This window comes from Panthera pardus, unplaced genomic scaffold, assembly GCF_024362965.1.
Source record: "Panthera pardus isolate Hobbes unplaced genomic scaffold, ASM2436296v1 HiC_scaffold_25, whole genome shotgun sequence".
Classification (NCBI taxonomy): Eukaryota; Metazoa; Chordata; class Mammalia; order Carnivora; family Felidae; genus Panthera; species Panthera pardus.
Window position 1 is genome coordinate 14,613,759 of NW_026526821.1, and position 114,861 is coordinate 14,728,619.

At 50.4% G+C, this 114,861-nt stretch overlaps 3 protein-coding genes, 3 long non-coding RNA genes and 1 pseudogene across 13 annotated transcripts; 4 read left to right on the top strand and 3 right to left on the bottom strand.

Moving 5' to 3' along the window:
• Window positions 1-15,924: 15,924 nt before the first annotated feature.
• LOC109272330 (28S ribosomal protein S15, mitochondrial-like) lies at window positions 15,925-16,713 on the bottom strand (annotated as a pseudogene).
• Window positions 16,714-24,099: 7,386 nt separating this feature from the next.
• On the bottom strand, window positions 24,100-24,416 carry LOC109272331 (ubiquitin-like protein FUBI). The gene has a single exon (XM_053890197.1). The coding sequence runs from the start codon at window positions 24,406-24,408 to the stop codon at window positions 24,100-24,102; it is 309 nt and encodes a 102-aa protein (XP_053746172.1). The 5' UTR covers window positions 24,409-24,416.
• A 7,548-nt stretch (window positions 24,417-31,964) lies between these two features.
• Window positions 31,965-34,309, top strand: LOC109272334 (uncharacterized). Its single transcript, XR_002082420.2, has 3 exons — window positions 31,965-32,140; window positions 32,481-32,574; window positions 33,850-34,309. It is a non-coding gene; the product is annotated as an uncharacterized LOC109272334 (long non-coding RNA).
• An 11,326-nt stretch (window positions 34,310-45,635) lies between these two features.
• On the top strand, window positions 45,636-47,298 carry LOC109272339 (uncharacterized). The gene is made up of 2 exons (XR_002082422.2): window positions 45,636-45,761; window positions 47,000-47,298. It is a non-coding gene; the product is annotated as an uncharacterized LOC109272339 (long non-coding RNA).
• A 3,084-nt stretch (window positions 47,299-50,382) lies between these two features.
• On the bottom strand, window positions 50,383-52,951 carry LOC109272338 (uncharacterized). Its single transcript, XR_002082421.2, has 2 exons — window positions 52,194-52,951; window positions 50,383-51,827 (listed from the first exon to the last, which is right to left on the bottom strand). It is a non-coding gene; the product is annotated as an uncharacterized LOC109272338 (long non-coding RNA).
• A 199-nt stretch (window positions 52,952-53,150) lies between these two features.
• On the top strand, window positions 53,151-92,574 carry ELMO2 (engulfment and cell motility 2). 5 transcript variants are annotated; one of them, XM_019458269.2, is made up of 22 exons: window positions 53,151-53,278; window positions 64,611-64,738; window positions 65,032-65,072; window positions 65,512-65,584; window positions 65,909-65,959; window positions 69,437-69,618; window positions 71,147-71,246; window positions 72,312-72,463; window positions 74,992-75,070; window positions 76,234-76,269; window positions 78,173-78,223; window positions 82,560-82,682; window positions 83,039-83,173; window positions 83,760-83,864; window positions 83,942-84,050; window positions 84,488-84,624; window positions 85,925-86,088; window positions 86,175-86,287; window positions 86,450-86,557; window positions 87,315-87,397; window positions 89,205-89,282; window positions 91,100-92,574. In XM_019458269.2, the coding sequence occupies exons 2-22, from the start codon at window positions 64,661-64,663 to the stop codon at window positions 91,298-91,300; spliced, it is 2,199 nt and encodes a 732-aa protein (XP_019313814.1). In that variant the 5' UTR covers window positions 53,151-53,278; window positions 64,611-64,660; the 3' UTR covers window positions 91,301-92,574. The 5 variants fall into 5 exon arrangements, with proteins under 5 accessions (XP_019313814.1, XP_019313818.1, XP_019313815.1 ...); XM_019458270.2 differs by lacking the exon at window positions 53,151-53,278 and adding an exon at window positions 60,387-60,480; XM_053890199.1 differs by lacking the exon at window positions 53,151-53,278 and adding an exon at window positions 64,155-64,283.
• Window positions 92,575-94,613: 2,039 nt separating this feature from the next.
• Window positions 94,614-107,875, top strand: SLC35C2 (solute carrier family 35 member C2). Of its 4 annotated transcripts, XM_019458274.2 has the most exons (10): window positions 94,614-94,719; window positions 99,714-100,086; window positions 100,667-100,817; window positions 101,630-101,693; window positions 102,446-102,518; window positions 103,008-103,176; window positions 103,261-103,344; window positions 105,501-105,676; window positions 106,808-106,937; window positions 107,301-107,875. In XM_019458274.2, exons 2-10 carry the CDS (start codon window positions 99,967-99,969, stop codon window positions 107,432-107,434), a joined length of 1,101 nt encoding a protein of 366 aa, XP_019313819.1. In that variant the 5' UTR covers window positions 94,614-94,719; window positions 99,714-99,966; the 3' UTR covers window positions 107,435-107,875. The 4 variants fall into 4 exon arrangements, with proteins under 4 accessions (XP_019313819.1, XP_019313821.1, XP_019313820.1 ...); XM_019458276.2 differs by lacking the exon at window positions 94,614-94,719 and having other exon boundaries at window positions 99,974-100,086; window positions 100,738-100,817; window positions 101,630-101,843; XM_019458275.2 differs by lacking the exon at window positions 94,614-94,719 and having other exon boundaries at window positions 99,974-100,086; window positions 100,738-100,817.
• The last annotated feature ends 6,986 nt before the right edge of the window (window positions 107,876-114,861 follow it).

The window sequence follows — 114,861 nt, forward strand, 5'->3', positions numbered from 1 at the left end:
CCTTTGAGAGAGAGAGACAGAGGGAGCACAAGCAGGGGAGGGGGAGAGAGAGAGGGAGACACAGAATCCAAAACAAGCTCCAGGCTCTGAGCTGTCAGCACAGAGCCCGACGCGGGGCTCGAACCCATGAACCATGAGATCATGACCTGAGCCGCAGTCGGACGTTTAACCAACTGAGCCACCCAGGCGCCCCTGAAATGTCATTTTGAGTGGAGGTGGTGTTGCATTCCTGGGGGGAGACTTGCTGGTGGTGGGCATCAATCTTTTACTATATTGCTGGGCTTTATTTTCTAGAACTTTAGTTAAATTCTTGTTTTCATGTGTGCAGTTGACATACTCAAGGTACATTTCTCAAGGTAGCTTTGAGTCTAAGGGGACCCTGGATGTAGGCGGAGCTGGGTTCAGATGCCTAATCCAGGGGGTTATGGAGGAACCAGGGCTCTAAACAAATCATCTAAAGATGATTTTGGACAAATAACCCAACTCACCCAATAGGCAAGGGCTCTTCTGACATGCCCTGAGGGGGCGCAGAGACTTATGGGAACCGGCCTTCCGAGTTTGATGGATGACCGGGAGCAGAGCCCAGGGAACGGGGTCCCTCGCAGCTCCTTCTGCGCATGTGCAGCTCTTCCTCCTTGTTCGCACCGCTCCCTCATCTCCAGCTTCGCAGCGCAAGTAATCGCCCAGCCTCCGGGTCAACGCGCTGCTCCGTGACCGAGTCCTGCGGGAAGAATGCGCACCCCAGGTGAGAACCTAGTTTAGAGGGTTGCTTTGCCGGGTGTGGGATAGGTCTGTGCCCACTCGTGGTGGAAGCGAAAACTTGGGCGAATCCCACGCGGCCCGAGACCCTAACGAAAACCAGAGACAAAGTAGTTTGGCTCCAGACCCGCAGGTTCCACGACAAGGATAAGGGCGCGGGTTTCTTGGTCAGAATGAAGTGCTCCGAGAAAAGGCATCTGAATGTTAAAGAGCTGTTTCCAGAAGCTCTTTGAATTTGCCCGTGCCCTGGTCACGTATTCGTTAGCGAGTCAAATCCAGGACAGCAGCGGGGATGAAAGTGAATTCTTGTATTTATTATATGCCTGCAAGCTAAGGGCAGGTGGCGGGTCTGCATTATAGCAGACTGATACAGGAGCCTCAGTTTGAACTCAGACGAGTTTAAATTCTAGCTCGGCCACTGAGTCTCCATGGGCAACATGATGAGCCTCTAAGACTCAGTTTCCCCATCCTAAAATGAACTCATTCCTAAAACCTGCCTCAAGGTTGCTCTGCGGATTGAATAAGAGAGCGTCTGTGAAGCACTCATCATGGGTCCTCACTGACTAACTGGGAAATGTTAATTACCTTTATCACCGTTCTTTTCATTAAGAATATTATTTATTTCCAAAGACCCCCTGTAAATTTGGTATTAATCCCATTTTAACCAAGAAGAAAACCAAGGCTCTGGAGGTGAAGCCTCATGGACAGTAACTGAGGGAGCTGGGATGCACATCTCAGTTTTATTTCTAAATCCCATGCCGGGGTTCGTCCAGAGTGGCAAGCCCCCAAGCGCCACGAGGAACAACCTGGAGTGGACCAGGCTGACTTCTCTAGAGTTCTTGGAGATTTCTTGGCATCTGTTCAGAACCCTCGGGTTACTGAGTAATGGAGGCTTCTACACGTCAAGGGGCTTGAAGCCCCTTGAGGGCTTGTTAAAACCCAAGAGCTGTCTGGGCCCCACCTCCAGAGTCTCTGATTCAGAAGGGCCCCCAAATCGGCATTTCTATCAAGTTCCCCAGTGATGCTAATACTGCTGGTCTGGGAGCCACGAAAGTTGTACGGGGGTGGTGAAGGCCAAGAGAGAGTTGGGACCTGGGCTGGAGATGCCAGTTATTTGAATTTACCCCCTCCAGCCAGGTTCCTATTTCCTTGGATCACACAGCTCTTGTGAGGAAAGAAGGTGGGGCCACCAGAAGCAGGACTCCCACCTGGGAGGGGAGATCCCCATCCTACCCGGATACAGCTCACCTCCGATGCGGGGCACAGATCCCAGGAACAAGCACGTTCTATCTTGACTTCCTCTGGGGCAATTCCTGATCCTTCCGCCCTGAATAGCATCACCACACCAGAGGTTGTCGAGAGCCGTCAATCGGTGAAGATGTGAGCCAACTTTCAAAAGAGAGAGGTCAGCTGAGCTGAGGGTGCTGGGCAAGAGGCAGGCTCCCTGGGATGAGGAAATCCTGTGGATGGTTGGTGAGGCTGTGGTCTGGGAGGAAGGCGGGGGAGACACTCTTCTCCACTCCTCCCGGAGACTCCTCCCCGCAATTTTTATTCTCCAGTCCCTCTTCTGGGATCTACACAGCCCACAGACCCCGGCCATCACCTCATGTGGAATTTAGAGATATGCTACCCACCCCTCATTCCTGCCCTTGTAGGAGTACAGAAAGGGGGTCTTCAGGGGTTCTATAATCCTGCCTCATTTTAGAAGTGAACAGTATTAACTCTGAGCGAGTCATTAGCCTAGGGTTAAGTTCAAGGTTTCTGGAGACTACCAGGGTTCAAAGCGTGGCTCTACCATTTCCCTCAATTTCCTCATCTGTAAACTGGGAGTAATAATACTACCTACATTCTGCTTTATTTTAAGGAATAGATGAGGTAATATATGTGAAGGACTTAGAATAGTGCCTGTTACACAGGAAGCACTACCCAAGTATTTTCAGTATCATCAATATTATTATAATCTCAGTTCATATTATTTGTTAGTCCCAGCACCTAAAGGAGCATGGGGGCCCCCTGACTCCCAAGTCCCGTCCTGCCTACTGTGTCTCAGTTAAAGCAAAATTCGTTTCTTAACAAAAAATCCTTTGGAGGGGCACCTGGGTGGCTCAGTCAGTTGAGCGTCCAACTCTTGATTTAGGCTCAAGTCGTGAACTCACAGTTGTGGGATCCAGCCCCATGTCCCGCTGAGCATGGAACCTGCTTGGGATTCTCTCCCTCGCGGCCCCTCCCCACCCACGTGCATGCTCTCTCTTTCTCATTAAATAAATACACATTAAAAAAAATCCTTTGGAGACACTGAAACCAAAGGAGAATAAATCCCTTTTAGAAAAAATGGACTCCCTTGAAGCACACCTGTCCCTCTTGTCAGAGGTTCCTATTAATTCTTTAACTTGAAGGAGTTGAAAATACAAGTAGGAGAGTAAATGAGCAGATCTCTGTCAGGTTTCTGTTGTTTGCTGCGTCCTTTTTTACACTTCTTCCGGTGGAAATATTCAAGACATACGGAAGTAAAGAAAATAGTGTAATGACTGCCATATATTTGTCACAGCTTCAGCCATTATCAACATATCATTCTGTTTCATCTGTCCCTGCCCCAGTTGCACACATGTACGTGTTCTCCCTTCCACTTTCTGTGACCAGATTACTGTAAAGGAGGTCCCAGACAGCAAAGACTTCAGAATGTGCCATGTTTAATAATGGCCAGAGACACGGCTGTCATCCTTGCTAAGATTTGTTTAACCCGGTCTTTGTCTGGTTTCATATTTGTCTGTTATAAATCAAAGAAAGCTGTAAGAAACCAATGGTAAGAAACCAATAAGATAAAAATATTTACTCTCCCCGGTGACAAGTATGCTTCTCTTGGCTCCCTGCGGTTACACCAGGGTCATGAGAGTCCCCTCGGCACACCTGCCCCCTCTGAAGGGTCAGAGACTTTCTCCCACCACGTGGCTGTTTGCCAGCTACGACGTGTGGATTTCTAGGCAAGTGCTGTGAGGACTGTCAGGACCGACCGCTTTTCTCGTGATTTCTCTGCTGCTTCCGCTTCCTCCAGCTCTGCCCCCACACTTCTTGAAATTTTTCCTGGAGCAGGAGAAAATGAACACATCCCAGGTGAGTCGTTTACCTATTACTCAAAATTTTCAAAGACATCTAAGAATTAATTTTACATGTTTAGTAACCGTGCTTTCTTTCTTTTTTAATGGGGATTTGAGAGACAGATCATGCGAGCGAGTTGGGGAGGGGCAGAGAGACAGGAGAGAGAGAATCCCAAGCAGGTTCCACACTGTCAGCACAGAGCCTGACACAGGACTCGATCCTACAACCATGAGATCATGACCCGAGCCAAAATCAAGAGTTGGATGCTCAACTGACTGAGCCACCCAGGCGCCCCAATAATTATTGCAATTCTAGTATACGTTTTCTTGTTATTTTTGTGGTCCCAAGTTTGAAGATAAAGAGATGAAGTTATAATAGTTATAATGTTATCTACAATTTAGGATGGCTTATAATATTCCAGTCACTGTTGGGGCATCAGGGTGGCTCAGTCAGTTGAGCGTCCAACTCTTGGTTTCAGCTCAGGTCATGATCTCACAGGTTCATAGGATCAAGCCCCACATCGGGCTCTGCACTGACAGTGTGGAGCCTGCTTAGGTTTTTCTCTCTCTCCCTCTCTCTCTGCCCCTCCCAGGCTCACACATTCTCTCTTTCAGAATAAATAAATAAACATGAAAAAAAACTTAATAAAAAAAATATTCCAGTCTCTATTAAATTCCTTACCTGGCTTGGCTCTTGGAATTACAACAACAACGTTAAAAGGTAGGTACTTTTATTATGCCCTTTTTACTGAAAGTTTAAATAAAAGATTTAAGTGCCTGTAGCTGGTATGGTTCTAAGGATACATCATTAGAAATTTGGCCAGATAAGGGGCAGCTGGCTGACTCAGTTGGTGGAAGATGCACCTCTTGATCTCAGGGTCGTGAGTTCAAGCCCCACATTGGGTGTAGCGATTACTAAAAATAAATAAAAGGAATTTGGCTAGATAGATCAAGTTTGTCCTAGAGCCCAAATCCACAAGCTTTCCACCCATTCTGGGGAGGAAGATGCACCTCTTGATCTCAGGGTCGTGAGTTCAAGTCCCGCATTGGGTGTAGCGATTACTAAAAATAAATAAAAGGAATTTGGCTAGATAGATCAAGTTTATCCTAGAGCCCAAATCCACAAGCTTTCCACCCATTCTGGGAAGGAAGATACCATCTGTTTCCATCCCACCCTGTCCAAAAACTTGGAATGGGACATCTCTTAGGCGTGGCATTGCCAGATAAGACACAGGGCATGTAAAGGGACACACTTATAATAAAGTAAAGTATGCATGGGATATACTTATACTAAAAATCTATTTGGTGTTTAACTGGGTGCCCTGTGTTTTTATTTACTAAATCTGGGAACGATACTTCGGTAGAAAGAGGGTGTGACGTACCCTTTGCTGACCCTTAGCTCTGGCAGTCCTAGCCCATCCAGAGGACCAGTCAGTCTCTATTTTCAGTGGCTGATTTTATCACCATATTCCAGGTGGCCTGTTGCTGGACGGGACCAGCCTGCCTCAGTTTCTCCATCAATCACTGTGGCCATCCCTCTCCCAAAGTTTCAAGAATTCTTGGGCTTCACACCCACAATGTGTAGCCTTGTCCAAAGATGAAAATTTTGCCTACTTACACTTTATAGATATTTTTTAAAGTTTCTTTTTGAGTATCTTTTTTTTTTTTTTTTTAATTTTTAACATGTATTTTTCAGAGAGAGAGACAGAGTGTGAGTGAGGGAGGCACAGAATCAGAAGCAGGCTCCAGGCTCTGAGCTGTCAGCACAGAGCCTGACGCGAGGCTCGAACCCATGAACCATGAGATCAAGACCCGAGCTGAAGTCGGTCGCTTAACCGACTGAGCCACCCGGGCGCCCCTCCTTTTGGGTAATCACCTGCCTCTTCCCTTGCACAGTCGGTAAGTCTCCCTCACTTCGCTGGCTTCATCAGGAAGCGATTCTTCCTGCCTGTTCTTCTTCTGTCTGTTCACCACACTGTCCCAGTAGTTGTCTTCCTTCTCCGACTGCTGAGTCTTCATGGAAGGCTCTGGAGTGTTTTGCACAACGGCTGTGTGGTGATACGCCTGCTGAGTCTGAATATGCGAAAGTACCTTTATTCCTCCCTGTTACGTGAGTGACCGGCTACAGAACCGGGGTTCAGACTCCCTTCTCCTTCAGCGTGTTCTGGGAAAGCAGGGTCTCCCTTACCTCCCAGCGTCTGGACAGGCTGAGAAGTCGTGTGCAAGTTTGGTCCTCACGCCTGTGCAGGCGACCCGTTCTGTTTTCTCTTCTTGCAAGTTTTTCTTTCTTGGAGGGGTTTGAGCTCTTTCACCAGGATGCCCACTTGCCGACTGGATGGTTCCTGCCCGTGAAGACCCGTGTGCACCCGGACACTTTCAGTGGTTTGGGGGTTATTTCCCTCCCTTCCTCCTCTTCATTCTCGCCACCCAGACCTCCTACGAGGCTGTGGGTGCCTCTCCCCTGCGGTTCGTCTGGGCTCCTTTACTTTTCTGTCACCTTTTCCATTTTCCTGGGCTTTTGTTCTGTGCGTTGAAAGATCAGCTCATTTTTGTCACCCGTGCCATTTTGTTTTCAAGCCTTCTTTAGAGAGTTTTAGGGTTGGCTTTTCCCCCCGCCAAGGGGACACCAAAATACTTACTATCTGGGGAGGCGCCTGGGTGGCTCAGTCGGTTAAGTAAGTGTCTGACTCTTGGTTTCGGCCCAGGTCATGATCTCATGGCTTCATGAGTTCGAGCCCTGTGTGGGGCTCTGTGCTGACCGTGCAGAGCCTACTTGGGATTCTTTCTCTCTCTCTCTCTCTCTCTCTCTCTGCTCCTCCCCTGTTCATGCTGTCTCTGTCTAAATAAATAAATAAATAAATCTTTAAAAAAAGATATATTCACTATCTGGGTCCCCCCCTTTTTTTTGCCCATAGTCCACTTTTCTCATTTTTTTAAAATTTAAATTCAAGTTAGTTAACATATAATGTAATAATAATTTCAGAAATAGAATTTAGTGATTCCTCACTTACATATAACACCCAGTGCTCATCCCAGCAAGTGGCCTCCTTAAAGCCCCTCATCCATTTAGCCCACCCCCCACCTCCCCTCCAGCAACCCTCAGTTTGTTCTCAGTATTTAAGAGTCTCTTATGGTTTGTCTCCCTCTCTGTTTTTATACAATTTTTGCTTCCCTTCTCCTATGTTCATCTGTTTTGTATCTTAAATTCCACCTACGAGCGAAGTCATATGATGTTTGTCTCTCTGACTTATTTCACTTAGCATGATACCCTCTAGTTCCATCCACGTTGTTGCAAATGGCAAGATTTCATTCTTTTTGATTGCTGAGTAATATTCCATCGTATATATACACGACTTCTTTATCCCTTCACCAGTCGGTGGACATTTGGGCTCTTTCCATACTCTGGCTATTGCCAATAGTGCTTCTGTAAACATTGGGGTGCATGTGCCCCTTCAAAACAGCACTCCTGTATCCTTAGGATAAATACCTAGTAGCAATTGCTGGGTCATAAAGTTGATCTATTTTTGGTTTTTTGATGAACCTCCATACTGTTTTCCAGAGGGGCTGCACCAGTTTGCATCCCTAGTGGCAGTACAAAAGGGTTCCTCTTTCTTCCCATCCTCGCCAGTGCCTATTGTTGCCTGGGTTGTTAATTTTAGCCATTCTGACAGGTGTGAGGTGGTATCTCATTGTGGTTTTGATTTGTCTTTCCCTGATGATGAGTGATGTTGAGCATTTTTTCATGTGTCGGCTGGCCATCTGGATGGATGTCTGCTTTGGAGAAGTGTCTATTCATGTCTTTTGCCCATTTCTTCACTGGATTATTTGTTTTTTGGTGTTGAGTTTGATAAGTTCTTTATAGATTTTGGATCCTAACCCTTTATCTGATATGTCGTTTGCAAATATCTTCTCCCATTCTGTCGGTTGCCTTTTAGTTTTGCTGATTGTTTCCTTCTCTGTGCAGAAGCTTTTTATTTTGATGAGGTCCCGGTAGTTCATTTTTGCTTTTGTTTCCCTTGCCTCCAGAGACATGTTGAGTAAGAAGTTGCTGGGGCTGAGGTCAAAGAGGTTTTTGCCTGCTTTCTTCTCTGTGATTTTGATGGCTTCCTGTCTCATGTTTAGGTCTTTCATCCATTTTGAGTTTATTTTTGTGTATGGTGTAAGAAAGTGGTCCAGGTTCATTTTTCTGCATGTTTCTATCCAGTTTTCCCAGCACCATTTGCTGAAGAGACCGTCTTTATTCCATTGGATATTCTTTCCTTCTTTGTCAAAGATTAGTTGGCCATACGTTTGTGGGTCCATTTCTGGGTTCTCTATTCTGTTCCATTGATCTGAGTGTCTGTTTTGTGCCAATACCATACTGTCTTGATGATTACAGCTTTGTAATACAGCTTGAAGTCCGGGATTGTGATGCCTCCCGCTTTGGTTTTCTTTTCCAAGATTCCTTTGGCTATTCGGGCTCTTTTCTGGTTCCATACAAAGTTTAGGATTGTTTGTTCTAGCTCTGTGAAGAATGCTGCTGTTATTTTGATGGGATTGCATTGAATATGTAGATGGCTTTGGGCAGTATCGACATTTTAACAATATTTGTTCTTCCTATCCATGAGCATGGAATGTTTTTTCTGCCTTTTTGGGCCTTCTTCAATTTCTTTCATAAGCTTTCTATCATTTTCAGTGTATAGATTTTTTCACCTGTTTGGTTAGGTTTATTCCTAGGTATTCCTTGATTTCTCTTTCTGCTGCTCGATTATTGGTGTATAGAAATGCAAGCAATCAACTTTTCTCATTTTATGGAAGTAAGACTCTTACATCAATCTAGGGACACCAATTTGAAGTCTTAAAAATATTTGTCTTCAATATCTAAATTGATTTTGTTTCCCTACGCTTCAATCTATTCATCTTGGTGCTTATTTTTTAAGATGTTGGTTTCTATTTACAGAAAATAAATAATTTGTTAAGCGGTTTTACTTGCGAATGCTTATTTTTCCGATGGTTGTTTTTACTCCAGCATCTGGGCCCTTTTTAGTTTTCTGTGTAAATGGAAAGGCAAAAACCTCATTAGATCCAGGCAGCTGATGTGTGTTCACTCGGCAACACAGGAGTCTGTGTCTTTGGCGAGCTTTTCCCTTGAATGAAAGGGCGGACTTGGGGGCCTTTCATGTGGATTGTTGGGAGATGTGTACAGACAGGCCTCTCTGTAGGCTCAATAGAGGGGGACGGAGCTCGAGGGGACCCTCCCTTCCCCCGCCAAAGCCAGCAGTGCCTTACCTGATGGCAGAGCACGTTGGTCTGTTTCCCTAGAGTTTCCTTAAAAGAAAAGCTGTGGCCAGTTCAGGGCCCTCCGCATAGTACTCGCTTCCCTCTTGGGTTGCAAAGTTCACGCAGACTCCTGGAGGTGGTTCTCCTACATTTTACAGGAAACACAATCCTGAGCGTCAACCCTTAGACAACCCCTCAGGGTGTAAGAACAACCCAGAAGTGTGGCTGTCTTTTCTCATATCCCCGACTCACTCTCCTGGTTCTTCAGCCCGGAGCCCACGTCCTGCTGTGGCCGGTTCTGAGTTGGGAGATCCCGCCTGGCTCTGGACAGAACCCAAGACTCTTGCACATTCCGTGTTTGTATTAGGGGGTTGAGCACACCGCCTCCAGTACGTGCCTCCTACTCTGTATCTTACAGAAGCCAGTCAGAATTTGTCACTTGCCGACAGCCCCCTTCCCTGTACTCCTCTGCCCTGATAATGTATTGGTGTTTTTATGTCTCTCCCTGCTATGGTTTTGGAGGCAGAAGAGAGAAATCTGGAGATGAATCCAGCCCATCTTGTGGTGTTGAAAGCATCACTTATTCTTGAAATTGTCACCGCCGGTGGCTTCATTCATTTGATGGCTGTTTAGTGAGCACCACTGTGGACCTCCTCTGCTCTCGATGCTGCAGATACTGGGCACCTGGGGGGCTCAGTTGGTGAAGCGTCTGACTCTTGATTTCTTTGGCTCGGGTCATGATCTCACGTTTTGTGGGTTCGAGCCCCGCGTCGGGCTCCATGCTGGCAGTGCGGAGCCTACTTCAACTGCCAACCCGACCTCTCCACCCGCATGTGTCACAGACGCCTTACACAGAACATGTCCAAGATCCACCCCGCTCTCTGTCTCTCTCCTGAGTGGTTAGTTTCGTATACGCCACCAGCATCGACCCAGCTGCTCTTGGATATAACCTCGGAGTAAGTAGTATTCCATTTCCCTGCTTTCCCTAACCCATCGCTGATCAATTCCATTTAGAATCTGCTGTACTTTTTTTTATTATTAATGTTTTTTCACTTTTATTTATTTCTGAGAGACAGAGACCGAGCATGAGTGGGGGAGGGGCAGAGAGAGAGGGAGGCACAGAAGGAGAAGCAGGCTCCAGGCTCCACGCTGTCAGCACAGAGCCCCACGTGGGGCTCAAACTCCCGCGCGGTGAGGTCATAACCTGAGCTGAAGTTGGACACTTAACAGACTGAGCCACCCAGGTGCCCCTCCACTGCACCTTTTTTTTTAATATCTTTTTTTTCATTTTTCTAATCTTTATTTTTGAGAGAGAGAGACAGAGTGCCAGTGGGGGAGGGGCAGAGCGAGAGGGAGACACAGAATCCAAAGCAGGCTCCAGGCTCCGAGTAGTCAGCACAGCACAGAGCCTGACGTAGGGCTTGAACCCCACGAACTTCGAGTTTGTGACCTGCGCCGAAGCTAGACGCTTAGCCCTCTGAGCCACCCAGGCACCCCAGAATCTGCTGCACTTGTAAATGCCCCTGTTACTACATTAAAATCTTCTCTTATACTAGTTATTACTTGGCTCTCTGACTTCCCTTTAAAGTAAGCTTTCTCAACCTCAACGCTATCGGTATTTGGGGCCAGATAATCCTTTGTTGTAGAGGCTGTCCTGGGCATCACAGAACATTCCACAGCATCCCTGGACTCCCCCCCACTATATACCAGAAGCACCTTTTCCTCAGCTGGGACAACGACAAGTGTCTCCAGACATTGCCAGGTGCCCCCCAGCAGGCAAAATCATGTCGGTTGCGAAACCGCGCTTTCATACACTCCCCCACTCTGCTCCTAGGGCATTGCTTTCCAAATATGAATCTGGCCATGTTACTTATGTATATATCCCCATTGTCCACGGAAGTCATCTCCAAAGCCAGGTGTCCACCCCGGAAAACTGCATGAGACAATCAAGTAGTGTATGGTATGCAAAGAAAGTGTCTTTTGTGTCTACAAAAATTAAGAAAGGAAGCTTTCCCTTTGGTGGGTAGCCCGAGAGTCGTAGAGGTACATCATTTACAAGTTAATGCACCGAGGGAGGCTTAGGAACTCTTACTGACGGGGTTGATAAATACCTGGAGGCCAGTGGTCTCCAGGAGAAAGTCCAAAATTTCTCTGTGTCTGACCACTAAGTACCTCTACTGCTCTGAGTCTCGTCAGAGCCCCCAGCCTTATCCTGTCGCACTGCACTGCCTACAGCTCTCTTAATTTAATGTGTTTTTAACGTTTCTACACCGTTGCTTAGCTGTTGCCCATATTCACACGAAACTCACATTGATCGGTGTGCAATCAAATATTGATCTCTTTGATGAACATTACCTGAGAAAACAAGGAGATTGAACACCCCTCCCTTTGTGATTTCACTCCACCTTATATACACATTTTTTCACGGCCCCCCGTAATTTATTATTGTGCATGTAGGTGTTTTGTAGAAAGTCTCCTCGATGGTCTATAAACACCTTAAAAAAGGGACCAGTGTCTCCTTTGCCTTACCATCCTCTACAACTAGAACAGTTCTAGGCATATAAAGGGACTCCCATTTTTATCATTTTTTGAATTAATAAGTAAATGGAGAGACAGAGTATTTCTATTATGATGTCTTTCTCCCACAAAGTATAGCATGAAGGAAGGTTAATGGCTGACATCCTTTGTAATGTTTTCTGGTAAATTCTTAACACTGAACGCAGTAGGGATTCATTCCCACGCGTATTTCCCACGTTGTCTGGTCTTGAGCACTTGACAGAGAGTAGGATTGGTCTGTTACAGGGATCAGTGTTGTTCGAGGATGTATCTGTGGACTTCACCCGGAAGGAGTGGCGGCTGCTGGACCCGGCCCAGAGGCTCCTGTGCAGGGATGTGATGCTGGAGAACTACGGGCACCTGGTGTCCCTGGGTAAGCACAGCTCCCCGCTCAACTACCGACAGCATCCATTTCCTATCTTAGGAACCAAATCATTGTAGGACGTAGCGAGTATCAGACTTGAGATTTGGGATTTAAAGACCCTTTTCGGGACTTGAAAGTATGTTGTATCCTCGCCTCCCTGGTGCAGGGGTCTCGTTTGATGAAGGCTCTGTCATCGTACAGCTTCTGAAGCTTCTCTCTTCTGATTCTTCAAAGGGCCTGAACCTTAAGCAACTTCGCCAAGCCCCGTGTCATTTCCCACAACAGGGCGCTGTGTCACCAGACCTGAGCTGACATTCAAGTTGGAGCAAGGAGAAGGGCCATGGGCACCAAGGAGGGAACTCCCAAGTCAGAGCCCCCCGGGCGAGTTAACGAAGGTAGACAGAAGGCAGCTGGTGGACACTGGATCCCAAATGGCCAGTTCAGGGTATTTTTCAAAATGTTTTAGAAATCTCTTTTATTTTTTTTAAGTTTATATATTTCTTTTGAGAGAGAGAGAACAAGCGGGGTAGGGGCAGAGAGAGAGGGGAGAGAGAGAATCCCAAGCAGGCTCCACACTGTCAGCACAGAGCCCGATGTGGGGCTCAAACCTGCCAACCGTGAGATCATGACCTGAGCTGAAATCAAGAGTCAGATGCTTAACCAACTGAACCACCCAGGTGCCCCAGAAATTTCTTTTATAGGCTCCTAGAAGTGACTAAAGACAGATGATCACCATGCCTTAGATATCAAACCTCCAAATAGCACTCTCATGAGTAAATGCTCTTCGTGTTCTGTTTGACTTTTACATACAGAGAGATTGGCTGGGTTTTTGTAGAACCCAATTGCTGCCTTCCTCACCCGAGACCTTTATTTCCCTGTCTTTCTGTTCAGCAGTGGCCATTCACCTTCCCTTCTGTGTCAAACACTCTGTAAATATACAGTTGTTGGTGCACTCTTATGTTCAACAGCTATTCATTTTTTTTCATGTTTATTTATTTATTTTGAGGCTGGGAGAGAGAGGGAATCCCAAGCAGGCTCCACACTGTCAGCACACGGCCCAATGCGGGGCTTGATCTCACGAACCATGAGATCATGACCTGAGCCAAAATCAAGAGTCAGTTGCTTAACTGAGCCACCCAGGCGTCCCTCAACAAATATTTATTAAGCACCTGCTGTGCACCAGTCACACTCCAAGCAGAGGGGATACAAAGTCTCTACTCCTATCAGTAGACCCAATTAGCAAATTGGCAAATTTAGCAAAAAATTGGCAATTAACAAAAAAAAAAAAAATATATATATATATATACATATATGTATATACACACACACATATATATATATGTATATATATATATACACATATATATATATGTGTGTGTGTATATACATATATGTATATATATGTGTGTATATATATATGCATATATATGTATATGTATACCAAAAATTGGCAATTAGCAAAAAAATATATATATACATATATATGTATATATATACGCACATATATGTGCGTATATATATGCATATATATGTATATATACGCACATATATGTGTGTGTATATATGCATATATATGTATATATATATTTTTTGCTAATTGCCAATTTTTTGTATATATATACACATATATATCCATATATATGGATATATGGATATATATGGATATATATGTGTATATATATACAAAAAATTGGCAATTAGCAAAAATTGTATATATTACAATTAGCAAAAATGTATATTGCTAAAAATATTAGCAAAAAATTGTATATTGTATATTGTATTGTAATTGTATATATTATAATTAGCAAAAATGTATATTGCTAAAAAATTAGCAAAAAATGTATATATATGCGTATATATGTATATATACACACATATATGTATATATACATATTTACATGTATACATATATACATTTATATGTATATATCTATATATATATGTCTGGTAGTGATCAGCAGTACGAAAAACTGAAATCAGATGAAGGGCATTGGGACTGACATGGAGTGCTGTTCTGGAAAGGAAGTCAGGGAAGGCCTCTTTGCGAAGGTGGACATTGGTCAGGAACAGTAGAATACAGTTTCAAACAGGACAGAGTAAGCCACAGGTTATCTGAGAGATTTCCAGATTGAGGGAGCGGCAGGTACAAGAGCCTCTGAGATGCGAGTGTCCTGGGTGTAATCAGGGAACAGCAAGCAGTCAGTGGGACCAGAGCAGGGTCAGAAGAAAGTCTCAGCTGATGTCAGAGAGTCAGCAGGAGCGAAGCTTTCTGGTCCTCATAAGACTGACTTGTACTCCGAGTGAGACATTAGAGAGGGGGTCAAGGACTGCACCTGTAAGCACTACGTTTGGAGGTCAGGAAGGCACGCGGCTCTAGCAAGGGAGACTGAGAAGCACCCAGTATGGAGGGAAGAGAACCAGAAGACAGTGGTGTCCCAGACATGAACAAAGGGTTTTCAGAAGGAAGGAGTGAGTTCCAGCATTGCAGGTGGATGCGTGAAGTCAGAATCGCCTCCTCTTTTCCTGCAAGTTATTCAAAGGCCACAAGGAAAATAAGAGCAACATGTCAGCCCCATTTTCGTCAGTGGTTGGAGGCGGCTGAAATCCCAAACTGAAAGCAATGGAAATCGGACTTGGTCACGGAAGTAGAAGTAGAAAAGAACACCATACAAACCAGCCGTGGAAAATAGTGTCAAAACACATCGTACAGATAGTACTTACTGGCAAACCTTGCCGTAAATGGAACTTGAAGCGATGAGATTCTTGTTTAAAAAAGCAATTGGATGGTAGCATTGCCCTGAAGGATGTATAGGTTCTGAGTAGAGCGAAGGATAGACTGTGTGCTACCCGAGTAAGAACACGAGAGTGGATTTGTATCTAGACATTTCCAGTTCACAGAATTAAATGCCCTGGTCCGATATGATCTGACAGGACTGGGCTGGTCACTCAAAATCGTATTGTGATTTTGGGTATAAGAACCTAGCGTAAACTCTAGGTATAAAAATCCAATATCAAATTTTCCTTGCTCACGTATTGGCTTGTATTTGTTTTGTCTGATATGGAAAAGTCATATACTTTTAGGCATACCGTGGATTTTATTGCATAAAATGATAATAGCAGAGGATGATAATAATCACCCATAGCTAAAAAAAATGTTTAAGACAAAGATTAATAAAGGTGCTTGGACCGAGTTGGATAGCCAGCTGCTTGAGTTTTCACAGAAAAGAGAAATCGGAGAGGAAGAAAACATGATATAAAGGTGGAATTAAAAATTAGTATTGTGACAGGACACAATGGGTTGGCAGAGTAAATCAGCAGATCGAAAGAGGGAAAAGTAGAGGTGTCAGTCAGGACAGATAACTGGTGACCAATTCTGACAGAATCAAATGAAGCCCCACCAACCAGAATGCTGAGGTGAATGGCTGGTTCTCGCCTATATTTTAACACTCTCTTTGGACGTTGTTTCACCATATCACAGCTCTGTGAAGAGATGGGGATGAACTATAAGACTGACCTTTAGACTCAAGGAACTTAGTAATTTCATAGGTTTAATTGGGAGTTGGTGTACAGAATGGGAAAGAGGAGGAAGAGATTGGGAACATGGAGAATGGAGTAAGGATTCCGCTGCAGGTGTTAAAATATGGGCGCGGGGAGGATATGTCTCTAGTCTCTGACCTGCTGTAAACCTGATCTGGGCTCTGGTACTTCCTTCTTACCCACCCCCCCCCCCCCAGTCTCCCTTGTCTCCCTCCTCACTGTCCCTTGTCTTTGCCCATCCTCTGAATATCCTCCCTCCTTGTTTTCCTGAGCATCCTTTTTGCTCAGTTCACCATTCCTTATGTCTTATTTCAAGCCCTCTAGCCATTCTCTTTGACAGAACTCTAATATGATTTATTGGTTTTCTTTGATTGCCTCTGGTCCAGCTTTGGAAGGGGTTTCTGGGCTCTTCTGGCCTTCCGGGCTGCCACTGCTGCAGATTTTAAGGCCCTTTTTTGCTTCTTCAGCCTTTGTACTTCCCGGAAAACCCGAATGCACAGGGCCTTCTTGGTCGCCCAGCGGTGGTGGGCTTTCCAGTGGAACGGAGGGGGAAAGGTGTACTCCGTCCCCAGGTCCTTGCATACCTTCTCAAAGGCACATGGTTGGTCTTATGGAGGTTGGTCTTGTATCTTGCTCCTCTGGTGGATGCTCATCAGCAGACAGTGCTTGTGCGTCTCATCCTTTCGGTGGCTCCGCGTGTGCGCTTCGTAATTGCAGATCTTGACGGTCAAGGCGACAATTCAAGCCTCCAGGAAGCTGCTACTCTCAGGGTTTGCCACAATCTTCTTCATCAACTGATCTTGCTTGACTTTTAGTTTCTCCTTCTGGTTGGCCATTTCCAAAGACTCCAAAGAGTCTTCTTACAACGTCATCAAACTTCTCAATTCCAGGAATGTTCTGGTAGTCTTTGAGCTGTTGTGGAAGGGGGTGGGTGGGTGGGTCATCTTCTTGGCTGGGCTGGACTGGTTTCTGGGTGGCATATCCACAAGCAGCCAGGAGGGTGACACCCCCAGGAGGGGAGGGAAGGCCCCACTGGTGGCGGGGAGGCCTGGTGCGCGCACCGCCCGGCAGCCCACGGACTGGAGCCTGGGCCGCTGCCTGGGTCTGAAGCGACCTCAGCGCGCTCCATGCCGTTCTCAGCATGCTGACCTGTGACCCCGAGGGGCCAGCGCCACAGCCACCTTCCCTTTTGCGGCACAGATTGTGTTACAAGGACGTCGCCATGCTGGCTCAGCCTCTCTGTCCATCCTGACAGCATATTCGCAACAAACCAAAGTCACTTGTATTAATTTTCAGCTTTCTCTCCTCTTTCTACTTTTCCTACCACAATGTGTTTTTGTCTTTGTTATCATGCTACCAAACCAAAAGAGGAGAATAAATATTTGCTCAGGACTTCTTTCATCCCAGAAGACTATGTCTAAAAACTTAAGAATCAACTCTACATAGTCCACTTGTGCACATGCCGTATCTCAAGAAATGTGTGAAGATTTATAATGTGTATCAACTTTTCATATTTCTAGAACACCAGAAAGCCAATAACATGAAAGAAAGAAGCCAAGAAAAGGTAGATAAATACTTGAGGCAAGCTTTATTCTTCAACAGCAGAATATTGACTATGGAGAGAGGAAAGATGTTGAGAAAAGCATTTAATATGGCCACAAATCCAGTGCCCTCAAGAAAAATGTCCCATAAATGTGACTCCTCTGGAACAAGCTTGAAAAGTGTTTCAGGATTAATTATTATTAATAGAAACCAGATAAGAAAAAAGCCTAATGATCTCAATGGATGTGGATTCCTTGATATGGTACATGAGAAGACTCACCCAGGGAACAAGCCCTGTGAAAATGATCAAAAGAAATCCCACAGACATAATGAGGAGTTTATACAACATCAGAAGAATTCTGTTTTGAAGAAGATTCTTGAATATAATAATTGTGGGAAAGCCTTTCACAAAAAGGCGGCCTTTGTTACACGTAAGAGAGCTCACAAAGGAGAGAAATCCTCTGAAGGTAATGAATGCAGACAAGCCATCACCCAAAAGTTAAAGCTCAATTCTCATCCAAGAACCCTTAGGGAAAGGAAATCGCATGAATCCAATAAAAACAGGAAATCTTCATTCATGAAGTCAAAACATGCACATCAGAGAGCTCACCTAGGGGAGAAATACTATGATTGTAATAAACTAGAGAAATCCTTTAGCAGGAAGTCGAACCCAACTCAACATCAGAGAGGGTATGGAGGAGGAAAACCCAAGGAGTATAATGAAAGTGAGGAAACCTTGTGGAAGTCATACCACATTCAAAGTGAGAGAACTCTTGGAAAGAAAGTCTATGACAGTGATAAATGTGGGAAATCCTTCCACGCAAAGCCATGCCTCACTCAACATCAGAGAACTCATACAACAGAAAAACTTAGTGAGGGTAATGATAGTGAGAGCACTGTAAAGAAGGAGTCACACCTCCCTCTAAATCAGAGAATTAACACAAGAGAGAACAGCTTTAAAGGTAAAAAATGTGAGAAGTCCTCCTGTGAGAAGCCAAAACTCACTCAACATCAGAGCGCTCACAAGGGAAAGAAAGCCTATGACTGTAATAGATGTAGGAAAAGCTTTTGTAAGAAAACAGACCTTGCTCAACCTCAGAGCACACGCACAGGAAAAAAGCCCTTTGAGTGTAATGAGTGTGGGAAGTCCTTCTTTGTGAAGTCCAACCTCACTGAATATCAGAGAACTCACACAGGAGAGAAGCCTTATGAATGTAATGAATGTGGAAAGTCCTTCTGCCAGAAGTCAGCCCTCACAGTGCATCAGAGAACTCACACGGGAGAGAAACCATACAAATGTAATGAATGTGGGAAAACCTTCCGTGTGAAATCAAACCTTACTCAGCATCAAAGGACCCACACAGGAGAGAAACCCTACAAATGCCCTGAATGTGGGAAAACCTTCCATGAAAAATCAGCCCTCGCGAAACATCAGAGAATTCACACGGGGGAAAAAACCCTATGAATGTAATGAATGTAGGAAAACCTTCGGCCAGAGGTCAGCCCTCACCGAACGTCAGAGAAAAACACACAAGAAGAAAACTCCCATCAGCGCTGCCTGCGTGCGGAAGCCTGTGTCTACAAGTCAGACTCGTTGAACGTCAGCAAAATCACAGGGCTGAAAAGCTAAGATGTCAACACGTGTAGGAAAGTCTTCATCAGTCAGTTATAGCTTATTGGAACTAGAGGATTCATATGGGAGTGAGACCTCATGAATGCTTTGAACATGTGAAATCTTTCGACAAATATTCAAGGATATTGAGGGGAAATGTATCAGTTTAAGGAATATGGATAAAAATGTTCTTGCGGAAATATTAACCAGAAGTCCTATTTCAGATGTGATACCAAACTTATTATAGAAAAGAGAACAGAAGATATTCTGTTAATAGATTGTGAAGCGTGGAGCTTTTCTAAAAGCATAAATAATTTAAGTCATTGATGCAACAGCCTGAAATGTATGTGTGAAGACTGAGGCATTTTGGACTATAAGCATATAGTACATGAGTGTGCCATACGACATGAATCACGTGTATGGTCGATCTGTGTGCAGGAACCCACCGCTGTTCCCGAATCTCAACAGTACAGCACATAGAGACTGAGTGGAAATGGAGCCATCCCCTAACCTGTGACCCAACAATTCCACTTCTAGAGACGTACCCGAAAACAATAGTTCTCAACCGCGCCTCCCAAAGGGGTATTTGGAAACACTGGGATGGTTTGGCTGTCACTGCGACAGGGTGCTACAGGCAGTTAGCGTGTGGGAGGGCCGCAGATCCCAAACGTCCTACAATGTGTCAGGAAAAGGACAGGAAGAAGAGGTTCATCCACGAAGACGTGGCTCCATCACAGAACAACGCTGCCCTGGAGAAACTCTTGCACAGCTGCAGCCACAGACGTGTACAAGAATGTTCACCGCAGCACTGCAATAATTTTTTTAATAACAGTTTTTAAAAAAATGGAAAGTAAAAAATGCCCGTTAGTGACAGACTAGATAAATAGATGTTGGTGATGGTCATACCATGGAGATAATATATAACAATGAAAATGAATTAATGAGTTAGACACCTCGAGATTATTATACCTTAAAGCAATAATGTTGAATGGAAAAATATATATATAGCTATCATGTTACTGCATTTCAAAAACAAAGTTCAAAACACAAAGAATTCACGGGTGCCTGGATGGCTCAGTCAGTTGAGTGTCTGAGTTCAGCTCAGGTCATGATCTCACGGTTTGTGGGTTTGAGCCCCGCATCGGGCTCTGTGCTGACAGCTCGGAGCCTGGAGCCTGCTTCGGATTCTGTGTCTCCCTCTCTCTCTGCCCCTCCCCTGCTCATGCTCTGTTTCTCTCTTTCTCAAAAATAAACATTAAAATTTTTTAAAAAAAGAATGCAGGAGTACATTGGGAATATAGATAGATAGATCTTTGTGTAAATATACACATAGAAATATATATGTGAGCCATAAAACTACAAAGGAAAGAAAGTGGATGATTAACAAAATCTAGGATAGCTATTACACTTGTGGAGGAAAAAGGGACTTACGTTTACAGAGAGAGAAAGCTTCATGTTTCTTAAAGGGGTCATGAGTATACAGGTGTTGCTTTTAATATGCTGTATCATATCTATGCATACATAACTATTTCTGTTTATAGACTTTGATTTTCAAGAAACAGGCTTCAAGATCATTGCCTTAGAATGTTAACAAAAGTGGTGTTTTGGCATAAGGATCATAGTTAAGATATTTTTCATTCATCTATTTTTCTATATCCAAAATTTCCATAATGACTTTTTCTTTTAAAAAAAAAAATGTTTACTTATTTATTTTGAGAGAGAGAACAGGGAAGGGGTAGAGACAGAGAGAGAGACAGAGAATCTCAAACAGGCTCTGCACTGTCAGCGCGGATCCCAATACAGGCCTCAAACTCATGAACCGTGAGATTGTGACCTAAGCCGAAGTCAGACATTTAACCAACTGAGCCACTCAGGCGCCCCGATCCAAATATGCTCTTAACCTTTAAGTTCTTCAGCGTCTCATCAAAAATGATCTCATAGGGAAGTGGCCATTAATATGTGTATATATATTCAGGTTATGCTGCTTTTCTGTCTTAAACTAATGTTTTGCTTTTTAAACTAATGTTTTTAACCCTCCGTAACGTGAGGATCCACAGGAAGCTCTGGAAAGAGCAAAGAAAGGAATGGGCTTTCAAACATGTGTGTCTTTTTGACTGATGGCGCTCCCTTGGTTGTCCTTTCTAGTAAGAAACTTTTTGAGATGCGTGTTTTGACTTCATTTGGAATGACGGACAGGGCCCTGAGGGTGGGCACCTTGACTTCTAATCTTGGCATGGCCTCCAGCCCAATCTTATTAATCTTTAAAACAAAGAGCAGATTGAGACAACTTTATTGTCTTCGTCTGTTTGGGCTGCTATAATAATACCACCATTAGACTGAGGGTCTAATAAAGAACAGAAATTTATTTCTCCTAGTGCTGGTGGCTGGGAAGCCTGAGACCATGGCAGGGTCTGCTGAGGGCTCGCTTCCTGGTGCACTGTCGCTTCACATGGTGGGAGGGGTGAGAGAGCTCTGTAGGGTCTAAGGGCAGTAATCCCATTAAAAGAGCTCCACCTCATGACCTAAGCACTTCTCAAAGCCTCCACCTCCTAACACCATCACAGCTGGGCGGTTAGAATTTCAATATATGAATTTTGGAGGGATACAAACAGGCCATGAGAGCTATTATGTGCTTCCAGTATTGTCATTCTGAACTTTGCATGTCAATGTACAGAGCAATCTGCACATCCTTAGAGGCCAAAGGCGATGATCTGGAAAGAAGGAGTGGAGAATGAAGAAAGCATGGAATGTGCATGTCCTCAGCTGAGCCCGATGATGCCCTCCTACCTAGACTGTACCCTTGCAGACACCCAGTAATAGTCTTTTTCTGGTAGAATCTTTTCCTGCCAGTCCCCCAGTTCAGTTCACTTCCTTTTTTTTTTATGTTTATTTATTTATTTTTGAGAGAGAGAGAGAGAGAGAGAGAGAGCACACACAGGAGGGGCAGAGAGAGAGGGAGGCAGCAAATCCCAAGCAGACTCTGCACTGTCAGTGCAGAGCCTGATGTGGGGCTTGAACTCACAAACTGCGAGATCATGACCTGCGCTGAAATCAAGAGTCGGAGGCTTAAACGACTGAGCCACCCAGGCGCCCCTCAGTTCACCTCTCTGGAAGTTGCCCCAAGCCTTCCATTGTCACTCAGTCCTGACAGTCTCTGCAGGGGGTAACACTGCAAATTTTGCATGCTCAGAATAGGAAGACCAAGAATTATATCTGACCTGGCTTCCTGTCTGAGGCCCTCCTGCCTCTTCCCAGAGCCTTGGTAAGAAGTCTCATTTCAGTGTGGGTCCCCTTACTAGAATTATTCCTTGAGCCTCCTAACACACAAGAGCTGGTGTATTTACAGGGAGTTAGCATCTGGGCCCCAAGCACAAATTCACTTCAAATGGAACCTCCACTCCTGGGACCAGTATCTATCTCTGATGGCACCCACTGCCCCCTGGAATCCCAAACCTGGCTTCTGGTAAACTCAAAACGGGGCCACTAAGAGAACTAGCAGTCTAAAGAGTCCAGGAGCCATCCTGAAGCTCCAGACGTTCAATTTGGCCTCAAACTCTGAAGAAACACCAAGAAATTCAAGGACTAGAAGGCAGGAGTCAATTTTAATTCAACGTGTGTTTCCTGGAGTCACTTGAGGGCATTTTTATTGGGCTGAGTGCTCTGAAGAATTCAAAGATGATCGAAGTCCAAGCCTGGGTTTTAAGCAGTGTGGTATATTGGGAAAACGTGAAATTTGAAGTAAAGTTGTCCTAGGATTTGATCCCAGAACTTCCACTAGATTGGAGGACTTATTTCACTTCTCTGCGCATCAATTTATTTGTTAAAATTAGAACAGCAACACCAGCTGTATTGTAGAGTTCGTGGAGCTGCTTAATTAAAAGAACCTAGCAAAGTGCCCGTAGTGAGTGGTGATGGTGGTGGTAATGTATTTTAATAGGATTTTGTTATGCAACAAGCAATGAAGCAAGTATGTATACGCCATTTTGCGTTTAATCTTTAAAACAGGCTTATGGGCGGGGGTGGGGGGCGCCTGGGTGGCTCATTCGGTTGAGCATCCGACTTCGGCTCAGGTCATGATCTCACGGTCCGTGAGTTCGAGCCCCGCGTCAGGCTCTGTGCTGACAGCTCAGAGCCTGGAGCCTGCTTCAGATTCCGTGTCTCCCTCTCTCTGCCCCTGCCCCACTTTCTCTCTCTCTGTGTCGCTCAAAAATAAACATTAAAAATTATTTTAAGATAAATAAAACAAAACAGGCTTATGAAGTAAGTTCTCTTTCCGAGACTATTTTAGAGACGAGGAAAACAAGCGTTATAAATGTCGCTTAAAATTACTGGTATTATAGGGAAGCCAAGACCCTGGAGTTGAACCCAGGTCTCTTTGGCTCCAGTATTATTGCCTTTTTTTATATGAATTTGCACTATTGTTGCTTTTTTCAGATCAGCACATAATATTCATTCTCTTCCTTGATGCTCTCAAGAAACTTTTTTTTTAATGTTTATTTTTGAGAGAGAGAGAGAGAGAGAGAGAGAGAGACAGAGCATAAGCAGGGGAGTGGCAGAGAGAGAGACACAGAATCTGAAGCAGGCTCCAGGCTCTGAGCCGTCAGCACAGAGCCTGACATGGGGCTCGAACTCATGAACTGCGAGATCATGACCTGAGCTGCAGCTGGACACTTAACCAACTGAGCCACCCAGGCACCTCTCAAGGAAATTACTTCTTAGAGTACCAGCCTGTATGTTGGCTAGGCCACACTCGCAAAAGCACAGTTTCCAGAATCTTCTTGTGCCCTTTGATTCATGTCCTGGGCTCCTACCCAGCACCCTGCTCAAGAGAAGAAACAAATGCAAACCTAGCCCATTCCACCCTTGCTCACTCTCTAACTCAAAAACACTATAGATAGATAAAAATAGAATTCTGAAAACTTCCCAGTAACACAAGAAGACAGGAAGAAGAAAATAGAGAAAAAATGAAGAACAGTGATAATAGAAATAAACAAAAAACCAAATGGCAGACTTAAGCTCTAACTTGTCAATTATTACATTAAATATAAGTGGTCTAAACACCTCAACTAAAAGATTGACAGTGCAAATTAAAAAACATGCCCCCACTATATACCGTCTACAGGAAACTCACCTGAAATAAAATTATATAGGCTAGTTAAAAGTAAAAGGATGGGAAAAGATATACCATACAAACATGCATTGAAAAAAGTGGCTATATATATATATATTTTTTTTTTTTTTTGACTGGACTAAGTGGTTTTATTGGGGAAAGCCAAGATTACAACAAACTTAAGAGTTGGCTTGGTGCCCTTCTTCTTGCCAAAGGTAGGCACAACATTGGCAAAGTAATGGTTGTACTACCTCTGCCTCTTGGCTCAGCCTGTCTTCTTTTTCTCCTGTTTGGCCACCTTGGGAGTCTGCCCTCTTACTTTCCCAGCACGGGCCAGGGAATGATGGATTTTACCTCCAAGCATGGAGCTGGCTACTTCCAGGGTGTCCAGAGCCTCCACTCCAAACTGACCTAGGGTAGCCTCATCCTCTCGGGGTGTGCCTGCCAGGAGCACAACTTGATCTTCTGGAGCGATGCCCTCCAGAGGGACTACATGAGCCTTGATCTGGGCAACAGTCTCCTCACCAGTCACCTCGAGGGTGTGTAGCTCCTGGGCACAGACAAAGAGCTGCATGTCAGCAACTGAACTGTGGCCACTGGAGCTGCAACCGAGAAGACAGAGTGGAGAAAGAGCCAAGAGTGGTTATATTAATACCAAATAAAGTTAAACATCTAAGAAAAAAGTTACCAGAGACACAAAGAGACATTACATGATAATAAAAGTAAACACAGCAATCCTAATGTGTATGTACCAAAACAACAATAACCAGATCTGCCAAATATGTAAAGCAGAAATGGATGGAACTAAAAGGAGAAAGAAACAAATCCACAATTAATAGTTGGAGACGCCAACACCCCGTCTTAATAATTGATAGAAAGAGACAGAAAATTATCAAAGATATATAATTCAGGGGTGCCTGGCTGGCTCAGTCGGTTGAGTGTCCGGCTCTTAATTTTGGCTCAGGTCATGATCTCACGATTCGTGGGTTTGAGCCCCATGTAGGGCTCTGTGTTCACAGTGTGGAGTCTGCTTGGGATTCTCTCTCTCCCTCTCTCTTTACAACTCCCCACTCGTGCGCTCTCTCTCCTTCTCAAAATAAACATTTTTTAAAAAGATATAGAATTTGGGGCGCCTGGGCAGCTCAGTCGGTTGAGCATCCAACTTCGGCTGAGGTCATGATCTTGCAGCTCGTGAGCGTGAGCCCCGTGTGGGGCTCTGTGCTGACAGCTCAGAGCCGGGAGCCTGCTTCGGATTCTGTGTCCCCCTCTCTCTCTGCCCCAACCCACTCACATTCTGTCTCTGTCTCTCTCAAAAATAAATAAACATTAAAAAAATTTTTTTAAAGATACAGAATTTAATTAACACCATCAAACAACAGGATCTACTTGACAGTGGACCATAATATAAACCTCAAATTTTTTAAATCATATAGGCTGTTTTCTCTGACCACAGTAGAATCAAATCAGTAGAAAAAAAATAACATGAACATCTCCTAACACTTGGTAACTAAGCAGCACACTTCTAAATAATCCACAAATCAAAGAGGAAGTCTCAAGAGAATTAATAGAAGTACATTGAACTAAATGAAAATGAAAATACAATACACCAAAATATTTGGGATGTACTAAAAACATTTTAAAAGAGAAACATAGGGGTGCCTGGCTAGCTCAGTCGGAGGAGGAAGCAACTCTTGATCTCAGGAGTTGTGAGTTGGAGCCCCATGTTGGGTGCAGAGATTACTTAAACAAATAAAACGTAAAAAAAAATAAAAGAGAGACATAATGTAAGATCACAATCCAAGAATCTGGAAAAAGAAGAACAAAATAAACCCAAAGCAAGCAAGGAAAGAAATAATAGAAGATACCAATGACACTGAAAACAGAAAAATAATAGGAAAAAAAAGCAACAAAGGTAAGAGCTGGTTCTTTAAAAATGGATAAAATTGATGTCTGTAGAAAGATTGATACAGAAAAAGAGAGAAGACACAAGTTACCAGTATCAGTAATGAAATGTGATATCATGACAGACCCTACAGACATCAAACTAATAGAGCAATCAATCAACAGCTTTATACCCATAAATGTGACAACTTAACCCACTCTGAAAAAAAAGAAAAAAAAAAACCCTACAAACTACCACAACTCACGCAATATGAAATAGAATTAAAGAAATTGAATTTGTAATATAAAACCTCCCCAAAAGGGGGTGCCTGGGTGGCTCAGTTGTTTGAGCTTCTGACTCTTGGTTTCGGCTCAGAGGGTTGTCGAATGGAGCCCAGTGTCAAGGTGTGCACTAAGTGTGGAGTCTGCTTAGGATTCTCTCCTCTCCCTCTGCCTCTCCCCAGCTCAAACTCACTCTTTCTCTAAAAATGAAGTGAAATGAAATAAAATGAAATGAAATGAAACATAAAAATTCCCCAAAAGGAAATCTCCAGGCCCAAATGATTTCACCAGAGAATCCTACCATGTGTTTAAGGAAGAACTGACACCAATTCTATACACTTTATTCCAGAAAACCAAAGAAAAGAAAACACTTCCCAGTTTAGTTTGTGAAGCTAATATTCACTGATGCCAAAACCAAAAAATAAAAATATATACAATACAAAAAAATTACAGACCAATATTCCTTTGGCTATAAGCACACTAGTCCTCAACAAAATAATAGTAAATAGAATTATTCATTAATTATATGAAAAGACATGTGAATATATGAAAGAATTATATACCATGGGGTTTATTGCAAGGATGCAAGGCTGGTTTAATATTCAAAATCAATCAGTGTAATCCATTATCTTAATAAACTAAGAAAGAAAAATCACATTGTATTGACCAACGAAGGAAAATTATTTGACAAAAAGTATTTTAAATTCATGACAAAAACTCTCAGAAAAATAAGAATAGTTGGTAGCTTGGTAAAGAGCATCTAATAAAACCCACAGCCAATGTTGAGACTTAATAGTGAAAGACTGGATGCTTCCCTCCCAAGATCAGGAACAAGGCAAGGATATCTGCTTTCACCACCCTTATTCAACACAGTGCTGGAAGTTCTAGCCTGTCTAATAAGGCAACAAAAGGCAATTTAAAAACACAGATCAGAAAAGAAGGAATTAAAACTGTCCTTACTTGCAGATGACATGATTGTCTAAATAGAAGACCCAAGGAATCTTCCAGAAAAGAAAAAGAAAGGAAAAGAAACCCTCCTAGGACTAGTGAGTTCAGTAAGGTCACAGGATATAAGGTAAACATATGAAATTCAATACTCCAGCAATGAACACATGGTCACCAAAATTTAAAATACAATACCATTTTAAATTGCTCCCCCCAAAAATACATGGTTAGGTGTAAATCTAACGAAACGTGTGGAACTTGCATGCTGAAAAGTATAAAATGCTAATCAAAGATGATCTAAATAAAAAAATGGATAAACATACCTTGTTCATGGATTGGAAAACTCAACCACAGTAAAGATGTCAATTCTCCCCATACTGATACATATGTTTAATGCAGTTGCTATTAAAATCCTAACAGGAGGGGTGCCTGGGTGGCCCAGTCAGTTAAGCGACCACCTCCGGCTCAGGTCATAATCTCTCAGTTCATGAGTTCAAGCCCCTGTGTCAGGTTCTGGGCTGACAGCTCAGAGCCTGGAGCGGATTCTGTGTCTCCCTCTCTCTCTGTCTCTCCCCTGCTTTTGCTTGGTGTGTGTGTCTCTCTCTCAAAAATAAATAAACATTTTTTTAATTAAAAAATCCTAACAGGTTTTTTTTGTAGATATGGGCAAGATTATTCTAAAGTATATATGGAAAGAGAAAGGAATGAGAAGAGCTAAAACAATTTTGAAAAAGAATAATAAAATGGAAGGCTGTCTACTGACAATTTATGATAAAGCTAGGATAATCAAGACTGTGTGATATCAGTGAACAGATAGACGCGTAGATCAATGGAACAAAATGAAGAACCCAGAAACAGACCCATACAAATATCCCCAATTGATTTTTTATAAACGTGCAAAAGCAATGAAGGAAGAGGAGACTTTTGACCAATTAGACATCTATAGATGAAGAAATGAACCTCGACTTCCAAAGGAGGAGAGTATGGGCTTTAGATTCAGGCAAACCTGACTTTTAATTCTAGTTTTGTTCCTTACCACTGAGTGATTATGACACATTAAACCTCACTAAACCTCGAACCCAAGCCTGGAGCTCATCAACGACATCTTACGGATACTGAAAAAATAGCAGGTGAATGAATGGGCTCCATTTAATTTACTGGGGGGTGTTCCCGGAATGGCCAGAAGAGGGCTCTAATCGCACACGAAAGACCATAACTTCCTGAAAGCTTGTCTGCCTTGCAAATCCCACCTTGGCGTTTCAGACACCCATTTTCATAAACCCACATTAATGCACAGTGCTGGGGAAACATTTTTCACAGCTATGTGTGTCACTATGTTTCTTTCAAAGAATCAAATCGATAATTGTAATTACACCTCCTTTTCCTTGCTTACTTTAATTATTTTCATACAGGAATAGGCATGCATACTCCACGGGAACAATATTGCCCCCAAGGGGGTGAAAATTGGTTCTTGGGTCCAACCCAAAATCTTAGATATTGTAATGGTTTGTGGCCTTCAAAGGACCATAGTACATACACAGATATACAGTATATCTATGGTATTAAAATTTCACGGGGAAGGGGACAATTAGGGGAAAAAATATCTAAAAGGGCTTTTCGGGGCGGAGGGGAGGGGAACTGTAACTTAAAAAATAAAGGTTGAGAAACACTGCAATAAGGAAAGATGAATCAAGAGAACGCCCCATCATTGGCCCACATCTGAAGTTAGGACAATCCAGGGGCGCCTGGGTGACTGTTGGTTGAGCATACGACTCTTGATTTCAGCTCAGGTCATGATCTCATGGTTCATGGGTTCAAGCCCTATGTCTGGCTCAGCACTGGCAGCCCAAAGCCTGCTTGGAATTCTCCCTCTCTCCCTTTCTCTCTCCCTCTCCCTCTCTCTCTCTCTCTCTCCCTCTGCCCCTCCCTGCTTGCTCGCTCTCTCTCTGTCTCTGATTAAACTTTTTTAAAAAAATGAAGTTAGGGCAGTCCTTTCTCCTAGAACTTGGGGTAGGCCACAATCCTGTCCAACATCAAGAGCTCCTAACTAAAGATCTTGTTATTATTCAGAATGCACTCCTCCAGGGAAAATTTAAATTCCATTATAATCCATTATAATCATTCCCGAAAGTTTCTCCTGTACCACCCTACTCCCCCACTTCAGGTCCAGTCCATCCCGAAACAACCATCGGTCTGCTTTGTGTTGCACACTCTTTTTTTGCTTCTTTCACTCAGCGTAAATATTTTGAGATTCCTCCATGTTGTTGGGTATATTTTTTTACATTTTTTAAATGTTTTCTTTATTTTTGAGAGAGAGAGACAGAGACAGAGCGTGAGTGGGGAAGGGGCAGAGAGAGGGGGGGAGACACAGAATCCGAAACAGGCTCTGCATTGTCAGCACAGAGCCCGACGCCGGTTCAGACTCATGAACCATGAGATCATGACCTGAGCCGAAGTCGGACACTTAACTGCCTGAGCCACCCAGGCGCCCCGAGTATATTCATAGTCCATTTCTCTTTACTGCTGAGTACTATTCCATTGCGATGTTGTATCACAATTTGTTCATTCGCTCACTTGTTCATGGATGTTTGGTTTGTGTCCGGTTCAAGGCTGTCATGAATGAAGGTGTGCGTATTCACGTCCAAGTCTTTGTGTAGGTCATGGGTTTTCATTGCTCTTGAGTAAATACCTAGGAGAGTGCTACTGGCCTGTATGACAGGCGTGCCTTTAACTTGGCAACAAAGGGACCGATTAAAGTCTCTCTGCCCAGGCTATGGGACCCCTTTGCCACTCCTCTGGGAGAAGCCACCTTGTATAATTCAAAAGGAGTCTTTCCTGGGAAGCCTCACGTGATCCCTGCTAGCCACACCCTCGGAGAGCAGCAAGTTGACTACTGCTTTCACTACAGCAAGGTGATTTTCTGGAACCTCCCTCCAGAGGAGAGAAAACACACCTACACCCACATCATCACTGGTGTGGCAGAGTACATCTGCTACAACACAAAAATGTGGGGCGCCCGGGTGGCTCAGTCGGGTAAGCGGCCAGTTCTCGGTTTCCGCTCAGGTCACGATCTCACGGTTTGTGGGTTCAAGGCCCGCGTTGGGCTCCGTGCTGACAGCACAGAACCAGCTTGGGATTCTCTCTCTCTCTCTCCTCTCTCTCTGCCCCTCCCCTGCCTCAAAACAAGTAAAACTAAACTGGGAAAAATGGTGGAAAACATAGAAAAATGCAAAGATTAAAAGGCTTGCAATACCACCAGTGAGAGGTAAGAATGGCCCACAGTCCACTAAACGTGGACTGGTCTCGTCTTTTCCTAAACATAGTGCACACAGAAATGTATGACCCTGTGTCTCTTCTCCACTGAGATAGATCTTTCACAACTTAACTCTCCTGACCAGGTAGTTAATCACCCCTTTAAAAAGCCATCATCCCTCACTCAGTTTCCAGACCTGAGCCAGTGTTGGGATCCCAAACACATGGACTGAAGCAAAGACTGGATCCCTAGAAGGACCCTGTAAAACCATGACAGCTAACAACATGCCGGGGAAAGGGGGAATATGCAAGCATTTAAAAAAAACCGTCACCACAGGGTCTGCACTGGCATTTACGCCCAGGAACCCATGCGAGATTAGTGTAGAAATGAATATACTTTATTCCTGCTGTTTTAATTCAGCCTTACTATTTATTTTTCTATGTTATTTCTCTCCTTTTTCATGTGTTTGCTGGCTCGATAACACGGCCATTGATTATCTTTTTTTCTCTTAGATTTTAGTGTTCGATACTTTTCCATTCCGACAGCAGTTACCTTCCCCTTTTCACATTTAGAGTAAAATACATAATCGCGATTATATAATCTTCCATTATATGAAAAAATACCATCTATTTCCCACTTATAATACTTTTATATCTCCATGCTCCCAACCCCCGTAGAGATTTCAATGCTTTTATTCTATAACATTAACAACTCAGGCAACAACGGATGTTGGTGAGGATTTGGAGAAAGAGGACCCTATTGGCACCGCTGGTGGGAGTGCAGGGTGGTGCAGCCACTCTGGAAAGCAGTATGGAGGTTCCTCAAAAAACTAAAAATAGAACTACCCTACGACCCAGCAATTGCATGACTAGGCATTTATCCAAGGGATACAGGTGTGCTGTTTTGAAGGGACACATGCACCCCATGTTTATAGCAGCACTATCGACAATAGCCAAAGTATGGAAAGAGCCCAAATGCCCATCGATGGATGAATGGATAAAGAAGATGTGGTATATATATATATATACAATGGAATATTGCTCGGCAATCAAAAAGAATGAAATCTTGCCATTTGCACCTACGTGGATGGAACTGGAGGGTATTAGGCTAAGTGAAATTAGTCAGCGAAAGACAAAAATCATATGACTTCACTCATATGAGGACTTTAAGAGACAAACCAGATGAACATAAGGGAAGGGAAACAAAAATAATATAAAAACAGGGAGGGGGACAAACCAGAAGAGACTCTTAAATATGGAGAACAAACTGAGGGTTACTGGAGGGGTTGTGGGAGGGGGGATAGGCTGAATGGGTCAGGGGCACTAAGGAATCTACTCCTGAAATCATTGTTACACTATATGCTACCTAATTTGGATGTAAATTTTAAAAAAGAAAATTAAAGAAAATAAAAAGCAAAAGGATATTATGAAATAATAAATACACTAAAAAATTCAAAAAAAATAAATGCTTTTATTCTCCATCTGCCCCTCCCCCAAACATGGGGGGGCGGTTTACGGGGGGGGGGGAGGTCCTCCAGGTACTATTATTAATCTTTCATTTTCTCTCAAAACCCTGCAGATTATCGTTTGCTTTCAGTGTTGCAGGAAAGAAGTCCAATGCCTGCCTCATTGGTTTTCTTTGTAAGTTGCTTATTTTCCCTTTCTGGAAGCTGGGAGGCTTTTTTTTTTAATTTTTAATGTTTATTTACTTTTTTAGAGAGAGAGAGACAGACAGGGCATGAGCAGGGGAGGGGCAGAGAGAGAGGAAGACACAGAATCCAAAGCAGGCTCCAGGCTCTGAGCTGTCAGCACCGAGCCCGACGCGAGGCTCGAACCTGAGGTGAAGTCAGACGCTTAACCGACTGAGCCACCCAGGCGCCCCTGGAAGCTGGAAAGTTTTGTATTTATATTTGGCCTTCAGTCGGCTTTTCGGGACATGCCTAAAGGTGAGCTTTATTTTTTTTTTTTCTAAGTTCTGTTTGGAATTCAAATCTTCAGATCGAGTATTTATTGGAAAACTTTCAAGGAAAATTCCCTCCTTTATGCTCTTTAATTATTGCCTTTAATTTTTGCTTTATGCTCTTTAATTATTGCTCGTTAATTATTTTCCATTTCCTCCATTTTATGAATTTCCATTATACCGATAATAATGATTCCAGTATCTGAGTATTTGGTTGCCTGCGTTGTCCCCTCAACCCTCTTCCGTTTCACCTGACGATTGCCATCTCTTTGAATCTTCGATTTGTGTGCTGCCTTATTTCTCCATTGATATTTATTCCATGTCAGGCTCCAACAGTGACCGTCCCTCCTCAGACTCCTCTCCCGAGGTGTTTAGTCTGGACGTGAGAGTGTCCTTCCGCCCAGAAGGCACGTTATGTCAGTGAGTGTACTGCCCTGTGTTTGTACCTCTTTGGGTGTTGCTTTCGTCATTGATTTCTGTTCAGGGGGCCTTCTCTCTCCTCCAGGAGGTCTGTGCCTGCTGTTCTCTGTGATGTTCTAGTTCATTCTCTTGCTCACTTCTAGGTCCCCATCTGGTATGTTGGTATTTTCCTTTGCTGGCTCATCGGAGCACATGGTCAGCTGCTGGGGATCTTCGGCAGGATCAGTCCCTCGAGTTGTGGATGGCCCAGTGGTTTTGGCCCTTCTGATCACTGGCCTCCAGCTGGCAAGCCATGGTTCCCAGAAGGACTTCCTCTGCTCTCCAGTCTCCTTATTTTCCTGGGGAAGAGGGAATTCGGCACATTGTTTACACCCTCGCAGCTTTGTTTGTTTGTTTGTTTTTTAAGTAGGCTCCATGCCCAACATGGGGCTTGAACTCACAACCCTGAGATCAAGAGACTGGGCCAGCCAGTCACCCCTCCCCCATGGCCTCTTAAGTGCCCCAGAGCAGTGATCCCAAAGCACCCTTGTGTGGGCCAGTGCAGCCTCTCCCTCAGGATACACTTGGACTTCTATAGATCAAATGTTCCCAGATTTCGCCAGTTTCCTTCTGACCGTGACTCCTGGGCTCTGTGCTTCTGGTCCCCAGGCCCTCACTGGACCCGGAAGCGGAAAGTTTCTCTGCCAGCTCCCTTCCTCTGGACTGGAGAGGAAAGCAAGGTCTTGTGTCCACCCTAAACCTCACAGGCTTCTTGCCTCAAAGAATGTTCTGTAGCTAGTTTTAAGCTGAAGGATGATGGCAGCAAGGATGTATTCAAGAACCACCTCCCTGGAATGCCTAGAGGAAAATTCACTACATTCCAAAATACTACAGGCCATTTCACAGACCACAGTGCAATAAAACCAGAAATCATTAACCAAAAAACCCCAAAAAACTTCACCAACAAAACCCTAATAGACTCAAATATCAAACTTCACTCTTTTTAACTGTCTACTGGGTTAAAGAAAAAATCAAGACAGAAATTATAAATCACTTCTAATGAATGACAATGAGAGCGGAAAATATAAACCTCCGTGAGATGTGACCAAAGGAGAATTCGAAGGAAGACATACAGATTCATAGAACGGTATTAGAAAAACAAACAGAAGATTAAAAATAATGCAGAGCCCCCAGGGGTAGTCGGTGCACTGCGTATGCAAGTCTAATTTTGCTTCCACTGAGATGCCTATTAAAAATAGAGTCGAGAGATTTTATTTCCACCTTTATATTTTGTAGAATTTCAAATCCCCCAGAAGAGCAGAAGAACACTACAACGAACATCTCTGGATGCACCCCTGGTTGCGATTTTGCCACATTAGCTTGCCATCTCTCTCTGTCTCTCTTGTTATACGTGGATGCACATTTTTTTTTTCTGATTCATCGACAATAGTTACCAAGATTATGACCCCTCCCTCTTCCACACGCATCCCAGGAGAAGAGAGAAAGTGTCCTCTTGTCATAGCTGGCCTTCTTGGGAGAAGGACTCTGGAGCAGGGATTCGCATGCGGAGCGCTCTGGGGCTGGACGTCCGCGAGAGGGAAGGAAGGTCTGGGCGGAGTGAGGACGTGGGGTGTCACATAGATTCAACAAAAGCATGTGCAAGCCCCTCGAGGAGCTTCGAAGCTTCTTCAGAGTTAGTCCTGAGTTGCCGTGAGAGGAGCTGGGTCCTTCTATACTGCCCTGTCAACCAGTGATTGGACACACTCTCAAAAATAAATAAACATTGAAAAACATCAAATTAAAAAATAAAATGCAGACTCTGATTCAGTAGTTCTGGGGCGGGGCCCGGGATTCTGCATTTCTAACAAGCTCCCAGGTGATGCCGAGGCTGCTAATCCCATCCCCCACACACATAATTTAAGTACACCCTCACCCAAAGCAATTAGCCTGGTAGAATGGCGGGGTGGCCTGTGCAAGGTCAGTTAGGGCACCAGCTCAGCTACCACACCCGTCGGGGGTGGGACGCTGTCCTCCGGGATATGGCGTAGGCACTGAGCCAATGGCCGATGTATGGCGGGCGTGGTGTCCCCAGGAACAAACGAGTAGGGAGGGAGGCTTCGCCTCCCATCACCTCCTGGCAATGTTGGCGTCTTCATGAGGAAGCGAAGAATGAAATGACTCTGCTGGCGGGGCTGGTCCACCTGCCGCACGAGGAACTAAACCAACAGCTACCCGGTGGGACTGAGCCTATGTCTGGCGCCCAGTGCATCACGGGGCATCTCTTGGGGCTTCCAGGACATTCCAGGTGATTGTAACAACCGCAGTTAGACAAAGGCAAGGCGAGGGAGGAAGGGCTGGGTCACCCCAGCAGGCCAGTAGCACCTGCCAGTTGAAGTGATGGCCACGGGGCAGGAAAATCTGGAACGGGTGGCAGAGGAGGAAGAGGACGACTATAGATTACCACCCTGGAATGAGCTACCACCGCAGACACCGGACGTTGGCTTGCGAACCCTCTTCAAGACTGTTTAGGAGCTGCCACAGGCTTCCGCCTTGAAGGACTGGCTGAAGGCATCTTATTCTTACTGGTGCAAGGGCCGGAATGTGCCAGACTCGGTTTATGCACCACCACGGATCTCCGGCCTTCTCCCTGCAACCACCCTGCACGCTCACCTCACCCCTCAGCCGCTCGCCTTGATTCCCAGCTGGAGGGGCTCTACGGGGAACGGCGGGCGATTGCCTGGTCCTTAAGCCTGATGGCTGCCTCTGCCATTGATGACCCTACAGGTCAAGGAGCCCCACGGCAGTGCTGACCGAAAGGGAGAGACAGACCACGACGTGAACTGTTCGGATTGGTCCCAGGGGCTCCCGGTGCGGGGATAGGAAGGAGCCGGTGGACAAATTCTGCTCACCTTCTCCTCCAGCGGGGTGTTCCAAGTCGGAGTAGTCCACGCAACTAGCTATGCTTGTTACAAAACTCCCAGCAATGCCCCGGCTCACCCTGGCTCTCCTCCTCCCTGACTCACTTTCTCCCTCAGCCTGGTTCCCTCCAGGAAGTGTTACCACGTAAACTTTTGCCGAGGGCTCTGCGTTCTGGGGAGCCCAGGCTGAGACAGCGTGGTCCTTGAGAAATAGACAAAGAACAAGAAAACAAACCGAAAAAAAAAAAAAATTAAGAAGAGAGAATTCATGAAGACAGAAGATGCTATTTTAGGAATCGTGGAGGGGTGGGGGGATCAAAATGGCTTTCTTTGAGGAAAACAATCCCGGTATATCAGCAGTCAAGTTTCCGTGTTGTCAGGGATACAAGCCGATTCTGATGATTAAGCAGCAAGCAAGTTTGTTAAAGAGATAATGAGCAGCTCACGCTATTGTTATGAGGGCTGAAAAGCCAGACTCAAGGTCAAGTAATGCCCCCAACTGTTCTGTATGATGATGAAAAACTGCCATTCTTGTCACCCGCCCCTCCCCCATGCCAGGACCTTGACCTTGGAACCACTGCGGGCACTACCTCCTGCAAAGCCCATTGCCTATGCCACCTGGGCCTACGGAAAAGACAATTCCATGCAGAACTTGAACCCCCCCCGCCCCGCCCCCCTTAGCTAGCGCACTTAGTCATCCCACAAAGGCCCAGTGCCTACATCGTAACGATGAGGGAGGCTGGGAACTTGAGTTCCGATCCAAGCCTGGAGGGACAGGACTCCCGATTGTGAATCTCTCCAGATCTAAGACCGCTGTTCCAAAGATGGTGGGAAGACGGATGTCTACCAGAAGCAATAAAACGGATACACCCCTCGTGAGGCAGATCAGAAATAAGTAAAACAGACAAAAACATGTTTAAGAAATAGTTCTGGAGGGGCCCCTGGCTGGCTCAGTGAGCAGAGCATCCCACTCGGGGTTGTGAGTTCAAGCCCCACGTTGGGCATGGAGCCTACTTTTAAAAAAAGAGAAAGAGAGTCCTGGCAAACCGATTATGTGGAATAGTGCTGTCCGACAGAAATATAATAGAAGCTGTGTAGGTAATTAATTTTTTTCTAGCAGCCACATGAAAAAGAGTTAAAAAAGAAATATGTGAAGTTAGGGGCGCCTGTGTGGCTCAGTTGGTTAAGCACCTATTCGCTTCGGCTCAGGTCACGATCTCAGGGTTCATGAGTTTGAGCCCCTCATCAGGCTCCCCGCTGACAGTGCGGGGTCTGCTTGGGATTCTCTCTCTGCCTCTCTCTCTCTCTCTCTCTTTCTCAAAATAAACAAATACACTTTAAAGAAAAAAAGCATATTTAAGAAATATGTGAAATTAATTTTAATACTTAATCCAACATACAATCAATATAAAAGTTAGTAATGAGACATTTTACATTCTTCTTTTTTCACACTAACACTTGGAAATTGGTGTATATTTTAAACTTACCCTTCATTTCAGTTGGACTGGTCATATTTCAAGTGCCCAAAAGGTTCATGTGGCTCGTGGCTGTATTAGATAGTAGAGATAAAATCAGAACTCTATTTCACACATCATTTAAAGAAAAGCAAATTCCAAGTGAACTAAGGATGTAAATCTAAAAAGTAAAATGATTAAAATCTTAGAAGAAAACGTCCAACGCTATACCTAGCTAGCATCTGTGAGATCTTTCTATCCATCTGCAATGCAGGTGGCAGATAAGGGGTTCCTGTCTATATCCACAAGGAGCTTTGGCAAATCAGTATCGGAATGAAAATGGTCAGAAGTTCTCACAGAACAGACCCAAATGGTGAATAAACCTAAGAAGATATTCAGCTTCCCTGGGAGTCAGGAAAATACACCTTCAATAATGAGACATTGCTTTACTCACATCAGACTAGCAAATCGGGAGCATGGCAGCACCTACTGGAGGCTGGGAAGGGACCCTCCTCACCACATCACAGTGGCTATGACCTGTTGGAGAGCAGTCTGGCAACATCTATCAAAATAAAACAACTCCCCATATTCTTTGACCAGCAATCCCATGCCTGGGAATCCACGCCAGGGAAATAAAAGCACCAGAATATACGGAGAGGACGGACGTTCCCATCCACAGTGACCATGAGTATAGGCAGAGGAATGGCTGAATACAGTGTGATACATTTGTATCATGGCAGGTTACGCAACCACTAGAAAAGAATCTCTTGACTCAAGGGAATTACCATCTTCCACCTCTGCAAGATGCAGAGACATGCATGACCTGTGGTTCCCTTTCTGTAAGTGATCGGGAGAGAAATCTACGTAGACATGTATATTTACATCTGATTTCATGAGCATGAAGAGAGGGTTAGAAGGATATAATCGCCCTGCTAGCAAGGTTACCTGGGAGGAGGAGGAGAAGCAGGTGGTACAGATAAAAACACGGGAAGGCAGGAAAGAAAAATATGAGAACAGAGAAAAGGCACGGGGGGCGATGGCGGGGGGGAGAGGTTAAAAGGAAAAAAACTATCATTTCAAGGAAGGACAATTTCTGTGAAGTTATCATGTGTGTTCGAAAAGGGCTGTTTGTATCTCCACATAAATGTGTTCGATAAAGCTCGTGAACCATGGCATTCAAATCTCCCATGTGATTTACTTACTGTTTCGACTGCTTGTTCTGCAGATTTCTAACCGTTTCCCACTGAGCTGTGGATTGGTGGTTTCTCCTCGGGATTCTATCAGTGTTAGTATTTGACATTTCAATCCTATGTCACTAGACGCATACAAGCACAAGGGCTAAACTTATTGGTAGATTGAATATTTATCAATATACATTTCGGTCTAGGGGCGCCTGGGTGGCTCAGTCGGCTGGGCGACCGACTTCGGCTCAGGTCACCATCTCAACGGTTTGTGAGTTCGAGCCCCGCGTCGGGCTCTGTGCTGACAGCTCGGAGCCTGAGCCTGCTTCGCATTCTGTGTCTCCCTGTCTCTCTGCCCCTAACCCACTCATGCTCTCTCTCTATCTCAGAAATAAATAAACATTTTTTTTCATTTAAATATAAATATATATATATATATATATATATATGTCTTTTCAAATAACACTGATCATTGTTGTGTGAAATCCATTTTGCCTAATGCTGTTGTTGTCCACTTGCTTTCCTCTCCCCGGCTTCCCTGGGACAACTTTTCCCACTCAGTATTTCCAGTCTTTCTGTGCTACCCTGCTTTTGCTGTCTCTAATAAAACAGCATACGGTTTGACTTTCTTTTTTTTAATTCTAGAGTATCTGTCCTCTCACAGTGAATTTAATATATTATTGATGGATTTGTATGTTTCTACCAATTTATTTACCTGGTGTTTTCTACTATATATGCTGTGTTCATGTTTCTTTTTCGTCTCTGCTTTTCAGTTAGTTGATAGCATTTATTTGCTGCCAATTACCCTTTCTTCTAATGACTTAGAAAGTATAGGGGCACCTGGCTGGTTCAGTTGGTACAGCATTGGTTCTTGATCTCAGGGTCGTCAGTTCAAGCCCAACACTGGGTGTGGAGACTACTTAAATAAATAAACTTTAGGGGCACTTGGATGGCTCAGTTGGTTAAGCACATGACTCTTGATTTGGGCTCAGGTCATGATCTCACAGTTGGTGGGCTCGAGCCCCACATTGGACTCTGTGCTGACATCTTAGAGCCTGCTTGGGATGCTCTCTCTCTCTGCCCCTCCCCCACACTCATCTCTCTCTCTCTCTCTCTCTCTCTCTCTCTCTCTTTCTCTCTCTCAAAATAAATAAACATTAAAAATATAATAATAATTGGGGCGCCTGGGTGACTCAGTCGGTTAAGCGTACGACTTCGGCTCAGGTCATGATCTCACAGTTCGTGGGTTCGAGCCGCGCGACGGGCTCTGTGCTGATAACTCAGAGCCTGGAGCCTCTTCAGATTCTGTGTCTCCTTCTCTCTCTGCCCCCCCCCCCCCCACTCACGCTCTATCTCTCTCTGCCTCTCAAAAATAAATAAATGTAAAAAAAATTTTTTTAATACAATAGTAAAAAACTTAAGAAAGCATATATCCTGTTCCTATTATCTTTATTTTTGACACGAATCGTTAAGCCTATTAATTAATATCTGTATCTTCCTACCGAATAAAATGAGGATCTTAGCATGCTTTTACTTTTCTCTCCTACCTCTTTCCCAGTCTTCATGCCTCCCCATCCTGGGTTGTCATCTCAGATTTTAGTTAATTGTTGTAAGTAAAGATTTTTATGTAGTCTGACATTTTGCTGTTTTTTTGTTTTTTTTTTTTTTTTTTTTTTTTTTGCTTGCCTGTGCTTTGTATATCCCACATTTTCTTCTTGGATCCACTTTCTCTCCGTTGGAATATAACTCCTACACCGGTGGGTTCTCAAGCAGAGGCCGGTACCACACCCCTTCCCAACATGGGGTGTTTTGTACTGTCACCGTGGCTCAGGAGCAGTTCCACTGACATTTGATGGATGGTGGTCACAGGGACACCAAGGACACCGTCGGGAACGTGTGAATCAGGCTTATGTGATGAAGAATCGTTCCACCCCAAATGCCAACAGGACCCTGCGGAGGAATGCTGTGACTATGAGTTGTAAACATTTTTCGTCCATCGGTGTCTTAAAATGGTCGGTGATGCCCCCACTTTTGCCTGATAGATTAGCTGAGTAAACACTCCTCAACGCTCCTAAACTCACACGTAATCCACCAGAGAACTTTGAAGACATCATTGGGCTGTTGTCTTGCTCACAAAGTTGCAAAGGAGGAAGACTAAGGTCAACCTTATCCTCATTCCCTTCTGGATAATTTGTTTCACTCCGGAAACATTCAGCGTTTCCTTTTCATCCTTAGGGTCCTGAGATTTCAGGAAGGTGTACTTAGATGTAAGTCTTTCCATATTCTTCCTGTAAATATTCACTAGATCCTCTCGACATAAGAGCTCATGTGTCTCTTAAGTTCTAAGAAGTCGTGAATTATTACATTGCTTCAGGGACTTTCCTCCTTCTGTTTCCTTCTCTTATTCTGTAACTCACATGAAGCAGACAATGTGACATTTGCAATACCCTTCACGCCTCCATGCTTGTTCCCACTTTCCGTCTGTTTATTCCTTGGCACTGCATTCTGGGAGAATGCCTTTGCTCAGCCTTCTGGTTCACTACTTCACTCTCTAAATCCATTTTGCTCTTCAATCCATCTATCAAGAGTTTATCCTTAAAAGAATTATTATTTTTAGCGACATCTGGGTGGCTCAGTTGGATGAGCATCCGACTCTTGATTTTGGCTCAGGTCACGATCCCAGGGTCATGGGATTGAGCCCCATGTCAGGCTGCATGCCCAGCAGGGAGCCTACTTAAGATTCTCTCTCACAGCGCCTGGATGGCTCAGTCCATTAGGTGTCCGACTCTTGATTTCGGCTCAGGTCACGATCTCACGGTTCATGAGTTCGAGCCCCACATCAGGCTCTGTGCTGACAGTGCAGAGCCTGCTTGGGATTCTCCCTCTCTCTCCCTCTCTCTCTGCCCCTACCCTGCTTGCTTGCTCACTCTCGCGCTCTCTCTCTCAAAAATAAATAAGGTTAAAAAAAAAAAATTCCCTCTCTGCCCCTCCCCCACTCTCACTCTCCCTAAAATCAAAATGAATAAAAGAATTATTATTTTTATTTTAAGAAGAATCAAACTTTTTTGATTCATAAAGCTGTTGTATTCTTTTTGAATACTTTTTTTGGGGGCGCCTGGGTGGCTCAGTCGGTTGGGCATCCGACTTCAGCTCAGGTCACGATCTCGCGGTCCATGAGTTCAAACCCCGCGTCGGGCTCTGTGCTGACAGCTCAGAGCCTGGAGCCTGTTTCGGATTCTGTGTCTCCCTCTCTCTCTGACCCTCCCCCGTTCATGCTGTCTCTCCCTGTCTCAAAAATAAATAAACGTTAAACAAATTTTTTTTGAATACTTTTTTTTTTTTAAAGTAAATTCAACCCCCAACGTGGGGCTTGAACTCATGACCCCACATCAAGAATCACATGCTGTACCGACTAAGCCAGCCAGGCGTCCCTTGTTGTGCACTTTTAAAAAAATTGATACAACAGGCTCTTTCATTTGCCCAAGATATTAATGATCCTTATTCTATAATCTGGTTCCATTTGCTCTCCTAACGCAGTTCCATCATCTGTGAAGCAGGAATAATAATTCCTACCACCGAGTTTCATGGTGCTTATTAGAATTAACAAAACGATGCCTGGCACATAGTGCATTAAATACCGAGTTGATGAATAGACAAAGCACAATAATAAACGTAAAATGCCTGGCACATACATAGTAGGTGCTCATTAAATGGAAGTATCTGATCGTTATCCTCACTGATAGTATCTGCTGAGACAATGACATTCAAGATTTCACCCTCTTAGTTTTGACTCTGTCATAACACCACCGCCCCTCCCACCCCCGGATCCGGGGCATGGACTGCTTCCTCACTTTGCCGAGGCACGAATTTGAACTGTAAGCTGCAAGGCTGGTGAGTGGGAGTGGGAATGTGTCCAGCATCTGTCTCCCAAAATGGCTCTGTGTTTCTATTTAACGTATGCAGTCAGCAAACCCTCACCACCGCCCTGAAAGGCAGATGTCGTTCTCCCCGTTTCATAGGAGGAGAAACCTCGAGAAAGTACAAGCAGTGGGCCACGAGGCAGTGGTTTAGGACTCTGTGCTAGGCAGTCAGAGTTCTTACCGACTCAAGAAAGGGACTCTCGGAGCCTCAGCTCATTCTTCTGTAAAATGGGCCTGACGGTCTTTTTTGTCAACTCTGCTGGAATTCTACTCATCACTCGGCCTTCGAGGTCAGTACCAACACAGCGTGGTCACTTGCGAGGATCCGAACCATTCAGGCTGAACGCCACCACATTCTCCCGCTTCCTCTGGGCCTCCACTCACCTAAGGCATCGCACTTTGCCGGGGGTCAGCCAGCTGCCCGTGCTTCTGCCCCCCACCAGGCAGGGAGCAACTAGAAAGGAGTACAGAAGGCCACAATGATGCGATTTCCCCAAATCTTAGAGACCGGGCTGCCCTCTGATGACTACATGAGATAAATCAGAGGCCAGATTGGCGAGATGAGTGGCCATTGACCTAGGGGGCAAGTTAAAGGCCAGCTCCAGTAGTGACGTGTTGCTAGGGCCGTAGGAAACCATCACTCTTTTCCTAGGCGTGTGCAGGCTTTTCAATATTTACACACACACACACACCTCTTTTGTCTTCTTGCCTCCATCTTTGTATCCACAAGCCATTCTCAACACAGTCTGATCACAGCGACCCATGGGATCTTCCTTCAAAATTCAAGTCAACTCTCTCCTTTACTCGGCCCTCGTGGTGCCTGCGGTTCACGGTCCCTCTCCATGCCTCCTCACAAGATTTTCAGGATCAAGCGATTCCCGACGGAGAAACAAAGGCAGAATGGTCCCATTCCCCAGTGGATTTGGACGCAGACTGGTAAGAAAATCAGGTTCAACTCCAAGAGGAGGCGTTGAAGGAGAACCCGGCTGGGCTTATGAGGGATCGCCCGTGAGATAGCACTGTGTTCATGCTGCATGAAGGTCACGCGCTGCTGTCCTGTTGCTCTGTGGACATCACTACCCCAACAATAGCCAAGGTTTGTAATGTTCATTTGAGAGAGAGAGAGAGGCAGAGGGAAGGGCAGAGAGAGAGAGGGAGAGAGAGAATCTCAAGCAGGTTCTGCACTGTCAGCGCAGAGCCCGATGTGGGGCTCGATCTCACGCCCCGTGAGACAGTGACCTGAACCGAAATCGAGAGCCAGACGCTTAACCCACCGAGTCTCCCAGGTGGCCCCAATAGACGTGTTTTATGGGGAGATTATTTTTCTCGGTTACTATGCTTCTGCAGCAGTAGGTTGGTTTGGTAATAAATACGTGAGACTTTTTGTTTGAAAAAACATCAAATCAGACAGTGCTATTCCCCTGCTTACAAGCCTCTAATACGTTCCCACTGCACGTAGAACAAAACCTAGAGTCTTCACAGCAGAGATGACAGGCCTGCATTAGCTGGCTTCTTCCTACCCTCCTCTTCCCTTATCTTTGATGATCCAACCACCCAGTCCAAGTCAAGATCTTCCCTACAGACGAATTCTCAGGCAGGAAGGTCTTCCTACAGCATATATGAGCCTCTCCACACAGTTTCCTCCCAGGCCAGAGCTCCAAGGCCAGGGCCTCTGGCAAGAGTGGGCCCTTCGTTTCTTCTATGATGGCTGCCTCAGTTTCTCAACAAATGGGCAGCTGCTCTGGACAAACCAGGTCAGGTCAGTAAAACTTAGGAAAGAGTCTACCGGAGCCAAGGAAATACCGACCGGGAATGGGGCCCCCACCCCTCCTGGGGCTCTGAGCTCTAGGAGTGGGCTTACAGTCGGAGGCAGAGGGGTGAAGGCAAGGGACAGTGTGGCAGAGGGAATCTGGTCAACAAGGCTACCCCACTCTTACACACACACACACACACACACACACACACACACACACAGTGGTTGGCCTTTAATCACAACCCCATTGACTGAATGCCTACCGTGAGCTAGAAGCTGGAACTTAACTTATTTTAACTCATGCGACTCCCTCACCAGCCTCATGAGTCAGTTTCTAACACCACCGCTGTTTTACACATGAAGATAAGGACTCTCAGAGAGGTCGGGCCAGTTGCCTCAGGACCCACAGTAAGGACGGCACTATTCAGCCAGCATTTGGTACACAGGAGCTGCCTCACCCCCCTGAGCGTTTTCCCAGCAGCAGCTGAGTGGCCAGCAGCCCTGACCTCTCCCTCCACCCCTAACCTCTTCACCTCTCTACATTCCAGTAACTTTTCAGTCCGGGACACAGGAGGTCGGGGGGGGCAGGCAGAGAAATTCCCCGAGGAATCTTCTCCAGGAGCTGTCTGTTCAGATCTGTCAGTCCTGAACTCATTCCTCAATGGCTGCTAAGTAGTTTACATTTATCGTTCAGGATTCTCTGCTTCTGCTGTAACCAAGATGCTGGGGAAGCAGATCCAAGGAGCCACGCTTATCCCTGGCTGGGGGCTTATCTCCCATCCAGACAGATGGAGTGTTTGCAAGACCAGTCACCCAGAAGAATCTACTTCCCCCACCCGCCTCCGCTGGGGTCCAGAAGGAGCAGACTTACCACTAAATCCTGGTATGTCGGCCATTTTCTAAGAAATTATTGAGCCATTGCTGTGTGTCTGCTCTGCGTAAGGTTCATTTTTTTTAACCAGGAGAAAACCTAACTTAATAGTGTAAGTACAGGGAATCCACACAGACTTGGAAATTCTAAGGACATTCAGGCAACATGATACTTATATGAGCTAAGGAGAGGGGTAGGGGTCTGAAGATACTAAGGGCAGAAAGGCCTTTAGCAGGAAGGTGAATGGAGATGTTTGGAAAACACTCGGTGCCCCATTATGCAGAGAAGTTCCTTAGGAGAATAGAAGCTCTGTTAATAGGTCTCTTCCCGGTAAAGCAGGCAGTTGCTGGAGAGGTAAAGAGCTTTCTCTGAATCTGCTAGGTTCCGATTGCTTTTAACTCAAAATAATGTCCCTGCCAAAGTGGCCCATCTTGGGGCAGCCTGCCCTTGGCCCCTACAGTTCCCTCCTCTAAAACTTCCTTGAAATTCCATGCATTAAAAATTGATCTTGTAAATCGTTCTGTCTCACGGAACCAGTCTTGGTCCTGACAAATCGGTCAGTTCAGTTCAACTCATTTCAGGAGGTGGCGAAGCAGATGCGTTTTCAAAGTTGGGCTCATGGTTCAAGAAATCAGACATTAGACAAGAGGCGTTTCTACCGGAAGACAAGAAAAACGATGGTTAATGATTAGGTCGGAACATAAGTCAGTTTGGGGGTTCTGAGGATAGCCAGGGAACCTTTCTAGAGGTCAACTTGAAGCATCTTCAGAGAGAGTGAGAGGCGGCTGCAGCGTTCTGAGAGATTTTCCTGGTTTGTGGTTCAAATGTCTCTGGCACACACAGCCACAGGCCTGAAGATCGTCTCTATATGAGCTGCTGCGGTGATTTCCCTGAAGTTTACTCGAGGCCCTTTACATCTAGTTTGCAAGGCTTGGGGGGGAAGGGCAGTTTTTCTTCTCAAATGAATCCACTCTTCTGGCTGTTTGTCACATTTCCCAGGGATCTCTCAGCGGTCCGGGGCCAATGGTGTCTGATGAGGTTTCGGAGTGGTGGTGGGGGTCCGGAGCCAAGAGCCAACAAAGAACTCTTGAGACATCTTGGATGCAAAAAGGTGACTTTATTAAAGCACGGGGACAGGACCCGTGGGCAGGAAGAACTGCACTGGGGTGGTGAGGAGTGACTGGTTTTATACTATGGAGTAAAGGCAAGAGGAAGGTTTCCAAAAGGACTTTCATATGTTAAAGAGGACTCAAAGGACACGGGAGGCCTAGCTACCGCCAAGGGAAGGTTGTTTTTCCCTCTAGCAAGGTATTAACATTAAGACAGCAGGGGTCCTGGAGAAGTGTTAGACTCTGTATTTGCCTCAAGTGTTTGTCAGTGGGCTGCAGGTTATAAAGAAATTTGAGTTTATTTACATTTTCTTCTTGCCTTTGTTCCCCACCCCAGGATGGAGGGGAAGGTGATGTTAGGGCTCCAGGAAACAGTCTCTGGGTTTCTGGAGGTTAGGCTAGTGACAAGATTGCCTTTTTCTTGTGATTTTGTGAACCGATGGAGACTCTTGTCCTGCATGACTGTGATCGCTCCGTCGGTTAACCATTTGCTTTCTCCTTTTCTTAGCTTTCGGGGAGCCAGGAGTGCCTGGGGAATGTCACAGGAATCCCGCCCAAGGGGAGGAGGGGGGTTGCAGGGTCTCAGCTTGCTGTATGCTCCCCCATCAGTGCCCGCTGAGTTAAAGTATCCTGCTGACTATACCAACTGTTCGGGAGGAAGAATTTCCTCTGCCCTTCAAAGCCCTTCTGGCTGGACTTAGAATCAAATTAATACGAGGCAGATGAATAGGAGAAAATCAAATTTAATAGTATAAGTACAGGGAATCCAGACATGGAAATTCCTGAGTAAGGCTCTTTACAAGGGGCTTGCCAGGGGGTGCCCCAGACATAAGGAATGGCCAGTTAGTGGTTTCCAGAGCGCGGGCACGAAGCTTAGAGTCTACTTGTTCAAGTCCCAGATCCTACACTTAATAGCCACATTATAAAGGACTTACCCTCTCTGTGCTTCAGGCTTCTGTGGTGAAAAATGGGAGTGAAAACAATAATTTCTACTTCAGAGGATTGGGGTGATGGTTCAATTAGATGTAGTACGTAAAGTCCCAGGAGTAAATAAAATTAATGTAAAATCTATAAAACAGTGCCTGCCCACGACTCTGTTATATTGGTAAGTGGTAGCTATTATTTTTATATACTGGGTGTGCTAGACATTTCTCAAATCTCATTGAATATGCTTCCCAATGACCTCCTGCCCCACCACACACACACACACACACACACACACACACACACACACACACAGCTTTAGATGTTGAAGATGACTTCCTACGCCAGCAGGGGGCGCTGGCCTCACACAAGCGGCTGGAGCCCTCTCCTGCTGGTGCTGACACCTGACCGCTCGCCCCAGTCTCCAAGACACCCTCCGGTCTCTTCATTTCCACTCACAAAAATACACGATAAGACCCAGTTCCTGGAAGAATGATCTTTGCAAATTAAGTTATCGTTGAGTTATGTGAACCTCCAACCTGCAAGAGCCAAGGCTAGACTGGCTGTCTGCCTCCTGCCCTTTGCTTCCCACTTAAAAATCCAAGTCACCATGAATTTTCGTAATGATACTTTATTCGTCTGCTTTAGTCATTTTTCTTCTCTTCCTATCTGAGGCAGCGAGTTGTCTTAAGGGAGATAGCACAATGTTGCAGAAAAGACTCAGGCCTTGAAATTACACAGAACGGATTTGAATACTGGCCTCACCACCTCATCAAACAACCCCCGGCAAATATCCCCACCTCTCTGGGCCTCAGTTTCCCCCTTTGTAGAATACAGGTAGCAATATACGTACCTCATAGGAATGAGAGGAGCAAGTGAGATAAATCATATAGAGAACTTATCTCATATGTATCCAGGCTTCATAATTACTTGAGACACAGAACAAATTACAGAATGAAATGCCCACATACTGTATTGTTCTCAGGGGGTCGTATAAAGGGAAGGACATGGGCTTTGAAGTCGGACTGACTTAGGTACCAAACGAGCTGTGTGGCCTTAACAAGGTTCTTTGCACCGCTAAATCTCAGTCTTCCTCATCTGTAAAATGGGCATTCGGACACTCCACAGAAAGCTGATAGCTTTGAATGAGATCATATATATGCAACAGTCCCCCACATAAGACACAGACCCACAGTAAATACTGGCTCTCTTTCTTTAAGCAGATAAACATAGGTTTTGACATTTATGAGCCACCATGTCAGAAATCCTTCCAGTACGGCTGCAGGGACTGTATTTCAACAATAGTTTAGACGAAGGGCTATGCTTGGCATATGAGTGTTTAGGAAGATTCAAATATAACAGGAGTCACATTCGTAGAGACCCTCCATTTACCCATGGTTTGTTTTTCTTTGTTTATTCAGTGCTGCAATAAAGAAAATATGGGCCACGGATTGTGTGCCAGGTAAGTTCCCGGTGCTGGGGATACAGCTGGGAACAAGGCAGTCACCATTCCTGCTCAGGCAACTTACGACTAAGGCAGAGATCAGACAACACAAAAGTAGTGACGTTGAGTACCTTGAAGGAAATTAGAGTAGGTTAAGGGAACGGAGTGGGGTTGGTGGGGGGTACATTCAAGAAGATGGGGTGGTCAGGGAAGATCTGGCTGAGGAGGTTTTAGAGCAGACCTGGATAAAGTGAAGTAAGCACGTGACGATCAGGGGGAAGAGCACTCCGGGAGAGGGAACAGCGCGTGCAAAGGCACAGAGGCGAGAAGAAACTGTGTGTTTAAGGAACGGGCGATCAGGCTGTAAGACGGGGAGACTGGCCATAGAGCAAGTCAAAGTAGTTCAGTGCCAGATCATCTGGGGTTTTGTAGACCCCGGGGAAGCCCCCGCCAGTCTAAAGATGGGCCACCTTACAGCTTAGGCGGATGCTGGGGGGCACGACAGGGCACCGATGGTGCAGGGGGGACGACGGGATACCTGCAGACGCAAAATCTGTGAGTGAGAAGAGACGCCATCTGGGGGCACCTGCAGGGTAGCCCTTATGGGGGTCAGAGAAAGTGACTTTATGGTAACAGGACAGAAGGCGGGGCTCTCTGGTGCTCTGAGGCAGATAGGCCGGTGGATTTGGCAGCGAGAAAATGTGACTTTTCTCCTTATTGGTTCTTTCCTTCTTTTTTTGTTTTGTTAGAGAGGCAAGTATGTCATCAGCTACGAGTGAGGAGCTGAAGGCAGAAGAGAGAAGGAAGACACGAGAGAGCCTCTGGGGGAGGGGGACCGGACAGGCCATGGAAATACAGGGCTGTGGGGTTACCCCACAGTGGGGAGGACCCACTTGGGCCACAGAGGGTCTGTACTTCTCTCTGGCCCTGTCAGTTGCTGGGGGGCACAGGTGAGGGACAGGTGGTGAGCTGAGTTTCAGCAGAGTTGGGATTTGCCAGATGAGTCAATGGAGAGAGAAGGGAGCACGGGAGAGGAGCATGAACACAGGGACTCACTGTAGTGGAGACCAGAGCCCTAAGCTGGGAAGTGAGGCCACCGAGGGGATGCCAGGCTCCCCGAATGTGGACGGCGTGTGGATTAGAGAGCTGGGGTGTTTCTATACCCTCCAGTTTCAGACGTGGTTTCAGGAGAACTGAAAACATTATAGACAATTCACTCACACAATAAATACATATCGAAGGCCTACTACAGTTTTTAAAACTACCTACAATTTGGGGCCCCTGGGGGGGCTCAGTTGGTTAAGAGTGCGACTCTTGATTTCAGCTCAGGTCACGATCTTGCAGTTTGTGGGGTCGAGCCCTGCATCAGGGCTCTGCTTGGGATCCTCTCTCTCCCTCTCTCTCTGCTCTTCCCCTGCTCATGTTCATGCTCTATTTAATTATTTTGAGAGAGAGAGAGAAAGGGACTTAAAAATTAAAAAAAAAAAAAAAAACTACCTATAATTTACTGAGCACTTATTATGTCGGGCACTGTGCCAAGTTTTGTTCATTTACTGCATCTCATTTAATTCTCAGGACAGCCCATGAAGGACAGTGCTGTTCGTTGTTTTTTTTTTTAATTTTTTTTTAACGTTTTATTTATTTTTGAGACAGGGAGAGACAGAGCATGAACAGGGGAGGGGCAGAGAGAGGGAGACACAGAATCTGAAACAGGCTCCAGGCTCTGAGCTGTCAGCACAGATCCCGACGCGGGGCTCGAACTCACGGACCGTGAGATCATGACCTGAGCCGAAGTCGGCTGCTTAACCGACCGAGCCACCCAGGCACCCCAAGGACAGTGCTGTTCTTATCCCCACTGTACAAATGAGGAGACCGAGCTCACAGAGATCGAGTAATTTACACAAGAACACCCAGCTGGTAAGTAACAGAGAGCTCTGTCTGGTTACAAGGCACAGGCCTCTTAAAGACTATGCTCTACCATGGGCCAGATACTGTGTCGGGTTTATGAAATCATGACATTCAGCTTCAGGTTCTTCTCCTACTTGATCCCATCCTGTAAACAGGCACCTGGCCTCAGCCGCCCAGGGTAGCAGGGGTGGAGGTGGAGGAATGGGGAATTCTTCCCTCGGTGGGGCCATCAGTCAGGGTGCCTGCCCTCCCTAGCTAAGGGGAGAGGACACGTTACTGAGCTCAGCCAACCGGACTCTGGCACCAGGGACTTTGATTCTTTTTTTTTTAAATGTTTATTTGAGAGAGAGAGAGAGAAAGAGAGGGAGGAGGAGGGGCAGAGAGAGAGGGAGAAACAGAATCCAAAGCAGGCTCCGGGCTCTGTGCTGACAGCACAGATCTCAACGCAGGGCTCGAACCCACGACCCCGGATCTTGATCTGAGCCGAAGTCGGACACTTAACTGACTGAGCCATCCAGGTGCCCCTCAGAGACTGATTGTGATCAGACAAAGATCTGTTCTAGAAAGGGGCGGGGCGGAGGGGGCGGGGAAGGACGGGGCTAATGCATTGTGCCTACCTCAACACCCACAGCATCTCCAGTCTCTGTCCTTTCCCCACCTGGCTCTCGGCTTCCTGTCACGCCTGTGAGTTAGCCACCAGCCTGCCCATAAGCTCCTTTTCTGCCGAAGTTAGCCAGATTGCTTCCTGAAACTTGCAATTAAAGAAGCTGCACTGGCATATCAGGAGAAAAGGACGAAGCAGTAGAAAGCTAAAACGAGCGACGCATTCCTCGGATAAATGTGGCCCGAACAGGGCCAGAACTAGGGCAAGGCAGGTGAGGCACCAGGGCACAAGATTAAGGAGGTGTCAGCCCAGGCTGTGTAAGTGCAGGGCTCGCTCTACTAGACGCCCCTCTCCCCCCACTCCCCAGAAGTTAATGGCCCATGGAGAACAAAGATTAATTCGCTTTCACCTCAGAGTATGAAGTGCCGAGGAAGTATTCCCCATCAGCAGGCAGCTTTCTGCTCCAAGTGCTCCTTTGGGGACACCGGCACCTTCGGTGTTGTGGTGCTGTCATCCCCCAGCACATCATCCTCATGACAAGGTCAAGGCTGGGTCCAGCTGGCGAGAAGGCCAAAGTGCAGGGAGGAGGCAGGCCTACTGAGTAAAGGCCTGGCCTGAAGTTTCACACGCCAATTCCTTAGACAAGAACGTAGCTACCCAGCCGTCCTTCACTGCGAGTGGGGCTGAGCAGTGAAGTTTAGCTGGGCAGCCACATGACTGCAGAAGGCAGGGAGAGGGGTTTGGCAGATAGCTGGTCAGCCACGACAGTCACTGCCCACATGGAGACCATTTCTCTTTAAGAATCAAGGGTGCTGAGTGTAAGCCCCCTGGGGGCTGGGGGAGGGAGAGGTATTCAGGGGCTGAAATAAACGGGGAAGGCAGGGAGGAGTAGGAGAATGTTCCTCAGGAGGAGAACTACAGGCGTTACCTTTCCCCAGAGCCCGGGGAAGTAAAGGTAAACACGGCTTGCCACCTTGCAGTGGGGCAGGAAGGAGGTCTGCTACCCACCTTGAACCCTCATGGACTCTCACCATGGACTTGTCATCATCACAAGGTCAAGTAATGGAATCTGACAGTGCAGCGTGGTAGACAGAGGATGGGATTCGGAGTGAGGAAAGCTGGATCCGGCTTCTGGTTCCTGTGTTGACCTTGGGCAAATCCTTAACCATGACAACCTTATATCCGTCTCTGTAAAATGATGGAGATGACGTCATCAACAACAGTAACAATAAATAATAACAGTAACAATAAATAATAACAGTATGAATAATAACAAAGTTGTGGTGAGGGATCCCACAAAGCAATGGTCCATAAAAGACTCTGATATCCAGCAAAGTGACACAGACCAGGGGTGAGCAAACTGTGGCCACAGGTCACCACCTAGAGAAGTTGACTAGTTGTCAGAGACCGTATGGCCCAGTGTTTACTATCTGGACCTTTGTGGAAAGTTCCAAGAGGATCTCTGCGGGGACTGTATTGATGTCAGCTCGCACTAAGTTTCCACTTCCCTGAGCACCAGTTTATTCACCAGTAAAATAAAACTAACAAAGTTACCTTCAGGTCCAAGCTGTTTCTGCAATCAAAGGAAACAACTTATGTAAAACTGCTTTGCAGATCGTCAGGTGCCATATAAACGGTAGTCACTAATTTCATGCTTTCTGAGTAGTATCGATTTCATTATTTAGTCTCTGCTGCGCATCTGTGAAACGGACATCAAAATACCTGCTTCTCAGGATTGTTGCAAGGATCTGTGAGACAAGATGGTTAAACCATAAGCTTTAGAATCAAACCAGCACAGTCTGGCGTCTTGCTTGTCCGGTCACTAGCTGCGTGATCTCTGGCCCTCTGGCAACCTCAGTTTTCGCATCTGAAAGGAAGGGAGGGGCATAATACCTTACATCAGGGTTGTATAAAGGGAGATAGCCCAGCGAGGTCTTGGCTGGGTGCCCGGCCTTGCTCTGATCCGCAGGTACGGTGACAAATGCCACCTCCCACGGGTCCCCACTGATCCTACAGCAGAGCTGTACCCCTCTGCCTCTGCTCAGCGCCCACGGTCAGCCCCGGGTACCGGTATAATTAGCTCCATCTCGGTGGTGAGCAGCCACGGCTTCTCACAGCCTCTGACACGACTGTCACCTCCCACTCAGTTATCTCCACCGTTGAGTGTGCATTACATGCCCGCTGGGCATGGGGCTGAGTGCCACCAGAGGACAGCTCAGCCCTCACAATCTCCGAGTTGTCACAAGGAACCAAAACCTTTTCCTTCACTCTCAGGCTGTGTCAAAAGAAAAGTTTGGGGGAGAAAATGCCACCTCTTGGATCTGCTGAGGAATCGCGTCCCTCCTGACCCCACAGCCAGCGGGGTGGGCGATGAGGGTGGGGAGAAAGGAAGCCTGTTTCTTTAAGGGGCCTCTGCTAGTGGGGCGGGGACTTCCCCCGGCAGCTGGGCCCGCCCCCTCTTGAGTGACAGGCAAACAACCCAATTACAGAAAGAGACTTCAGCGTGACGGCGGAGCGGAGCAATAGGAGCCCGGGCTGGCTTTCGGGGGCGGGATCCCGGGAAGGCCGAGCGGGCGGAGGCTGGTGGAGCGGCGGAGGCGAGACCCCGGCGCGGGAGCTGGGCCTAGGTCGGCGCCCTGGTGAGTGCGGGGCGCGCCGGGCGCCGGGGCGCGGCGGGCCGCGGAGAGGGGCCTGGCCCGAGGGACGCGGGGCGGAGAGGCTGGGCCGGGAAGGGGGCCGGAGGCTGCGGCCTGCATCTGCCTCGGGGACTGAGGGGCAGAGGGGCTGGAGGGCGGGCCCGGGCTGCAGCGCGCAGGTTCCGCAGGGGGTCGCGGCCCTGCGGGGGCCGCCGGGCCGCAGATTTGCGACCGGCAGGGGCGTCGGGTGGGGAAGGAGGGCCGGGCCTTGAGGAGCGTGGGGAGGAGGAGGGTGGGAGGATGGAGCCTGCGGGCGCGGCGAGCAGATGGGGGAGGGACGGGATGGGAGAACGCTCGCTGGGAGCCCGGGGAGTGTGTGGGGCTGGGTGGCCCTCGTCTGCAGTCCTGGAGTCTCTCTTGTCATCGCCGCCTCCGAAGCACACGCTGCTCGTCCCCCCCCCCCCCCCCCCCCCCCGCCCCGTCGAGCCGGCCGGCTCTGCAGCCACCAGTCCACCTACTTCTCTCCGCCGCTCCCCCTCTGTTCAGGCGTCTGTCGCCTCCTACCTGAACTGTGGCATTGTCCTACCTGAGCCCCACGCGCTCTGGCTGCTCTGCTATGGGCCTCGCACCGTGGCCAGTGGGGTGTTTGAAGGTGCACATCAGATCAGGACACTGCTGCGGAAAACTGGCCAGTTGCCCACCTCTTGCAGGATCGGCCCCAGATCCTCCTGCAAGCCCCGGAGATCTGGTCCTTCCGACCTCTCCCTCCCGTTCAGTACTCTTCACACGGCCCTTTTCCTATTCCTTCTACATACCAAGCCCTGGAGGGGCGGGGTGGGAGGGGGGTGGTCCTTGTCCTTAGTCTTTCTGCCTGGGCTTCTCTTCTCGGCCTGGCTTAGTCCAGTAAAGTCTCCTCTGTCCTCTAAACCTGGACTCAAGTATCACTTCCTCGGGTCGCATCCCTGGGCTCTGACTCCTCCTCCAGGTAAATTCCCCACTTTTGTCACCCTGTGCACTTCTCCTTCGTGACACTTGAACAGTTGCAGTTTTCCTTTTATTTGTGAAAGTATTTAATGTCTGTCCCTCCCATCCAGACAGTAAGGCCCAGAAGACTGTGTCTGGTTTTGCTCCTTGTGTCTCCCGCATCTTGCACAAGGACCAGGCACTGTCAATATTTATTAAATCAGGGAGGACTTGGCTTTGACAGGAGGGAGGGGGCGTGAATCACGGTACCTGCCGGCCTGCCAGTGGGAGAAAGAAGCCAACGTTGGAATACTTCCTGTGTGCCGAGCTCTATGCTAGAGTCATGTTCGATGTCCAACAGAAATATAATGCACTAGGGTTCCTGAGTGGCTCAGGCGGTTAAGCTTCCGACTTCACCTCCGCTCATGATCTCACGGTTCGTGAGTTTTTGTGAGTTCGAGCCCCGCGTCGGGCTCTGTGCTGACAGCTCAGAGCCTGGAGCCTGCTTCAGATTCTGGGTCTCCCTCTCTCTCTCTGCCCTTCCCCCGCTGGCATTCCGTGTCTCTCTCCTTCTCAAAAAGAAAGAAACATTAAGAAAAGAAGAAAAAAATACGATGTAGTGCATGCAATTTAATTTTTTTAGTAGCCACGTTAAAAATGAGTAAAAAAACAGGTGAAATTAATTTTTAGAACACGTTTTACTTAACATATTCCAAAATAATACTATTTTGACACATAACCAATATAAAAACACTATTAATGAAATAGTTCACATTTTTGCGGGTGTGCTAAGTCTTTGAAACCTGGTGTGTGTTTTCTGCCTGTGGCCAGTCTATTTCAGTTTGTAGAAACCACGTTTCCAGGGGTACCTGAGCAGTACTGTGGTAGGAACTGCCCTATTGGGCTGTGCAGTTTTAAAAGCTTCGCCTACCTGTGGCATTTAATCCCGTTTACTTTCTTCTAAGGTAATTATTGTCTGCATTTTACTAATAAAAATCGTGTGGCTCCTAAAAGTTACGTTGCCTACTGGTGACCATGCTAGAGTTTGTGAGCGGAGGAGGAAAGATTAGGACCAGTACCCCGTCTGGAGTCTGGAGTCTGGTCTTTCTATACCCTGTGCTGCCTGTAGGAGGTGTCATGCAAATTTGGGGGTGCAGGGAGTGGGGACGAAACTTGAGAACAGTGGCACCTGTGGGTAGATTGCCTATTCTGTCTGGTTTCATGCACAGTAGTGTGTCGGCATGCATCGGTGCCCCCTGTCTGGGTGGCTCAGGGACAAGCATCTTTGATGCAGTTGGAGGAAAAGTGTGCAAGACAAGTCCTTCTTGGACGTAGTCACTGTACCTCAGCACAGTGGACACCAACTCGGCCCGGTCCCCGGAGCCGGGTAGAAAATATTTGCACCCTGCAGCATTTCAGAGGTGCTGGGAGCACCACGCTTGGGTTAACAGCGTGGCTGTTCCGGTCCACAGTTGCTCACTGAGTGAGGTTTCCCTTCTTGTGAGGCCAGCGCTGTCCTAGGGCGGTAGAAGTCACCGCCTTCGTCTTCAGGATGCTCACTGTGGAAAGACGAGGCCAGGTCACAGGGTGATTGATTAGATGATATGCACAACACCCTGTGGTGCAATGAAGAGTGAGAGAGAATCAGTGGTTGTGCAGAGCCCGAAAAGTTGCTGCCGAGGCCAAGCTGCATCACGTGCTTAAAAGTGTTGAATTTGAGTTCCTTTAGGTGGGTGGGTGCTTTGCAGTCTGCCACCGTGCCTGCGTAGATGCTGCATGGCTTATTTCCTCATCTGCCCGGCTAGTTAAGGCGTTTGAACCTGTCACCCCACTGGGCATCCTGGTTTAACGTGAGTCACCAGGGAAGGTTCGTTGAGCACCTGTTATGTGCCAGGCCTTGTACTTGGCCCCTCTGCTTTGGAAGTGACTAAAAAACTCTCCAAGGTACTTCTTCTGGAAGAAAGTGGTATAGAACACCTCCAGCAGTGGTGCTTTGCCTTTTGTATTGATTTTCCTCCCCGATTGCCTTCACCTGTGTTCCCATTTTGTCATCAATATCCTGCAGCCTGGCAGGTCGGGCTGCTTCGTGCTGGGGAACGCGGTTAACTCGTTTTTGTAACTTCTTCGAGTTCACACAGTTGGGATTCTGCTTACTCCTATCAGGTATTGTGCTTAAAATGATTCGCGTAGATCATCCCACTTAATATTCACACCCACTTTATAGAGCAGGGTTGATTTTAACCCCCATTTCACTGATACAGAAACTGTTGGAGGGGGATCCAAACCCAAGTCTGTCCCACTCCAGAACACAAGCTCCTAAGCACTAAGTGACACCGCCTCCCTAGCAGGTCACGGTGGAAAGAGGCCTCAAAAACATCTAGTGTAACCCCCTCACGTAGATCAGGACAAGAGGCCTAGAGAGGCCTGTGCTCGTCGCCAATCTGGGCAGTCAGGTCTCCTGCCCTGCAGTGGGGGGGGGGAACCTAACCCAGACATGGGGGGGCAAGACCTTCTTTTGTCCCCAACTGGTGGTGTGGCCTTGCCAGCTTCTCCGGACCTCAGTTCTCCTATTTATAAAATGAGAGGGCTTGGCCTGATTTTACAACACGAACAATGCTGTGTTGTTATGGTGGGTATTGAAGGAGTCGGGCCCTTAGCCCGGGATTTCAGCCATAACCCAGGACTCTTCACGGCTCACCACACCCCCTCCCTGCACAAGCTCTGTCGCCCTGTTGCAACCACAGTGGTCTGTTGAGGGGAAACAGTTTCTCAAAGTTCGTCCATATTTTCCATCTCAGTGTCTTGTTTCCAAAAACCGAGGTAAGTGGTCTGCAAACACTGACCCCCTTCTAAATCCGTTGATGATTATAGTTAGGGATTTATAAAGTTCTAGGCAATGAATAGTCCTCTGTCATTAGTGTTTTTATTCTCTTTTTAAAGGCAGTTAGGTGTCGGGGCATCCCGGAGGGTATTTTTAGGTGGAATTCTGCAGGCCCAGCCGTGTGCTGGGCATTGTGCTGAAAACTTTGGGGAAGAGGAGGCGGGGGAGTGGACGTGGGCCGGATGGGTCCTGCTCTCGGGTGGCTAACGGTCCAGCTGGCCGTGGCTCCTAACCCTGACCGCCGTGGGGAACACTTGGGTGGGGAGGGGGAGTCAGTGGCGTGGGGTGGGCATTGATGGTGCACAGCCGGGGTTGAGAACCGCCGGCCTGCAGTCTGCTTCTCAGACTTGAACGTGCATGCGAACCACCTAGGGGTCTTGTTAGAAGGCAGATTCCGACCGAGTGGGTGATTGTCCATTACCGCAGGCTCCCAGATGACTCTGCTGCTGCTGGAGTGCAGCTCACGCTTGAGTAGCAAGGGAAGAGGCTACATATAGAGAAGTGCAGGTCACTGGGATTGTGGAGGGTTGTGTAAGAGACTGGGAGCGCCGGTGAGGATGCGGTGAATTCTGCCTGAGGTGAGAAGACTAGGAAAGCCACGCAGATGAGTCGTCGTGTGAGCCGGGCCTTGAAGGATGAACGGGACTTTGCCACTTGGACGAGGTGGAGGGAATAATAGCTCAAGTGAGAGCACAGGTTCAGAAGAGCATGATGTTTGAGGCAGCAGGATGGTCTGGTGTGATACACTAGCGTGATGACAGTGCGATGACAGTTCTGGCCTCAAGAGCCACATGGACCCAGAGTGAGCCAAATGCTCTGCTAAGGAGCTTAAACTCCGCTCTGTAAGCATAGGAACGCTGCACAGTGATTCTCCGCGGGGTAAGAGGAGACCCAGGTGATTCTTAGGGTAGGTGTTAGGAAGAAGAAGCCCAGACAGGTACCCAGTTCCCATACCCTTACTCACTGCACTTTGGCTGCAGGTTAGTGGCTTTTGGGTGAGTCTGGTGTCCCGCAAATTTCTCCAAAAAGAAACGCCAGGGGCGCCTGGGTGGCCCAGTCGGTTTAGCATCCGGCCAGCTCTTGATTTCGGCTCAGGTCGTGCTCTCAGGTTCGTGAGATCGAGCCCCGCATCGGGCTCTGTGCTGACAGCGCTGAGCCTGCTTGGGCTTCCTCTCTCTCCTTCTCTCTCTGCCCCTCCCCTGCCTGCCCTTCCCCACTTCGAATAAATAAACTTAAAAAAAAAAACCAAAAAGTCAGCTACTGTTGGCATGACGGTCCTTCTCAGTGTTTCTAGCAGTGAGCAGTGCATGGCAGAACTTGAATCTCTGCCAACCCAATTCCCCCCTTCTGCACCTCAGAGCTCTCATCCTCATTCAGTGGCCCTAACTAAGGGAAGTTGAGTCACTTCTCAGATGAGAAGATTTCAGAAGGAGAAGCCTCTAGTGAGATTGTGGTTTTGATTAGAAAGAGGGTGTGACCTCCAGTTCCCTTCCTGGTGTGGCCGACTCTGTTGCAGGAAACATAAACCAGACTCACCCATGCCGCCCCCACTGAATCAAAAGCAAAAGAAGAGAACAAAAAGGCACATGTCAGTCCTTATCCTTAAAAGAACTGGGGGCGGCAGGGGGCCGGGGGCGGGGGTGGGGGGGGAAGCCGTCACTGCCTGGGCCATCATTGACAAAGCTCCACGGGGCCCTTGGTAACAATGTTGATTTTGTAAACACACCTTCCAGAAGCCGCTTAGGGAATGCTCCATTGGAGACACCGATGCTACGATTTTTCTCGTTTCCCCAGCTTTGCCTTTGAAACCCGGTGCTTTCATTCTCCTGCGTGAAACAGATTTCTCTTCCTCAGATCAGTGTGTGCGTCTCTCATCTCTCCCGTCCTGTGGCATTTTGAGTTTTTCCAAGCCGGCTTTACATCTGTAACACTTCAAAGGGGATGGCAGGTGAGGGCTGGCAGAGTTGTTTCATCCGGAAGAGGTGTTATCACTTCTTTGCCCCCCCTGGGCCTGGATGTGAACTGCAGCTCCCTTATCCTGGCTGCTTGGTGTTGAGCTCTGGAGCACTGCTGAGCGGCCGGCCAAGAGGCTATTTATAACCCCGAGAGTTTTGCAATGTTACTGAATCGCTTCGACCTAATTTCCACTTCCTTTCTAAAATGAAAACGAGAAGAGTAAGCAAGCCAGTACTGAGAGAGTTCCCCACAAGGAGACCCTTCGTCCGGGAACGTGCTCCGGACCATTTACTGCTCCGACTCTCCTGTCTCCTGGTGCCTCCAACAGAGAGAAAAGCCGGGGGGTTATTCGCCCCTTTCTTGTCGGTAGCGTCAGGGGCGCCAAATCTGGTTTTCCGGTGAGACACGTTCTCACGTTAGAGATGACGGCAAAACTCTCAACAGTGGAACCGCTGTGCAGTTGGAAGGTGGTAGGACGCGGAGGGAACGCCAGACAACCGGCACGGTTCTGGCCAGTCCCTCTCCATTCAGAGGCAGGCCTGGTTCGTAGGAGCTGAGGAGGTCAGAGCCGACGGATCTGTGCAGACACTGGTCCTTTCTGAACCGCGCCGGTATGCCGGGTGCCGTGCCAGGTTGAGGAGCTACAGGGTGTACCTGCCCTGGGGGAGGAGCTAGTGAGGAAGAGAGACGTGTAAATACATGACTATTGTAATAGTGTGTACAGGAACCACAATAATAATACCTGTAACGGGGCAGGACGAGAGCCTTCGCAGGGGTCTGGACAGAATGCTGTGAGAACAGAGTGGCCCCCTCCAGTCTCATGTTGCTAGGGAAAAGCGGGGAAAGCTAAGAAGGGTAGAGAGGAAGTGACATGTGAGCTGGGCTTTGATGTTCGGATAGGAGCTCTTTTGACCGTCCATGGAAGGGGGAGGACATGCACGGGTACAGAAGAAACGAGGGGCGCCTGGGCGGCTCAGTCGGTGGAGCGTCCGACTTGGGCTCGGGTCACGATCTCGCGGTCCGTGAGTTCGAGCCCCGCGTCGGGCTCCGTGCCGACGGCTCGGAGCCTGCAGCCTGCTTCGCATCCTGTGTCTCCCTCTCTCTCTGCCCCTCCCCTGCTCGTGCTCTGTCTCTCCCTGTCTCAAAAATAAATAAAACATTAAAAAAAATTTTTTTTAAAAGAAAAGAAATGAAAGAACGTGGCCTGCCTCACAGAAATACCAAGTATGCTGGGAAGATCTGGCTAGGTTATGAAGAACCGAATGCCACACGGGGAGGTGTCGATCTCCTTCTCCAGACAGTGGAGAACCGTTCTCCAGACACCTGCGGTGGGCCACGTACAGCACTGCCTGCTTTTCACATGGCCTTCAAACAGCACCAGACTACCTGGGATCTAATTATTAAGGTCAGCCGTGTCACACTGAGCAAGGTACTTAATTTCACGGTGCCTCTATTGTCTCTTAAATGGGGATAATAATACGCCACACAGGGTGGCTTTGTGGATTAAATGAGTTAATACAGGTAAAGCCCTCAGAATACTACCTTTGCACCATGCCATTGTTAGCTAACGTCATCAGCATCAAAGAAGTACGACGTAGAGGGGAAAGAACTAACTTTGAAGTCATAAGACTCAGCCGTGAGATCCAATTCTAATACGATTTCTCTCTTTTCTGGGAGGGCAGGGAGGCGTGGGAAGGAGCTGTGTGGAAGACAAGCTTCTCAACCGATCTGAACTTCACTTGCCTCCTCTGTGTAAAGTAGGGATGATTTACAGGGTTCTTTGAGCATCAGCTGTAGAAATGCCGAAGAACTGAGTGATCGGCTATAAAGAGGCTGTCTACCTATTAACTGTTACATACAACTGTCACATACGTGTCACCGTATCACTGGTCTTTTGTAAACACACCAGACGTACCTAAGTGGGTTTCACTCTTCATTAATTCAGCCAGTGTTAATTGAGGGCCTGCTCAGTGCCATTATCTTTTTTTTTTTTTTAAGTTTCTTTACTTATTTTGAGAGAGACAGAGAGTGAGTGGGGGAGGGCCGACAGAGATGGGGAGAGGCAGAATCCCAAGCAGGCTCTGAGCTGTCGGCACAGAGCCCGACATAGGGCACAAAGTCAGGAACCGTGAGATCACGACCTGAGCCGAAGTCAGATGCTTAACTGACTGAGCCACCCAGGTGCCCCTCAGTGCCGTTATCTTAAGCCTGTCATGCTGCTGTCTGTTTGGGCCTCCATTTAGAGTTCCTTCAAAGCTTGGGGTCAGACTGAGCCTTAGGCTTTTTCATTGCAATGAACAGAAAAGCAGTCCAGTTCCATTGAAAGGAGTTTTTTTTGGCAGGATCCAGGGGAATTTCAGGCACCCCGAGTGTAGGAGTTGGAGCCATGGAATCTGGGAAATCATCAGGCTTTTTCCATCTCTTTTTGGGACTTTGTGGTTTCTAGTTTGTGGCCTCTGCTTATCTACTGCACATTTCCGGATTCTTCCTGCAGAACAGCTTCCTCTGAAGGCTCTTGGTTTTTGCTTCGCGGTATCTTTGACTTGCTGGTGGCTTTGGCTTGGCAGGGTACCTGCTGTGAGGCTGACTGCAACGTTTCTGATCCAGGGCCCGTTGTGATCCAACGTCCTTAACCCGTGTCTTTAAATTTAAGAGAAAGAGCTGGATTGGTCCAGCTGAGGCTGAGTGTTCCCCTCGGTCCCATTAGCTGGGGCACCGCTGGGGAGGGTGTCATTCAATATGAACGGACTGCCTGCACTTGGTGAGAAAGGGCAGGGTTGCTGAGAACTCTCTCCAAAGACAGTATCCAGAAAGGAGTTCTAACAGATACTGGTTGTTTCTTAGCAACACATTGAACTAAGGGCGTAGTTTCTTTGGGTGAGGACTTTGAAGCGGGCAGTCTTCGTTTGGGTTTGTACGTTCTACTTTAGAATCATGGAGTTCTAGACTCAGGAGGCACTTTACACGTGGTTTAGTTCAACACTCACATCTCACGGTAGAGACTTGGGTGAAAGGGACGCCTACACATCCCCTCCCCCCACAGCACTTAGGGGCAGGACTGTGACTAGGTCCTGAGTCCGTTGGATCCAAATCTAGTTCCTTCTTCTGCAGCGAAATCATCCCAGCCCAGTGATCTTGCTGCACCTGCACTGCCTCCTTATTTTAAAGAGAAGAACTGAACTAAGTAATAAATGGTCTAAGAAAGCCATACTGTTCAAAAACAGGCAGCAGTCATGTATGGCAAGAGAAGTCAGGAAGGAGTTGCCTCCTGGAGGGCTGGAAGGTGGGGGATTGGTTAGGAGGAGGTAGGAGGGAATTTTCTAGGGTGATGAAAATGTGTCAGGTCTTGTTTTGGGCAGTGGTTATAGAGAGATGTGTGTATTTTTTTTTTTAACTTTTTTAAATGTTTATTTTTGAGAGCGAGAGAGTGCAAGCAGGGGAGGGGCACACACACACACACACACACACACACACACACACACACGCAGAATCCGAAGCAGGCTCCAGGTTCTGAGCTGTCCGCACAGAGCCCGACGCGGGGCTCGAACTCACAGACTGCGAGATCATGACTGAGCCAAAGTCATATGCTTAACCGACTGAGCCACCCAGGCGCCCCGACATGCGTGTGTTTCTATTATATATACTTATATATATATATACATGCATATACATGAGCTCTGCATTTCACGTATATAAATATACATGATATATAAATTATATCTCAGTTTTAAAAAATGATCTCACAACTGTATAGTCATACCTCCTAATTCTGGCACATTTACCACTAAGGATGGGGATACCTGCCCCAGGCACCCCGAGATTCATGGTACCCGCCCCTGCTGTGCTGTGTCACTGGAGCAGAGCTTCTCAGCCAGGAGCTAGTCTAATGGGAACAGTTGCCAGAGGCTCATTGTGTATCTAGGCCCATAAACATTGCATGTGGAAAATTCTGCTTGGAGCTGAGAAGCTTTAGGGGCCATCAGGCCGGCCCCCTGCAACCCCTTCAGGCTTGATTTCGTTCCAGCGAACCGAAAGGCTCGCTCAGCGGGGAGGGGAAGAGCACTGGCCAAAGCCAGCCCCAGGTTCTGTGTCCTTTACTACTTACAGGCTGGTGGAACTGAGGCAGTTTAACCAGCCTCTGAGCGCCAGTTGTGTCCTCTTCAGACAGGAGTAGTAATCTGATTCCGCCTACTTCCTCAGGCTGCTGGGAGGGCTCAGCAAAACCGGTGGAAGCACTTTGAAAACCATCTCTCCATTGCCATGTCCTGAAAATGCTGGTATTTTCGACAGTTGACTTCTGGAGCAGCCCGCCACGATCAGGACATTGGTCGTGGAAGCTTCCCTCTTTCTGAGACTCGTGGGTGTGTGGGGGAAGGAACTGTGACCCCTTTCACCAAAGGAGTGTGTGCTTCCCAGGCTGCGAGAACTGACATCTGTGCCGGGGCCTAGCACTTGACAGCATAAGTGAATAACAGCTTAGCAGCAGCTAGCATGTTCCGGGAGGGCCGGGCGGTCTTCGTTAGCGAAGCATGAATTGCAGAGAGAGGCTGAGCCCGGTGGATGCAGGAGGAAGGTTTCTTTCGTTAAGCGAGAGAGAGGCCTGTCCTGAGCCTGTAGGTGAGGAATGTAAATATACGTGGAAATAACCCATCAGTCGAGTGACTTCCCTTCATCAGACCTTGGAGAGAAAATGCTTTAATTACTGCTTGGAGCACCACTAAGCTGGCAGTTGCCTAGGATACCGGTCACATGGGCCCATCTTCCAGACCTGTTCAAAATGATTCGTTTCCCTTCATTTTGGAGACACATGGGGGAGGGGGGTCAGAGGTACTTCCGGAGCCTCGTCCTCCTAGAGACGGGCCCTCGTGTGAGGCTGTCCTCGCCGCCCCACGCTTGGGCTCTCAACAGCCCTTGCCCTTGGCAGTAGGGACTAAAATAGCATTTCCTGTCCCAGTTCTCTTCCCCGTTTTCTGAACTCTGCGTCATCCCACACAGAGGAGGCTCCACACTGTGTCCTTTGAGGGGGAAGGAGTGGCAGCAGAAACTGGAGAGGAGGCGAGAGAGTGTGTGGCCGGGCCGGGCCGACACCGGGGGTCTTCCTAAGATGGCTGCAGACGGAAGGGCTGGCTCCGCTCAGCTAAGCACTCGACCGAGAACAGGCTCTGCCTGTTCTTGTCTGTCTCAGAGGCTATGCTTCTCCCTCTCAAGGTCCCAAGGCCGGCATTTTGCAGTAAATTCATCCTTCTACCACACAGTCCTCCTGACCCTTAGACCGAAGTGTCACATCGGCAGATCTTGCTACCGGCTGATCCGCAGTTGATGGATAGGCTTTGTCCCGTTTCTACTTGCTGATTTAATGTAAAGAGACAGAAAGCCCAAGGAGAGGTTACGGTGTGATATAGAAAAATTCCAACCAAGTAGTTCGGTATGTCACTTTGGACACTATCTATCTTCTGATTCTCCAAAGTATCTAAGGAGTGGAAAACGAAGGCAAAGTCTCTGACTCTTTCCTTCTTTCTGATTCTTTGTCTCCAGGCGGCTGTGTTTGTGTGTGTTTCTTGGAGAAACAGGGCCCATTGGGAACAATGCCACCACCATCAGACATTGTCAAAGTAGCCATCGAATGGCCAGGTGCTAATGCTCAGCTCCTTGAAATCGACCAGGTAAGCTCCTGAAATGAGAAGCAGAGATGCGGGGAGCAGGATCTGGGAAGTGCATGGCAGAGGGTGTCTTCGGGGGTGGGGGCCGTTGGCATCAGGAGTAAGAACCAGCAACACGAACGTCAAGGCCTGTCCCGCCCTGCCCTGTGGAAGGTTGGCCCCGGCTTGGGAGAGGCTTCCTCTCCGGGAGGCAGTCCACACGAAGGCCCAGGTCGATCCTTCTTAGCAGCCCCTCATCAGAACCTTGGCGTGAATAGCCTGTGGTTGCTGGTGAAAGATCTCTCTCTCTCTTTCAGAAACGGCCTCTGGCATCCATCATCAAGGAAGTTTGTGACGGGTGAGTAGACACTGTCCTTGTTCTGGACAAGGACAGGCTGGCTACTAGAGGAACACTGCCAGACCTTGAGAGGAGTCTCCAGTTAGTTGCGTCCCCGGGATGGGGCTTTTGTGGATCACTGTGTCACAAAGGAAGTAGCTGAGGAGGATGTCCCTAAGAGCTCCCCTAAACCTTTTTTCCTCCTTTAAGCCCAAGAATGTCCTGCCCGAGGTCCGGGCGGGGTGCGAGGCCCGCCCCCAATTGCGCACACCATCTTTTCGCGGTGCCCATCTTTATGCAAGTTGCTTTTTCAGCATCTCCGCCTGAACCCGTGGGATCCCCCCATCCTCCAAACAGGCCGCCCAAGCCCTTGAGCGGCTGGGCTGGAAATGAACACGTGCAGCCTCTAGCCAGGCCTGGAGGGAGGGCCCAGTGCCTGTACTGTGTGTTTCTTACACAGGTGGTCCTTGCCAAACCCGGAGTATTACACCCTCCGTTATGCAGACGGCCCCCAGCTCTACATCACGGAGCAGGTCAGTGCCGAAGCAGCAAGTCAGGCCTCACTCGGAAGCGAGCCACCCAGGGAGGTGGCCGACCTGCAGGCAGCTTCTGTTTATTGGGGACGCACCAGCCCCTGCTTCCTCTAGTGGCTGGAAAACCATGGCTTCTACATCCTGAGGGCTCGGGGCACACGGAGGGGGTGTGAGTTCTCGGGCAAGAAGCACGCGGAAGGAGGCCTGACCCAAGAGGCTCGGTTACGACTACTTTAAAATGACAGCAAGTTCTCGTTGATTCAGCTGGCTTGCACAATTTTAATATTTTATCTCAGCTACTCTTTTTTCCTCTTTGCTACCCAGACGCGCAGTGATATTAAGAATGGGACCATCTTACAGCTGGCTATCTCCCCGGTAGGTATCCGGCTCTCCTCGGGGGGACGTTTATTTAACACATTAGATGATCACCCACCTTAGGCCAGACTCTTTTCCAGCAACCAAGACTACACAGCTTAAAAAGTCAATCTTTGAGGGACGCTTGGCTGGCTCAGTCAGTGGAGCAGCCGACTCTTAATCTCAGGGTTGTGAGTTCAAGCCCAGTATTAGGTGGATATTACTTTAAAAAAAAAAAAAAAAAAAAGTCCGTCTTTGCTTTCACAGCCTTGTTGGGAGTAAACAACCAAAGGCCTCTCTCAAACATCTTGACAGAAAGTTGCTTAGGCAGCTGTGGGGGACTCAGAAAGGGACCGCCTGGCTCAGCCTAAGGATTCCCAGAAAACCTTCCCAGAGAAGGGGGAAGCTTAGCGCAGATGTTGAAGGATAAGCAAGAATCAGCTGAAGAAAGAAGAAAATGAAAAGTATCCCGAGCAGAAAGATGTGCTTTGGGGAAGGCGGGGGTGCTGGGTGGCAGAGGGCCCGCAGCAGCCAGGGGAGAGCCAGACCCGGAAGGGTCCCGGATGGCAGGGGTCTCAGATGGCCTACTCATGGGTTTGGACTTTATGCAGAAAGGGAACGTGGGGACATTGAAAGATTTTCAGCAGGGAGGTACATTATGTTTAGATTTATATTTTAGGAAGATCACTTTAGTGACAGTGTGAAAGATGGGCTAAAAAAAGAAGGTTGGTGGTAGGAGGAATCTTTAAGAAGCTAATGAGCCCGTGAAGGCAAGTGACAGTGGAGACGGAAGGACAGGCATGAGAAATATTTAGAGGTGAACCAGGGGATGTGGTGACATCCCGGATATGGAAGGAAAAGGGAGAATTTGAGGTGACTCCCCGATTCCTGCCAGAGTGGCCCTTAAAGGCAACCAAGGGAGCAACCAGAAGGGCAGAGAGAAAACCAGGAGCAGGAAGTGGCTTAGGAGCTGAGGGCAGGGAGTGTCGGGACAGAGGAAGGTATGGTCTGCAGTGAGCAGAGAGCAAGAAAACCGGGAACAGAAAAGCCGTTTGTTGATCTGGGAAGCCCATTGGTCCCTGGTGGCCTCTGCGAAGACGGTTTTGGTGGGGTGATGGGTGACAGACAGACTGCAGTGGCAGCAGAGTGAGGTCCGTGACTTTACCGCGCTGTCAGGAAGCTCGGTCATAAGAGGAAGTAGACACAGAAGGCAAGAACTCGGGGATGTGGAGCCCAAAAGAGAATGCTGTTGAAAAGGGAGTAAGACAGGGGCGCCGGGTGGCTCGGTCGGTTAAGCGTCCGACTTCAGCTCAGGTCGTGATCTCACGGTTTGTGGCTTTGAGCCCCGCATCGGGCTCTGTGCTGACAGCTCAGAGCCTGGAACCTGCTTCAGATTCTGTGTCTCCCTCCGTCTCTGCCCCTCCCCCACTCGTGCCCTGTCTCTGTCTTAAAAATAAATGAACATTAAAAAAAAAAACTTCTTAAAGGGGTAAAACATTCATGTGTTTCAAAAATCAAAGAGTTTGACAAAGATGCAGTGAAAGGTCTCCCTCCCTGCCCTGTCCCTCATCTACCTAGTTCCCCGCCTCCTCCACCCTTTACTGCTGGTGCAATTTTTTTTATGTGTCTTCGAGAATAAGCTAAGATGGGAGAGGAAGGTCGATGGTGCAAACGGACCGGAACCTTACTGGGTCAGGACAGGAGGAATCCAAAGCGCAGGTGGAGGGATTTTCGACTGCTCAGTCCCCAAGGAGGACAGTCGGGCATGGGGGTCGCTTAGGTGGAGAAGGGCTGCCAGAAAATCAAGGGCACGATGACACGTGTTTTCTTGGTGAGGGATGAGACTGGTCCGTCTGTGCGGAAAAGCGACGCAGAGTAGTAACAGCTAACGGTTCCGGAATGCCGGCATTCTGCTGCACACTTTACATACGTGCTATCATTTAACCTCGACAGACACCCGATGAGATGGGTACTCCTGGCAACCCCATTTTGCAGATGGGCAAACTGGGGCTTAGGTTAAACGACTTGCCGCTCGTCACACAGATGAAAACGTGGCGGAGCTGCCTCTCAAACCCAGGGCTCTCTGACTCCCTGCCAGTATTCTCACCAGCACGTTCTCCTGCTCCCCCGCCCCCCCTTCCCGAACTCTTCTCATCTTAAGGACTTCATTTCCCCCCTTAGCTCCTCTAGCTTAACGTGACAGCCCGGGAGTTGCTTTCGCAGACGTGCTGAAGCGTTTTACAGACCTCCTGCGCAGACTAGTTGACTTTCTCGGGAGTACATCTCTCTGGAGCAGGAGGCAGCGGCCCAGAAACGCTGTCTCAGGAGGAACGTTAACATTTGGAGTTGGAAGTTTCTAAGTGTGATGCAGACCAGTGTTCTTCAAATTGTTCTATCCTGTGACCTTTTCTCGTGGCGTGCGCCTTCTCCGCTATGGAGAGTGTGGAGGATTTCTGTGTCCTTGAGAGCCGTGTGCTGGTCTAGGGCCGTCTTTGTAAGAATAAAAGAAGAAAGGCAGAGGGGAGAGAGGTGACCCGGCCTGACTCTTTGCCAGCAGCAGGAGCCGGGCTGCGGTCACTTGCTTAGCACTGTAAAGACCCCAAGAGCATTTTGCTCTCAAGGCTCTTCCATTCCAGCTGAGAATATGAATTAGCACACAAAAAAATCAAGAATGATGAATCGGTCACTTGCAAGGCACTGACTATAAAGCTAGTTAAGTTCAGCCAGAGGAAAGACCAGCAAACACTGGGGAAGGGCTTATGGCCGAAGCTTGTAGAAAGGAGGCAAGCAACCTGCTGGGAAAAGTTGGTGGGCTAGGAGAAAGCTTAGTCACCAGCCATCACTTTGAAAAAGCTATTTTGAAAGCTTCCAGCTCCTTGATACTCTTAAAGTTTCCCCAGGACTGTCAGTTTTGAAGAACAATGATACAGACTTACAGAGAAGGTTAAAAAAAAAAAAAAAAAATTGTCAGGTTTACCACATTTTCAGATTGAAAGGGACCTTAAAGGGGACCATCAGATTAAATCCTCCGTCAACGCAAGAATCCCTTGTGTGGCATCTTGGCCAGCCGGTTGTCCAGATTCTCCTTGATTGCTTTTGGTGACGGAGAGCTCATTACATCAAGAGGCAACGTCGTCTACTGGCTGACGGCTTAAATTAATAGAAAACTTCCCTCTGTTGAGCCAATATCTGTTTCTCTGTCTGCCAGAGGTGGCGCCTGTTGTCTCCTCAGTGTCTCTTGTAGTCCTTCAGTGGGAAGTTTTTGTAATCCATAGACCAGAGTGCTACAGAAGGGATACCCGTAACTACAGATCGGTCTTGGCGTACTGGGAATTTCCTGATTGGTCCAATAAGCCTGTAGTAAGCACCTCCTAGACAGTGTCAGCAACAGGGTCTGCCTCGGGCTGGATGGCCACAGAAAGGCCTTCATGAGCCACTCACAGAGCGGTAACCTGCCGCGAGGACCAGATGGCACACATCTTGTCTCTGGTCTCGTAGTCCCGGGCTGCACGCCAGCTGATGGAGAGGACCCAGTCGTCCAACATGGAGGCCCGGCTGGATGCCATGAAGGAGCTGGCCAAGCTCTCTGCCGACGTGACCTTCGCCACCGAGTTCATCAACATGGACGGCATCGTGGTGCTGACGCGGCTTGTGGAGAGTGGAACCAAGCTCTTGTCCCAGTGAGTATTACTGGGCTCTTGCTCGGGATTTCAGAGACTCTACGCTCGGCGGGGCATCCTTCCCTCATCTCCGCCGAGCCTCTTGAACTTACTGGGCACCTTGTGGGTGCAGAGCAGCGTGCCAGGCACTAGGGTCTGCACAGAGGAATGCACCGTCACGGTCCTCAGTCTCATAGTCTAGCTGGGCTCTCACAGATGCCGCGTAGGAGCGAGAACAGGGGCTTCAGGAGTCAGGAAGAGAGAAGTCGGTTCACGACAAACCTGTTAATTTATGGAAAATGATTGGCCTGGGGGAGGCTAGTGAGCAGAGTGTCCATTATTGACCAGAACAGGGGTCTGTTCGTAATCACCCCCTGCTTCCTCTCTCCCCTTTCCAGTCACCTCCCCACTTACACACACGTGCGCGCACACAGGCCTTCCTCTGTGTTCGCCATCTCCCCACCACCCATTGTCACGGGGAGACGAAGCTCCGCAAGTTTTCCATCTCCCTGCTAGGATGGGAGTGGTGGGGAACCGCGCCGTGAGCAGCAGTGAACGAACAGGTGTTTAGTTAGCCGTCTAGGCCTGTGGTGCCTCAGCTGGCAGAGAGGGAGTCAGAAATCTTTCAGCCAGTGGATCAGCTATTGAAATTTTCAGCCAAACCAAGCAGCTAATCATGGGTGTTTGTCTTAAGTCTCCGATTTTGCAGCTGCACTGAAATCCTGAAGCCTTCCGCTGCCATCAGCGCTGGCCCAGGACTTCCGCAGTCTGCCGGGAGTACGGCATTTGGCTGGCCTTGGTTTCCTCCTCTTTAAAACGGAGATGCCGCTTCCATTGCCGTATTGTCACGAGGAATTAATGGGTCCGAACGTGCCTCGCCATTGGGAACAGCGTTTGTTAAATCGAGAGCACCGTACAGATGTATAAAGGGTTGTATGTAGAAGGAGGAGGGACACAGGAGAGAAGACGTCGTAATCCCCGTCCTCCTCCAGCACTGCAGTAAGGGCTTCGCATACCTTGTCATCTTGCCCTCGCCACAGCCCTGTGATGTTAACGCTGTGAGACCAATGCAGTCTTACAGAGGAGGAATTTCAAGTTTGGAAAGGTAAAATGTGCACAGTTAGTAAATAGTTGACCAGGATTGAACCCATGTCTGAAGTTTGTACTCCCTGTCCTGCACTCTGCCCCCTCTTGGCCTTGGACATGGGCTGTGGGCTCCCTTGGGTACCCCCGCCAAGTGTTGGGGTTGACAGAGGTCTGATAGCTTTCTCGGGTTGGGAAATGGATGAGTGATTGTGTTTCCCTGAGATGAGGCAGTACGGGGAAGGAGAGCCTGACCCGCAGCGGCCCTTCCCAGAGACGGATGGACACCTGGACAGAACCTGCTGCACACCTGCCGAGGCACGCATGCAGGCACTCGCAGCCACACCGCCTGACCCCTGGTGTGGTGCTGACGCCGAAATCCGTCCCTGTTGCGGCTGCCGTCACACCTGTGTTCCCTGGTTCTGAATCTTTGTATTATTTTGTGTGTGTGTCGTTGATGTCTCAGCTACAGTGAGATGCTGGCATTCACCTTGACCGCCTTCTTAGAGCTCATGGACCATGGCATTGTCTCCTGGGACATGGTTTCCATCACCTTCATCAAGCAGGTGAGGCCTCCGGCTCTCCGTCTTCCCCGCCCCCCTCAGTGGCCGCTGGTCCTCTAGGTTCACGGAGAGATGCCGGCGAGATCGCCGTGCTGCTGGCGGTCGGCTCTCTACCCCCGAGGCCCGTTTTTTTTTATCCTCACGCTCGGGCCTTCCTGGGGCTCCTGAGAGAATTCCTTCATTCATTGCCCTCGAAGATGGAAACGGGCTCCCAGAACTGGAGGTGGCCAAAGCGGGACGGGGTTGTCAGTGAGGCCTGGGACGACACTAGCCGGTCAGCCAGTACGAGCCCGGCGTCTCTGACCTGCTCCCTGCGCGCTCCCTTCTCTTTGAGACACACGTTCGTGTCGTCCGCCTCGTATGTCAGTCTGCCTTCTGCCGGCGGGTCTGCAAGGCAACCTGTTCGGGTTGTCAGATCGACCTGGGTGCATGGGAGGGCGTACTTTTGCTTTCCTTTGTTCTGTAGGGAGGGGCAGCGTCACTTCCAAAAAGTGAACTAAAACCAATGAGTAATGTATCTGCTGACCTAGAATCACACCTGTTGTTGGCTCGGGACATTGGGAATTTCCTGACGCCGGAGATATTTAGGCAAAAGTGAAATGGGCACGTGTCGAGGACATTACAATGGAGGTTGAGAATAACGGGGGGTGATGAGATTACAAGACTTTGAGGGCTTCCTGCCTCTTGAGCCTCTGCCGGCCTGTGTGTGTGTAGGGGCACAGTGTGTGTGTCAGGAGAAGGGCCCATGGCGATAAAAGGAGTTCCCGATTTCAGTAAGATCCTGTGCTTTCTCCACTCCGCTTTCCCATGCCTGAACCTCATTTTGAAAACAAAGGATCGAGCCCTTAGATTTTGAGGAAACACAGTTGACTGGAAGCTGTTGTTTGAATTTGAATTGTCCATGCCTAGGGACCATAAACCAGACACCGCTGTCCACGTGGGGACAGTGGCCCGGTATGGATGGCATACCAGGAAGGAGAGCCTTCGTGGGCTAACCTCAGAGACTCGAGTCGCCCAGCACGCTTGGGCCCCGGGCTCCCTGACTGATCTGGCCCTCGCTGGCTGTAGATTGCAGGGTACGTGAGCCAGCCCATGGTGGACGTGTCAATCCTTCAGAGGTCCCTGGCCATCCTGGAGAGCATGGTCTTGAACAGCCAGAGCCTGTACCAGAAGATAGCAGAGGAAATCACCGTGGGACAGCTCATCTCTCACCTCCAGGTGTGAGTAAGAGACCCCGCCCCGGCCCCCTTCTCGCCTCTTATTCTCCGTAGGTCTCCCAGCCCTACCCCTTTGCTTGTGTTCCAAACCACTGGCCTGCTTGTTCACTCATTCGTCAGCACTTTCACACTATGGGAACGCTGCCGGGATTGGGCCCCGATCGTGTCACGCTCCTGCCGCAATCCTCCGCGGCGCCCCTTGTCCCTCAGGCTGAAGGGAAGTTTTCCCGGCCTCCCTGTACCGCCGCATCCCAGACAGAATTAGATGCTCTCTCCTCTTTGGGCCAAATAGTCTCTGTTTGTACCTATGAGAATTATATAGAAAATCCCCTGTTTTTGTTATCTGCCTCCCATTTTAAGCTTTGAGCTCTCTGGGAAGAGGGACCAGTCATTTTTGGATCCCTTGCTTTGGTTTAAGGAGAAGTCAATTAGTATTTGAGAATGAACACTTAGCAAACCAGCAGTGTGCTGTGTGTGTGGGGCCGGGGGGAGGGTAGCAAAAACTATTGTATAGGACACGAGTTCGGGCTTTCCCTTCAGATCCCGGCTCCACTGTGTCCTAACTAGGTCCCTGCCTTCCACATGTCACCTTGTCCCATCTGGTCTCCGTTTCCTCAGGTCCAGGCTGGGGTTCACCCTCTCCATTACTCAGACTTGTGAGGCTCAAAGGGGTTAGAAGGTCTAGCATAGTGGCCAGCGTAGGATGGGTATATAATTCAGGAGTTTTTTGTTCTTGTTTGTTTTTGAAGAAGCTTATCCCATTCCAGGCCATTTTGTCAAATGGTAAAACCAGAAGACAGATGAGCCCTTTGGAGCCCTGTTCCTCTCCTCCCCATTCTTTGTACTTCACTTTAACCCTATTTAAGGGGGCTGGACTCCCCAAAACAAGGTGGTGATACTGTTGACTCCTTTGTTCCCTTTTAGCCTTTTGGGCATGGACAGAGTGCCGACAGAATGACCTGTCAGGCCCGGGGAAGCCAGAGCTCCCAGCTTTGCTTATTTATAGCAGCCTTGTCTTCATTCAGCTGTGTCAGGCCCGGGGAAGCCAGAGCTCCCAGCTTTGCTTATTTATAGCAGCCTTGTCTTCATTCAGCTGTGCTCCCAACCTGTCCCCACCCCACCCTCCCGCCAACAGCCCCGATTTCTCCTTGTCACTTCTAAGGAATTCTTCAGTCTCTGTTTTCATACCCCAAAGCCAAAAGGTTGTTTGAAGTGAAGGGAACATTATAAACTCCAGATGGAGAGTTCTGATTTTCCTGACGTCAGACTTACCTCTCTGTTTCTTTGTTTCTGAATCAGGAATGACCCAGTTGGGTACCCAAGGATGATAGAGGACAATGGCATTTCTTAGGTGTCAGTCCGTGAATATTTTCAGCCCGTAGCTACTACCAGAAATTATGTCCTCTGCTGTTGGGGCTGAGAGATACTTAGTGCCCTCCGTGAGACCTCCAGGATGCCCATTCACCCCACCTGAGCAGGAAGTCTGTTAGCCCGTCTAAGAAGAGAGCCACGGAATGCATCCCCAGTGCGGCCCTTGGAGACATTTTGCCAAGTGCTTGGATTATAAGATTCCAGAGAACGGTTGTCTTTAATTCATTCGTATTAAAATGAAATCAGTTTAGGGGCGCCTGGGCGGCTCAGCTGGTTGAGCATCCGACTTGGTTTTGGCTCAGATCACGATCCCAGGGTCATGGGATCGGGCCGTGCGTTGGGCTCTGTGCGAACGTGGAGCCTGCTTACGAGTCTCTCTCTCCCTCTGCCCCTCCCCGGCTCGTGCGCGCCCTCTCTCTCTCTCCCCCCAAAATAAAAAATAAACAAAATGAAATAAATTTGTAGTTGAAGACTTTGAAAATAGGGAGGAGCACAAAGAGTCAATCCTTTTCCCATTTTCCCACCTGCAGACATAACTACTGTTCACATTAAATTAACTGCCCTGCTAGTCTTTTTTTCTGTGTATGTTTTTGTTAACAAAACTGGGAGCTTACTACACATACTGTGTGTACCTTGACGTTCTTATGAAATAATATCTCTTGAACGTTTCCCCATGTTAAAGAGTCTTGGTGGTTCTAAATCTTTTCTGCATGCCATATGCCTTTGAAAATTCAGTAACAGTTATAGACTCTCACCTCCTCGGAGAAAATAACACATAGTCAACCAACCGCATGGAATGATTTCTGCATCATTTCTAGGGTTTACAGACACTCCAGACTCATCCCCGAGTCCCAGGTGAAGAACCTTCCCGAGATGATTTTTATTGATGACCTACGACATTTGGATTATTTACCATTCTTTCTTTTTTTTTAACAGTACTCGAATGAAACACTTTGCCCAACTCTCTGATTCCTGTCTTTGGATAAGTTGCTCTTAGTGGAGTGGCCGGGTCACAGAGTATGCCCACTTTCGAGGCTTTTGAGGCTTCACCCCAGAGGATCATTTGATTACCATCTACAAGCGACTGCTGTAAACGCCCCACGGGGCTCTCGCTGGTCCGTCTTCTAATGTCCCTCTGCCTTCTTTCTCCACCGGCACAGCTCCAACCAGGAGATTCAGACCTACGCCATTGCACTGATTAACGCGCTTTTCCTGAAGGCTCCTGAGGACAAGCGACAGGTCTGTGGCTGTCTTTTCAAGCTTTTCATCTGGGCTCTTCCAGGAGAAGAGTTGTCACCCACCTACCCTTTGCTGCACGGAGAGCAGAAATGCAGCCATTTCCCCCAAGAGTCCTTGCTCCTGTCCCTGTGTGTCAGGCCCCCTAGTTCCAGGGAAGAACTAGAAGGGGACCCCGCGGGTCTCGCGTCAGAGCAGGGACCTGCAAACTTTCTCCTCTAAAGGGCCCGAGAGTAAATATTTCTTGTTCTGTGGGCCGATGGTCTGCGTGGCAGCTGTCCCACTTTGTCATCATAGCCAAAGTAGCCTCAGACAATAGGAAAGCAAATGGGTGTGGTGTCTTCCAGAAAGACCTTAGATACACAACTAGGGGACAAGCCCAGTTTGGTCTTAGTTGCTGACCCTGGCTTAGAGGGTCAAGAAGAAGGGGGAGGAGACCTTCCAGGCATCACTGTCAAGTCCACGGAGACCCTTACTTAAGGAAGCAAGGCGGGGGGGGCGGGAGCGGGGGGACTTGGCACAAAGTTTCACGTATGAAGGCCTCTGGCCCAGATTCTAAGCTGCTTTCTTCCCCTGCTCGTTAGCTGTGTGACATAATGCAAATCGCTCTGCTTCTCTGAACCCCAGTTTCCTCATCTGTAACCTGGGAGCGGCAACATCTGCCCCGTTGACTTCACGGGGATGTGAGGAGAAGAAACAAGACCCCTGTCTTACAAGTGAGGAAACCAGGAATCAGCTGGGCGGGGAACGAGCACTGACCTGAGTCCGGGGCCCTGAGGCTACGTGCTCTTCTGGGCTGGGCAGGTGCTTTAACCTCTGGGTCTCCGTTGCTCTTTCTGTAAATGAAAGGGCCAGATTAAGTGATCGCTAAGGGCCCTTCCGACACTGACACTCTAGATACAGCTGGTAAAAGCCCAAGTGGTGTATACAAGACTTTAAAATTCTCCGTCAACACCATGGGCTCTGTAAAGTTGAAATCCACGTGGGTTCATGCACTGAGCTCCTGGTGGGTTCCGGTGGGAGGAGCCGGAGCGTCCATGGTTCCGTCTGTCCTCGTCTTTCTTGGATGGCTTTGCTCTGTTAATCTCTTCCTTCCTAGTCCAGTTTTGAATGTGAGCTCATTCTCCCATCTGCTTCTCTCTGTGCTTTTTGCTTTCTGCCGGCAGGACAAGCACCTTAACCCTCTAGACCTACCTGTCACTGTAAGTAGTGCTGCTTCGTGGAAGGGGCCCCAGCCCTCTTCCAGGTGGGGAGGTCAGAGCTGGGCAAGAACCTCACGTTCTGGTGCAGGTGCTCAGGAAACCGTGAGACCCAGAGTTCTGGGTGCTGTAGATCCCGTTCGTCAGAACACTCCGGGAAGTGCTGGAGATTAGCGTCACGTGCAGGAGTGAGGGGATGTCCACCCTAGGGAATGCTGTCCAGTCTTCCCTTTGTAACCTGCCTTTCCGTGAGTTTGTGGGTCAGCCCGGGGAGATCAGATTCGGAAATAGCCTGAGACTTTCGCCGAGATGATCCCATGGACGTGTCGCCTTCCAGCTTGGTACAGCAGAGAGCGAAGATAAATCCACATCGCCCTGGATGCGTCCTAGACCGTAGGAATCTGACAGGGTTTAAGACAGTTGACAGAAGGGAATTTGCCTGCTCGCTTCTTGGCTAGAGGGAGCTTTAGAGGTCGGCTGTACGAGGCTGAGAATGAGCGGTTTGCCCCAGCACCGCAGAGGAGCTTTGGGTGTGAGGCCGTTACGTTCTGGGAGCAGAACATTGCCACTTACCTGCTTTGTGAGTTGTCCACAGCAAGGCCGAATCTCAAGCCGACCTCCTCTAGCCACCAGAGAAGCTTCTAGGCCACCTTCTCCTCTGCCAGCCAGCGTGTGTGCTCAGGGGAAGCAAAGTACAGCTTAATGTCCCTGGCAGCGTCAGCCATTTGGAATATGGCTAGAAATGGAGAAGCGAGAGCAAAAGGCCTTTCAGCTCCGAGAAAAATGAGACCCTCACAGACACCGCTCCGTGGGAGAGGCGTGACAGCTCCCTCAGGCCCAGTGATTCAGAATTATCCATAAAATTAAATTAAGGCAGCAGTTTAGAAAGTGAAGCCATACTAATTAACGTGCTAAGAAGTGATGGCCGAGATTGGAAGGAGGAGACAGAAGAATTATGAAGAGCTGTCAGAAAGATTAAAAGCACAGTAAGCTGGGACCATTTTTGTTTAGGGGGAAAGAGCGGCACATTCAAGAGCTCCTTGGGCTATTACGGAGTCACAACACGCTGTTCTTTTTGTTGAGCCCAGTCCTTGGCAGTGATTAAATTATAATCGTTGCAGTCCCTTCAAAAATAAAGAAACGTATATATTTTCAGAGGATTTGCTTAAGAACGGTCCCAGTAAGGTCCTGAAAGGACCCTTAAGGCTTCGCTCCCCGGAAGACTCATTTATGGAGGCTACTTTATTTCCCAAGCGTGCCAAATAAATAAAGTGTTACTGTCAGAATCTGAACCAAATATAATAAAAAAGGTGACCCCATTATGAGAAATTACCCAAAAGCACCAGCACGCTCTTCTCCAAAGCAGTCAGAAGTGAGTCACAGACTACTCACTGTTCCAGAGCATCCGCTCCCCGGCTCCCCAGCTGGTGCGGCGCTGGGGGGCCCGAGGGGGGCGCTGGGACCAAAGCCCCTTCCTCGGCTTGGAGGAGGCCCATCCGGCCAGTGGTGGGTGTCTGCCTGGAACGGTGCATGGGAACCATCACGCTGCTCTGTGCTCCGTACGCATTGTCCATTGCCCGGCATCCTCGTAACACAAGTGTCTTGTCCTGAAGCAGTCTTTGTTCCTCTTTGAAGACGATGTGGTTGATTGTGCCATCGGGGAGGGACACCCTGTGTGGCTCCGTTTGCATTCCCAGAGGGAAAAAAAAAAACACAAGGGAATTTTTTCAGAGTATAAAAGATGTTGGGTGGGTCCGTGGATTTTTTCCATTTGCCCACTTTTTAATTGAAAGGAGAAAACATTTAAGAGAAAAAGCCGCAGAGCTCCGATGCCACTTTCCTCTCGATAGTTGTCACAGCTGGGCGCGTGCCATCGTGCCTTACGTTTGCTTGTTTTTCTCAATAGGATATGGCCAACGCATTTGCACAGAAGCACCTTCGCTCCATAATCCTGAATGTAAGTTCCCACAACAAGCTGTGTTTTGTTATTAGCGATAGCAAGTATTACTGTTCTGTGATGGTGTCATTAGTGAATTTACTATCGAGTGGGATGGCACTCGGGGAACCAACGGGTAGGTGCGAATAAGCCCATGTTAAGCTGGGAAGCTTTTTCTTATAATCCTCTGCAAGCGGAGTTGTCTCTAGGAGGCTGTCCCACCAGGAATTACAGAGCCTCTAAGGTCCTAAGGCCAGCCAGCTACACGGTTTGTTGCCTTGCAATTCCAAATTTTTTTCCAGAAGGAATGTGTCAAAATAGGCCCCAAAGAGGAAAGGGATTCTTTCAGCTAACATCCATCAGACCTGAGTTGTGTGGGGCACCGCTAGGGATGGACGAGACAGTGTGGTGTGTTTGCTCCCAGAAATCTTCCGGTCCAGTAGGGACGGTGCTCTAGCAGTGTGTGGCCAGTGGTTCCTTGGAGCTCCATGGTCTGGGGATTTCAGGAGGAGGAGCACCGCCTGCCTTGCAGGAGGTGTCAGGAAGCCTCTGGAGGAATGACGCCCTGAGGCTGAGCCTCCATCATTCGTCCAGGAAGGAAAGGAAATCCAGTCAGGAGTGGCTGGAATTGGCTGGAACCTAGAAGGAATGTGCCATGGGGTAGAGGGTGGGGCAAGGAGCAGACACGTGGAGGGCGAGCAAAGACCGGATCGAGTAGGGCCTTAGTCTTTTTCCCAAGCAGAGTTGAAGGGTTTAATTGGGATGGTGACATAACCAGGCTGGCATTTAGAAACCTCACACTAGCAGGTGTGTATGTTTCGTGGGGGTATGTGAGGGAGGAGAGTAGAGGGGGAGGTGGTGAGGAGGGAGGCATCTGGAAAGAGGGCTGACTCCCTGTTCCCACGCAGGGATGTGGGTGAGAGAGAGCTGGCTGGGGGTGGGGGTGGGAACTGGGGAAGTGAGCCGAGGATCTGGGTGCAAGGGAGGCCATTCTATCAGTTGTCAAAACCAAGGGAAAACCAGACCACAGTGAAGGGAATAAAATGAGAAATCAGAAGTCAGGTGTGAAAGGCTTGATAATTCTGAGCGTGAACTTCAGAGTCCCCACCTCCACTCTACCATTAAGCAATCTGTGATCTTGAGCAATTCACTTAACTTCGATTTACTTTGATTTGCTCATCTGGATGTGAGGCCTGAACGAGCTTATATATATATATATATATATATATATATATATATATATATATATATATATATATATATATATGCAGGCACTCTTAGCAGGGTGCCTGGCACTTGGTAAGCACCCCGCTCGCAGCGGGTTCTCTTACCCGTGAACAGGATACAAAGGTGAGAGAATTCAAGAAGTGAGCTCTGAGCACTTGCAAAGTTGAGCGATCGGCTGCTCTGAACAGCCCGCCAGACTTCACCTTGCAGAACCAGCTCCTGCCTGCTGGCCGTTTCCCTGGTCGCGGCCCCACCGCCACGGAGGGACTCGGGCAGGAGGGACGATGCTCCGGCCCTCTGCCTGCGAGTGAGGCGGCGTGCACGGGTCCCACGCGTGCTTGTCCACATTCCTGAGCAGCTGTGTTGGACGCCATCCTGTGCATGTGTGGGAGCGAGGGTCGCCTTCTGACGGAAATTTAATGAATCTCGAGGCTTGTTAATTACCAGAGTAGGATTAGTTCAGCTCATTTCTGGACAAACTTTGGGACAAGCGAAGATTCCACTATAGAAGACAATGCGGGGTCAAGACTCAGGACTTCAGTGGTTCTCTACAAAACAGTTAATGCGTGCTCACTGAAGTCCAAGGAGCTCACTGAGTCAGGCCAGAGAGCGTAAGCCTCCATTTACTCAGCAGTCAAATAAGACTCCAGGTAAAAGCTCTGAAACTGACTCCTCAGACTGGGGCTGTACTTCCGTAAGCCCGTTGCTGGCTGGAGTGATTACCTTCCCGCTGTGATGTCTCTAATTTTGAGAGAGGGGGATTAAAGTGAATGAGAACCGTATCACATTATCTTTAGCCTCTTCTCAAAGTGGTTTTATGAATTATGGAGAGAGGAGAGGAGGAAGGAAGACGGAGAGCCGGGTAGGGTAGGGAGGAATTGGAGCGGCAGAGGGAGGGGGCACAGAGAAAGGAAGAGGCTCGGAGAGGGGCAAAACGAGACGTGTGGAGGGGACCAAGGGGACCCTGCGCGATGAGACACTGGCGGGGGTGGGCGGGTAGCTAAGGTTGGAGGAGGAGGAGCGGCAGTCAGTTTGGGATGGAGGTGAGCACTGAGCCTGAGCCGAGAGTCCGGGAGCTGGAGACAGCCACAGACAGCCCCTGCTCGGAGGAGGTGGGGGCCTCGGCACTCGCTCCAGTGAGAGGTCAGGAGCAGCGCCGTCCGCAGAACCTTCTGCAGCATGAACGTGCCGTCCGGAATGGCGGCCACTAGCCGCGTGTGGCTACTGAGCCCCGGCAACGTGTCTAGTTGTGACTGGGGAGCCAAATTTGTCATCTTCTAAAATTTCAGTTAAAACACCCACACGTGGCTTGTGGCTGCTGCGTTGAGCTGGGCAGATCTAGAGGAATGAAGAGCACCCTGGAGTCACGTGCCGGGGAGAGGAAGTCTAGAGCAGTGCCGTCACGTAGAAATGACATTGAGAGCCACTGATTTCGTTTTAAATGCTGTAGTCGCAGCATTAACAAAGGAATACAGGAAGTCAATTTCAACGGTAGATTCGGTTTAACCCAATCTATCCAAAATACTATGCGTTCAACGTGTAATCGATAGAAAACGACTAATGAAATATTTTGCATTTTCTCTTTCGCGCTAAGGCGCTGAGATCTAGCGTACATTTTACATTCACAGCACGTCTCAGTTTGGACCAGCCGTGTTTCCAGTGTTCAATGGACATCACAGGCCTAAGACCTTGATCTCGAGCCAGAGTAGGCTCTAGAGTTACGGAACTCTAGAGCAGTGCTGTCTGCTAGGACTTTCTATGCTAATGGCGCTGTTTTATATCTACTCTTCTCATTGGGTGGTAGCCACTAGCCACATATACCTGTCGAGCTTAAAATGGGGCTGGTGTGACCAAAGACCGGAATTTTTACCTCAAATTAATTTTAACTCACGGAAACACACGTGGCGAGGGGCCACCATATTGGACAGCAGAGCTCCAGAGACATAGAGCTGGAGTGAGTGAGAGAACATAGAGGACACAGAGGTAGCATGTGGGGGGAACTGGGCAAGAGTCTCACTTGGGTGAGGAGAGACCAAGAACAACTAGACTCAAGATGGCGGGTAAGACAGCGGAGGAGCGAGAAATACAGGGGAGCGAGTGAGAAAGGGCAGCCATTGGGAGAGTGAGAGCCGGACCATAGGAGACAAGGACGTCGTGAGGCATTGGTCAACCCAAGGGACACAGGGAGAGGTACCATGCAAGAAAAAGGTGGGGCATGAGGAAAGGAGAAGTGGGGTGGGTGTCAGATGGACGAAGGGAGGTAGTGATGGACTGAGAGGGCATGGTGGAGGTCATGGGAAGAGAGGGGACAGGACAGAACACATGGGATATAGGGAGGAGGGTACATAGAGAATGACAGGAGAGAAGGTGGTGGGAGTGTTGGGTGTAGACAAGGAGCATTAGATGCCCTCCTTGTGGAGGTGTCTCCGTACCATTTGAAGAAAACGACCTTTCCTAAAGCCTGTACTTGGTGAGGCCATCGACGCCATTGTGTTTTTCTAAAGAAAGACAGAGTGGAGTCCTCTGTACACACTCTCTCATCTTGGATTGAGTGCCCAACTGGGGGAAAGTCCCACTGCTGAGCCCTACTTCATAATCTTTTTTTAAATAAGTTTTAACGTACTTCTTTTGAGAGAGGGAGAGAGCATGTCTGTGTGAGTGGGGGAGGGGCAGAGAGAGAATCCCATGCAGGCTCCGCACTGTCAGCGCGGAGCCCTGCAAAGGGCTCGAACTCACAAACTGTGAGATCATGCCCTGAGCTGAAACCGGGAGTCAGAAGCGTAACCGACTGAGCCACCCAGGCGCCCCGACCTGCATCATAATCTTAGCCGGGTAGCCTCCCTCATCTTTGGCGTGGCTGGGTACAGCCTCCACCCTTGGTTCCACTTTCCCTGCCCAGGGGAATGCAGAGAAAGAGACTGTGCCGTTTGGGCCCGCAGTGAATCATCTCACCCTGAATCAAGCCCTTTCATGCTCCATCCCTTCCAGAACACGAAGTCTCGAAGTTCTGAGTGTAAGAGGGAAACCCTGTTCCCTGCCCAGCGTACTTTCTTTTTCACCAGCATGGATGTGACTCTCCCGCAGAAGAAAATCAGTTCAGCCCTCTGCCCCCTGCCTTTACTTTTTACAGCATGTGATCCGAGGGAACCGCCCAATCAAAACTGAGATGGCCCATCAGCTGTATGTCCTCCAAGTCCTGACCTTTAACCTTCTGGAAGAAAGGATGATGACCAAGATGGACCCCAATGACCAGGTAAGTGCTCAGTGGGACAGAGCTCTCCTGGCTTAAATCATGTATTGTTTGATGTGGTACATTCCACCATTAGGCCATGCATTGAGCACCTACTGTGTGCCAGGGACTGTGTTTGATTGTGTCTGCAGAAATGGCTTGTGTTGCCCTGGGAAACCTGGCTCTGCCTCCCTGCGATCGCTTCCCTCTGGGTGACTCTCTGGGCCAAGCCCACCTCTGTCCTGCCAAGGTAGAGGTGATGCCTTCTCGGGGATTGATCGGGGCCAGAGTTCCGTGCAGAAAAGTCCGACCTGCTCTTTCTTTTCCTTGCTTCCCTGGGTTAGCTGATTCACCTGCTGACTGTCTGTTTGACTTCTCAGGCTCAAAGAGACATTATATTTGAACTGAGGAGGATCGCATTTGATGCAGAGTCCGACCCTAGCAACGTCCCCGGGAGTGGGACTGAAAAACGCAAAGCCATGTACACCAAGGACTACAAAATGCTGGGGTTTACAGTAAGTTTCCCAAAGCACGGATCTTGGTAGGCGTTCTCCCCTGATAGGAGGTCAGAGGGCCCACCCTCACAGAGCCCTGAGAAGCCCCCCTTCATAATGGAGGTCCTGGAACAGATGACATCGAGGGGCTGGTGGGGGCGGGGGGCTGGTACTTAGTTTGCCTTGGTGACGGCAGATTACACATTTCTGTGCAGCATCTGGCCCCATGGAACGAATCTCTCTGTTGGAGGGCCCAGGAGGTCAGTCACGTAGACAAAGAGAGGACCTCTCACCGCAGCAGCTAGGTTCTTTGAAATGCCAAGAGTGGCTATTTTGTGATTGGACACAAAGCCTGAGGATGAAGTTCATTCAATTAAATACTCACTGTGCACCTGCCTCCTCGGGGCGTGGCGTGCTGGGCTCTGGGGAGACGGGATGAGTCCGCACAGTCAGGGTCAGGAGCTCCCAGTCTCGTAGAGATGGCGGGAAGGAAGGAGGTGAGCACAAGAGCTAGTGTCATCGAGGGGAGGGCAGTAGGGCTTCCCTGCCAGTGGCTCTGCACACGTGAGGCTACCGAGTCTCAAATTGGGTTTCTTTATTTCCCCAGAACCACATCAACCCAGCGATGGACTTTACCCAGACTCCTCCTGGAATGCTGGCCTTGGACAACATGCTGTACTTGGCTAAAGTCCATCAGGACACCTACATCCGGGTAAAGGCTGGGGGCCAGCTGGCTCAGCCCTGCTACGTCTCTTGCCTCCCTAATCCCCCCTCCCTCTGTCCTCACAGATCGTCTTGGAGAACAGCAGCCGAGAGGACAAACACGAGTGCCCCTTCGGCCGCAGCGCCATCGAGCTCACCAAGATGCTCTGTGAGATCCTGCAGGTTGGGGAACTGCGTAAGTCCCCGCCGCTTCACTCTTCTATCAGACGTTCCAAACTCAGGAGCCTTGGGGGACTCAAGGTTACAAGGTCAGGGGTCGATGGGACTGGACAATTACTGTGCGTAGTTCTGGTAATCGGTGTGTGAGCTGTGATCCGTCCTATCCTCGTCTAAGGGAATCATGGCTGCTGCCTTGTTTGAGCGGGTAATTTGAAGGTGTTCGGAGCTACACCAGCATCCGTTTGCCCCTGTGCGTGAGGCTGGCTGAGCCTCTGAGAAGGCAGTGCCAGACCAAGAAAGCGTCCTGGCGAAGGAAGTCGAGAAAGGCCCGTCTCACACTCTTCATTCGCCCTGGCCTTGCTCTGTTTTGTTCCTTGGGGCCTCGGTGCACGCGATGCAACATTTCTGAGTGCGAGGACCCAGCTCCACCCTCCTGTTTCTCATCCTCTGTAGCAAACGAGGGCCGCAACGACTACCACCCGATGTTCTTTACCCATGACCGGGCGTTTGAGGAGCTCTTTGGGATCTGCATCCAGCTGTTGAACAAGACCTGGAAGGAGATGAGGGCGACAGCCGAGGACTTCAACAAGGTCAGTGTCCCAGAGCTCTGATGCCCACGGGCTGAGGTGGGCGCGTGACGGTCTGTGACCCCCTGAGCTGGGAAACCGGCTTGGTCGGCGGCACTGGGTCCCGAGACGGAGCACGAGAGCGCCTCGGGTCCCTCCGCTTGTGCTTCTGCGATAGCCTGGAGCCGGGACCTGCCCCTCAGTGCCCTGGGCCCCTCATTGACCCAGTGGAGCCAGGCCGTGCCCTGCCCATCTTCCATGGAGGACAGGAAGCCAAGCCTGACACTAATCGCCGTGGTCTGCCAAACACCCACTATGGGCAGGCACTGGTGTGGTTCTGTAGGTGGGAAACATTGGCGAGAGTGGGGGCGGACCTCCGTGGTGAGTGTGGTCCGGCTACCCCCTCGGTACCGACTCCCAGGGCACACCACGTACCCGCTCTCTGTTGCGCCCCGCTGGGCCCTCCGAAGCTAGAATAATCTAGAAACTTCTCATCTCATTGTAAAAAACTGGCAAAGTATAGAGAGGAGAACATTCTCTATAATCGCACCACCCAGTGACGACCATTTCCCTGTTTCTCTCTCGTCTTCTTTTCCCCTATAGACTCGGCCCCGCTGAGTGCAGAGCTGTTGGATGTGTGGTGTGATGGCCCTTTTTTTCTTTACCTGTTGTTTTAGGGAAATACCCCATCTTTTGAACCCACCTCATTGTGCCAGGCGCTGTGCGTCCATATAGCATCCATATGGCGCCTCCGGGCAGCATATACCCGAAAATGTGCCTTCCTTTCTCATGTTTTAAAGATGAGTGGGGGGGCGCCTGGGTGGCTCAGTCGGTTAAGCGTCCGACTTCAGCTCAGGTCATGATCTCACAGTCCGTGAGTTCGAGCCCCGCGTCGGGCTCTGTGCTGACAGCTCAGAGCCTGGAGCCTGCTTCGGCTTCTGTGTCTCCCTCTCTCTCTGACCCTCCCCTGTTCATGCTCTGTCTCTCTCTGTCTCAAAAATAAGTAAACGTTAAAAAAAATAAAAGATGAGTGGGGGTGGGGGCCTGCAGACCCTAAGCAACTTGCTCCAGGAACAGATTAAGAGATGGGGTCAGGATCTCAGCCCATTTCTCACCAACTTCAAAACCTGTGCATTTGTCACCATGAGGCACTTGTCCTAAGGGGCCATCTAAGAAGGTGTGCCTTAGAGAGCCAGTACTCCTGTTCACCCAGCGGGTATCTGTAGGGCCTCCGGGGTGGGGGCAGAGCCATGGGACCCGGAACCAGCCTGGCCCCTCACCGGAGGGGCCCAGGCAGACGCCATCCTCCTTTCTTCCCTTCCAGGTCATGCAGGTGGTTCGAGAGCAGATCACTCGAGCTTTGCCCTCCAAACCCAGCTCCTTGGATCAGTTCAAGAGCAAACTGCGTAGCCTGAGCTACTCTGAGATCCTGCGGCTGCGCCAGTCCGAGCGGATGAGTCAGGACGACTTCCAGTCCCCGCCGATCGTGTAAGTGCTGCCGGCTGGGCTGGGGGGAGGTGCCACCAGCCGTGCCATCCCGTGACCTCCCCTCGCTCCGGTGCGTGTCCACACAGGGAGCTGAGGGAGAAGATCCAGCCCGAGATCCTTGAGCTGATCAAGCAGCAGCGCCTGAACCGTCTCTGTGAGGGCAGCAGCTTCCGGAAGATTGGGAACCGCCGAAGGCAAGGTGAGGGGGCCTGGGCCCCTGGGCCGGTCCTTACCGCTCAGAGTCAGTGCCCTGGGGAGAGAGCCTGCCGGACAGGGGACAGGTCGTCGTTTTGCCTTCCGTGTGCCCAGGCCTTTCCCGGACCTGTCTTTGGTCACTTGTTTGTCTTCCCGTGTGTTGCAGAACGTTTCTGGTACTGCCGCTTGGCCCTGAACCACAAGGTCCTGCACTATGGTGACTTGGACGACAACCCTCAAGGGGAGGTGACGTTTGAGTCCCTGCAGGAGAAAAGTAGGTTCACTTCTCCGTTGACGTGTCATAGTAGCTGGACTCCATGTCAGGAGATCTGCGTTTTAGTCCCGGCCGTTTCAGGCCGATTATCTGGTCTTGGGCCGCTTGTCTCTCTGGCCTCCTCTGTCAGAGGTCATCTCTACCTGGACTACCTCACAGAGCTATTTGGAGAATTCCGTGAGATTCTGATGTGATTGGGCTTTGTAGACTGTCAAGGGTGATACAGGACTGTGTTGAAAGGCGGTGTTAACGAGCCGAAGCTCAGAAGCCAGATTGCTGCGTTCAAATCCTAGCTTTGCCGTTAATTCTCATTAACTGCAAGTTAATTCTCACCTCTGCCTTGGTTTCTTGTGCAAAATGGGAATAATAGGCACATTTCCTTTGTAAGGGGATTGAGTGAGTCATGTAAGTAAATCGCTTACAACATTGGCTGTCACGTAGTAAGTGAGCACAGCTATTTGCTCGTGGCATTGTTCTCTTAACCGCTATGCTATGCCGTGGAGGGGGCGTGAGCCTCTGAGGCCCCAGACCTTCGGGGAGACCATCCCAAAGCCCTGAACTGACCCCCAGTCAGATCTGACACAGCCCAGCCAGCCGTAGCCCACGGGAAGGGACCACGGAGGAGGAAACAACACAAGGCTTCTCTCTCTGAGCTGATCAAGCCCTGTGGTCCGGGGGCTGGGGCTTCCCCTCCAGCACTGACGCAGAGACCCATTTACAGCATAAATCTTCCAGGCTAACTCTCTTCATTTGCCAGTTCCTGTTGCAGACATTAAGGCCATTGTCACCGGGAAAGATTGCCCACACATGAAAGAGAAGAGCGCTCTGAAGCAGAACAAGGTGAGTGGAACGGGGGCCCTGGCAGAGTCACCGTCACTGCGACGCCTGGAGAGTGCAGTCGGCGGTGGCCGCTGTCCGAGCACACGCTCTTCTGTCCGCTCTCTCCCGCTAAGTTGTTCCTTCAGGTCTTGTTAGGAACAGAACAAGAACAGGCAGAACCCCCGCGTACGCACCACCCGGCCTCAACAACCTTGGCAGGTCCCAGCTGTCCACCTACTGTACTACTTTGAAGAAAATCTCAAGTTATGCCGTCGTTTCCTTTTCAACGTGTAGAATGGATCTGTAAATTATAAGGGCTCCTACCATAATCACCATACCATGATCACACCTAAAAAGAAAGAAAAAGTTGTTATTTAATGTCAGATATCCCACAGATGTTTGCGCTGTCTTGTGAATAGCGTAATTTCTCTGTATAAAAACACACAAACGGTGTGCGCACACATACGCACGCTCACACCGTTCTGTTCGCTAAATCAGAAACCAAACAGGGTCTGCACACTGTGATTATTCTTTTAAGTTCCTTGATTACCAAGTTCCCCTCTAGCTTTTCCATGTTCGTTTCACTCTTGACAGTTTATCAGTGGAAGAAACCAGGTTGCTTGTTTGGTATCTTCTCAGAGTCTTAAATTTGCTGATCGTCTCCCCATGGTATAGTTTAACTTGTCCCTCCGTCCCAGATCTGGACGTTGGTGGAGAGACCTCGGGGGAGGCTTGATCCAGTTCAGGTTTGACCCTTTTTTTTTTTTTTTGGCAAGACTACTTGCTAGGTGGCATTATGTTCTATCAAGAGACACACGATGCGCGATGGTCTCTCTTTTTGTGATGTTAGCAGACTGTTAATGCCGAGTGCCTCAATCCACTGGCCAATTAATATTTGCAAACTAACAGTGTTCCAGTGCAGTTGTTCCTTTTCATTTATGAGCTGAACTACTTCTCTAAAGAGAAACTTACCATCATCTACTCTTGGTTTCCCAGTGGTCCACTTTATATAAGAAAGGATAAGCGCTTGATTCTTTCCTTTTATAAAAGTACCCACTTTTAAAACAATGAGTTGGTTCTCTGGTATCATCCAACAGTGACCAACTTTGCGTATGTGTTTTGTGGATGTGTTCCTGTGAACTCTTAGACTTAAGCAGATGATATTTGTTCCACTCCATTACAGTTATGCTGTCGATGCTTCAATTCCCCCATCTTTGGCCACAATTTGTTACCATTATGGTGGTTTTAAACCGTTAAGACTTGGGGCGCCTGGGGGGCTCAGTCGATTAAGCGTCCGACTCCAGCTTAGGTCATGATCTCGTGGTTCATGAGTTTGAGCCTCACGTCAGACTCTGTGCTGACAGCTCAGAGCCTAGAGCCTGCTTCAGATTCTGTGTCTTCCTCTCTCTGCCCCTCCCCTGCTCACGGTCTCTCTCTCTCTCTCTCTCTCTCTCTCTCCCTCTTAAAAATAAAAAACATTGAAAAAAAACCTAAAAAAATCAAGATTAAAAAAAACTGTAAAGACTTTGAGTTTGATCACCAACACGTGTAACTGAAGGTGATCTCCAGTCATGGACTCTGACATTCAGGGGTTCTGAGTGTTGGGAAATGACTTTTCTCCATCGTTAGAAGCGTCCACATCTTAGGTGTGACTCAGGCGGGGAGTCTGCAGCCACACTTGGGCACGTGCCCTGGGGCCTGACGATACCACTTCTGGATCAGCACGTTCAGTGATGGGGCCAAGTGACTAGGACTTTGGCCACGATCTTGGCGTGCTCAGCGCAGGCCATCCCGTTGCTCCACGTAACTGAAACCCTTTCTCCTTCAGGAGGTGTTGGAGTTGGCCTTCTCCATCCTGTATGACCCCGATGAGACCTTAAACTTCATCGCACCTAACAAGTATGAGGTAAGCAGTGTGGAGCCGCTTTGGACAGCCGAGCCCTCTCCGTCTCTTCAGTTGCAGGAGAGGAGTGGGCAGAACAGGGACATCCCCCGAAAGGCAGGGGACCCCAGCATGTCATGAAGGCTTTTTGGCACCGAGATCTGCCAGGCTGGGGTCCATCCATCTGTGCTGGGCTCCCCAGGTTGCTCTTTAGCGACAGTCGTGAGTTGTCATTAGAAAGACAGGGTCACCAGGGGCTAACTTAACCTGTCTGGACTAGGAAAGTTCTCCCCGTTTTCAATCTCTGCATGGCCACCTTCCCAAGCGAACCTGACAGATTCTCCCTCGTAAGGGCTGCTGGGCACCTGCGGTAGCCCAGGGCCTGGGCTCTGAGGCCGGATGGACCCGGTCCTGCTGATGCGGGGCTCGCAGCTCTGCCCGCGGCCCCAGAAGATACTGCATGCGCAGTGAGTGACTGGGGTTGAGCCCTGCGTGTCTGCTGAGCTCCGGGGGCATCAGAGGGAACTGGAGGTGGGGCTTCTGGAAGAGGAGATGCTTAGGCAGGCCCTGAGCTGCCAGTGGAGTTCTGCTGGGAAGAAAGGAAGAAGTAGCAGGTGGGGAGACAAGTGAGCAGAGGCATGGAAAAAGACCTGACAAGTGGAGTTAGAGAGGGACGGGCCGAGAATTCTCTATTATTCCTGCTTATGCTGAGACCCTCAAGTTCAGTTTCTCTAGCCTTATTTTAACATTTGCTGACTGGGCTTTTTTTTTTTTTTTTTTTTTAATTTACTTTTTTTGAAACAGAATTGAGATCCTACAGTGATTCCTTCTGTATCCTGCTTTTTTCGCCTAATATGTATTGCCCCCGCCATTGCTAATTTCATGGGTGGTTTCAGGTAGCTGACGCCCCAGTACTCAGGTGTCGTTTTGCTCTATCCATTCGTTGCGTTTGTAGAAATCATATTTCGGGGCACCTGGCTGGCTCAGTCAGAGGAGCATACGACTCTTGATCTTGGGGTCATGGGTTTGAGCCCCACATGGGGTGTGGAGATTACTTACGTAAGTAAAACTTTTTTTATTTTATTTTTTTAATTTTGTTTAATGTTTATTTATTTTTGAGACAGAGAAAGACAGAGCATGAACAGGGGAGGGTCAGAGAGAGGGAGACACAGAATCTGAAACAGACTCCAGGCTCTGAGCTGTCAGCACAGAGCCCGACGCGGGGCCCGAACTCACGGACCGTGAGATCATGACCCGAGCCGAAGTCGGCCGCTTAACCGACTGAGCCACCCAGGTGCCCCGAGTAAAACTTTTTTTAAAAAATCATGTTTCAAGGGCACCAGAGTGGCTCAGTCGGTTAAGTGCCTGACTCTTGGTGTGGGCTCAGGTCATGACCTCACGGTTCGTGAGTTTTAGCCCCACATCAGGCTCAGCACTGACAGTGCAGAGCCTGCTTGGGATTCTCTCTCTCTCTCTCTCTCTCTCTCTCTCTCTCTCTTTCTCTCTGCCCCTCCCACACTCTTTCTCTCTCTCAAAATAAATAAATAAATTTTAAAAACTTCTAAAACAATTCTATTTCAAAAAATAAAATAAAAACAAATCATATTTCAGATTATCTCAGGAAGCTTAAGCGTAAACCCCTCATAAAAGCCAAAAGGTGTCCTTGAGAAAGTGAACGATCGCCTCCCGATTTGTCTTTGCTATTATCCCGAATCGGTTTTGCCGACACACTAAGTCGTGCCAGAAGAGCCCATTATGAGTCCTCTCAGCAAAGGGACCTTGGCAGGACCTCCTGCTGACCAGGGGCCACCATGTGACGTTTTGCAACTTGCCCCCCACAGTACTGCATCTGGATCGATGGCCTCAGTGCCCTTCTGGGGAAGGACATGTCCAGTGAGCTGACCAAGAGTGACCTGGACACCTTGCTGAGCATGGAAATGAAGCTACGGCTCCTGGACCTGGAGAACATCCAGATTCCCGAAGCCCCACCACCAGTGCCCAAGGAGCCCAGCAGCTATGACTTTGTCTATCACTACGGCTGAGCCCGGAGCCAGACTCCGTGTACCCAGGAAGGGATTTTGGGCCCAGGAGAAACACCTACAGTCTGGTGCCTTGTCTTTTGCTTGTACAGAATCTGTAGTGACCGTGGTGGCCAGTAAACGCCAGCCATTCCTCAAACTCACCTCGGACCATCCAGAGCTTCCTCTGGGTCCCTGCCCACTCTAAGTCACGAGGGCGGGGGTGCTCTGCCCCCCCTGTCACCATGGAGCCTGGGATCAGAGCGTGAGGCATGAACAGCAGACGCTCTTGCCTTCCCGGCCGGGGACTACTTGCGCTGGAGTTAACGAGAGTCACTCACTCACCTTTTCTTCCTGAGCCTGCTCTCCAGTTGGCTGGATCCCCTTGTGGGCAACAGCTGGCCCGGGAAAGGCTGCCCCGCAGAAGACAGAAGTTCTGGGCGTGTCGAGAGCCTCAGAGAGACTGCCTGTGGGTGACCCGTGCCTGTGTCTCCGATCCAAGTGGAGGCCTCGTCCTTTGCTTGGTAGATGCCTTGCCCTTGCTCTCGTCGCCTTCGTGAGGGCTCACTCCGGCCTCATTCAGTGCCAACGAGCTGCTGCTACTGAGGCTCGGCTCTAACATCTCTGGTCTCCGGAGCCACCAGATCTCTCTTGCCCACACAGCTGTCTGGGCAGAGGGAAAGTTCTCCCTACAAGCTCTCGGTGTCTCATCCTGGCAAGTCAAAGACGTGCGAGCTAAGTCCTGTCCTCTAGTCTCAAAGAACTCTGCAGGGAGAGCCCAGATGAGGCCTGGGCTGAGGCTGGTGAGGCCACTAGAGTCCACTCCCGCCACCCCCCCCCCGCCCCCCAATTTTCATTTTTTCCTTCCTCGGAGAGAGATCTCCCACCTAACCTGGATTGCGGCCCTCCACTTGGCTTTCCTTTGGCCTCCCCGACCTCAGGAAGTTTGGCCTTCCCTTCCCCCTGCTCCCAGTGTTGTGGTTTCTGCCATTGGCCGTGATTTCAGGGAGCTGGCTGAGGCCACAGCTGTGCCAATGGGGCTTCCCTGGTGCTGCGGCACCTATAAACCACGTGCCCAGCCTCTCCCCTTGGACACGTGAACACGGTGGCATTCAGCATTGGTAGCCTGGCATGATAGGTACTGCCCCATGAAGAGTGTACTATATATTTTCTTTACTATAGGCCATACTTATACAGACGTGTATATATATTTATATGAGATCTCCCTATCCTAGGATGCAATGTTGGAGGGAAAATAAAATTGGAGGCTCCCCCTAAAAAAAAAAAAAAAACAAAAACCACTTCCCGTTGTGAGTCAAGAGAGTGACCCGAGAGCAGCCAGGAGCTTCCTGTCGGTAACCATGTTTTCAATAAATACTCTTTCATGTACAAACTGCGGTACCTATTAACAGCCGTGTCTCTGTACTTGCCGTCCGCCCAAGGGAGCTCTCACCTTCACAAGCCTTCATTTCATTGTGTCTGGGAGACTTGGAGAGCTCCAGCTGGAGCCACCAGCCAGCTTCCAAGGGTCCCCCCCCACCTTTTCAACCACTCCGCCCTCCCCGTGTGTGTGCATGCACGCGCACACACACGCACACACACACACACACGCACGCTTCCGCAGTTAAGGATGCTCACAGATTGTTGCACCAGGACAAAGTGTTTTCTGCCCAGGCTTGCTGGGCACAGCAGGGAAAGGCATACTGTACACCCCCGTGAACATATCCTCCCTCTTCTCCCTGCCAGGGACACAGCCAGGGAACAGCTCAAATTCTTGTGACTTACAAAGAAGACACGTTCTTCACCCTGTGTGTTGCCGGTGCTTAGTGCCCAGCCCTCCAGCTGGTGTTGGAGGCTGTTGCTCCAAAACTCAGCCTTGGTAGCTGGGAGGCCTGAATGAGGGTGGTGATGAAAATAGATCCTCTCTCTCCCCTCGAGAAGGGGGCGAGGACGAGCTCTTTCAAAAGGCATAGAAAGTGCATGCAGTACAGGCCTTTAGAACTAACTACAGCCAAGACCTTGGGCAGTGATGGGTACTGTGGGTGCTTGGAACCAGTGCCTGCGTGATGCCAGCTGGCGGTGGCTGGGAGTGGCAGCGGTTTGCAGAACGCGCTGCTTACACCCAGGTCTTGAGCCTTCTTTTCAGAGGGGCCAGGGAAGTCACACACCAGGATCCACGTTTGCAGCCAGTGTTAAAAGAGAGCCGAGGAAGCACTGGGAAGGGAGGACAAAAAGTCCTAAACTGGGCCTCAGTCTGCAACCCTAGCCTGCCCTGACCTCCTAAGGGTTCTTGCCTCTGCCTCTTCTCATCCATCCTGCTAGACGAGTGAGATCTGAACTCCTTAGCTGGCGTTTCTGAGACCACTGCAACCTGCCCCTTAGCTACTTTTCCAACCATAGCTTTGGTTAACTCTCCTTATAAGCAACTGGGCTACAGCCAGGCTCCAGTCTTCCCCTCTCCTCCTATTTCCTGTGCCCAGGACATTCCCCACCTCTCCTACTCAACCTGTGGAAATTGAGGTAATTCTTCTTAGAAAGTTTCAGGCAGGGGAGATGCCTGGGTGGCTCAGTCGGTTGAGCTCTTGATTTCAGCTCGGGTCATGATCTCATGGTTTGTGGGTTCGAACTCCACCTCAGGAGGCACCTGACAGCACTGAGGCTGCTTGGGATTTCCCCTCTCTCTCTCAAAATAAATAAACATAAAAAGAAAAAGTTTCAGGGGTGCCTGGGAGGCTCAATCCGTTAAGCATCTGACTGGATTTGGGCTAAAGTCATGATCTCGCAGTTCGTGGGTTGGAGCCCTGCATCCGGCCCGCACTGGCAGTGTGGAGCCTGCTTGGGATTCGTTCTCTGTCCCTCTCTCTGCCCCTCCGCAGCTTGCTCTCTAAGTAAACTTAAAAAAATTTTTTTTTAAGTTTCAGGCACACAGAATGTTTCATAAATGTTTACTATTTATCATCTCCCATGGATCTTCTAAGTCCTAAAATTTAATGCCCCTGAGTTATCACTCCCCAGCTGACGAGTTCTCAGAAGAAAAAGCCCATGAGAGATTTATCTTCGTGGTTCCATGGCTGCCTGGCACAGCACTGGGCTGGAATAAAGTAAATTAATCTGTTCAATAGACGTAAACAGGATGCTATTTTCTGGCTGCCCCCGGTGCGCATGGCACTGACTGGTCTCCAGAGCGAGGCCGATTGGGCGGCGGAGACGCAAGCGACCACACCACGAAGGGCTGCTCGGAGCCGGGATCGAGGGCAAACCGCGCGGGGCCGCGGCGGACAATGCTGGAGGCCCCACCCCCGGAGCCCCGCCCCGCCGGCGGCCGGCGGCCGACGGTCGGTCCCGCCCCTCGGCGGCTTCTGGCGGAAGTTCACACCCTTCGCGGCGGCGCTCGGCCTCGCACTTCCGGCGGGAGGATCCGGACCGTAGCTCCCGAGACCGAGGTGAGTGGGCGCGCGGCGGGGCCCGCGCGCGCTCCCGAGGGCGGGGCCGACCGGCCCGGGCCGGGGAGTGGGGTTTCGGCCGGGCTCTGCGCGGCGCGGCGCGCTCCGGCTCCTGTCCCTTCCGGGTCGCAGTGTCGGCGCCGTGGAGGGGGCGAGGCCTCCACGCGCCCTGCCCGGCCGCCCGCCGCGCGATTCTCGGCGCTGCCTGCGCCCCGCGCGACGTCCCGGGGCCGGAGCCAGGCGGGAACTGCGCGGACGCGGCCCGGGCCGCCGAGAGGCCGCAGCCCGCGGCGGGGTGGGAGTGCGGGGCGCGCAGTAAACACGTGGGCAAACAGGGCAACGTCAGGTGGTGGGAGGTGCCGGGAGCCCGAGTCGCGGACCCTTGAGGAGGGTTCGGCCGAGCAAAGGTCTAGGGAGGAGGGAACGGCGAGTGCAAAGAACGACACGGGCGGGATGGGTTTGGCGAGCGGCCAGGGGCCAGCGTGGCGGCGGCCGCGGCACCGGGACAGACACCGGCAGAGGCCAGATGGTGGGAGGCCCTCCCCGCGGGCCCGCTCGGGGGTTGGGATTCGCCCTGGGAGGGCGTGGCGTGCTTTCTGTGTTTTAAGCCTTCGCCCCTGCTGCCGTGCCTCGTGGACTCGAGGCTGTCAGGAGGAGGAAATGAGGACACCAGTTAGGGGACTGCTGCAGCCGCTAGGTGAGAAATCAGCGTGGCTGAGGCTGCCGGCCCCCACCGAGGCGAAGGCAGCTGGGCCACAGGGATATGGGAGCAGGAACGGACAGGATAGGGTTTGAGGAGGGAGGGAAAGAGTGGGCAAGGATGAGCTCATCGTTGATTTGGGGGCTTGCGCGTAAGTAACCAGGTGTGTTTTGCTGGCATTCGCTAATGGTATAGGTTGGGGGCACCTTCAGTTTGAGGTATCTCGAGTAGAGCTACCAAGTAGACTGTTAGATATACCAGCCTGGGAGCTGGCAAAAGAGTGTAGGGCAAATGAAAAGGATTTAGAAATCACTGGAATGTCCATCAGATGGGATGAGATGACCCAAGAATGAAGGGAAGAGAAGCCAGGGTCCAGTGCTCAGGCGGCCAACTTTTACAGGTTGGTTGATGAGAAGGAGCCAGCGAAGAAGGCAGGGAGTTGGGAAAAGGAGTCCAAGAAAGGAAGAAAAAGCAGGACAGTGTGGTGTGGCAGCCAAGAGAAGGTTTTCCGCGGAGGAGGAGGTGGTCAGTTGTGTAAGGTGCTGAGGGAAGCAGAGACTTGATCCTCGGAGGGGCAGCCAGGAGGAGGGTGTGGTGACTGGGAGCAGTGGGGACAGACTGGGAAGGAGTAGGGATGGCAGGACACGGGGCCCTGGGGGAGTTTGTTGTAAAGGAGCCAGGAGGGGGTGCAAGCCGCTGCTGCCACAAACCAGCATCCAGTTTTGGACTTGATGCTCTTGACTCCTCTCCCAAGAGGCAGATGAGTTTATCCTCTGTCGTGGATACACTGTTGTGGAAACTGAGGTCCAGCGTTCAGGTAATTCAGAGGCCACCAGGTAGTAAAGGAGCCAAGCCTGGATCCCAGGTCTTTCTCACTCCAAGCCCACACTTGGAAGCGCTAAACTGCACTGCCCAGGTTACAGCCACACAGAGTGAGGGGGACCAGGTGCTACGGTGCCCTCCCCTGAGGGGGCTGCTGCTCCCAGCTGGGCTGCCCCCTGGGGAAAAGTAAGGCCGACATAGAATTCCTTTCTTGGCAAATGTGATTTGAAAAAGAGCATTTGCCCCTTTCAGGCTGGTTTCCCTTATCCTAAAAGAAAGGCAGGGACCTTATCAGTTACCTATCTCTGTCTCCAGGGCTGGGTATACAGTGGCGCTTAATAAATGCACATTGAGTAAGTGGCCACATGATTTCCAAGAGCCCTTCTGGCTGAAGTCTGATCTTGTGTTTGGGGTTAGGTGACTCATAACGAGAATGAGTGTTGTTAACTTGGAGACCGTGCTCGCCGCGGGCTGGGGTAGTCATGGGGACTTTTTGGAGGTGGAGGACCTGGACTGGCTGAAGGTAGGGTAGGCCGTGAACAGGGCGGGGAGGTGGGGTGCACAGATCGCAGCGTTGGAATGGGAACTGCACCAAAAGCAGAAGATGCAAGAAGTTGACTCACGGAAATGGGTAGACTGCCCCAGCTTGGGAGCCATGGGTGGGAAACCCTGGGGAGCGAGTCCTAGAGGATATAACGCCGTGTGGTTGCCTGTGCGGTGTAAGCATGTTCTCGGCAGGGAGCAGTTTTGCCCCCCCCCCCCCGCCCCGTGGCCTCTGGCCCCGTCTGGAGACATTTTTGGTTGTCACAGCTGAGGATGAGGGGCCGTTATGGGCACCTAGTAGATGGAGACCAGGAACGTTCCTAGACATCCCACAGGGCACAGAGAATGATCTGGCCCCACCTGTCCGTGATGCCAAGATTGAGAAGCCTAGGTATAGGGAAAGCGTGTGGGCCTTAAGACCTGTTAGGTGTAGGTTTGGTGCCCGTGTGCCCCACTCCCCAGCTGGGCAGGCAGGAGCCTGACCTGCAGGAGATGTGGGGAGAAGCGGAGGAGACTGCGCATCGTGTGGTGGGGGAGAGGATGGCGGCCCGGAGGGCAGTGGTGGAGGACAGCAGATGTGACCAGATCGGGGATGTTTTTGAAGCCTGAGGTGACAGTACTTGCCGACTGCACGTGGGCTGAAGGAGGGAGGAATCAGGCTGGGGACGAGATCTGTGGCCTGAGCCCCTAGGTGGACGGAGGTGTCACTGGCTGCGGTGGGAGGAGGGGCAGGTTTGGACGCCTGCTGGGAAACAGGAGTCCGTGCTGGGCAGGCTAGGGGTGGGTGCCGGACACTAGGCATCCAGGTGCGGACAGACAGTCGGCCACTGGCTATTCCTCTGGAGTTGACGACGAGGTCAGAGGGAGGGCTACACGCTGGGGAGATGTCAACTTATTGCTAATAAAAGGTAATCGGCAATAAAATGTGTTTCGATATGTAAGTTCCCGAGTCCAAGGATGCTAGAAGCCGCGAGGAAGCAGTCCATGCTTTCACCACCCCACAGAACCCCCGGGAACGCGGTAGCTCCTGTGCTCAGTGCCCCAGCCACGTTTGAGTGTGACAGCTCAAACACCACGTGTGCCATTGCTGTGGATGTCGTGGTTTCTCCAAACTGTTTATCAAAAGCAGTGCCGTCTCCTCGGTGTACGTGGCAAACGAATTTCAGTGCATTGTGGAACCACGGAAAGACTGCTCTGTGTCCCATGTAAGACAGTTGGGGTCTGGGGACACCTGGCTGGCTCAGTCAGTACAGCGTGCAACCCTGGATCTTGGTGTCACGAGTTGGAGCCCCACGTTGGGGGTAGAATTTACTTAAAAGCGCGCGCGCGCGCACACACACACACACACACACACACACACACACACACACACACACAGAGTTGGGTTCTAGATTCAGGTAATTTTAAGTAAGTCTTCTACCCTACAAAGGATCCAGAGCGAGTCTTAGTTATGTGGACTGTCTCCCCCCCCCGCTAAAAGCTAGGAGGGTTCTGGGGTGCCTGACTGGCTCAGTCAGTTAAGCGTCTGATTCTTGGTTTCGGCTCAGGTCATGATCTCACGGTTCATGAGTTGGAGCCCCACATCAGACTCTGTGCTGACAGCGTGGATCCTGCTTGGGATTCTCTCTCTCTCTCTCTCTCTCTCTCTCTCTCTCTCTGCCCCTCCCCTGCTCACATGCCGTCTCTATCAATATAAATAAATAAACTTGAAAAAAAAAAAGCTAGGAGAATTCCCCCAAAATACCACCGGCAGGTTCCAAAGCTCCCCTGGAGAGAACAGCAGCCCTGGGGGGTATCCTCTGGGCAAAGCCTTGTGCTGGCTCCCACCTCGCCTTGGGGGACAGGAAGTGATAACCCAGCTTCCCTGTCCAGAACTGAATGCAGTTCCTCCTTTCGGAAAGGGCTGGGGGTGGGGAAAGTAGATGTCTGAGCAGATGGTTCTAGGAAGGCTTTAAGAAGGTGGCGGCACTGGAGCAGGTTGGGAACCTCTCCGAGGAGGAGATGGGGATCGGAGGGACGCACAGATGAAGTAACGGGCAGGATAACTCGGGACCTGGGTCCGCCCGGTGTCCGCAGAGCCCACACGCTCTGGACACTCACTAGAGTTGCCTGCATCGATAGGCTGGGAGCGGTGAGGTTTGGCAAGAGCCTCAGGCGGGCACGGCGACTATGGGGGTGCTTGTTAGAGGCTGGGGGCAGGGAGGTGTTGGTTTCCTGGTCCATTTTTAACGCCTCAAAGACCAGATCAGCCCCCAGAGAGCCAAGTGCCCGGTGTCTTGCGCTGAGTCATGGAACCGTATGGACAACTCACGATGTGCCCAGTGGGCGTAAGACTAAGGGGCACGGTGGTCCCTGTCTTCACGGAGCTCACAGCCTCCCAGGGGACAGAGACGTCACTCAGATGACCACGCCCCACACAAGGGCACTGAAGGAAAAGTAGGGGGCCGTGAGAGCAGCCCCATCGCAGGGTAGCCCCCGAGGAAGCGACATTTGAGCTGAAGTTGACTAGGACCAGGTGAGACAGGAATGGAGAAGGGTGGCAGGTCCATTCCTTCAGGTGGTAGGAAAGAGCCTGTGTGTTTGGGGAGCTGAGGTGGCCGGTGGGATGGGGACAGAGCCCAGCAGGGACAGATCAGGCCGTCTTAGCGGACAGAAAGGCTTTTGGTCTTTATCATAAGAGCACTGGGAGCCACTGAAGGGCCGATGTCTGATCTGACATGATCAGATTTACGTTCTTAAAAGGTCACTTTGGTGGCAAATCACAGAGAACGGCTCGAGGCGACAGAGCTGACGTGATTGGAGCTCCCTTGAGCGCCTGTGCTGGGCTTGGGCCCCTTCCTGCTCCTGCTGAGTCCACTCTGGCCTGCCCCCTGTGGGCAGGGGTGGGGTGGACCAGTCAGACAGCCCTCTTTCCTTTCCATTCCTCTAGCCTCCGCCCTGGGGACGTGTGAGCCCTGCGTCCACTTAATCATGGAGAGGGTTGGCCTGGGCCACCAGCCCCTTAGGTGAGGACTCTGCCTGGGGCTCCGTGGACGATTCTGAATCATGGAGGCAAAGAGGACTCCTCCGGCCAGGAGACCTTCCTGTTGAAAGTTGTGGCCCAGCTTGGCCGGCCCTTCCTGCCGGCTGTCTTCGGGAGAGGCTCCCACCGACCCAGAGCTAGGGGGTTGCGGCTTCCCCGGATGGGGAGGTGGGCCCTCGACGTGGCCTTTGTGTGGAAGGCGGTGTTGACTCTGGGGCTGGTCCTCCTCTATTACTGCTTCTCCATCGGCATCACCTTCTACAACAAATGGCTCACCAAGGTAATGGGGTCCTTGCTGGGCAGGGGGCTGGGTGGCAGGTGACTGTGGCCGTGGCTACAGCGACCCCTAATATTTAGCAACAGGACGGCACAGGCTTCAGCCAGTCAGACTGGAAGCCAGTCACGCTGGTGATGGGACCGGGCCCTAGAGCCCCACCGTGCCAAGGCTTCCCCTCAAACGGGCGGAGGGAGGGGAATCCGGGAAAGCGGGAGGACTGAGGATGAGTGGGGGCACTGGGGAGGCTTAAGGCGGCAGCTGCTCACCGGCCAGTGGAGAAGCGGTTCAGGGTTTTCATGACCGGTGCAGCAGAGCCGGCCGCACAGGCCCTTCCTGGGGAGGGGCCGCAGCAGGAGGCCGAGGGCGGTGGGGACGGCGCCGTGCCCGCCACCTGCTCTCTGTGTGACTTCTGAAATTGGAACCACACGTCTCTTGTCTCCAGTGACTATAACGTGGGTGAAAGCCCCTGGGCTGCTGCAGACCCTCGGGAGCCACCCGGTTGGCGTCGCTGCCACCGGACGGGGGGACGGGCTGCGGGCAGGCTGTAACCCGTGCTGGGCGGTCTGTGCTTTGGGCTCCGTAGAGCTTCCACTTCCCCCTCTTCATGACGATGCTGCACCTGGCCGTGATCTTCCTGTTCTCTGCCCTGTCCAGGGCGCTGGTTCAGTGCTCCAGCCACAGGGCCCGCGTGGTGCTGAGCTGGACGGACTACCTCAGGAGAGTAGCTCCCACAGGTACAGGCCTGCCTGGGGCCGGGGCAGAGGAGGGCGCTTGGAAAGCCACGGGCCAAGAACACAAGGGCTTGGTGTCTCGGAGCTTAGGCCCTCCCGCTCCTCTCTTCCTGCCTCCCCCCCTAGCCCGGCCCTGCTTCTTCCTCTTATGCACTCCCCAGCCCCCCGCCCCCCACATACACACAGTGCTCGCACTCTCGTGCACATGGAGGCAGCAATGGCCTTGTCGTCGTCTGGCCCTTCGATGTGTATGCTGAGCCGACACCTGCCCTGGAGACGGCAGTAGCGGAGTCCCGTCCCTGTCCTGGCGGTAGTGGGACGATGAGGGGTGCCTGGGAGCCCAGAGGCACCAGCCCAGGCCCAGGGGGAGGCTTCCCAGAGCTTGGGCTACAGCGGCCGAGGCTTCAGTGCGTGTGCGGGTCTGAAAGGGAACTGAAAGCGTCTCCGGACGCCGAGACTCAGCGCTGGTGAGGGGAAGTGGGAGAAATGAGGGGGTGGCAGGGACAGACCCTGGAGGACCCAGGCCTCCAGGACGAGTGTGCCTCTATCCTGAGGGAGGAGACATTCACACATTCGCCGTATTCAGCCACTGGGAACTACCCAGTCCTAATGCTGGAGCGGAACCCCCTGCGTTTTGTGGCCAGGAGTTGACCCTTCAGCTGCTGTGAAAGGAAGGCCCGAGGGCCCCAGAGAAAGCCGGGGTGTTCGGGGCAAAGCAGGGAGCGCTCGGGGGCCTCTCGGAGGTGTCTGAACGGCCGGCGCTCGCGTGCCGGCCTGCCCTGGCTGCATGTCCGGGGGCGCCCCTGTCTCCACAGCACTGGCAACAGCGCTTGACGTGGGCTTGTCCAACTGGAGCTTCCTCTACATCACCGTCTCGCTGTGAGTACCGGCCACACCCCGCCACCTCCGTCCAGCCTTCCGCACGCACCCTGCCGGCGGGCCAGCGCCGTACCCCTCTCTGGGACCGGCCCTTGATCTCCGCTCCTTCCTGACACCCAGCGGCTCTCTGGGAAGCCGACAGCCTCTGCGGTAAACTTAGCTCGCAGGGGTGCTGTGCCTGCCTGCCCGGCGACCCCGGGGGGAGCCAGGGACTCAGAGTGGTGACCTTATACAGGGGAGAGAGGGCACTGACCAGTGTGTGGTGCCTGTGGCTGCGCAGAAGAGCAGATGTGACCGTCCTCTCTCATCTCTGACTCTGCACTTCAGGGAGCACAGCCTTTGCCTTCTTTTTCTCCTCTCCTTCCTTCCTTCCTTCCTTCCTTCCTTCCTTCCTTCCTTCCTTCCTTCCTTCCTTCCTTATCCTGGTCTCCACGGAGGAGCAGGTATAATAGGACTCAGTGAGCTCAGCGTCCAACCCGCGGCCTTTTCTCTCTGGCGGTAGCAAGAGTCCTCTTAGGCCAAGATTTCTTCTGATTAAAGGTCACGTCATCAGTCCAGATGACTCAGGCTGCCTTCCTGTGGTCTTCTGTACCCAGATTGCCCGGCTGCCCTGAGCAGAGCCAGCTGCCCTCAGGGAAATCAGAGCTCCCCCGGCCTCCCGCCTTTTCCAGCAGTGTCCGTGGGCTCCTCTCCTGGTGGCGGGTCTGAGCCCTGAGCCCTGGCAGTGCATCGTGGGCACTTTGTCCTTGCAGGTACACGATGACCAAGTCCTCCGCTGTCCTCTTCATCCTGATCTTCTCGCTGATCTTCAAGCTGGAGGAGCTGGTGAGGCCTCAGCTCCCCTGGTCCCTCCTACCCCCACAGATGCTAAGAATAAAAGGGAGGACTGGGCAGTAGCTAATCACTGTATGTGACAGAGGAGACGAGCCCAGGTGGCAGTAACTCCTGTCACTGAGGAAGGACCCAGGACAGGCCACTGCTAATAATACTTAGCAACTGGCGTGGCAGGTGAAATGACCAAAAGAATGACCAAGGGAGAAAGGGTTCAAGGTCAGGGACCAGGCACAGCTGGCCCTTTGCTGTAACCGAAGGAAAGCACTAAAGAAGTTTAGATCAAGGAGGGATGCAGGGTACATATCTACTGAACGTCAGCCGTGCCTACATTGATGGGAAGTTGCTGGCCGGGACCCCCAAGGTCGAGGGGGAGAAGGGTTTCCTGCCCCAGGGTCAGCCAACATGGCTACCGAGCCTAAGCTCCAGGTTTGAGGAACTCAAGAGCCCACAGTCAGTTGCCACTGCTCCTCATCCTCATAGCGCGCAGCGCTGGTCCTGGTGGTCCTCCTCATCGCCGGGGGCCTCTTCATGTTCACCTATAAGTCCACACAGTTCAACGTGGAGGGCTTCGCCTTGGTGCTGGGGGCCTCGTTCATCGGCGGCATCCGCTGGACCCTAACCCAGATGCTCCTGCAGAAGGCGGAACTTGGTGAGAGAGGGGCCTGGGGGCACCGGGCAGGGTGGGGGCAGGCCAGGCCAGGCCTGGCAGCTCACCCGTGTCCCCATTCCGCAGGGCTCCAGAACCCCATTGACACCATGTTCCACCTGCAGCCGCTCATGTTTCTGGGGCTCTTCCCTCTCTTTGCCATATTTGAAGGTAGGTTGGGTCGTCCATCTTGGCGGCCCCTCGGTACAACAGATCCCCGGTCCCTGCTCTGAGCCCAGCCCTGTGGTAGCTGCAGAGTTTACAGACATCAAAGGTGTAGTCCGTCCCTCGGTAGTGCCTGGTTCAAGGGCCAGACAGACATTAAACCGGATGGCTGGAATCCAGCGTGATAAATGCTTACACAGAAAGTGTGTATGAAAGACAGCAGATGATGATGACAATGGATGCGGACAGGTGTGCCAGGGCTCTTCTGATCATTTTAAACATACTAACTCATACGCCCCAAAACCCCACATGGCCGTACTATCATTATGCCCATCGCGCAAGTTAAAGAAACAAGTGGGGAGAAGATAACCTTGCCCAAGGTCCTGTGGTTCGTAAACAAGCCAGCATTTGGTTCCAGCAGGCTTCCAAGTCCTTCGTGTTAACCATGATGTGTTCTGTCTCTTAGAAGGAACGGAAGGCCATGAATTATTTCAGGATGCTAGGGTGGAAAGCCAAGTCAGAAAGGCTTACCAGGCAACGTATTTTGGAGGCTGGATGGGACTTTGACAGGCCGATGGTGGCGGAACAGTAGGTTGGGACAGGGGGAGCGTGCCGGACTTTGTGCGGCCAGCCCTTGCACAGGAGTCTGGGCCGGTGAGCAGTCCCGCCCCCCATTGCCTCCCGGAGAGGGGAGAGGGGAGAGGCGAGGCGAGGCAGGGAGAATGGTCTAGGCTGGCAGTGCACTCCATGTCCTTCCTTCCTCCCATGTTTTGAGATTAGTCTTTGTCGCCTGTCTGTTTCTCCTTCCTCCCAGAGTCCTTTCTGTGCTCAGGGTCATTTCAGAGCATTCTGTCCCACATCCATTTCAGTTTCAAGCAGTGAAGCGTCTCAAACCTCTCTGAGAAAATTATTCTGCAGCCCCGTTGTCCAGGAAACTTCTGCAGCCTCGTTTTTCTCCTTTTTAATGTCTCTCCCCCCGCCCCCCATTCCTTGTGCCCCCCGCGCCCACAGCCGCCGCCTCCTGTCCTGGCTGTTTACACTGCTCCCCATCTCCGCAGACCCTCATCCGAAAGCCCTGATAGTCGTCACTTAGCAAAGCTGCGTGGATTTAGCTCCTTTAATCTTTTCTGGTAAATTAATCCCCCAAGCGCCTTCATTACTTATGTTGCTCTTTCCCGAATTCCCTTCAATTTGCCGACGCCTTTGCGGTACTGCTGAGCCCAGCACCAGACAAGATGTCCTACATCGTGAGGCTGTTTGCCTGGGAGGGACTGTCACTCTGCATTTCTTTGGTGCTTCCCTCCAAAAATCTCCCAAGTGCCTGGCCAGCCTCCATCCCCGCCGCCCCCCTCCCCCCGCCCCCAAGTGTCTCTGCTGTGCCTAGCTCAGGCCGTTCTTGTGCAGACAGACCTGCAAAATCACTCTCAGAGGGGTGGTGTTGGAGGGCCGGGAATCCTCTGGAAGTCGAGCAAACTTTGGTGTGTGGGTGCCCATGCGGGTGTCTTTAGAATGCTTTGTCCTATATTTGCGTGTGTGTGTATACTTTCTGAGAACTGTTTGTCACATTCTACTTTCTGAGAAACGCTGGGCTTGTCAAAATGCTCTCATTTTATCACTGGGGAAACTGGTCCTCAAAGAGGACACATCTCAACCTAGTGCCACAGCTGGGTGATAGCAAGACCGGGATTAAAGCGGGGAAGGTTTGTGAGGATAAGACTTGTCCCTGTTGGTAGGTGGCCCAGGGCATTGACAGTCCTCACAGGATGGGCTGCCCGCCTGCTCTCTTAACCACAGCAGCAAGGGCCACATGAAGTCGCCCTCCTTCCCAAAGACAGGTACCTACCGTGGGAAGGGACAGGTGTTTCCGGCCGATGTTCTGTGAAGTGCCGTGCTCTCTACCCGAGCCCAGTGGCTCGGAAGCCCTCCACGTGGCTCCCTGCGAGACTCTCTGGGAACCATCACTGCTTCCCCGGCCCCCCAAGTGTCAGGCCATCTGCCGCAGGGTTCTCTTCCCTGCCTGTCCTTGTCCTCCGGGCCTCCGCCAGTCTGCAGGTGCTCAGGGGGCGTGGCTGCAACAGTGCTGGGTCACCGGGCAGGGTGAGGCCACCCAGGCAGGCTCACCCAGGACGCGGCCTCCCGCTGTCTCCCCCCTCTGCTTTCAGGTCTCCATTTGTCCACGTCTGAGAAAATCTTCCGTTTCCAGGACACAGGGCTGCTCCTGCGGGTACTAGGGAGCCTCTTCCTTGGCGGGATTCTCGCCTTCGGTTTGGGCTTCTCCGAGTTCCTCCTGGTCTCCAGAACCTCCAGCCTCACTCTCTCCATTGCTGGTATTTTTAAGGTACAGACTTGGGGGTGGCCCTGGTCCTGTCTTAGAGTGCAGCCCCCAAGCTCAGTCGCAGCTTCGGTCCCAGCTCCCGTGCCCCAGGGCCCTGCAGAGGAGACGGAAGTGCCTCGTTAGGGCGCCATGTGCCGTGCTCCTGTCTGTAACTCCCATCGTGGCCGCAGCTCTGGGGGTAAGGGCGGTCATCCCCATTCCACAGATGGGCTGATCTACCCACAGATACCCAGCCAGTGTGTGGCCGAGCTGGGATTCGGACCACCAGGCCTGGGACACACTCTTATTTTACCGTGAATGCCGACTCTGGCTGCCTGGCCGTGGCCTGCAGTTGGCTTGAGAAGCCCCATCCAGACTCATGGGGAAAGAGTTCGGTGATTGACTGGTGATGCCTGCCGTGGTCAGAGTAAGGGGCAGTGCTAGGCATGAGTGCCCGGTGTTTGCCTGTCTTGCCTTTACTGCTGCCTGGCCACACGCATGCCTCTGCTCTCAGCTTCCCCCTCCCCTGCTGCCTCTCACCGCACCCTGCTCAGGGCCGTGGGGCAGTGCAGTTTCACCTTGACTAAGCAGACACAGGTGCTGGACTAGTGTTGCCCAAACCCAGAACCGTAAGTCTCCCCAAGGGGCTTAGACAAGGCGTGAGCTGTGGTTCTCAGAATGAGCCGCCCCACCAGCCCCATTTGCAGCCACTATGTATGACAGCCACCACGTGAAGAGCCCTGTGGCCAGCGTATGTCCCGCGGAGCCCTGTGACACTGCATTCTCCTGTGACGTTGTCAGGCTGTCCATCCGCAGGTGTGGCCGCCCTTTATTCCTGCGGACAGGGCTGTGGGCCAGGCGCTCTGCTCCCAGCCCCGAGTTTGGTTTCCCCCCTCGTAGCCCTGACGCAACAACTATGCAAACATCTGCTTTGTCCCATCTTAGCCGCGCGAGGGGAGGAAAGCCCTGCGGGCAGGCCTGGTCTTCTGGGTGCAGGGAAGCCCCTTTTCTGCCCAGCTGGCCAGCCCGCCCAGGCCCCGGGAGTTCGGGCAGGTCAGGCTCTCCCCTGTGGTGGTGGCCTTGCCGTCCACCTTCCTGGCAAAGGGGCCACCTCCTCCTCCTGATCACTTGCCCTTCCCGCCTGTCTGCCCTCAGGAAGTCTGCACTCTGCTGCTGGCAGCTCACCTGCTGGGGGACCAGATCAGCCTCCTGAACTGGCTGGGCTTCGCCCTCTGCCTCTCGGGCATATCCCTGCACGTTGCTCTCAAAGCCCTGCACTCCAGAGGTAAACCGGAGCCCCTTCCCGAGGCCTCTTTTCTGAAGGTGTTCTCGAGACTCAGTCCCTCTGCTCTCCCCTCGACCCGGCCCTGGGTCCCCAGCCACCCAACCAGGAAGAGGCAGGTGGCCCTCGGCATGCCCACAGGCGGTTCCAGCCCGGTGGCGGTCCGCATGGCTCAGCCGCCTCCGCGTTGGCCGCCCCTCCGCCAGGTAGTAAGCCCGGCGATCCTGCCACCGTTGCTCCGAGAAGACGGGCGGTGTCCTGGGAGCGGGCGGGGGGGTAGGTGGGGGCCTAGGCGACTCAACACCCCCATCAGGGCACGCCGAGGAAAGCACGAGTGGTCTGCAGCTGGCTTCTCTCTGTCTCTAGGTGACGCGGGCCCTAAGCCCTCGAAGGGGCTGGGCTCCCACCCCGACCTGGAGCTGCTGCTCCGGAGCGGGCAGCCAGAGGAGGACGACAATGAGGAGGAAGAGGCGTACTTCGTGGCCCAGGGGCAGCAGTGACTAGCCGGGAGACCAGCTTGGAGGCAGGCCTCTCCCCGCCCTCACACCTCACAGCAGCTCGGGGACCCAGGGGGCCCTTCGTGGCAGCTGGGGAGCAGCGGGCCAGGCCTCTCCCAGGCCGGGCCTTGGGGAGCGCGCGACCGCCTGGCGGGGCTCGCTCAGGGAGCTGAGGAGACTGCGGGGTGCGCGTCGGGCCAGAGCAGGGCAGAGGCCTTGCTGGAGGCCCAGCGGGACAAGGGAATGGGCGGTCCTCGGCCGCTTGCCAGGCTCTGGCGGCCAAGGTGGTGCTTTCCGGGGCACAGCGGGTTTCTTGGGGGACTGGGTTTAGACTGCGGAGCACTTGGGAAGGGGAGAAGGAGAGGCTGGAGCCTCATCACCTGGACAGCGTCTTTTCTCAGAGAGCAGATCTATTTATAGTTTGGAAATAAAGGATTTACGGTCCGCGGCCACTTCGTGTTGCCTGGAGGCATGGGGGCAGGAGGGGGTGGCGGGGGCCTCACTCTCGTTCCTGGCTGGGGCTTCTGCAGATGACTGGGCAGACTCCAGGCTTCCCTGCATCTCTTGGGTTCCTCTGGGCCCCTGGGCCCTCTCTTGGGGCCCCAGCACACCTGCAGGCAGGAAAAAAATGTATAGAGTGGTGTTCCGGGGCGTGTAGTGCTTTCATAGCCTGGATTTGAATCCTGACTGTCGCTGGCTCTGTGACCTTAAGCGAATTACTTAAACTCTCTGTACCACAGTGTTTTAACCCGTGCAATGGGGAAGAATTATTTCAGAGTTATTCAGAAGATTGAGTCCGAGTTGGTAACAGATGTTACGTGTTTGTGTTGAGAATGCTTTCAACAGCCGTGGAACCGAGACCCCAAACGAGTGATGGAACGAGGATTCACCGCCAGGTCTGTATGCCAAGTCTGTACCCGCGGAACATAGATGGAGTGGCCTCCGGGCCTCCGGGACCTGAGCTTCCTGCTCCCCCTACCTTGGACCAGTCAGGCCAGGCCGCCCCTCTACGCTGCGGTCTTCATAAAATGGGGAGGACGGTGCGAGATCCTGGCTCTGATGTGCAAGGGTTCGGAAGCCTGGGCTGCTCCTGGGAGCCGGCTCCTCCCCCACCGCCCCCGCCCCCCAGCCCCTCGTGGGGACAAGTACTTCCAGGCAGAAGTGTTTTCGGGCACTCACAGCAGGTGGCGCCATTGCACCACGCGGCGACTCGGCACCACCCCGCCTGCCTCCGCTCTCCAAATCCAGGCTGGGGTCCTCGGAAGAGGACTGTGGTGTCTGTGGGTGGGGACCAGGATAGGGCTTGTTAATGAGTTGTTCTCATCACATCGAAGTGACAGAAGCTTCCTCGGTTAAGCTTAGGGAAACATCGATACTTTAGAAACAGGTCCGCGAACTTTCTGTAAAGGGCCTCATAGTCCCTATCACAGCTGCTCAGGTCTGCCATTGTAGCCGGAAAGCAGACAGGGACACCAGACAGGGACACCGGAGCAAGAGGGTGTGGCTGCGTTCCAGCGAAACCCTACAAAAACAGGATTCAGCTTGTGGCCTCTGGCTTGCCAACCCCTGCTGTAGAAAAACCCTTAAGAATGATTGAGACCCACCCTCTGGTCGTACAGGGAAGGAAACAGGCTTAGGAGGGGCAGTGACTAGCCTGAGGTCCTCAGAGCCTCCAGGCTCCGGAGGAACTAGAACAAGATTTTTTTAAATGTTTTATTTTTGAGAGACCAAGCGCAAACGGGGTGGGGAGAGGAGAGGCAGGGAGAGGGAGAGGGAGAGGGAGACACAATCTGAAGCAGGCTCCGGGCTCTGAGCTGTCAACACACGCGGGGCTTGAACTCTTGAACTGCAAGATCGTGACCTGACCCGAAGTCAGACCTCAACCGACCGAGCCACCCAGACGTGCTGGAACTAGAATGACAGCTGCCTCCAGCAGGGCAGCACGATGCAGACACGCTTCCTCTGGAAACGAGGGGACAACACCAAGAGCTCCCCTGAGGTGGTGCCTTATCTGTGTCTGCACCTCTGCTCCCCTCGGATTCTACAAGCTCAGAGGCCAGGATTAAAGGCGACAGTGTTCCACACCGGATGACGATGACTGGGGAGAGCCAGCGGAGAGGAGGGGCTGGGGGCCTCCCGCCGCTGCCTGAGAGAGCCTGCCACAGCCCCGCCGGCTCAGGTGGATGAGAGCTTCCTGTCTGCTCCCCCTCCGTCCCCCTGTCCCCACGCAGGGAGTAAGCACCCGCTGTCTGGTGCGGTAATTACAGGGTGCCTGCATATTGGGTTCAATGACAGCCCCTCACTTAGCAGCAATTACCAGCTGAGCCTAGAGGAGGGCCCCCCCGCCCCCGTCCCTGGCCCACGAGGCCAGACCGCGTCCACTCGGCTTTGAGCCCTAGGAGCACCCATGCTAGCTGCAGCCAATGCATCTCAGGGCTGCAGCGTCGCCATGGCAACTCGGTGCTCGAACAGGTTGAGGGAAGCTGAGGATGTGACTTGTCTCTCCAAGGCTGTGGCGTCTGTCCGCATGCAGCCTCCGACTCCTGAGCTTCTGCGGAGGAGGGAGGGAGGAAGGAGGGCTGACCCGCAGGTTCAAGTTTTAAGTGCTTACATGCCCACCGTCTCTCCCCAGAGCCTGCGGTGGAAGGAAGGTTAATGCCCCCGATACGTGAGGATGTCTGCAGTTGGGGTTCGTGGTGGGGATGAGAGCCAGCTGGGTTTGCCTGTGGGAGACACCTGCCCTGCCTGGGCTCGGGGACCACCTTCGTTTCTTTTGGCTCCTTTCCGCTGAGAGAAACCTGAAAATCCCAGTGGCCTGAGAGTGGAGTCCTCTGGGCACCAAGAGAATTGTCTTTCGCCGTGGTGGCCACAGCTTTCCGCCTCACTGAGTAATGTTGGACTGAGAGGGGTCCCCAGCTTGCAATCCAGAGGACACAGTTGGGACTCACAGATCATCCATGTGGGTCAGCCACACTCGGCGAGCGCTGGCCGCGTGCCGGGCGCTGTGCCGGACTTGGACTAGGGATGTGTGTCCTTGGAGAGAGAGCAAATGGGGCCACCCTTCCTCCCGGTCCCGGGGGAGCTTTGAGACAGGGGGCGAGGGAACTGGGGAGGAGAACAGAATGCACCTTCACCGGGCACCCTCCGGGCCTCTCGTATAGGCTCTTTGTCCCCAACAGCCCAGTGCAGTAGGGACCGATTGTACCTATTTCATAGCTGTGGGAAGGAAGCTGGTGGAGGTTTTAGCACCACGGTGACTAAAAGCAGCCTCGCCCCCCCCCCCCCCACCCCCGACTTGGATTTTTATCTCCTCGCAGCCCTGTGATGAGGCGTGTGTCTCAGGCACGTTGCTGATCCCCTCTGAGCCGGTCTCCTCGTCTGTTAGGAAGGAATAATAATAATCCATATCTCTTAATGAAGCTCTTATACAGACGAAATAGAGTCACGTAGTTAAGGCAGTTAGCACGGTGCTGGGCACATCCTAGTGACCACTTAGCACCCGTCGGTGTCGAGGGTGCACCATACTTGCTGGGTGACGAAACAAGGGAGAGGAGTCAGTATGGAAGCCCCCGGCCCCTCGAGGTCACCATCCTTCCTACAACGCCTGGCGCAGTGGAGACACTTAATAGATATTTGTTCTGTGAAGGAATTTCAATAGTGGAAACCGAAGGGGATTTTCCAGGTTCTGGAGACCTCGGTGTAGCTTCTAAATGATTCCCCTGCAAGAACAAGCTGCCCTCCCCTAACCGGCACCACCCATCCCTGCTGGCCTCCAGCCTCCCAGCCATTCCCGGGAGCCTTCACCCCAACCACAGAGCCTGACATCCTCCAGGCCCCTTTGCCCCCGCTTTGTAGCAACCAATTAGCCTGACTTCTGTTCCCATGGTTATTTACGGCTTCATTGGCAACTAGTACATTTCCCAGAAACAGGCCTACAGCTCTGGTCCCACTGGCATCCTGCTGGCAGGGCCGTCTGTCCCTTTCTCCTGGGTGTCCTGAGAACTCTCTCTCTGGGACAACAGGAAGACAGAGCAGAGAACCAGGAGAAAATGCACTAAGATGTATCCTGTACACGTTTCTGGAGCATCCACGGTGCACCCCGGCCGGTGAGAGCTGCAGGAGATGCAGAAGTCACGAAGACACTGACGCTGTCCTCAGACAACTTCCCCAGCGCTTTTTAATCCACCGGCTTCCCTGGGAAGTAGACTCAGAGCTGGAGATTGGTGTGTAGGATGTTGTTTAGAAAGTGCTCTTGGGAAAAACACCTGCAGAAGGGAGGAGCAGGACGAAGGTCTGGGCAGAAGCAGCCCAGCTTTGAAGCAGTCCCAACAGAGAGTTCTGGGGAGGGAATAACCCTGCGGACTTAGCTCACGTGGGCGTGAGAGGTTCGGGCCTTTGCAGGTCCGCATTGATCTGTCACTGGAACAGTGGCACAGTGGGCCTACCCCTGGTAGAAGGCATGACTTTGGGTGAGGCAGTTTTCTTCCAATCAGCACGGTCTCCAAAGAGGGCTGGCTATCTTCCAGCCACGACCCCAGCCCCAGCAGCTGGGGAATCAGTCTTTCAATCCCAAAGAGGGATCTGAGCAGCACTGCACAGCACCTGCCACATGGGGGTCCACAGCCCAACTTCAGTGGCGACCAGAAATCTTTGAAGAGGGAATCTACAAGGCATGTGTGTGCATATGTGCGTTTTTCTGGGGGAGTGACCCTGACCCCCCAAAGACAAGAGCCGCTGGTCTCAGGAGAGCCACGCTTATCCGTAACTTCAAAACAACATAATCAGAGATGCAAACTATAGCTACTCAATAAATATGAATGAGTGGATGGGTGAATGGATGGGTGGGTGGGTGGATGGATGGATGGATGGATGCCTGGATGGGTGGGTGGGTGGATGGATGGATGGGTGGATGCCTGGATGGATGGATGGATGGATGGATGGATGGATGGATGGGATGGATGGATGGGTAGATGGGTGGATGGGTGGATGGGTACTTGGACGGGTGGATGGGTGGATGGATGGATGGATGGATGGATGGATGGATGGATACCTGGATGAGTGGGTGGGTGGATGGATGGATGCCTGGATGGGTGGGTGGGTGAATGGATGAGTGGGTGGATGGATGGATGGATGGATGGATGGATGCCTGGATGGATGGATGGATGGATGGATGGATGGATGGATGCCTGGATGGGTGGGTGGGTGGATGGATGGATGGGTGGATGCCTGGATGGATGCCTTGGTGGGTGGGTGGATGGATGGATGGATGGATGGATGGATGGATGCCTGGATGGGTGGATGGATGGATGGATGGATGGATGGGATGGATGGATGGGTAGATGGGTGGGTGGGTGGATGGATACCTGGATGGGTGGGTGGGTGGATGGATGGATGGATGGATGGATGGATGGGTGGATGGATGCCTGGACGGGTAGGTGGATGGATGGATGGATGGATGGATGGATGGATGGATGGATGGATGGATAGCTGGATGGGTGGGTGGGTGGGTGGATGGATGCCTGGATGGGTGGGTGGGTGGGTGGGTGGGTATGTGGGTGGATGGATGGATTCCATAATAGAACGTATGGGAAGGACAGAAAGGGGAGCAACAAATTCTGCCTGGGGCAGGAGGAGAGTAAAGATTCTCGGGAGAAGCTGACCCTTTTGAAGACTAAAGCCTTGAAGATTAAATAGGAATTGCCCCACAGACAAGGAGTAAGGCATACCAGGCAGGGAGGAGAGCTGATTCAAAGACACAAGAAAAGTGTGAGTGACTTCCTTCACACCTGCAGTCCACCCCTGGGAGGTCAGTGTCATCGGCCACCCCGTTTTCCAGATGACAAACAGGCTCAGAGAGCCCAAGTGACTTGTCCAAGGTCACTTGCTAGCTCCCCATCACAGCAAGGAGCCGTCTCCACTGGGATTCATACCTCCCAAGGCCCGCTCTGGAGGGGATGCTGGCATCCCCTGGTGAGGGGCGTCCAGGATGGCAGAGAGACTGGCTCTGGGGTCAGCCTCCCGCTGGCAATATTTTACTCTGGGAGGAATCCCCCACTGAGCCAAAGCCTCCCGTCCTGTTCCAGGGCTGCCCCATGAATTAAACATGCCCCCGTGGTTAACTCGGTAATGCTTTTATTAATAGTTAATTACTCAACACGCACTGGGGAAATGAGAGTCGCTCAGGCCTCGTAAATTAAGGCAGTGATCTTGTGAAGGAAGCCAATAGGAGTTCATTACCCGGCCCCTCCCGCCGCCGCCCCTCCGGGCTTGCCACTTAGCGGTGCTAAACGAGCCATGCGGGCTGGGCGGGGACCAGGCTTTCTGGGGGAAGAGGTGGGAAGCGGAGGGGGACCTCCCTTCTGCCGCTGTCCGCGGGGGGACCGGCCGCGGGGGCGGAGGTGTCAGCCCGGATGTGGCGCCCTGCCTTGTCACTGCTGGGACTCCCAGGGCCGGGGGGCCGGGCAAGACCACCTGACCCAGGTGGGGGTTCCTTCCTCAGCCCAGGCGGCCCCCCCTCCCCCGCCCCGCAGCCGCCCTCCCCCACTGCGGCCTGGTTCATTTCACGAGTGTCCAGACTTCTAGGCTTTTGTCGTGGCTGAAGCCAATTCCCCGTCCTGCTTCTGCGGCTGAGCTGGATATGGGGCTTGTTCTAACCCGGTCTGGCTCTTCTAAATTTAACTTTGTCCCACAGTTTTGTTTCCCGGGCGACGGAGCCCCTCTGTTTCTCTTCCTGGGAGACTGGAGCCCGCACCTGCCCTGCACCTACTACGTGCCAGGACCTGGCCCTGTGGTTTATCTTCAGGAGCTCTCACTTGTAGCTGTGACTTTGGGCCAGGGGCTCCGCCTCCCCGGGTCTCCAGCTCTTCGTCTGAAAATGGAGAGAATACCTGTGTCAGGAGTCACTAGATGATTAAATGAGGGAATATGTGTGAGCAGGCTGCCTCCCGCAGGGAAGCCTCTCCCTGATTGGCAGCTACTATCTTTCCCCCACTGCACTGCATCTTACAGATAAGACAGGGGTGGGGGGCTAAATACGCTCTCTGGCTTGCCTTAGGACCCCGAATCCAGAACTCCTTGACGCCGAAGCTCACCACTTTCCTTCCAGAAGGAAAGCAGGGAGCCAGTCGCCCCTCCAGAAGAGCCCATTGGCCAAGTCCCAGGAGCCAGAGGAAGATCTGCCCATCTGTCTCCCCAGATCACAGAGCCTCACCAAGGCCGTCTGGGGTGGGACAGAGGAGCGCAGGCTCTGAACTTGCGCCCGCCCAAATCCAAATCCTGCCATATCCACCAGCTGTCATGTCAGCCCCTGGAGCCTCAGTTTCCGCTTCCGATAAAGTGGGTTCACGGTAACATCCACCTCCTTGCACGGCCCTACGGAGCTGTGTTTTTTAAGTGCGTAGCCCCCAGTAGCCTTCTTTCAGGACTCCCTG

What these genes read in the sequence shown, in the direction of transcription:
- SLC35C2 (XM_019458274.2), top strand. Translation starts at nt 99,967, where the DNA reads ATGGGGAGGTGGGCCCTCGACGTGGCCTTTGTGTGGAAGGCGGTGTTG. An exon ending in ACAACAAATGGCTCACCAAG is followed by an intron (nt 100,087 to 100,666) that starts GTAATGGGGTCC and finishes TGGGCTCCGTAG; the next exon opens with AGCTTCCACTTCCCCCTCTT. An exon ending in CCTGCAGAAGGCGGAACTTG is followed by an intron (nt 103,177 to 103,260) that starts GTGAGAGAGGGG and finishes CCCATTCCGCAG; the next exon opens with GGCTCCAGAACCCCATTGAC.
- LOC109272331 (XM_053890197.1), bottom strand. Translation starts at nt 24,408, where the DNA reads ATGCAGCTCTTTGTCTGTGCCCAGGAGCTACACACCCTCGAGGTGACT.
- ELMO2 (XM_019458269.2), top strand. Translation starts at nt 64,661, where the DNA reads ATGCCACCACCATCAGACATTGTCAAAGTAGCCATCGAATGGCCAGGT. An exon ending in AGATGGACCCCAATGACCAG is followed by an intron (nt 82,683 to 83,038) that starts GTAAGTGCTCAG and finishes TTGACTTCTCAG; the next exon opens with GCTCAAAGAGACATTATATT. An exon ending in TCGCACCTAACAAGTATGAG is followed by an intron (nt 89,283 to 91,099) that starts GTAAGCAGTGTG and finishes TGCCCCCCACAG; the next exon opens with TACTGCATCTGGATCGATGG.